Here is a 144,179-nt window from a genome sequence, read left to right on the forward strand (position 1 = left end):
CTATATTGCATTCTCCAAACGTTATCTGGTCAAAGCAGGTTACATATGAATTGTCTTATATTATCCAACAAGATTTTTGTTATGAAGAATCTCAAAACTTCTCTTTGTTAATTTTATGCCAATATTGCTTTGTTGTATCACAATGAACATATTACACATGCTAATGAAAACCCACAGGAAGCAGTATAGGTCTCCTGTGGACAAAATGCATAAAGCTTGCTAAGTTCAGAAGAGGGCATTTGAACTGTTAAGTGGTCCCCTGTTTTTACCCTTTTTATATTAATACAGAATTCCTCCACAAAGAATGGTCCTTTCAAAGATGGTTTTAAGTCTACTTTCATCATAAAGCATAAAAAATCTAATAATTTTTCATATTGTAAGATTTCACAACAGCAATAAATTGATGAATTGACTGTTCCAAGTTTTTAATGTAAACTCTGCTAATTTTGGATCCTTCATAAAGGTACTAAAGTTCTTTCAGGATAGCCTGGTGAGTGAACGGAATTCTGCAATTTCATTTCTCATATTACTGTATGTCCTTTCATTTTTTTGTATACACTCTTGGAAGATACTTTGATGTTTTATTAGGTATCTTTTGTTATATGATGTGAAATTGGTTATATAGTTTTCCATAATGAGGAAAAAGAATGATTGTATTTAATATCCCATAACAAAAAGCTTGTTATTCATTAGCAAACATCATAAAATTTAATGTTTACTAATCATCTTTCTATTTTTCTTGAATTAAATTCTCAGCTGTATTTCAATCTACATTTTGGTTTGCTTATGAAGTCAGTGACCTGAGAGGTTGCAAATAAAAAGTATAGGTGACACATCAGCAAATAATAATGCGCAGTGTGAAAATAAAATACTTGTAAAATGAGAACAAATTGCTTGCGAAACATGGTCAAGTGACATACTATTTACTGTCTTCTTTCTCTTGAATTTGATGCCCCAATAAATGTTAAAATTTTGCCAATAGACAAGAACTTTAAAAAATGTTTATTTATTTTTATTTCATTCACATTGGTGTTTGGCCTGCATGTATGTCTGCATGAAGGTGTCAGATCCCCTGGAACTGGAGTTACAGACAGTTGTGAGCTGTCGTGTGGGTACTGGATCCATGTTAAGAGCACCAACAAGCTTTTTTTTTTAAAAAAAAGGAAGCTTTAAATCATACGTTTAAAGGGACCCAGATCCTATTGTAAGACTGCCAGCTTTTTTTTTAACATAGAAGTGAATGCTGTTCACCGACAGGCAGAAGGCTTGGCACAACAAGCTGTATGAATCACAGCTCCCTTGGGGTTGGTGCAGCTGTATAGGCAGAGTCCCTCCATGAATCAGGAATTGTGGGCATTTCTTCCTTTCCTCCAATTCAGTTAATTGAATGATTATACATTCTGTGTTGCAACATACATCATGCTATATTTAAAAGTCATGAGTTACCTACATTCTGTACCACATCCTTCATTTCAAGGGATAGAACCACGGGATAGGACCTTTAGAGGCTTAGTTAAGTTGAACTTCATAAATGAAGTCAAATTTGAAAACTAGGAGAGCAATGAAATAATTCATTCAACAGGTTCTCTTCAAAACTTTCTATTAAAAATTCCAATATTAAAAGTGAGCATTCTGTTTTTTATGAACTCAGGTTTATGGAGGTAAATTTATGATAAGCAGATACTTAAACTCTAAAGATTACAATTAAGTTACAAAAAACAATTTAAAAAATTATAGGATAACATTTAACATATTAATATTATTAAATATTAATGATACACAAAATTTCAGAGACAGAATTTCCACATAGAAAAGTAATTGCTTTAAAGGTCACATCAAGTCTTTTGATTTTTCAGTATTATGACTTCAGAACTTAGATATACATATCTAGAAACAGTCCAAATGATGACTTGGAAAGATTGATAAAGAATATAGGAAAACCAATACAGTAAAAGAAATACTAAAATTAAAAATAAATAAAATAAGTAAACTTCCAGTCTATATAATTATTAAGACCCATGTTAGGGGTTCTGAAGGAAAAAAAAAGACAGAATCAGCAAAATTTGAATTGTCATGGGGGATCCACTGAATGAAGTTGGAAACTAGCTGGAAGTTTACTGTATTTGTATTTTGGCTTACACGGTCTAGTTTCCTATAAGAACAGTGCAATTGATGACTGCTGGCTTTCTGGTGCAGTTTTCAAGGAGAAAAGCACTGACTAAAACATGGTACAGGATGGAGGGTTGTGTGTAAAAGAAAAAGAGAATTACTGCCCCCTCTCTATTAGTTGTCTTGTTCATCGATGCCAAATTACTAACAGGAAAAGGTTTGTACTTTGTTTCCTCATACCTTTTTACTATTACCATGGTGCTTCTTTGTAACAATGACCTGTACCTCATTAATGGTCAGTGATGATGCCAGCCTTCCTTTTTTTATTGTGTTAAATCACTTCTAGTAGACCTCAACTGCATGGGCACTTCCATTCACTAGATCCTTATTCATGGCCTTCCATTTACCTGCCTTTTCTGTATAATAAAATCCCATTCATCCTTTGATTTCATTACAAATAATTTCTTTGCAATGAATTTTGTCTTTCTTGTTGCCTTTATCTCCAAATTCATAGACTGTGATTCACACTGCTTCTTAAGGCCAACCTTTTCGCATGGTCTGTTTATTTCTGTCATTCAACACCTGTCCAACAGATTAGTTGATTGGGAAAACATCAGTAGAAGACACTGTATCTTCTCACATATATAAGCTTGCCACTCATTTGGTATCTATGATGAGACCTCAATAATTATTGATTGAATTGGGTTGATCAGAAGAAATAGGTTGCCCATTTGAAGATGGCATTGGAGAACTCGAACAACTAAAGCAAACAGGTTACAGCAGTATTCTTTTCTTAATTAGAAATCAAGATGTGATCAGAGTGTGCCTTCTCATGGGGCTACATTCGTTTCCTTCAATTCTGTATTTTTCCTCTCATGTCATCATCAGTATATGTTCAGAGCTTTTTCCAAGATTGGTCTTCCTCACTCTGAGGCCATAGGATGAACCCATGTTTTCATTTTCAGTCTTGGATTTACACTAATTTGCTTGTCAACTTTGCTCTTACTCATGCCATGAGACTCTGTCAGTTTGGTGTTTCAAAAGACTTGATAACACCCACGAAAAAAAACAGAGATGCTTAATCTGTGGCAAATCTCAACATCACAAAATATATGTACATATGCAATATCCCCAGTGCAATCTTTTTTTCTGCTTCACTACCTTCAAGCATTTCTCCTCAGTTATTAACTCTAAGCTTCATTATAATAAACTAGGCCTTACTTGAATAGTTGTCTTCTACACAACAGGCCTTCCCCCCGCAACGCTTCTATAATGTATTTTTAGCAACACCACATTTTCCTTAGTAATAGTAGAAAGAAAATGAGTTCACTGCAAATTTTGTCTGGAACCATGATAAGAACTAAAGTCATCCAATAGCTTAAGATATCAGAGATTGTGTTTTACGTTACTTCAATTTCTGAGAATTATTCAATCAGTATATATTTCACTAACATGTCATTTTGGTTTTTTTCTAGAGCATGTTAATAGAATTATTTTTAGTTCTACCTGTAAGACTGGTTATGAGAAGAAAATGATTCAGTACCTTTATTAATGTAAGATACCCAATTTAATAACTTATGATCCTCTATTGGCTATATCATTTATCCAAAAATGTCCACCCAAGCAGGTTATTTCATGTTTTGCTTCATTCTTGCCTTCAGGCTGCCTTATAATTATCTGCAATGTGGGAGCAAACAATGAATACTAATTATTTACTGCCTTCATTTCTTGGTACTATTTACTTTTTTCTTTATCCAGACCATAAATTTCATTTTTTCTTTTGATAAATTTTTTTATTGCTTTTTACTAAGACTGAGATTTAGTTCATTATGAGTTACATGCTATAGCTCTGGTGTTTCAACCTTTGCTGTCAAGGAAGTGTTTCATTAATCTATGTGGCAACGAGAAAGCCATTGCTGCTTTCATATAGTGAGTTCGTGTTGTTTTTCTTGCCATAATAATCAGTATCTTCCTTTTGTCCCTTAGACATGGAATTCTCAACTTCCATCACATTCCATATATTTTTAAACCTGATTCTTCCCTCGTATCTCTAAAACACCATCCAAAACAAACAGTCTATTCTTTACTTTTGTCTTCTTTTAAAAACATGTTTTATTTTATATTTTCTTGTCCCTGGGGGCAAATATTGTCTCTTGAATGGTAGATCTGAAACATTTTGGGAACTGATTAAATAAAAGAAATAATCTTCAGGACACAAAGTGATGGGGAGTGCAGAATATATTAGAGGATGCATCTGTGGGTTCAGCTTCATCTCTTTCATCCCTGACCTGAGTGGCACTTGAGCAATTCCTGAGTTTAAGGGATCTACAAGCTTCTATGTCCAGTACAATGCTTCACTGTTTTCAAGTGTGCACAGGTGTTTTCTTCACTTATAAAGATGCTCTTTTTAATAACTAAGACATGTTAATAATAAAGTGAAGACACAGAGTGCAACTGAACCAGCAATCACAGGAGCACTCACTTGACGAGGCAGATGTGTGCCACCTCTGATATCAAACTTATATCTTCTGAGAGAAGTTCAGGTCCTAATAGGGAAATTCTTTCACCTAAAGTTAGAGATCTTAGAGAAGTCTAACTTCTTTGACAATGTGGAAGCAGAAGGCTGTTACAATCCCCAACTCTGCTCCCTAAGAAGGTGTCCCTAATCCCTTGTAGACACACAGTAGTAGCACTGTGCTGGCTTCCTTCCTCTGCTTAGTCATGGCCTTGTGTGACTGGTGATATTAAAGGGAATGTGATACACCAGCTCCAGGTCATAATTTCCCCTTACTTTTACTGTCTTATTTTGCATCATAATAGTTTGAAAAGCTGTAGCCATGCAGACTAGCACCCACCAGAAATCTCAGCACTCGGGGGACTAAGAGAGCATGATTAGGGCAACATGGGTACAGAGTGAGTGACAGTCTAGCCTAGTCACACTGTGAGACTCTGAAAATTTGATAGAGAAGTAGAAACCGAGAGTTCCATTTGGAAATTTCCTTATGAAATAATGCTATTGAAAAATATTTTCCTTTGAAATTTTTATGTGGCTAAGGGTATTTAAGCACAGATTCTTATACTTTTAATGAACAGTCTTACGTAAAAGCTGAAAAAAAGCCCTCTGTGAATTAAAAGCTCTTCCTCTGTGACTGTGATGCCAATGAAGAACCCCAAAGACAAATTTGTATTTTAACAATAATTATTACATAAATGTCTTTAGAAGTTTGGATTAAGTTCTAGAAAATGATGTGATGTGAAAATTTTCATTATTATGATGTGAGTTGTGTATTTGTTATTTGTTTTATTTGTTATTTAATTCAAAGAAGTTGATGATCCATTTAGAAAACTCAGGATTAAAGCAATGATGGATATTTAAAATATTTACAATATGAACTACAATTTCGAAGTGTTTACCATAAGAAAATTTGTACTAATCATTGGAATACCGGTATTTACCTAAACAAGTTAAAGGAGCATGAATATTTAGGGAAAAGTGAAAAGACAATTATTAAAATATCTTGTCTTTTCTCAGTGTGGTAGACACCTGGGCAAAGTTTTGCGAAATAAAGCTCCCTCATAATCTAGGTCTAAGAGATATTGCAGACATTTTCATTAATAGAATGAGTAATGAAAAGCATTAAAGGTAATAAGAAAGAGTGGCATTATAATCACATAATATTTTGCTCAAATTTCATTTAGTATAATTTCTAAGTGCAAGTAATTATTTCTTTTCAATGTGTTGAATTGTTTCAAATTGACCCTTTTAAGGTAAGTATTATATAATAGTTGTTTCTCTTTCATACACCAGCTGTTTATCTTTTAAATATTCTATAGAGTACTCTGATTTAATTTTATGTGGTAATTAAACAAAATTATGAATGGCTTTTTCTGCTTCTAATAAATGTGCAGGATTAGAGGAAGTCATAATTTAACATACACAATTAAATACTTTATACAGTTTGGAAGATAGCAACTGTAATATGATGCATCAGGTAAACAGCATCCTTATATTGTGTATTAGCCCAGACTCCAGTGTAAAGATCATTGTTGGATATTAACATTAACTTCCAAAATAAAGCAACAGTAAGAGAATTATAGTCTTCCTTAATGATGTGAAAGACGTTTGCTTTTGGATTCTAAAGGATCTTCAATATGGCTGAAAATGCATGCTTTCACCAAAGAAACCAAAAGTAAAACTGTTATAGGATGCACTAAATACCCAGCTACTTAACACACCCTATTTCCCCTTTCTGTTTCAGTAGTTACTCTTGAATAAAAATTTATTTCAGATATTGAAAATCATTAAGTTAAAAATAGTTCTTATTTGTGTAGCAATTCTTTCCAGAAATATATTCAGGAGAACTGTTCTTACTGTTGGAATGCATTTCAAGATTCGGAACTTCTGACTGCTTGAGAAAGAACTCTCAGTAAAAGTAAAGTGTTAGTCTTCAGACATTACCACATGCCTTTAAATCTAAAGAGCTCAAACATAACCTGATAGTTAGAGGAGTCAAATGGGGAAAACGTCTTTGTCTGGCCTCACAGCTGTACTGATGCTAGTTCAAAGCTCTAGCGGCAGAAATACATCATCGACAAATGTATCAAAATATATCTATCAAACAAGCCGGAAAAGTCATGCTTTTTGACCAGAAGGTGGAAGAAAATCTTGTTCTCATCCCTAAATTTCATTTGCTGGAGTTTGGATACTAAGCTGACAAACAAACAAAAGAATCATAACTTCCTGTCTGTAGGAACATTGTTATAAAGAACCCCGTTCAGCCGTATTTCAATAGTTTTCATTGGTAATATGAAGGATGAATTAAGCTGATCCCAAAAGACGTTCACTTCTCTGAATTACCTTTTTCACCTTGGAAAGCCACACAAAATGAACCTCTTAAGCTTTTGAAAATGACCTTTTTTTCTCCCCTCTGCAATGATTTATCTTTCCCCTCGAAAATCCGTTTTACAAAAGGGAGTATGATTAAAGGAAGCCAGGCAGCACAAATACTTACTGAAGACCCTGCTTATCTGGAACTCACTTGACAATGTGTGTTTCTGGGGTTGGGAATGCTGCAGGTTCAAGGGACAATTCTGCCTTTCAGGCACTTCAATTTACTTCATGCCTGAGCACTGTCATTGTACGCAGACAAGATGAAACGCATCGTTGTGTAAAGAAATTGAAATGGAATCCTACTTGACCCAGCAGGATGGGGCATTATGTTTGACTCAGTAGTGATTCCTGGGATAATATCTAATTCCAGGAGGAAAATTTCTTGATATGGCCACCTGCTGTGTGCAGCTTTGTCCAGGGATCACCAGTGGTTCTGGGTGACTAGGCTCAGGACATGCCTAGAAGAATGCAGCTCAGCTCCTGCTGGCATTTAGATCTCTTCATTTTCTAGATGCTTTCTATTCAACAGGAGCAAGTGAATGGAGCAGGGGGCTGGGAGAATATGAAGCACTCCGCACTCCAGCAGCAACTGAGAGTCAAGGCCCGCTTGACCCAGAGTTCGTATTTATTTAATTTTTTTATAGAGCCATCATTATTTCTTCACAGGGCTCTTTTTAATTTTTACACTCCTCGGGCAAGGCCCCTTGCATGTCTTTCTCTGTTCAACATTTGTGAAGTATTTACTTTGAAAAGGCTGCACACCAATAGATTAAATAAAATAGGAACACTCCATGTCTCACAAGAGAGAATCGTGCAGACAGCTTTATTACTTCTATCAGAGAACAAAGATTTTTTTCCCAGCATGAAGAAGGTTATTAGGCCAGAAGCAAATAAACGGGATGTGTGATGTCAAAGTTTCAAATGTGAACAAGAAAAAATTGTCTAATTGATTTTGCTGCAATTACGGCTTTTGAATGCAATACCTCAGTTGTTACTTCTCTATTATTCTTGCCTTAGAAATTAAAAACTATATATATATATATAGTTGGTTAAAAATGTAAGCAATAACCCCGCATCCTGCCATGCTTCTCACTACCAATCTAGAACACAGAGTTTTAAACAATGGTAATTCAGAAGAAACTTTCACAAGTGCCCTACTAGTTGTCAGCAACCAACAGCACTTTCCCATTGACCTCCTTTACCCTCTCTCAAAGCAACTGATACAAAACATGTTTGTTAGTCAAATATTGCCATTCTTTACCTTGGTCACTTAAAACTGTATTTGGTAAGTAATAGAAAACTTTCTTATTAAATCTTGTTCATAGAATTTAGACCTTTGATCCTAATAATTTTCCAATTTTCTCTCAGTACTGACTTGAACTTTTAAGGTTGGCTCATTATGAAAACTGCTATTTCCATTGCTGCTTCCCTTTATTTTTGTAAGATAGCTTTGTGAACAAAAATTAAAAAGAGACTATCTTGTTTCGCAAGGAAAGGAAGCAAGATTTCATGGCCCAGTTCATAATGTAATGTAAATTAATACTTTCAAAAATTCATGCATAATAACATGTGTATTAAATGTCTGCATCTATGTATGCAGAACACACAAGTTTTTAAGTGCATTCACAGATGGCTAACAGCACAATACAAATACAATGCATGAATCTGATTATATCAAAATCTCTATATGTGGAAAGAGATTTATATATTACTGAGAGAATTGTATTGTTCTGACATTTGTTTAATTGTAAATAAGTTAGAGTATTTTGCATTTTTAAACAGTATAAATTCAAAAACACTTGTCCTGTATGCAGGATCTGTTTTAGCACATCCTCATTAAATATTCCTGGATTTGACTCAAATGGGTCATGCAAGGAAATATTTTTATAAATGGAATTAGAAATTAGTTACTGACCTTGCTTTAAACACTGCTTGAAGCAAAGAAATATATGCTACAAGCAATAAGCAACATTTAATCAATATTTTAAGAAAAAACGAAAATAAATAAAAAAAATGAATCTGTACTATGTTAAAAGGCAGAGTAGTGAAAGTGTATATTTTTCTTTTTTCTAGAAAAATATATGTGTGGGAGCTTAAGATAGAGTATATATTTGTGAAATATGAAATACAATTTTGAAATCTTTCCTTCCTTTTCTCTTGCCCTAGATAATCCTTGCAAGTGACTTGACTGGTAAAGCTCTTTTGCAAGGTGGTAAAAATCAGGACTCTACAAAGAGAATGAGAAAATGCAATCAACCCAGTGATCAAGTTCAAGACATTCAACCCAAGGAAGTATGTTAACTAGGGTATCTGCACATAGGGCAAACAAGGTTCCTACAATTGAAGGCTGACTAACAACTATTGAGTTTTTTGCCTTCTGAGATAGATCTGTGCTCAATGTAAGGTAGAGTATGAATATGTATATACATTTGTATGTATATAGATGTTACTGTGCATGTATAATTCACACACACAGGCACACATTTCCCTAACCATTGATGTGAGAAACGCCTGAGAATAGTGACAATCCTTTGAAAACAGAGTGATTGGTGAGCAGGTATTCATTTCTGCATGCCCATCTCTAGTGAAAAGAGCCCAAAGAACATAGAACACTAACTGACTTCAGAATTATGCAAATAAAATAAAAGGTAATTTTAAAGGATTGTGTAAAAATGAAGTTCTCAGAAAATGATGAGTATCTGACAAAATGCAAAGTCTGGCTGTAGTAGGTTCCACTGAGAAAGTCAGAGATTTGAATATTAAATAATGAGTTTTCCTAGAGATGACACTTAATTCTTCTCTTTGGTTGAACAAAACCCCATTGTATATATAAAGCACATATTTCTTTATCTATTAATCTGTTGAAGGGTATTGTTGTACATGATTCAGCTCTTGTGAATAGTGCTGAAATACTATAAAAGTAGGTGTGTGGTAATCTAACTGACAATTCAAGGTGTGCATCAAGAGGTAGATAATTAAATTGTGTTTGCTTTTAACTGTTTAAAGAGGCAGCAAGTTGATTTTTATAATGCCTGGACTAATTTACCTTCCTAACAGAAATGAACATGTATAAAACCATAAAATGTATGCAAAAGAAAACAGAAAAGCACAAAAGTACCCTGTGGAAGCTAATTTCCATCCAAACATGAGACAAGAGCTACAATAAACTAAGGGATTAACAACATTAGTTCTCTTCATCCAGACACTTCAAGAGAACAAAAAAGTGTAATCTCAAAAAGTCTCAGACTACTTAGCTTCAACATATTCAAAATACTGCAGAGCATCTTCCAAACTGAAAGTGGAAAATGATCTATATTATTTTAACAAATACTGAAGGAAAGGTTAACAGCTAAATTATGATATAAGTCAAATAGAAGTTAACAAAATTTTGTGTTTGGAACAAAGAAAGTTTGATATAATAAACAATGCACTAGAAAATAATAACATTTATAGGCCCAAATAATATATTAAAAACATATTTTGAATGCAATTGAACTGTCAGATGTATGGTACAAAATTGAGAGAGGAGAGAAAGATAATGCAACAAACAATATTGTTTCTGAGTTTCAAAGAAGGGATGGATTAATTAAAGTATCAACAAGCTGGAAAATGGCATAAGTAGAACTATATTCATATTGAAATTGGCAAATTTAAACAATACAGCTATGAGTGGCAGGATATATTTTCTCAAAATTTCTAGAACTTTCTTTAGCATAGAACACATTTTACATTCCAATAAAAGTTTCAATGCACTTAATCAGATTGTAATCATACAAAGGACATCCTGTAACAAAATAGAACTAAATAATACACAGTAATGAAGGGAAGTGGCAAATTAACAACTGTGCGGCAATAAAATAACAATTTCCAAAACACACATGGTTCATAATCGAACAGCAAAAAGGGTGGAAAATAAAATATATAAGATACACAATTACAGTAGCTCTCAGAGGGAAACAGACAAATAACAGAAAGACACAAACTACTCGTAACTCTGAAGAATACATCCTGAATCAATACATAAAGTATTTGATGTATAAAATCAAGCAAGCAGAACACACCTAAAACATCCCAGAATGCAAACCTTTGGTTGAATGGCTTCACTAGCAACATATCTCACACATGATTAGACGTTTATAGCCCTCTTTCCCATGCACATCAACACAATAAGTTACTCTCTGGTTAGCAACACTCTAACATTAAAACCTAAAAAGACATCATGAGTAAATAATGAGTACTGAAAATAGAAAGAAAATGTATAAGGCACAGCATAAAGAAATCAGGAAAGAATATTAGACTATGAAATAAAATCATGTGGCTATCAAATAATCTTACTCATTAGTATTTTTTTTTAATATAAAGTCAGTCATTCTATATGAAAAGTGCTTGGAATCTAAAGGAATACAATATAACCAGATCTGAGGTCAAATAGAAATCATGAAAATTCCAACACATGTAGATAAACATTCTTTTACAACATATCCCCACAAAAGTTTGCTATGGATGATAGGTCTTTATAAATAATAATAATAATAATAATAATAATAATAATAATAATAATAATACCAAAAGAAAAGCACATTTGTGGTATCAATTCCAAAATAATTCTCTTGCTAATTATCCTTTTGTATCCACAATCAGGTACAGTTATAATTATTTTAAATCCCACTAACTTACTTGGTGAGTTAACCTTTCTTCTGTCACTTCAACATTCAGTGTCAACGGTAGTCTTCTTAATTGGACTTCAGAATTACCACTACTGAAATCTGCCAAATTTTCAACTCCAATAATTCAGTAGTGTGTCTATTAATGATTTCTTGTGATATTTAAAATTTTAAGTCATTGTTCTACTAAAGGAACATAGTGATAAAATGGCATTCTGCTATACCTATAGATCAGTGCCTCTCTCAGCCATCATCAAAGAAGCTTCATCTTACAGTAGATGGGAGCTAACATGGAAATCCACAACTGGACAGTGTGCAGAGACAGAGAGATTTTGGACCTCATTCCCAAGTGGGATGTGTTCATTAAATACCTTCCCTCAAGGCTCATGGAATTAAAAGAAGAGGAAGTTGAAAGATTATAAGAGCCAGATGGGTGGATGACACCAAGGAACTAAGTGTCTTCCAGATACAACATAACTGATGTACATAGGAACTCACAGAGCCTGTGACAGAGACAGGGTCCCAGCACTGGGAGAGAGAAGTGGACATAACCCTACTTAAGAAGCTACCCCTAATAAACATCTTCTTGCAAAAGAAAAAAAAATAGTTTTCTCTATTGGTGGAAATAGGAAGACAACTCCACATAGTTAAAAGGGAGGTTTATTTGGGGGTTTTACTTACAACAATACAGGATCCAGGAGAGGTAAAGTGCAGTCCAGTGGTGTTCTCTGGAGAACTCTGCTCTGTGTACCATCCAACATCCAGGATTACCAGGAACCAAGAGAGCTGGCACATCCAGACTTGGGAAGGTTCACTGAGGGTAGTACTTCCAACAGTGCCTCACTAAGTATATAAACCACCATTAAGGCTAGGCCCCATGCACATCAGTAGACAGCCAACATAAAATGAACTCAATGGTATTTTTGTAGATTTTTTTTTAATCTCTTATTGCTGTGTTTGAGCAATTTCTTTGTCTTACTGGTCTTTTGCTTATAGATGATCGTTTCTGCCTTCATGTTTTTATTGTTATTGTTGTATTGTTGTTGGTAGTGCTGTGTGTATTTGTCTGTGTATGGTTTTTTTTTTTTTGCTTTTAATTTTTTTGTATTCTGTTGTTTGTTTTGGAAAGAGACAGAGAAATAAAGGGCATGGAGTTAGGTAGATGGGGAGGTGTGGAGGATTTGGAAAACATGATCAAAATGTATTATATAAAATTTTAATTTGCAATAAAATAAATAGATAAATAAGTAAATAATATTGTCACAAAAAAAAAATAGTCTGTTTTATTTTGGCCAAGTACTCCTGAGCATGGGCCTGCCCTGGTGTTTGGTTGATATACCCAGTGGAACTCTACTAGAGAAAACTGGTGTAGTAGTTTGAAAGAAAATGGCCCCCAAAGGGAGTGACACTATTAGGCGGTGTGTCCTTGTTGGATTAGGTGTGGTCTTGTTGGAAGAAGTGTGTCATTGTGGGGGGAAGGGCAGTCTTTGAGGTCTCTTTTCTCAAGCCTCACTCACTGTGACAGTCAGTTGACTTCCTGTTGCCTGTAAGATGTAGCACTCTTAGCTCCAGCACCACATCTGCCTGTGTTAGGATCCTGGAGAGTCCCACAAAAGACCACCATCCACGCGTGCAATTAGAAAGAGCATTTTTTATGCGACATGCTGGGGCCCGCCATCCCACACAAAGGCAACATGGTGAAGACCCTGAGAGGAGCCTGGAAGCTTCTTTTACACACAGTCAAGGGTGGGTTCTAGAGCAATTGGTTCATTTTAAATATGATTGGCTTAAGCAAGTGGCAATCATATTAATACATTGTAATTGACCAGGACTAGTAAGGGCCTGATCAGGGCTACAGTTTTCCATTTTGGGGGCAGGCCTGGACAAGTCCCAGGGTTTGTCCTTATTTGATTATCATCTTGAGCTGTTTATGGCTCAGGCCTCCTCATCCTTGCTGTTGGGGATGTTGGAGATTTATTGTTCCTATGTTCATGGCTCTTCCTCAGAAACTGCTTGCTTGGTTCCAAAAAGCAGGGACTGAGGCCTAGTTCTTAACTGAGTTATTAGGGCAGGCTGTCATGATATTTGCCTGAACTTCTCATCTGCATGATGCCATCATGTTAATGGACTGAACCTCTGAAACTGTAAGTGAGTCCCCTCAGTTAAATGTTTTCCTTATGAGTCACTGTGGTCATGGTGTCTCTTCACAGCAAACAAAAACCCAAACTTCTCCCAGATAACTTCTCCCAGAGTTATCAGTGGTGAAAAACTTGGTTAGTGGTGGGATATTATGGTTACTTCCCTTTCCTCATGCTGGGATTTTTCCTGGTTTGACTTGTACATGTCTTCTGCATGTTATAAAAATCTCTGTGAATTGATGTTTTCTTTTTAAGTCATGTTTTGTCTAGAAGACATAAGTCTCCTTGAAGATATCTACCACCTCTGGCCCTTATAATATTTCTGCCTCCATGTCTGCATTGATCCCTGAGCTTGAAGTTGGTAATTTTTATCTTATTGATATTTGTGTAGTTTGTGCTGATTTTTTATTTTTGGTTTGTTTGTTTGTTTCAGGATTCTCTTTTTTTTTAGGAAGAGAAACAGAAAAAAATATTTAAGTTGGGTGGTTAGGGAGGTGGGTAGGTGAGGATCTGGGAGGAGTAGGAAGAGAGAAATAATATAATCAAAATGTATGAAAAATTAATAAAAACGAAAATAATTTTAATATGAAATTTCAAGACATTAAACATATACAATAAATATAACAGATTTTTATGAAGGTGTTTGTTTCTACTTTAGAGAGAATTGATAAAGCTATTGGCAGATTTTTGAAAACAAAAAAATGATGGGAAAATACAGTCAGCATTCCAAGAATAACAACTAAAGATGGAAATTAAAAATGTAAAAATGTAGATTTTTGTATATGCTGAAAAACAAAATCATCTTTGTTCTGTGAACTTAACAAAATTTACCCTTAGACCATTCTTGTATTAATCAGAATGAAGGAAATGAATGTTCTGCACTTGCAGACTGAGTACTGAAGCCTTGCCTCCATTTTTCTTCCCACTGAGAATTGAAGCTAAATTCATAGAATCAACAAGTGATCTCTTTCTCAAAAAGTAAATTATAAAAGGTAAAGACATGGAAAAAAAATGACTGCAGCCAGCTAACTCTGTCAAAACATTGCCCTGTCATCTTGTGCCACTGATAAGTCTTCTCTCAGAAAAGGGTCTTGGATGCAAATCATCACAGCAGTACTTTGTGAAATTATTTAACTGATTGAAGTTTATTACTATTTGTTTGTTGCTCAAAGTTGCTGATTGGGTTTTGCATTTTATTCCAATGAGAAACTCTTGTTTCAAACTTACTATTTCCTGAATCAGACTATCTGATCTATTTGAGTGTATTTTGTTTCTAGATGTTAAGAAGTCATCATCTTCCTCATACACTAAATGTTTTCCAAAACAAATATATTTTTACATGCTCAACTAGTGAAATTTCTCATATTTGAAGAATATCAAAATATGTTTAAGGGGATTACTACCTCTTTCAATGTGTTATATAAAAAATTAAATCCAAAGAATAACAGAGAAGTTCCGTTGGACTCTCCCCACCCTGTCACCTGAGTTCAATGCATCTAACAGTCTCAGATATTTGCTAGATTTCCCTTTGATGGTAGGCAGTCAGGGGAATGTCTGTGATGACCCTTATTTACACTACACTCACATGACTCAGGTGGATACTGAAGACCTTGTGACTTATACTTACTGACACATTTTGTTTCTGCTGTGTGCATCTAGACAGTGATAGAGATTCTTTTTCTACTTTGGACCAGAGCATTTCTGATGAAGTTTGTGTGTGTGTGTGTGTGTGTGTGTGTGTGTGTGTGTGTGTGTGTGTGTGTGTGTGTGTGTGTTTATGTTTGTGTGACTGTGTGTATATTGAATGTGTGTGTGAGTGTATGCATGTGTGACTATATGAATGTTTGTCGTGACTGTGTGAGTGTGTGAACTATATAACTCTCCTGTTAGAAGAACCATGCACACCATTAATTCTGATGTTAAATTCTGGCATGTCTCCTAGATTTGTTTTGCTATGTAAAGTTGAAATAATAATGTAAATCCTAACATGCTTGCTCTCAACTTAGCTCTGAGAGGTAATTCAGCTCTCAACTTGTGGTGAATTAAATGAGCATGTCCTCATGTATTTGAACAGTTTGTCTCCTGTTAATGGTGCTGTTTGTGGAAGTATGGGAAATGTGGTCTTACTGGAGCTGCCACCATGGGATGCGATTTGAGAGTTTATAAGTTCACCCCACCTCCAGTTTTCTCTCTATTTTATGTTTGCACTTAAATAAAAGATAGCTTATCTTCGAGCTCTAGAAATCTGAGGCCTGAGGCCTGATGCTTGCCCCCATGCCTCCTTACTATCATGGCCTATTATCTTTCTGGAACTGAAAACCAAAAGTGAATCCATTTTCCCTGAAGCTGATTTTGATCTTTTTTTTTTTTTTTTTTTTTTTTTTTTAAATCTCAGCCACAGAAAAGTAACTAATACAGAAGTTATTCCAGTCCTAGCTTATATATTACCAGAAACACAAGTATGGGCTGCCATGAAACTTAGAATACTGTAAGTTCAGAAAGTCTTGAACATTTTAAATAATTTACTAATGTTTCAGTTCTTCCCTGTAGGTATTGATGTAAAATAATCATGTTAGTTAATTATGCCGACCATGTGGCTTCTTCTCTGTACCTACATCTTGATGAATATGTTTATGCTGCTAACAAGGCTGATTGATGGTCACAGGATACTCAATCAAAAACAGGACACTTTGACCAATCTACTCATCCTTCTAAGGAACCACTGCTACATTGAAGATGTCATAGAGACTGACTGTGAACAAAAACAAATGACAGAAATGACCCATGGTTCATGACAGGGTGATGTTTACAGACAAGCAGAATAAAGAAAGGAATACACTTTATATACTAGAAAAAAAAATCAAAAGTCTTTTTGAAACAGACTATGAGGAAAATGCTCTTCTATGAGGAAAATGTGATGTGAAAGTCTACAAAACTTAAAACAAGGGGATGAAGAGGCTTTTTCCCATCTAAGCTGGTTCTACACAAAGCCTAGCATTCCGTGACTGAGTCTGGTCCCCACCAGGTGAGAAGTACATGCCTCTAAGCAACTCCAAATGCTCACATGAACTTCAGATCATACTAAGTCGGATGAGTTTTCCTTTGTGTGACCTCAGTGGTGCCTCAGGAAAAATACAGCAGAGATCCAAATACTGGTTATAAACACACTGAAATCAGGCTCAACCAAAGTTGTTCTGTGATTTTACATAGTCCCAGAAGTTTCCAAAAGCTTCTAGAAAGAAGCAAAGCAATTAACAGGTAGGACATTTTCAGGAATCACTAATTGGATACTGGTTGTTGTTTGAAATATATTTCTAATTGATTAGAATTACATCACTTGCCCCCTTCCTGTCTGCCCTTTACCCCCATCCAGTCACCCTTCCCCGATTCCCTGTTAGGTTTACAACCTTGTTTTTTTATTATTGTTGTGACATACACATATCTATGTACAATATATAAACACAAGTATTTGGATATATTTCTGCTCTGTGTGAGTACATATATTTTCAGGGCCAAATACTCTGTATTGGAAAACCAATGTAGGGGCCCATCCCTGGGAGTTTCTGGTGAGATTGTGGAGAAATAGGAACCCAGAGTGGTACTGTAATTCTGGTAGTCAGTATGGAGAATCCTCAAAAAGCAAAAAATTAAGTCACCATATGGCCTAACTATGCTACTCTTTTGCATATCCCAAAGAACTGGAAGTCCTACTCCACAGATACTTGCTCATTGGTGTTTATTGCTGCCCTATTCAAATAATCAGAAAATAGAAACAAGCTATATATCATTCAATGGTGAATGAATAACAAAATTTTACACAAAAGAATACTATTGAGGTGTAAAAAAATCATAAAAATGCTGGTAATGGGGCAGAAGTGCAAAATATACTGAGTGAGATGCAGAAAAACAAATTCCACATGCTGCTTCTCATCTGTGTTTCCTAGCTACAAATCGTCAGATGTAAGTATACAACATGAAATAACCAAGAAAACATGAGGGGATCATGGCAGGGAAGATGGGTGTTTGGTCCCAGAGGGGAATGGCAGGATGTAGGTGATACAAAGTGGGGAATGGAAAAACAGAGAGAGGACTCCAACTGTGGATGAGGAAGGGAGGTCAAAATAGAGAGATAAGAATGAACAAGAGATACATAGTATGATAAAGTTGCTTGATAAATCCCCAAGGGATCATATTATTCTATATTTACTATCTTTTTTGTTTCCATGCCCCATAGGAATGTTGCACTCTTTCTCTTCCTCATCATCATTTCCCTCTGCTGGTGTACTTTTCTATAACCTATGCTCACCCTCTCTTCCCTTTTTGGACATACATACAAACATCAGAAATTAAGTTCTGCATGTGAGAGCATATGATTTTTATCTCTGTAAATTTTAGTTACCTTGATGAATGTGAAACCTATCACATGCTTTCATATACCTGAAAACATCATCCTTTCATTTATCTTTACAACTAAGTAAAATTCCACCCCGTATATTTGCTACATTTTCATTATCTATTCTGTTGATGGATATCTGGGCTGGTTCCATTTCCTATCTATTGTGAATAGATAAATACTGGATCAATAAACATAGATATGCAAATACATATGTTGGACATAGGGTCCTTTGAATGTATGTCCAGGAGTGTGTGGCTGGGTCATATGGTAGATCTATTTTTAATACTTTGAAAAATCTCTGAATGGATTTCTATAAAGGCTGAACTAGTTTAGAGTCACTCCAGAAATAAGTGTTTACCTCCCCACCAGTGTCTATTATCATTGGTTTTGCTTGGCATTAGGCATTCTGACTGGAATAGTTTTAATTAAATTTTTGTTATGGCTAATTCTGTTGAATACACTTAAACTATTTGTTGGCATTTATGTTTCGTTTGGGAACTATGCATATCATTAGTTCGTGTACAGGTTGGTATTTTTGCTGTCTGAGTGCAGAATCTTTTCAGTTATTTATATGTTCATCATATCAACCACTTGTCTAATATATGTCTGGTGACATTTTTTCCCAATCTATAGGGTGTTTGCTCTGCTGAGAGTTTTCCTTTGCTATGCAAAACTTTAAATTTTATATAATTTTATGTTTTTATTTAGGGACAGTTTCCTGTGCCATTAGAGTCCTGATCCACCTTTACTTAGACATTGAATAATAAGCAGATTACAAAATTTATCTAGTTTTCGATATTTAACCCGAAGATAGATACTACAGAGATTTCAAATTGGCTAAACTCCAAGCCAGATCTCTTCTAAAGAAACAATTTACTGATTATTGTACCTTGACTTATATATTGTTTTTAAATTAGAAGCAGGGGCCAGAATATGATGCTGGAAATTATAATACAGACATTATAGCTTCTCTAGACATTCCTTAGAATCAGTTACTTGGGTGATAATCCCTCATACTGACAATGAAATGTTTTAACTTTAGCATAGTGGCTGCACCTTAATCTACTGCTCTGTCAGCCAGCAATTGCAGCTCCACAGTTACCAGCCTGCTTCTCTAGCTGAGGTCTGGCCACTCAGGCCACAGCAGGGCAGGAAATCTGCTCTTGTGGGCCCAAGCCCTGCTGCTGCTGCTACAGCTAGCTCTAGTTAAAACGATTGTCATTCTATTGATGAATAAGACTTTAGATTCAAAGGCTGGGCTGAAAACCTGCAAACACAGAAAGGCTGAGTAGCAACTAGCTAACCCTGTCTCTTTGCTGGCATTCACAGAAGACACAATGTTCCTGCTTTGCCAAACCAAAAATCCTGTGCCACTCCAAACCCCACCATATTACTTCCTGTGGCTCCCTGTCTCTCCAGGATTTCCTCTGAGGCTCTATGAACATTTTCTGTCAACTAGTTGCTAACACAGCCTCTTGACCCAAGGTTAATTTTAATTAATTAACACAAATGCAAACTCGGGATTCACAGTGTGATAGAATATCCCCCAACAGTGAAATGTCCTATTTATCAGCTGCTCATTTACACTAAGATGTACACTTTACAAGCCTTGATCTCTGCTTGTGTTATTTGTCTCCCCATCATTTTCCCAAAGTATTATTTGACTTTGTCCTGTTACTACTGTAGTACACTTACTTATTCTACCCTGAATCTGAAACTATCTAAAAGTGTTCTTGCTTTAACGGTAATAGTAAGATTCCAGTTAGAGACATACATGGAGAGGACAATTATACAGAAAGTTAGCATTTAGAAAGACTACCATTTTATCAAGAGGCAGAGTTCCAGGGATACAGTAAAGAACAATAAAGAAGTGATGACAGTGAAGTCGGCAAGTCAGCTGAAAGACCCCATGCTTTGATTTTACAAAGCATATAAAAAAGTGACAAGGTCCAACATAGGATGCCTCTCTTTACATCATTGGCCATGGAGGCCCCACATGTATTCCAAACAACACAGGCAATAGCCATTGACTTTGTTTGCCCAGGATAACAAGATGGTCAGATTCATTAATGAAGGCACCACAAACTTTATTTCAGGACACAGACATCAATCTCAAACTGATTAGGGAATGTCTACCTGCTGCCTAGCAAGAAAGTGCTATTTGGGTTGCTGGTAGAGAAAAAGGCACATGGATCCTTTTACACAGTATTGGAAATGAGGGCTATTCTACTGAAGGGATTTCATGCCTGGTAAGGAAACTACATCAAATGCCCAGGATTAGAAAAATAATCTAAGCCTGCAGTGAGATGAACTTGCTGTTTTGTGGTGGTATTGTGTTCCCCAAAATATTGTGTACTCTAATAAATTTATCTGGAGTCAGAGAACAGACAGCCACTAGATACAAAGGCTAGAAAATGGTGGCACTCACACCTTTAATCCTAGCATTCCAGAGGTAGAAATCCCTCTGGATCTCTGTGAGTTCAAGGCCACATTGGAAATAGCCAAGCATGGTGACACGCCTTTAATCCCAGGAAGCCAGCCTTTAATCCCAGGGAGTGGTGGTAGAAAGCAAAAAGATATATAAGGCGTGAGGACCAGAAACTAGAAGATTTTGGCTGGTTGAGCATTCAGGCTTTTGAGCAGTAATTCAGCTGAGACCCATTCTGGATGAGGACACAGAAGCTTCCAGTCTGAGGAAACAGGACCAGCTGAGGAACTGGCGAGGTGAGATAGCTGTGGCTTGTTCTGTCTCTCTGATCTACCAGCATGGACCCCAATAACTCACCTCGGGTTTGATTTTATTAATAAGAATTTTTAAGATTCCTGCTACACTGTTTTTCTAAAAATTTCATGTTATCAAACTGCTTCTTAAATATTAATATTTACATTCCTAGAACTAGGATGCCCCTACCTTGGCCCGAGAAGCTTCTTTTCTGGTAAGTATTGGTTATTTCAGAGTGTGTGCTTTGATTCAGCTGTAGACAAAGACAGGTCCGTTCTATAACCTCCTCCACTCAAAGCTCAAAGAGCATCACAGAACAAGTGATAAATATTGTGACAGCCGAGGATGGGAGAAGCTTGTGAAATGCTGTCTCCTGAGAATGATAGTCATTGCACATGTGTATTTCCCAGCAGCTGTGGTTGGTTATCTGTAAAGTACATTCAAAATATCAAGCCAGTTAGAATTTCAGAATGGGTGGAGTGTGGGAAGGGCCCTGAGCCTTTACCCCTAGCCTAGAAATTATTGTCAATTGATGCCTACTAAGAGAATTATGAATTACTTTTGTTTAAAGATGTAGACACTGGTAGGTCACCCATGTGCCAGTGGATGTGACCTCACCCATTCAAATCTCAATAGCACTAATCAGACTCAGTGAACTATTAATTTTTTTAAAAATAGGACATGGATTTGGGAGAAAAGCAGGTTGAGTAATCCCAGGGAAGAGCTGTAAGGAGACAGTGGTGGGTAGGTATGACCAAATTTTCAAACAATACATAATTTTTTAATGAAGCAAAAAAAAAGTCACAATCCAGTGTATTCATCTGAGCACTTAGGGGATATATAATGATGATAGCGAGGTCTTTGAATATAAACAATTTTGTTATACATCTGTATAGCCAAAAATTTTAATATGTCTATACAAAGTTCTCAGTCCCAGAAAACCTGGAGGGACAAATGACTTTGGAGTGTTAAAGCATTACACATATTGACTATAAACTCCACTTGATCTAAGGGTATCTGCCAAGAGTGGTAAGATGTACCAGGAGGATGAGACCATGGACAATTTTTTGGGAGACCACATTCTATCACATTCACATGCTTCTACATGATCAGTAAATGAGGTCTGAATGAAAATCTGAATGTATGGCTCATCCCTGTTAAGCTGAATAATAGAAAGAGAAGTATATATCTTGTGTACTTTTTGAACTTGGACTATGTCCAAAATATTGTGATAAAGGGAATTGTTTGAAAAAAATCATAAAAAGGGAATTTCATATCAAAGTATCTGGTTTTTCCAGAATCAATGTAGCATTAAGAATTAGTATGTGATTTAATAGTCTAACCAGACCTACACAGTTAAACATGATCAGAATCTCAAGGCAGAAAAATCTTAGAAACTCCACAATTACACACACACACACATACACACACACTCTTTCTCTCTCTCTCTCTCTCTCTCTCTCTCTCTCTCTCTCTCTCTCTCTCTCTCTCTCTCACACACACACACACACACACACACACACACACACACACCTGCTTTTCTTTAGTGAATGTGTTAAGTTTTTTTCAAGAATCATTACTTGTCTTGATAATGCTTCTATAGAGAATCGCCATGACTCTGTTGGAGGAATTTGATCTTTCTCCTTTGGTCCTTGGTCTTCCTTTTCTCTGACATTGATTCTGGTACTGAGTGGAAAATCCCAATAAGCAGCCTCCTTAGAAACTCTCCTTAATGAGATGTATTTCCTCCTTGGTCTGTAGGTAGATATGCTTGCACCTGATGCTCCTCGGTTTTCTTATGAAAAGATCACGTTCTTTCACTTCTGCTTCAAAGATTTCTCACCAAGTGGATCAGATATTACAAGACGGATTTCATTACTGTTCCCATGAAATGTTTTGGCACTTTCCTCTGCAGTTAAGTGTACTTCTAAATGAAACAGAGGATGAAATGATGGGGATGATGCTGAGCATGAATGCCAACATAATGAGCGTTTATCAATGCTTTCATCTAACCACTTAGAGGTGGATGTGCTGAAACTGGAACCACTGGAGCACACTCTAAACTACTTTCTGTGATGCTAGCATTTTAATGGACCCTAGAATTTAACAATAATGAAAGTAAAATATGGATGTGAACCTCACTATTTTTTTTTTTGTCTTTCACTATCACTTGCATTCTTTGTTAATATTCCCCTGAGAACTGGTTTTCTATCCCCGGGGCTTTTTTCTAAGGGGAACATGCCCCGCCCCCTACCCCTCATTGTGTTGGTTACACTGCATTATTTCTGGTGACACGGAAGGACTTCAAAGTGACCCTTCACTCTGTATCATTCATCAACTTTTTCTATCCATTCAGTATCTCTTTGATGTCCCACTGAGCAACTGGCAGCAGCACAGCAGGCCTAAAACAGGATAGAACTGGCAGACGTAGGAGTATGCAGTTGGACTGGAAAACATTTGAGACCATGAGATGACAGCAGTATGCTGTTCCTGTGAGGCTGAGAAAAGCAGAAATGGACGAGACACCTCCTATGTTTAGTGAACATTTAGTAATAAATCATGGGCAGCTTGAAAGGATCAACAGCCCGAGGTGAGTAAACTGAATGACAGAGAAGGTGGAAGCTTGTCCAACACTTGTGGAATGTCAACTGCAGTCACAGTTGTGGGCCCCTGTAGAGAGCAGGCCAGAGGGATATGTCCTTCCATCATGAGCACAAGGCTTCAAGTACCAGCTATTCTAAAGTTGTCACATTATTTTCTTATGTAGAATATTAACAGTTTGCTATCAAGAACTGCTTTGAAGTAAAGTGAGAATTTTTCACTGACTTATTTAGAAAATATTTCTAGTTTTTAAATTTTTCACATATATATAGAAATAGGTTTTTTACTTATAAGTATTTTCTGAAAGACATCAATTTGGTCTTCCAGTCTCTTTTAATGTTTCTCTTTGGCCGTTGTGCTTTGTATGTCTGAGAGCTGAAGTCTTTGAGATTTTCTTATTACCTAGTTGTTCTTATTTTACAGGTTAGCTGTTTTCACTTAGTCCTCTGTGTTTAATGATAGTGGTTAATTATATTTTTAATTCCTTTTCCAAATTATAATTTTTTTGAATTTTGTAGTTTATTTGCTGTTGTTACTAATTTTTTTTCTTTATTCCAGTTTTAGTTTTCTAAGTTATAGTTGCTTTTTAGAACGGGAGAAATGCTCAGCACATAAAAGAACAGGCTGTTCTTTCAGAGGACATAAGTTCAGTTCCCAGCACCCACATGGTACTTCAAAATAATCTGTAATGGTTCTGGGGCATCTCGCCTTTATGGGCATCAGCTTTGTGCATGGTACACAAAACTTCATGCAGACAAAACTCATAATATTGAAAATACGTTTTTTTCTCAAAAATCTGGAATTCATTACTGTGTTGTTCATAATTAAGAATAAAGTATCAAATATCTCCAGAAGTTTTGAAAAATGAAGTCACAGTTATTTGACTACACCACTTTATCGGAGACTTTTAACACAAATATCTCATCTTCTGATGTTTTTGAGAAAAAAATAACCAGTCTCATGCTTTGTAAAAGATGCCATATTATTAATATGGTAGGCATGAGTGAGAAAAGAACTGAGAATCTCAGAGTTTAGCATTCAAATATCTATTAGATGATTTCTCCAAAGCAGACACATGCCTGCTGTTCCATCTGCAAACTTCTTTATCACTACAGAAGATATGTACAAGTCTAAGAAGGTTGCATATAGACTGTTAATTAGGACCTCTTTTCCCTGCCTCATGTTTAATCTAAACTCAGGCATAGCTTTTGCTGCCAACCATGTCTTCCTCTGGCTCTGCTGGACATACTGCTTTCCTTGCTGATATTTTACATCTATATATTAAATTTATAAAAGAATTCATGGTATTTGGAAGTTACGAAGTAAATATAGAATGAACAGCATATGCTGTATGATATATAAAAGTTGTGAAATATAGAATGTTCTAGATCATCAAAACTAGCACATTGAGCTAGGCATTTTAATGCCAGCACTCACAGGCAGGGACAGGTGCATCTCAAAGTTCTAGGACAGTCTGGTCTACAGAGCTAGAGATACACAGTGAATCTCTGTCTTGAAAAAACAAACAAAACAAAACAAAAAACTAACGTAGTTCATTGAAGAAATGTCATAAAACTGGTACTTATAAATTTAATATAAAGTAATGATAAAGAATTTGAGATAAGCATGGCCCAGGGAAGAGGCCAAGAATATTCTATTATGAATCATTTGGCACCTCAGGTGACCAAGGATTAGAAGCACATCTGTTGGCTTGAGTACTTCTGTTGTTCCTGAGTGGGGAGAGCAGACTTCCCAGTAAAGCAGAGTGGAAATGGCTACTTTAGATAATGTCCTTCAAAACTTGGACTTTCCAGATTCTTGGAATTTGACTTTTAAAAACTTATGTTTTTCTTTTGTTTTCCTGAGATTATAATATAATTACATCCTTTCCCACTTCCCCTTTCTCCTTCCAAATCTGCCCACATATCTCTCTTTGTTTTCTTTCAAATCTATCCATTAATTATTGTTACATGCATATATGTATATACATATATACTCCTATACATAAATATAAATTGCTCGGTTTTGTACAATGTCACTTGAATGTGTGTTTTCCGAGCTGACCACTTGCTATTTGACAACCAATTGCTGTGCTCTTTACTGGGGAAAGTTATTTCTCAGGCTCTCAGCATTCCTTCATTGCCTGTCGTTCCTTATGTAGGTTTGAGCCTCATGGTCTTCCCCCATGCATTTTAATACTTTTTGGCTTACATTTGGGTAGTCATGTTAGTAAGACTTTGTAATGTAGCTTCTGATATTGCTAGGAACCCTAGTCACAGAGCAAACTCTCTAATCCTCTGATGTATACAATCTTTCTGCCATTTTTTTTTTTTTGTAATTGTCCCTGAGCCTTATCTGCAGAAGTTGTTTGGTAGATGTATCCACTGGGTTCGGTTCCACGCTCTGCATAAACTTCTATTTTTATTTGGGATAGAGATGTATGCTTCCTTATGGCTCTGTGTACATATTTTGGGTTGATTCCTCCACCACTTCTCCCATCTGTCTTCCTGTCTCTGTGATCACATGCAGCTTTCCACCCCAGAATTCCCTTTTCACTCTCAAATCATGTAGTTTTTGTAACCCTGTTCATCATCTCTTTTTAAATCACTTTTTCTTCTCTCATGGCCCCTTTCTATTTCCTTTGACTTCACTAATACCTATTCTTACATTAAAAACACATGTATAAAAAATTAGAAGCTACAGTCAACATTTGGGAGAAAACAAAGTATTTGTCTTTACAGGTCTGGGCTACCTCATTTAGTAAAATATTTCCAAATCCCATCCATTTTTCTATAAATTTCATTTCTCTTTGCAGTTGAACAAAATGTCATTGTATGCATGTAACACATTTTTATTATCCATTCATCTAAAGATGAAGGGTTGATTCCATTTCTTAGCTCTTATGAATAGACCAGTAATAAACATGGATTACTAGTGTCTCGGCAGTAGAATGTAGTCTTTGCTGTATATGGACCACACCCATATGGTATCTTTATTTTTTGTAGCTCTATTTTTTACCCCATTCTTCTTAGTGGCTCCACCAGTTGACAATTCAACCAAGAGTGTATCATGACTATCTTTATCTACATTCTCACCAAAACTTGTTGCCATTTGCCTATTTGGTGAAAAACATTCTGACTTGAACGAGACAAAATCTTCTTTCTTCCCTTTATTGAAAATAGATTTTTTTCCCACATAATAAATCCTAATTACCATTTCCCTCCCTCTACTCCTTCCAGTCCCTGCCCTCCTCCCCTCCCATCAAGATCTACTCCCTTTATGTCTCTCATTAGAAGATAAGCAGGCTTCTAAGTGACAATAACAAAATAAATAAGAGAAAACCAAAACATACTCATCAAAGTTAGACAAAACAAACAAACAGAAGGAAAAGAATCTAAAATAAGACACAAGAATCAGAAACCTCTTCCTTCAAACACTCAGGAATCCCATAGAAACACTCAACTGGAAGCTATAATACATATATAGAGGACCTAGTGTGGATTGTCAGAGGCCCTGTGCAGGCTGCCTTGATCTCCGTGAGTTCAAACAAACTTGATTCATGTTGATTTTGAGAGACTGAATTTCTTGGTGTTTTCCAACCCCTCTGGCTCTTACACTGTCCTTCTCATCTTCTATGGGGTTTCCTGAGCCCTCAGGGGAGGGATTTGATGAAAACATCACATTTAGGGCTGAGTATTCCAAGATCTCTCACTCACTCTGTCATGTCTGGCTGTGGGTCTTCATATTTGTTCCCATCTGCAACAGGAGAAAGCTTCTCTGGTAGTGGCTGAGCAATGCACTTATCTATGAGATAGCAGAATGTCACTAGGAGCATTTTACTGCTACATTTTTTCAGAAAGTATTATTTGGTTTTACCCTAGGTCCCTGGAGTATGTCCCTAGTCTCTGGTTCTTGATCACTCAAGCAGTGTCAGGAATGAACTCTGTTTCATGGTGTGGCTGTTAAGTCAAATCAGATATTGGTTTTTCACTCCCAAAAGATTTGTTCCACCATTGCCCTAATAAATCATGCAGGTTGAACCATTGCGTATTCAAAGTTTTGTGGATGTCTTAGTGTTTATGTTTCTCTTTTGGTAGTGTGGAGAGTACCTTTCTGCTACCAAAGACCTGGAATGTAGCGATGAGGATTCTATGTGGACACAAGTTAGAGTTCTCCATACTCAATGACTTGGGCAGGTGTTTTCTTTAACAATGGGATTTTTGTTGTTAGTTTGTGAAGAACAATCTATAAGTCCTGGTAACAGAATGGATTGTTTGGAGATTCCCATGTGATCCCTTTGGCCAACAACTCAATTACAAACAAAATCTTAAAAATCTTAAAGAAATTTTAATTTATATTTCAATGACAGATGAGGTGCTTAACACTAATTTTTGTGGGTTTTTGTTTAGTTTGGGGGTTGTGTATGTGTGTTCAGTTATTTTAATTCTCTATACTTCTAGATATTAACATCTTATCTAACACAGATGGCAAAGATATTTTCAGGTTCTGTAAGCTATTCTGTTCACTGTATTCAGAATTTATTTTACTCTATGGAAGTTCAGAATTTCATTTAATCCCATTTGTCAAATTTTGGAGCATTTTCCTGTGCCATTGGAATTTTACTTAAAAAATATTTAGCCTATATTTTATAAGTATTTTCTCTACATTTTCTTCTATAAATTTTAGTATTTTAGGTTTCAAATTAATGTCTTTGAGCTGCTTTAAATTGATTTTTGTAGGGTGGGAAATATGGATCTAATTTTGTTCTTCTGTGGGTGGACAGCTAGTTTTGCCAGCACCATTTATTGAATAGGCTGTCTTATTTTACCACTGTGTTTTTGACACCTTTAAAAAAATTATGTGTCCATAGTTGTGTGAGTGTATTTCTAGGTCTTCTATTTCAGGCAGTTTGTCTACATACATTTATTTGTACCATTATTATGCTGTCAGTATGGCTTTGTAAAGAATTTTACTTTATGAATTAGTTGCAGGTATAAACAGTTAAGACAAGATTATATTAAGATAGAGTGATTGTTTAATCAAGTATAATTGGATTCTATGTTTTAAGAAGGACCCTGAAACAGAGACCATACCATATGTCAAAGCAGGCAGAGTGAAGTGATATAGCCATGGGTTGCTGGCAACTCCAGTTCAGAGAAAGCTACCTAGTTTGTAAAGATTCAAAATGGCAGCCCTCAGGATCTATTACAAGCAACATTCTTAAAAGTGACCAGGTAGAAGCTTTTGAAAGTCCTCTAAAATAGAACATACTAGTTAGATATATCTGATATCAGGACAATTGAAAAGCATGGGAAATAATGAAATTTTTATGAAAAACTATCAAAAGTCCCATAATATCTTCAAGGAGAACCGATCATGTTGAAGTATACTAGTAATCACAGAACTTGGGAAGCTTGTGCAATACAATAGCATGTTTGAGGCCCCTGTTTGATTCATATTGAATTCAGGATTACCATAGGCTACTTGATGAGGCCTGGTCTCCAAATTCAAAAGAAGAAAAGAAGAGAAAATCACTTTCTGTAAAAGTTTACCATGAATTACTAAAAATGGTAAAAATCCAAAAATTTGGTAATGATATACACTACCCAGCCTTGAATCTTAAATTCTATAGAGAAACTTTTTCTATTAATCACTATATGTGTAAGTAGCCAGTGGAATAAAAATACAGTAGGAAACATATACACAGACCTGAAGTTAAGAATAGATTAGATGCAGATCTTGAAATCATTAATTCATTATAAAAAGAAAGGATTGTTCTTCAATGAACAAATCTTGAATTACATGCTTTATAAACCTCTCTCAGTATGGACTCTGTCCACTCTCCTTATATAAGAATGGCATTTATCTAAATAAATTAGGGCTTAAAGTACACAAAACCAGCATACAAGTGTAATGGGTAGCCATTCCAGCTTGGATCTGGAAGTTCCAACCCCCATTGAGACTCTGGCAACTGTCACGCCTACGAGGCAGGGCAAGGGGAGGCACCTGGGGACCCGAGAGCTGGATGGGCCAGCGCTCTCTCTGTGCGCTCTCGGTGCCAGGACACTGAACGGTGAAGGTGGACTGTGCAGAGCTCTGGAGAACACCGCTGGACTGCGTTACACCTTCCCCAGACCCTGCAACCTACTTATTACTTAATTTGTGAATTACGCCATTAAATAAATATCCTTTTAACTACATGGAGTGGCCAAAATAATTTCTCCAATTTCTGGCGCCCAATGTGGGGCAAACTCCAAAGGCCTGGGCGGCTTCCGCCCTCTCCTCCCTAGCTGGCGGGTACCTAAACCCGCCTGCAAAGTTTCATATAACCAGGGAACACCTACACGGTTCCATTCCCGGAAAAGGGAGCAGCTAGTCCAATCTCAATTCCCTAGCTTAGCCCCAGACCAGCAAAAGAGGCAGGGGAATGCTAGCTCCGATTTCCGCCATCTGTTCTTTCTGGACAAGCGGGACACAAGGAAAGTGACCACTGTACTCTGCCAAGACAGGGTAAGATGGTCTTTCAGAAATCCTGCTTCTGAAAATGGTCTGTCAGATACTCTAGGCCTGTAGCCAATTTGAATGCACTAACAATGCTGAGAAACATTAGGTGACTGTCCAGGCTGCCAGCTGTCTTGGTCTACTCTTGCAAGATTCCCAAAAGTTGCTTGTATCCATCTACCATTTCTCAGGTACCATTATGTTCCTTCTCAGGTCTTTGATGGGATTGAAGACTAGCAGTTATAGTTATAACTTAGTATATATAATATCTTAGATAGAACATATTAAGTATTAGATTCAGGTTCTTTAGGATAGGACATCTTTGAATGATCTTTATAACATGCCATTTACCTATGCTCTATACTTCTCTGGATTTTAGTATGTGTTTCTTCCTTGATATTGTTTGCATTGGTTGTAGTTACATCTTATCTAGGTCATTATCCCTCATTATTTCTGGACAATATTTGATAACCATTCCTTTGTATATAGTCTTGTATTAGTTTAGAACCTTCTTATTTAGACAAAAAGGGGGAGATGTAGTGGGTAGCCATTCCAGCTTGGATCTGGAAGTTCCAACCCCCATTGAGACTCTGGCAACTGTCATGCCTACGAGGCGGGGCAAGGGGAGCCACCTGGGGACCTGAGAGCTGGATGGGCCAGCACTCTCTCTGTGCGCTCGGTGCCGGGACGCTGAACGGTGAAGGTGGACTGTGCAGAGCTCCGGAGAACACCGCTGGACTGCTTTACACCTTCCCCAGACCCTGTGACCTACCTATTACTTAATTTGTGAGTTACGCCATTAAATAAATATCCTTTTAACTACGTGGAGTGGCCAAAATAATTTCTCCAATATACAAGAGATGAAGGAAGGTGTGAATGGAGGCACCCAATTCAAAATACTAATCTTATTTTACAGACCTACTGCTATTATCACACAGAAAACTGATAACACTATAATTTCTATTAATCCATGAATAATAACTATACTCATGGTGAAGACCATGCAAGTACTAGACCCTTGCTGTTTTCTGTGGACTATGCTAAACAGTATTGCATATTTTCCATGTTTCACCTATTAATACTTTTTGTTTTAAAAAAAACTGGAGTTCAAAATGAACAAACTCTAGTTATTTAATTTAACAATAGAGCCTGAGGAAGCTAATGTGGTGTTACATGATTTTAACTAAAACTGAAAAGTACTGAAAAAAAATGAGGAAAAGTGAAGTGATAAAAATCAGAGGGAAAATATATATGATAAAAAAGTTATAGAAGTGTTTGTTTTAAATAAATACAACATTGCATAATTTAAAACATTCTTAGATAGCCAGTATGGTATCAAAACATAATATGGGGAAAATGAAAAGGAAAGTTCACATAAAAGAATGAAAACTAATAATACATGTAATCAGATGAAAGTAAAAAAAAAATCAGATATTGTAAAAATCTAGGAGAGATAGAGACAATGGAGATTAAATACATTGAAGTGTAAGAAACCAAAGACTCCTGAAAACCGCTAACTAAATAAAAACAAACATCAAACAGAGGGAAATAAATTGTATTTACCTTGCATGCACTGATGATTCACAAAGTGCCAGGTGTACAACAAAGGGTGGTATAGTTTTGGCATTTGGTAGATTTATTTATATCTTTTTGAGGGTCCACTAAACTAATTTCAAGAGTAGCTAAAAGAGTTTGAAATTCTACCAATAGGGAAGGAGGGATCCATTTCCCCCATACTCCTATCAGCGTTTATTGTCAGTTGTTTTATTGAGCTGCACCATTCTTATAAAAATGTAAAAGAAATCCTGAAGTTGTTTTGATATTCCATTTCACTAATAGCTATGGATGATGAGATATTGGAGATATTTCTTAACTTTTAGTTTTATTTTCTTTTGAACTCTATTTAAATCCCAAATCCACTTTTGAAAATGTCATTTATGTTCTGTTTTTTTTTTTAATTCTTTGTTTTTGAATTACTTACATAGCCTAACTATTAGTCCTCTGTCAGATGTATACCTGACAAAGAGTCTCTCTTATTTTGTTCTCCTCTTCTCTGGGCTTCTGTAGCATGAATCTTAAAAGTTCTTATTAATAAAATCAATCCCGAGGTGAGTTATTGGGGTCCATGCTGGTAGATCAGAGAGACAGAACAAGCCACAGCTAACCTCACCTGGTCAACTTTTCAGCTGGTCTTGTTTCCTCAGACTGGAAGCTTCTGTGTCCTCATCCCAATGGCTCTCAGCTGAACTGCTGCTGGAAAGCCTGAAGCTTAACCAGCCACATGTTTAACCAGCCAATTGCTTCTAGTTTCTGGTCCTCACGCCTTATACATCTTTCTGCTTTCTACCACCACTCTCTGGGATTAAAGGCTGGCTTTCTGGGATTAAAGGCGTGTGTCACCATGCTTGGCTTTTTCCAATGTGGCCTTGAACTCACAGAGATCCAGAGGGATTTCTATCTCTGGAATGCTAGGATTAAAGGTGTGTGCTATCACTGCCTAGCTAGTGGCTTTTCTATTCTCTGACCCCAGATAAATTTATTAAGGTACATAATATTTTGGGGAACACAATACCACCACAGGCTTCCTCTTCACTGAGTTGATTGTTTCATTGCTTGTATAGATCCTTTTACTTCTATGAAGTCCCATCGGTAATTATTGACCTTCATTCTTGGGCAAACAGGGTCCAATTCAAAAAGTATTTTCTTTTTTTCTTCCAACATAATATTTTTATTAATTACTTGGGAGTTTGACATAATGCACCCCAATTATGCTCACTTCCCAGTTCTCCCAGGTCTGCCCACCTTTGTTACCTTACCCCCCAAAAAACAAAAAACAAAAAATAATAAACCAACAAACAAAAAAACTACAATTCTAATTTGTGTTACCCATATACTCACTTGAGCATGGTCAAATTCTTAGTAGCCAGCCTCATAAAGAAAATTGAGTCGTTCCCCACCAGCACCTCTGCCAGAAGCCCTCAGTTGCACAGAGCTACACCAGCATCCTTATCACAATTTTTAAAAGTGCTCTTTTGGGTTTCCTATCTAGGCTGAAACTTTTTGGGGGTAGGGAATGTCACAGGAAGTTTTCTTTTTCTCAACTGTGAGTCTGCAGTCATCTATTGCCCTTACAGTCAGTGAAAGCACAGATTGTGGACTTCTATGGAGTTTCCGGGGAAATCATGGATCACAGACATCCACATGGTCTCCAGTGTCAGCATATGCCATGGACTTCAACATGGTCTTCATGACCACAAACAACAATATAGCCATCTGCTGCATCATGGACCATGGACACAATCATATCCCTTGGCCCTAGCACAGGGCAAAGGTATCAGCATGGTTTCCAGGCCAACACAGGGAATGGACACCAACATGGCCTCTGGCAGGAGCCCAACCCATGGACATCATCATGACCTTAGGTGGTAGCATAGGCCAGTCACATCAACATGGCCCTCAGTGGCACTCCAGCCCACAGACCACATAGCTTCAAGCAGCAGCACAGACCATAGACATCTGCAAGGTCTTCATTAGTAACAGGAGTCATTGATGTCAACATAGTCTTCATGGACCCAAAACATGGCCCTTTGCTGAAGCATGGACAACAGAAATCAACATGGCCCCAGGTTGCTGTACAAGCCACTCACATCAACATGGTCCTTGGAGGAAGCACAACCCACAGACAGTGACATGACTCCATGAAATGGCATAGACCACAGACATCTGCATGTCCTTTGGTGTTAATATAGGACACGGACATCAGTACAGCCACTGAAAATATGGTATACATACAAAATCAAATTTTATTCTATGAAAATAAAATCATGAAATTTGGAGGTAAATAGAATGAACCAGTAAAAGAAAACGGATGTTATATGTTCTCTCTATTTGTGGATCCTAGTGTCCAATATAATATTATGTGCTCAATATGGTTTATCTCTAGAAAGCCATGAACTATAAATGAACCACTGAGTAGGAATGCTTTAAGGGAGGTATAAGAGTAGAATTTGATACCATGACAGTAGAGAGGGGACACACTAGGGATTGGAAAATTTAAGTAGGTCATGTAGGGGGAAAGAAAAATAAAGTAGTTGGAAGAGAGTAAACAAAAATGAAGGTTGTATGAAGAAAAGAAAGAAAACCAACTATCTTCTAACCATGTTACAATATATAATTTAACAAGTATTTTGAAGATAGCTACCTTGCATGAATACAGAACAAAAAGAGAAGAAAGTAAAATAAAAGTAAGGGGGAAATGGATGTCTGAAAACATTAGGAATCATAATTTTAATTATCTAGTTTAAAAAAAACTATAATACATGTAAATTCATTTATCAATTTAATCATGTAATTTGAATGAAAAATTCTCATCTGGGCTTACAATGCTCCCTCTATGCTTCAAAGACCATCTAACAAAAATCCTAATATAAGGAATCAGAAACCTTTTGAGTTGTCAGTAAGGGTTGGCCAATAGACTCTCAAAACATTACAAGAAATTGAAATTGCCACTGGTTTCTTTTCCTACCATGGCTCCTTCTAAGACAGAAGGCACCATGTGCTTCACACACAGGGCCCTGTGGAAATAGCCTGAATGCATCTTCCCTGAAGATTAGCTTTCATAGTACAGAAAACACCAGGCAAGCTTCCAAAGAAAGTAAGCAGCCAACAGTCATAACCAGCTATGTCTATGAACTACAACAATAATCAGCATGGCATGGCAACCCTAAGGGAGCAGTGGTGGAATGTATACCTTGGTCGTAACCAATAACTCTCTAATTGTACATAAGACCAACTCAACAAAAGGGAAATCATGCCTGATATATAAATCTAGCCAACAACCCAGGGCTAAAGAAATCATGCATCTTGGAAAAGAACATAAATCCACCACTTCACTAAACCAATATACTGCCTAACTACATTCTAAATATTTATCCTACAAATAAGTGTAACCCTCACTCCTCATCACGGAAACTTCTCTTTACAATAGATGGAGATCAGTGTGTTAAACCACAAATTCAGAGCTGTGGAGTCAAGTCCCAACAGACAGATCTAAGACAACTCTTGCATCTAAGATGTGGAGAACCTGCAGAAGAGAGGTAGGATGACTGGAAAAGTCAGAAGACTGGGGACTTTGCTGTAAGATTGTGTGTGCCTCCTAGGAAAGTCAGAATCTACACACAGAAAAATCTCACCAGTATGACTTCCTAAACAAGAATGACAGCATGTAATTTTTAAGTATTTAGCCCAATAGTGAAATTGAGGGAATAAAAGAAAAAAAGTACAGAGCTTTTGTCAAACAAATTAAACCAAACTCAGAAGCACATATACAAATATATGATCTAGATTGCAAAAGAAAGGGAGAGGGTATTTGGGAAAGAGTATGTATAACTTGGTAGGGGTGATAAGAGAAGGTAATAATCAAGTACATATATGTGTGTGTATGTGTGTCTGCATGTGTGTGTGTGTGTGTGTGTTCAAATTACCTAAAACCCATTAGTTTAGTAAATTAGCATATACTAATATTTTTGGAAAAATAGTTTAAGCATCTAATGATCATAACCAATTCTTGACTAAATGTAAATTTGCTTCACATGCCCATATGTAAATACTTATTTACAGCTTTTCTTTTGACAATTCTCCCTAAATTTATATGTGAATTAAATGTAATACTAATAAAATTAGACTGGCCAAGGCTATATAACAAAGTTAAATTTGAAAAGGAAAGCTAAAATCTAATTATACCAGATGTAATGCAAGATATGGCTGTGTTTTTAAATGTACAAAGATAACTTGTACTTTCAAAGGAAAGCTCACACCAATAGAAGCACACTAAGGATAATAATAATAATAATAATAATAATAATAATAAAAGAACTTACAAGAATCTCATCAAAGAGATGTAAAGTTATTACATTAACAGATGATTTATTAAAATTTTGATAGGTATCAGTTATTATGCCTCCAGATTTTGAAAGATTAGATGTAGTAGCTGCAGATTAATATAAGACAGATTAAGTCTGGAATCAATAATTTCCTCTATTGGTTACCAAGAGAAAAATTAACTTGCAAAATGAGCCTTCATGATCTCTTCAAGTTAATAGAAAAATAATCCAAGTGACATTATGACTTGTGGAAACCTTGGCCAAAGGACTCAAAACTTCTTTGAAAAAAAGTAGACATATATAACCTCGTGTAGATAAACAATAAAAATGCCATGGTTCTGATTCTCATTTCAAAAATTGTGGGAAGTTAAATCAGAGGAGGGAAAGAGATTTTTAAATTCCTTTCACAAGCACTTAACAGAATATGTAAGGATGTTTGATTCTGTTGGTGGCTGACATTCTGGAGAGTGATCTCTATGTATTGAAATTGACTTCAAACAATTGAGTTCAGTTGCACAGGAATTACATGTGGTGGATAGTTTCAGTAGGGGGTATCATCATCAGAGAGGAACTGGGAAAGCACTTTTTTATTCCCAAAAATGCAACAAAGTTCCAGAAGGACAGAGGCTGAGCTCCGTAAGTATTTTATGTGTAACTTTAATAAACAGAAATCACTTTTTCCATGGTGTCAAGGACACATGTGAATGGTCCAAAACACAACACTTTTCAACCCAATAGTATACTTTTCTCCTTACAATTGTAGTAACTGGCAAGAATATATCTAATGTTTAGGTTGGGGAAAAAAATCTCAGTACTCCCCATGTGAAAGTGAAACAAAACAGTAATGGTAGAATTGGAGACAGTGGGAGAACACAGGAGTGCCTCATGGAATGGATTCCTTAGAACTCATCCAGATATGAGGAAGGGGGAGCTAGTTATTGTAAATCAATTTTCTATTTGAAATTCTATTTTCTGTTTCCATTTCACACCCTTAGATGATTGAATTACATATCTGTGCAGATGGGGGGAATCTAATATTCATAACAACAAAGAAATTCAAACAACTTCTTAACAAGAACAACAAAAATTAAAACAGATGCAAAGATCTTAATAAAACTAGATATTTTTCAAGCATGCATATGCATACACACATCCTTCTAAATGCACATACACCCCACATACACATTCAATATCATTAATCATTAGAGAAACCCATATGGAAGACACAATCAATTTCCTCTTTGCCTCACTAAGAATGATTATTATCAAAGAGAGGGTAAGAAAAACATTTGAAATGTTAGTGAGGTTTTGAAGAGAAAGATTGATACACTTGGTTTTCTTCTACATAAAACAATATAGGGCTAGAATTTAGATACAATTTACATAACATTTACCAGTCTATTTAATTTCCTTAGGGACATGAACTTAAGTACATTCTCAGTTTTATTAGAGTGAAAAGATAACGGGAGTGGAATCCCTCCAATTTGATACAGGATATATAGCAAACCACATTTGTCCACATGTGTCTATGTCGACCTAAACATCCCCTTTCCCTTATCTGTCTTAAAGAAGAGTCTATACTCCTTCAATTTAAAAAGAAGCAATTTGAGGTACTTAAAATACATTTCAGATTTGGTAAGAAAAACTTCTCACTGTGAATGGAATGTGATACTCATTTTGCATATCCTTGGTAAGTTAGATGGGTGTATGAGCATTTCTGTGTGCATGTACAGACAGGACACATATACAGATGCACTGTTATATGTTAATTCTTGTACTCTGAGAACTCCTCTTTATAAAAATTGATAAGGGGTTTTCAGCAACAGAGTCATAAAATTCATCAACCACAAATGCTTTTACATAAGCATCATCATTGCCATTTCTCATCAGAAATTATGATCAGAGCAGAGATAATATCTATTGAGCAAAATATAAAAATTATACAAGTTTTATTACTAAATACTCACTGAAATCGATTTGTTTTGCATATGTTTAAAGGCAATAGAAACATAGCTGAAAACTAAATGTAAAGAACATTAAATGATTGCCTGTATGTCTTCTGGGAGGCATATGCAGATTCATTTAGTGGTATTCTGTGATTGGTCATAGCTTTTTAAAAATTCTTTCTGCATAGACATTACTAGTGATGATTATAGTCAAAGAAAAGTGGGAATAATATGCTATTTCTTCTATTATAAACTATCACAGAGTTAGTGGTTTCAATCAAAATAAACCGTTTTGTAGTTCTGAATAAGAATTAACTCAGTTTCACTTCGCTAAAATCAAGTGTCCAAATGTGCACTATTTCTGGACTCTGCAAAGTCTGTTAGTAGGCTTTCCCTGGCCTTTGGACACGCCCCTATTTCTTGGCTCTGCCCCTGAAGCATGCCTACCAGTGCTGCTTTCCTCACATTTCCCGCCTCTCACACAGTTCGCTGGTGGTTCCATTGAGCCAACTTGAAAATCCAGGTCGGCACTAGGAATTCAGTATCCTTCCCATATTCTGAAAAGTTCTTTATTCTGCAAAAGGGAAAAATACTAATTCAGCATAGTCATTGATTAGGCACATTTATCAATTACTTATGACAGACCAAATTGAATTTTTCATTTTCTTTTTTTATTGAGATTTTTCTATTCATTTTACATACCAACCACAGATTCCCCTGTCATACCTCCTCCTGCTCCCCAGCATTCCCCCTCAACTCACTCCCTTTTCCCACCTCCTCCAAGGCAAGGTCTCCCATGGGGAGTAGCAAAGCCTGGTACATTCAGTTGAGGCAGGTTCAAGGCCCTCCTCCTTGTACCAAGGCTGCACAAAATGTCTCACCATAGGCAATAGGTTCCAAAAAGCCTGCTCATGCACTGAAAACAGGACCCGATCCCATTGCCTGGGGGCCCCCTAAACAGTTCAAGCAAAACAACTGTCTCACTTATCTAGAGGGTCTAGTTCAGTACCATGGGGGATCCTCAGCTATTGGTCCACAGTTCATGTGTTTCCACTAGTTTGGTTAGTTGTCTCTGTACTTTTTTCAATCATGGTCTCTCTATCTCTTGCTCATAGAATCCCTTCTCTCTCTTACTGATTGGACCCCTGGATCTCTGCCTGGACCGGCTGTGGATTTCTACATCTGCTTCCTTCACTCACTGGATGAGGGTTCAATGATAACAGTTAGGGTATTCAGCCATCTGATCACCAGAATAGGTCAGTTCAGGCACCCTCTCAACTATTGCCAGAAGTTTATGATGGAGTCATACTTGTGGATTCTGGGAACTTCCCTAGCACTCAGCTTCTCTCTATTCCCATGGTGTCCTCATTTATCATGGTACCTCTTTCCTTGCTCTCCCACTCTGCTCCCATTCCAGCTTGAACCTCCCACTCCTCTAATCTCTCATCCCCTGTCCCTTGCCCTCCATTACCACCAGCCCCCCCACCCCTGCCCCGCATTTGCTCATGTAGATCCCATCTATTTCCCCATCACTGGGCAATCCATGCACCCTTCCTACAGCCCTCCTTACTAGCTCATTTTTCAAGATAGGGTTTTTCTGTGTAACAAATCCAGCTGTTCTTGAACTTGCTTTTTAGGCTGGCCTCAAACTCAAAGAAATCTTCCTGCCTCTGCCTTCTGAGTGCTGGGATTAAAGACCTGTCACACAGCCCAGCAACCACTGCCTGGCTCAAGCTGATATTTAAAAAAATATTTTGATTTTATTTGAATTATTAAGACAATTTAAGAGAAGATAATTTGAAAAATTGCTGTTGACATGGTCACATTTCTTATTTAGGCCGGCCTGAAATTCATCATACAGAACTTGCTGGTCTCAGATTCATGACAGTCCTTCTCAGCCTCCCAGGCTGAAGTTACAGATATAGACAGACCATGACAGATATGCTATAAATTGAAATAGTTTATTTCTTTTCACTTTTATGTCTACAGCTTAAATCCTTTGGTAATAGGAAAATAATAACATGTGCGTCCCTGACATATTCTACCTGACACACAGTAGGCATTCAATTTTATGGATTAGCTTCCTGTGGCAAAATCTCTCTTTTTCTTGGAGAATATATCAAGATGACTTTGGAGAAGAGACTCTTGCATGCAAGGATGCAGTAAGAAGCAGCTGCTACAGATTGAGGAGCAGCACGTTGGGAGGAGATCCCTAGCGTTACTTGCCTGAGAGTTATTCAGTAGGCCAGTAGTTGTCTCTGAGCAAGTTTTGTAGAGAATTTTCATAAAAATATTGATTTAGAAGTTTAGAAGATTTACAAATGATGAATACATGAGGAAAATAGGTTGATAAAATACTATGAGATATAATTGAACTCCCTCTAATGACTTTCTTTGTGAGCCATTTCTTGAAAGTTAGAGGCAGAAACTGCAGAAACTGTATTTCTCTAGCTGATATTTGGAACCACCTTTGCTTTTATTCAATATATGTTTACTAATGAAATTGTTTTGTCATATTTTCTTATACAATTTTAATGATTTTCTTATAGCTTAAAATTGAAATTTTGCCTTCAGAAAATGCAGTTAAAATTAGGATTAACAATTTCAACATTAATGCAAACAGTGCTTACTCTGCCTCCAATCTCCCTTCCCCTTTCTGCCAATATTTCAAGACACATCCCGTTATGCATATACTTTAATCCCCAACCACTATCTTAAATACAAGTTTTATATGTACAGTTTCACTTAAATTAGACAAAAATTAAAGGAGTCCTGACAGTATGGAAATGCTGTTGTTTATAGTTGCTTAATGCTCTACATTTCTTTATGTGAATTCTGTTTTATCTAGTGTCCTCTTAAGCTCCGTCTATCAGAGAGTGGTATTCTTTTCTGTTGTTGGATAGGGTACATACTGATACTTATATATTTTTTCTTTAAAATTTATTTTTTTATTTAAATAACCTTTTTTCATTTATTTTTCATACAGACCTCAGTTTCCCTCCCTCTTCTACTTCAAGCCCCTGGGTCCCCATCCCCACCTCCCAATATCCACTTCCCATCGATCCCCCTCCCCTTCCACTTCTCATCTTCAGTCTCCAATCAGAAAGGGGCAGGCCTCCCATGGGCTTGAGCAAAGCATGGCACATCAAGATGAGGCAGGACCCAGCTCCTCCCTTTGCCTCAAAGATGGGCAAGGTAATCCAGCATGGGGAACAGGTTTCCAAAAGCCAATTAAGCACCTGGGACAGGTCCTGATCTCACAGCTAGGAACCTTACAAAGAGACCAACCTATACAACTGTCACACACATGCAGAGGGCATAGATAGGTCCCATGAAGCCCCCAACTGTTAGTTCAGAGTCCATGTGCTCCCATGAGCTCAGGTTAGCTGTCTCTGTGGGTTCCCCCATCATGACCCCTCTGGCTAACAGAATCCTTCTTCCCTTTCTTTGGGAGGACTGCAGGAGCTCAGCTCAGTGCTTTGCTGTATGTAGATCTCTACATTCACTTCTATCAGTTATTGGATAGAGTATCTCTCATGACAATTAGAGTAGTTATCAATCTACTTACAACAGATGGCCGGTTCAGATACCCTCTTCACTATTGCTAGGAGTCTTAGCTAGGGTAATCCTTGTGGATTCCTGAGTGTTTTCCTGGTGCCAGGTTTTTCCATAACCCAAAAATGCCCCCACTCCACCAATCAGGACAACTCTTTCCAGTTACTATCTCCCTCAGTTCTGCCACCAAGCAGCCTCAGAACCCAGTCTGCTACCCATCCTGGTCCCTCAAGATCCCTTCCCCCCAACTCCCCTCCCCAATCCCCAGTTTACCCAGGAGATCCCTTCTATGTCTCCTTCCCAGGGAAAAGCAGGCATTCCTCTTTGGGCCCTCCTTGTTATCCAACCTCTCTGGGGCTGTAGATTGTGGGTTGGTTATCCTATACTTTATTCCTAATATCCACTTATGAGTGATTACATACCTTGTTTGTCTTTCTGTGTCTGGGTTACCTCACTCAGAATGATTTTTGATGCTTATATTTTAAAAAATACAGTCCAATTTAATTTAAAATGTTTTTTTTTTTCGGCAAACACCTGAATTTCTCTTGCTTTTTTATGATAATGTTGTGGGTATAGATTTCTTGGATGATGCCCTTTTCTCCAGCACTTGAATATGTTATCCTGCGGCCCCTGTGCATTATGGTTCTGAATGATAAATTATTATTTTATTGAAGATCTGGTAAAGCATGTGTCATTTTGATCATGCTGTTTCCAGGATGTTCTTTAACTTTGGCTCTTCTCAGTTTCAATCATCATTTGACATGTTAAGTCTTACATGGTTGTGAGTCATTGTGAAGTTTAGCTAATTCTGCATTAGTCAGGCAACATGGACATATGAGTTTTTAATTTTCATTAAATTTTGGAAATTCTCAATCATTAAACCAGAGATAGTTTCCCACTCTTCATTCTCCTATGGTCCCTTATTAAGCATATGATATCAATCTTAATGCTGTATATCTTATTGGAATGGGATTATAGATAGGATCTAAGATAACTCATTTTTCATTTTTTTATTTTTTAAATTTTCTATTTTACAAAATGAATAACATCAATTAAGGGACCTTCAAGTTTGGTTTTTTTTCTAAGTGTTCAGATCCTCAGATCTGCTTTTGAAAGCTTCTAGTTTTTCTTCCTTCCTTCCTTCCTTCCTTCCTTCCTTCCTTCCTTCCTTTCTTTCTTTCTTTCTTTCTTTCTTTCTTTCTTTCCTTCCTTCTTTCTTTCTTTCTTTCCTTATTTCCTTATTTCTTTCTTGAGAATGGTTCTCACATTGTAGCCCAGGCTGGTCTTAAATTTCTGGTAATCAGGGCTACACACCCAGTGATTTGTGCATGCATTCTACCACTTGAAATTTCTTTTGGGCCTTTCAGTTTGCTTTCTTGATTATGTCACCACCTTTAATATTTATTGTTAAAATGCATATGACTTTTTATCACATTTCTATTTAGTTCTTTATATATATATATAATATATATATATATATATATATATATATTATATATATATGTGTGTGTGTGTGTGTGTGTGTGTGTGTTAGTTCTTTATATGTATTTAAACCAGCTGGTTTATTGTGTTGTTCAAGTAAATTAAAAATCTATACTTCATTAAAGGCAAATTTTAGTGTCTTGTATTTTCTTACTGGTTTACATTCAATTTTTGAAGACTACTAATATTAATAACATAACTCAGTAGCTTTGGAAATACAATTCTGCATCCCTATCCTTTCTTTTTAGGATGATATATTATTGTTTGTGTTTTTATAATTTTGAATTTTTAGATAAAAATCTACACGTCACTTTTCACTAGCACAGGGGCATATATTAGGCAAAGGTAATAGCTTAGAATCTCTACAGTCCTTTCCTGAATAAGAATATATCCCTGAGTTTTCATTCAGCCTTATCCATAATTATGGCTATCTTGAGCCTCAAATTTTGATTTTGCATTAAGGTTTTACTTATTGTTTGTAATGACTTGATATCAATTGCCTCAAACCATGACACCTTTGAACAATTGCCACTAATTGTGTTTCACAAATTTCTCAGGAGAAAAATCTTCTTGCACTGCATTAGCTCTGAGTAAGACCAAACAACAGCATCCATGTAAATAAGATTTTCTAGGGAAACATGAGACCACAAAAGAAATGACAGGTAACTATCACTGGACTTTTAAAAGACCCTACATGGGTCACCACTAGGTCCTCTGCATATAAGTTATGATTGTGGATTGTATCTCTGACTCCTTTGAAAGGTCTTGGGATCCTTTTTCTCCACTGGGTTGCTTTGTCCAGCCTTGATATGAGGATTTGTGCCTAATCTTATTGTTACTTGCTATGCTGTGTTCAGTTGATATCCCTAGGATGCCTGCTGCCTGCTCTTTTATGGAGGGAAACAGAGGAGGAGTGGATTTGGGGGAGAGAGGGTGTGTGTGTGTGTGTGTGTGTGTGTGTGTGTGTGTGTGTGTGTGTTGGAACTAGGTCGAGTGGAGGGAGGGGAAATTGCAGTTGGAATGTATTGTATGAGAAAAGAAAAAAATACATACATACATACAGACAGACAGACAGACAGGCTCTCCAGCCCTGTTTCAAGCCTTCTAGAGAGCTTTTGCTCACCATAAACTCAGGTTGTTGGATTTAGGGATGCCAGATATCTTAGAAGATGAGCATGAAGCACTTGAGAATACTACTGCCTTCCTATTCTCACTGGATGTGTGCTCTTTTTTTAAACCAACGAGCTTTGTCACCCCTGGCATATTTCCAGCCATGAAAATTTTCATTCTGATTAGTCTTTTATATATGTTCTCATTATTTTTACAGAAGATAATGTGTTTGGAGAACATTACTATTCAGTAAAGTGTGCCTAGATAAGTTTTAGGCTCTATAACAACCATTAATATTTTCAGCCTGAGTTAAAAATTCACATCAATTGTTTGATTTGGCTTTTGACCTGTTCATCTTATTACTGGCTTCCTATTTTAACCAAGATTCAGGCTTGAACTTCTCACATTCAGTGTGAGTTCTTTCCTTAAACACTATCTTAAGTAATTTTCTTCTCATCACATATGTATTTAATAAGAAATTTCCATACTATTTAATCCTAAGAATTAATTGTGTTCCACCTCGAACCTGCCAAAAAAATAAACATAATCTCAACTAATTCTAAAGTCAAATCTTACACAATAATGAGCTTTATCGTTATATACCTTGACAATAAGCCATAAAGATAAACCTAACAGTATTGAGATAAAAGTCCAGAGATCCAGCAGACTCCTACACCCTGTATATATTAGTTATATTTCTGTTGGTGTGAAGAAGTGCCATCATCAAGGCAACTAACAGGAGAAGGTGTTTATTTTGGATTACTATTCCAGTGCCTTAGCATACATAATGGTAGAAACAGCATGGGGCATGTAGCCTGAGTAGGAAGCTGAGAGATCATATCTTCAAAACCAATCCCATGGTGGGAAGAGTAAACTGGAATTGTGGTCAGGCTCTAAACTCTGGAGGCTTCACACAGTGATGAACTTCTTCCATCAAGCTGTGACTTCTCCTAAACTCCATGAATAACAATACCAACCAGGAACCAAGTATTTAAATACCCGTGGCTGTAAAGGAAATTTCTCTTTCAAAACACCAGATCATGCCTTGCCATACAATCATGCAAATCACCCATGTGTTGTTGGGGTCAAGGCTGATACACCAATAGACTGCAGAAATACACAGCTGCTGGTCTACTCTACAAAAAGCCCATCTACCTATAGTGTGTTATAGCTAACCTCAGCATCAGTTTTACTTTCTTCTACTGTTGCTGTGACAAAATACCTGACAAAGCAAATGTATTGCAAAGGGGTTTAGTTTGTCTCATAGTTAAAAAGTTCCAGTCCATTATAGCAGGAAACCATAGTTTGATAGAGCTGGTCGAATCATATCCACAATCAGCAATAGATAGCAATGTTGACCAGACACTAGGAGTCAGCTTGTTTTCTCCACTTTCTACAGCTGAAGATGACCTTCTCAGTACATGGTCTTTCTCAAAGTTAAGATAAATCGTCAACATCAGTTAACATAATTAAGATGGTATCTGCTTCTGTGGAGCTAGAGCCAGAGAGAACCATGTGGACATGCCTCAGGCTTCTACAAGAACAAGGAGAACCTCAGGACTAGGCCCCAGCCACCAGTAGGATCTGAGAGCCCCATGAAACTTACCTCAAGTCTCAGTGGACTCAAAGATTAATAATTAATAATTATTGTTCCAATATGCCCATAGTCCGCCATTGAGAGACTGGGTATTTGACTCCAATAGGCTCTGTGATCATTGTAGGTGTGGTGTGGGATCTGAGGTTCCAGTGGTCACTGAAGGAAAGTAGATTAATACAGCTATAATCCTGTCATTTACTCTGAGTCTGTGGCTCTAAACACAGCCCACAGTACACAGACTTCAGAGAGTCTCAGCTTGGTACCCTACCCCTTGCCAGTTCAAAGAATTCAATAGTCGACCCAGGTTGTGATTTCATCTGGCAGCCTTGGTGTTTACTGTACAACCTATATTTGGTCCTGTTGACATATAGCCAACAGTATCACCTTAGCAACATCATACCAAGTTTATATGAAGCTTCACCCATCCACATAACTGAACTATATGCCTATATCTCCTGGATAAAAGCAATAGGAAACAAAATATTAAAATAGATTTGGAAGAAGTGAAAGTCAAAATTGAAAAATCAATCCACTCAAAGAGAAGAACAACATGATAAGGACACACAAACAATATGATATAATCACTACTTGTGACCCTCCCCCAATGGACCAACTTATAATTAAATTAAAAACTACAGAGATAGCTAAATGTCTAAGAAATAATTCTATGTCTTACCTTTGAAAATAATTAACAATTATATAATAGATAAAAACAAGCAGATGCCTTAATTAAGAAAATTTTTCTAAGACATCCTTTAAAATGAATAAAATAGTAAACTTTAGGTAAAAGTCTAAAATATGGAGGAAAAATTATCAGGCAGCCTGAAGCGTTGTAAAAGAGCAAAACAAAAATACTTAAAATGAGGAAATGTTCAACAAAATAAACCCATTAAGAAAACATGTAAGACTATAAAGAAGTAAACACTAACAAATTCTTGGAAAAGGAAAAAGTGGAAACAATAGTGTGTGTATATACATGGAATAAATAAGGTGTATGAAGAAATTTTACAAGTCTGGTTTGTGTTCAAAAGACCAAACCTGAAAATTCATGATGCACAAGAAGGGGAAATTTAAAAATCAAATGAAATAGGCATATTCTTTAATGAAATTACAACAGAAAACATGTCAAACTTAAAGAAAAACAACCAAACACAAGATGTATGAAGAATTCCAAATAGATATGGCCAGAGAAGAAATTCTTCATGAAGTATCATAGTCAGGATGTCAGATAAATACAACAAAGAAATGATCCTAAAAGCAGCATGAGAAACATGTCAACTCTATACAAAGGCAGAAATAAAATAATTAGCTCAGAATTTTCATCAAAAAACATAGAAGCCCAAAGAGCGTGGGATGAAATATTTTTTAAGCTCTGAAAGTATGTAACTATGAAGCAAGAAATCCAGCAAAGTTATTTTCTGAAACAGATGGAGAGTGAGGGTATTTCAAGACCAAAACAAATTAAAGCAATTCATGATGAGCAGATCTTAAACAAGCTCCCTATAAGCAATGAGATTTAGAGTGGATATATTCATTGCTGAATTCTATCAAACTTTCAGGAAAGGTCTCATGCCAATTCTTCTTAACACATTCCCCCAGATAGAATAGAAAACAAAGGAAAATGACCAAATTCATTCTATGAAAACAATATCATTCTGATAGCAAATTAAGATGAAGATACTACAACAACAAAAGAAAATCATGACCACTTCTTTTGATAAAAATTGATGCAAATATTATCAATAAAATTTTTGCAATCCAAATTCAAGAACACATTAATAAGGTCATACATTATGATCAAACAGACTATATTCAAAAAGGCAATGTTGTTTCAGTATATATAAACCAATAAGTATAATTCACAATATAATCAAAGTAAAGGATAGAAATCAAATAATGATCTTAATGCCAAAAAATTATTTCCTCTAAAATTAGAAGCAAGGCAAGAATGCCCACTCTCCACTCTCATGTTCATCATAATGCTCAAAATCTTAGCTCTAACACTGAGATTATTCTTATTCACAAAAGGGATAAAAACAGGGAAGGAAGAATCAAACTATCCTATTTTTAGGTGACTTTGTGCACACATAAAAGATCCTTTAGAGACACAGGCCATGCCTGCCAGAAGACCAGATAGCCTGCTTGGAGACCTTCTCTGCTCTCTCTGTTCTCTTAGCAGAGCCAATCCATCATGCTCACCCCTGCAACAGAACACCTGGTGCAGCCTCTCTCCCCACTCAGTGCCTCCTGAGCCACAAAGCATTCCCTTCTGACCACCCAGAATATAGCAACTAGACCCATAAGCACTCCAAATGCCTTTATGCCTTAATTAAAACACAATAAATAGCAGCCAGTGGTGGACCAGCCTACCTCCATTTTAAGACTATAAGCCATCTTATTACTAGGTCAAAATAAATGCATTACTGTTTTCTGTAAAACTGGACTATGAGCAGGTCTTGACACTTCTTCTGGAATTTGTCATGTTCCACATTCTATAAGCTGACCTCTGTCCTGATAAAATGTTCCTCTAAATAACTTTGAGATGTTCAGCCAAATCTTATACAGCAAAATTCCTCTGGAAATCTCCCAGTTCTTGAAAACTCCCTAGTCTTGCAGTTTTCTGGGCTACATAAACCCCATTTCCCCTATATACAATGTTATTTTCTTTTCAAAAAAAACAAAAAAACACCTCTTGGATATGGGCCATCATCTCTACTATTTATTTTTTCATAATAATGTTTTTATTGATTATTTGGAAATTTCACAACATCTGCCCTGATCACATTCACTTCCCAATCCTCCCAGGTCGATCCCTGACCCTTGTGACTCGCCCCCAAAAACAAAGAAGTAAAGAAAAAAAAGTTGTTTGAGTTTCCCATATACTCGTTGGAGCATGGTAAAAATTCCAGTAATAAGTCCCATAAATAAAACTGAGTCCTTTCCCCACCTGCACCCCCACCAGAAGCTCTCAATTGTAGAGAGCTACATTTCAGCATCCTTATCACAATTTTTAAAAGTTTTCTTTGATGGGATCGATCCTGTCTGACTGTTACTTTGGTGGTGGGGGATGGATGCATTGGGAGTAGGAGTTGTCACAAAAGCTTTCTATGTCCCTCTTTTTCAACTGTAGGTATATAGTCATTGATGCCACTGCAAAATTATCTTAAAAATCTGATTTAGGGAGATAGCCCCATCTGACAGAAAATAAAGCATACATAATTTGACCAAAGAATTTAGGTAATGGCCTTTTTTTTTTGTTGAATATGATTAACAAAAGGACAATATTGCTGAGGGAAAATGCTCCTGTACAGTGGTTTAATAAAGCACTGATTGGCCAGTATCCAGGCAGGAATCATAGGCAGGATGAGCAGACTAAAGGAATGCTGGGAAGAGGAAAGGTGAGGTAAAAAGTCGCCAGCCGGACACAGAGGAAGCAAGATGACAAGGCAGAGCTGAGAAAAGGTGCCAAGCCATGTGGCTAAACACGGGAAAGAATTATGGGTTAAATTAAATGTTCGAGCTAGTCAGTGATAAGCCTGAGCTAATCTGAGCAGTTACAACTAATATAAGCCTCTGAGTGATTATTTTGTAAGTGGCTGCTGGATCAAAGGGCATGAGTGGAACCACAGAAACCTGTCAGCTAAAATTGGCACCCAGAAGTGGTGGCAAGAGTTTCCACCCAAAACCTGAGAGAATTTAAGAAGAGATTATAAATGCAGCTAAGACCACCTTCCTAGTTCATGTCGCTCATGGTGGACTATGGTACAGTGACCATGGTGGTTCATAGTGTGTGGGCTTGACCTACAGCCTGACAGAGTCCTGCCACAGACACACAGAGGTGTCTCCAAGCATGGTGGAGTACACTGCATGGTGGATTTAGATTTTGCTAGTACAGACAAAAGGTTTCTGGGCTATCCACTGCTTGTTGGAGCCACTGAACCATTGCTTTCCAGAGTCAGCAGTAAGCAGGGCTCCCAAAGCTGGTGGTAAAAGTACCACCACAATGTTGGGAAGCTAAGGTGGGCAGAGTCAGTAGCCAAGGCTGCCACTTTTCCTACTGGCCACACAGTTTAACAGTTTAAAATCCTCCTGGTCAGATAAGGATTATAGATTTATGATAAGACAGATTCTAAACTATTTATTAAAGCTAACTTTTGATAAGACAGAAAAGGGGAAATGCTGGGGGATATTTTTCTATATGCTGCAAATATATATTGTTCCCATTGATCAATAAATAAAGCTGCATTTGCCTATGTCAAGACAGCTTAGAGGCAGGTGGAAATCCAAAGTGAAAGACAGGAAGGAGAAAGGCAGAGTCTAGCAAGATGCTGTGAGCTGCTTCCAGGAGAAGCCAGATGTGAAAGTACTGGTAATCCATGGCCATGTGGCAACTTATAGATTGATAGAAATGAGTTAAGTTATAAGAGCTATCTAGCAAGAAGCTTGAGCCGTAGGCTATCCAGTTTGCAAATAGTATAAGCCCCTGTGTATTTACTTGGGTCCAAGCAGCTGCAGGACCACAGTTCAGAGAGATTTGTCTGGACTGCAGGGGTGCTAGGTGGGATTGGAGAAACTTTCTGGCTACATAATATGTCTCCACTAATGCCCAGCTCTCCTACCACAGAAGGCCTGAATATTACAACATAGCTGAAGCACAAGAAGAAGATCTTAAAGCCAACTCTATGAAGATGACAGGAATCCTTAAAAATGAAATGAATAAATCCCTTTAAAAAAGCCCTGTGAACAGATATAAACAATTGAACAAAATGAATATCCTTTAAAGGACTTCGTTTTGTCCAAATGACAAAGGTAAATTTGAAGGAAATAAACAACAAAAAATAACCAAAAACCAAAATCCAAACCAAAACTAAACTATGCAAAACCTGAAAATGGAAATAGAATCAATAAAGAAAACAAAAACTGAGGGGATTCTAGAAACCAAAAATTTAAAAATTCAAACAGGAACTAAAAAAGCAAGCATCAACAACAGAATATAAGGTATTGAAGATACAATAGAAGAAATGATACAACAATCAAAGAAAATGCTAAAGCTAAAATATTCCTGACACAAAACATCCAGAAAATCTGGGACACTATGAAAAGACCCAAACTAAAAACATTCGGAACAGAGAGAAGGAAGAATTTCAGTTCAAAGACCTAGAAAATATTTTTAACAAAATCTTAGGAGAAAAATTTTCTAACCTAAAAGAAATTCCAATAAAGTTACAAAAAGCATAAGAACACCAAATAGATTGAACCAGAAAAGAAAATCTGCTTGCTGCATAATAATCAAAACATGAAACATAAGGAACAAAGAATGTTGAAAGCTGCAACAGAAAAACAGCAGACCTAAAAGGCAGATCTTTAATACTTCTCAATAGAAACTCTAAAAGACAGAAAGGCCTATAGACAGATGTGCTACTGACTCTAAGAAACCACAGATGCCAGAAGAGACTACCATACTCAGCAAAATTTTCAATCATGAGAGATGGATAAAATAAGATATTCCATAATAAAGTTAAATTTAAACAATATCTATCTACCTATCTAGCCCCCAAAATGTGCAAGAAAGTAAAATCCAACCCAAGGTTAAGTACACCCATGAAAACACAAAAAAATCAATAATCTCACATCAGCAAAAACAAAAGAAGAAAAGCATACACACACACACACACACACACACACACACACACACACACACACGGACATACTTTAAAAACCTGTACTCCACCACATTGTAAAATCTAAAAGAAATGGATAATTTTCTCAATAGGTACCACTTACCAAAGTTAAATCAAGATCAGATCATCAATTTAAGTAGACTTTTAACCTCCAATGAAATGGAAGCAGTCATTAACCATCTCCCATTCCAAAAAAGCCCTGTAGACAAATTTCTAAGTAGTCTTATTAAATAAAAAGAAGATGGAGTAAGAAATACGGGTGAAAATCAGACAGAGATCAGAGGAATCAGAACAGCCTCCAGCTAACTTTACCTCACCACCTCGAAGCTTGAAGCGAGTTACTTCCTGTCTAACTGCACCTTTATTGCCTTACTATTCTGCCCTCTCATTGGCTCTTAGCCCAGCTACCTCACTTCCTTGTCACTGCCTGTCTGTACAGATCTCCAGGTCTCTATGGTTGGTGTGGTTGGTGTACTGGGATTAAAGGCATGTGTCACCACGCTTGGCTCTGTTCCCTAGTATGGCCTTGAACACACAGAGACCTTGCCTGTCAAGTGATCGGATTAAGGGTATGTGCTACCACTGCCTGACTTTTGTGTTTACTTAAAATGGCTTTCTATTTCCTCTGATCTCCAGGCAAACTTTATTTATTAACATACAAATAAAATATCACCACAAGGACCAGGTGGCTTTAGTGCAGATTTCTACCAATCATTCAAAGGAGAGTTTATGCTAATACTCCTCAAATTATCCTATAAAATCAAAACAAAAGAATCATTGCCCAATTGATTTTATGGTTACAAAAATATAGAAGAAAATTCTCCATCTAACACATTATTAAAAAATAGATTTTTCATTGCTTTGTGATATGTGTGTGTGTGTGTGTGTGTGTGTGTGTATGTGTGTGTGCGTGTGTGGTGTACATCCATGCCCCACAATGAATCTGTAGAAATAAGAGGCTAACTACTGAAATTGATGTTTCCTTCCTCCACATTGACCCTTAGGATCAAACTCAGGTCTTAAGGCATGGCATCATGAGTCATCTGACCAGTCCCCTTGATTTCTTATTTTTGTTACTTTTTAAGTCAATCAATGTTTCTTTTGCTATGCAGAATTATATTTTCAATTAGTGTGCTTCTACATCTCAATTTTCATTTAAATTAGTTGTACAATCAGGCCCATGTGAGACAGAAATTGTTACTATTTTTTTTATGAGTTTATCATTTTTGGTCTTATGCTTAAATATTTTTTTTACTGTCAACTGCTTTTTGTGTGTTGTTTAGGACAAGCACTAGGTTATTTTGCAACATGGATCTCCCGTTTCCTATCTACAGTTGTTGAAAGGACCATCATTTCCTCTTTGTGTACTATTGGCACCCTTATTAATTAGTTAAGTAGGACTGAGGACTTTAAATGAATTAAGCTCTTTAATTCATTTAAAGAGAAAATAATCTCTTTCCTCATAGACTATTATTTTCCTGTATTTCGTCAAACTGGGTTTATTCTTTTGTATGTCCAAGCCAACGGACCAGACAGTAAACAATATTACTGAATGCCAAATATGATCTTTATATTCCATAAAGCAATACAAAACATAGTATGTGCATAAATAGTTAACATACTGTTCCTAAGGTCTGAAAATTCAAAAACCCAAATGGATTTTTCTTAAGGCAACCAAATGGTAAAATATTAAAAATATTCTCTATTCTTCCAGACAACAAGCCTTCTGGCATGTGGGGTAGATTTCAGCACTACACAAGGAAAATGCCAACTCTAAAGAGAGGATTGTTGCTGGAGTAGGGTTGTCTCCCAACAAGGCAGATTGGATGTTGTTCCTATAAAAGCTTTAAATTTCATGTTGCTTTTTTTTTTCAGGCAAATATGAAATTGTGGAACCCCTAAGAAGATTCTGACAACTCCCTTATGGATAGTCAGCCAATGTCACTGTCAAGGCAATTGGAAAACACACTTTACTTCCTTCACTTGATCCATATCCTTCAATCAAGTCTATCCCAGGAGAAGAAAGAGGGATGTTATTGTCAAGCCAAACAGCAGGCTGAAAAAAATGTCACTTTTAACTTAGAGACAGAGAAAAAGAAAACAACAGATCTAGATATGGAAATTTTACTTCATATCCAGAATCAAATTGTGTAAATAACACCCTGCTAAATTTCCAGGTGTGGAAATTATATGTTATTTCTGACTATGGGAAATAATTAGATTCTTACAGCATGCTAAAAGTAACACTCATGGTTTCTAGTCTTTCATTCATAGCTTATATGTATTTAAAGAATTCCACTCTGTCATGAGAATATCTTAAAATGATCCCTTAATTGTTTCTGTATATTAAATAAACAGTGAGATGTATTATGCATTTAGGGAAAATTAAATTTACCATTCAATGAATAAATTATTTTGATAGGTATATTCCTTTTGTAATAATAATAATTTCCTAAATGTTTTCATCTGAAATTTGTGATGATATATATTTTACTACCCATATGATTTTTAACACAATTAGTTGTTTTTGTGCTGGAAAATATACATACAAACAGACAGTGAAAGTTTTAAAAAAAGTTCTTGAATGAGTCTATTAGCCTTCCAAGTTGCTAACAGTATCTGTTATAAAACTGTAACCATTTTGAGAAAAAGAATTTATCAGAAACTTTTCTTTGTTTTTTGAAAATATCGTGTTTATTCAATGTATAAACATTGACATTTATCTTATTTATCCACTACTTCCTCCTTCCAACTCCCCTTAGTGCCGACTACCCATCTCACTCCTAACTTCATATCTCCGGGTATTTAATGACACCCCAAGTCCAACTCATGTACATGATGTGGGGTCATTGACTGGGGCATGAACAACTGACTGGTGAATGGACAACTGATTATCACTGATAAATGTTCTAAGAGGTTTAGCTAATTCTGCAATTATCCAAAGCAAAATTTCATGGAGAGTAGTAAATGAAGCTTACCTAAGAGAAATCAATGTTAATGTTCTTGACTTTTTCCTCCTTGTTAGTATACTTGTTGTTAAATGGAAGAACAAATGAAAAATAGTATTTTATATCATTTTGATCAGTTTAATTTATAAAAAGGAATTAAAATAGGTGAAAAGTTATATTTTGTGCAACTTCATACACATCTCTCTGTGGCATTGCTAGCCTGAACTCTGCAACTCACACATATGTGTTCTTGCTTACAAATGCAAGACGAGTAGGGATGATTTGATTTGAAACTGTCTCCAAGAAAAATCATAATTGTGGCATTAAATATTCTCTTATCTTGACACTGATTAGCAGTTTGAAAGTTAGTACCTATTATCAGAGATTCCTGAAACCAAACAGAAAGTCTTTTCTTTCATTCTGCTCTACTAACCTTGGAATGAAGTTTACTTACGTTGGGAAAAGCACCCCTTTTAAAAATAGAACAAAATAAAAGGCATCCCTCAGACTTGGAACTGAAGCCCACACTGGCACAGATGGGTTCACCAACTGATGTGTTTTCATCCAGAGGGACCGCTTCTAAGGTTTTGTTTCAAATTTTTTGAACTGAAGGACCATCATTCTTCTGCCTGGAATAACCATATACTTTTAAAAGGGGGAAATAACATAACAATTAATGTAAGGATGATTGTGAAATGAACACAAAGATATCAATAGGGAGTGGGTGTTCAGGGATTTTATATAATTTTTAATCTTTTGGAAGATTTCATATATAAGTAATAAACTTTAGATCATTTCTATCCACCTAAGCTTTTCTGTGTACCCCAATGCCTTCACAACTTCTTCTTTAATTATTATTTTTGTGTACACACATGCACACACAACCTGTTAAGCCCATTTAATGTTGCTTGTAAGTATATCTGTTTGTAGATGACCACTTGGGATTTGGCAACCTACCCGGGAGCTCTTCTCAGAAGAAAACTGATTCACACTTTCTCAGAAGTCATTAATTCCTGCTACCTCCTCATCTAGGTATGGCATCATGTGAAATTCTTCCCCTATCCATGGTGGCATATCAATTGGTGTTGTTATTATGAGATATTGTTGAGATTTCATGGTTGCATTTTCCCTGATGTATTTTGAAGACACTATTTTGTAACAGACATCCTGGGCCCCTGGATGTTTCAGTCTTTCTGCTTTGCTTTCATGAATTTCTCCAAGCTTTAAAAGGATAATTATTAGGAATACGATTAGAAATTATATTTGTTCAGAAAAATAGCATTAGGAGTTTCTCCTCAAGTGCCTATGACCTCTCTAGCAATGATATCCTTTGCTATACAGACACATTTTAATTTTATGAGGTACTGAGTTTTAACTGTTGCTGGTAACACCTGTGTTATCAGTGTCCTTCTAAGAGAGTCTGCTATTGTGCCAATAAGTCCAAGCATATTGCCTACTTTTCCTCTAGCACATTCAAGGTAGTGGGTCCTTGGTCCAACTGTAGTAGAAACTTCTCTCCCAATTGATAAATGGATAATGAAAATGTCATATGTTGGGATTTAGGCCAATCCAAGACTTTCTCAGAGGCCCTGATGATAGCTCAAAGGGAACACTAGTTCTTTGTCTTTGCCCAAGGCAGACTTGGTAATGTGTGACCTAGTGTGAGGGCCAGTGCATCAAAGAAATCACGATTCAGGTCAACCATACATTTATGAAATGTTATTTATTAAGAAAAATGAAATTTGCAGATAAATGGATAAAGCCAGAAACAACCATCCAGAATGAGGTAAACCAGAAACTGGAGCACAAACAACATGTTTTCTCTCTCAGTTGTGTATATTAGCCTTGAATTTTCAAATATATGTGTCCTATTTAGAATACCTGTAGAGGTCAGAAAATTTGTAAGCATTCTTGAGAGCATCTTAAAGGCAGAAAGATAGTCGCATAAAAGCTAAAAGGATAATAACTGTATAAAAAATGCTGGGTGTAGTAGCTCAGACCTCTAGTCCCAGCACTTGTGAGACAGAGGCAGGCAGATCTCTCTGAGGTTGAAGCCAGCGTGTTCTAAGAAGCAAGTTCCAGGACAGATAGTGCTACACAGAGAAACTTTGTTTAAAAAATACCAAAAATAAAATAATGGTCCAGAAACGTTTAACTGGAATGAAGATCGGAAGGCATGCTTGATGAAAGCATACAGGGGGAGTAATTAATGCTAAGCATGTTTTGAAAGTTATATATCCCTAAAAACATGCAAAATGCACACACGTAATGGCATATGGACTGATCAGGTTATATTTAGTCATATATTTGTACATACATATATGCACGCAATAATTAATGATTAAAGAGTGAATAGATTTGACAGAGAGCGGGGAGAAGTGTGTGGGAGAATTTGGAGTCAAAGGAAAGGAGAAATTTTGTGATTTTATATTGGAAAATCAAAAATAAAATAAAAAATACTATCAAAACAAAAACTCAAATTGGAACGTACTACTACTCCGAAAGCGTCATAAAATGTATACATACACACATTTAAAAAGTGTTTAGATGGGTACTCAATAATAAGGTAAAAACGCCATTACCGGATACCATAGAATATCAATAAAAGCCCAGTGCCAAGAACAACTTGCCTCTTTTTGAGTTATTGACCAATGAGGTCTGATAGACACATAAACATTAAAGACTGCTGCCCATGCTCTTGGTTACCCTCCAGCACTTGAGTTGAAGACCCCTTTGCTAAAGAAAACACAGAGTTGAGTCATAACACATGGAAAAATCACACTAGAACTGACTTCAAACTTCATCCTTGCTGGCTTTCACAGTGCTGGAAGGCACTGTGCACTCTGCCTGAGGGGAAAAAAGGAATTATCAAAATTATTCAAATGTGAACCCTGCAAGCTACATCAGACATACCCATTCATGCAATCATTGCAGGAATATCATGAGTGTAAACAACAACTACTTGATTGGACTTAAGACTCAATTTGTCTTCTGTCTGCTGGCTCTCCTATAATAAATGACTGAAGCCTGTTAGCAGAACCCATGGCAGCTCCCTAATGCCCCCATCCCATCACATATACAGAGTCTGGCTGTTTCCCAATGTTTCAGCCCTGTAACAGCCTCCCAAATCAGCCCAGTGTTAGAACTCTATGGTGAATGTTAGGACTTACTATCATTTTCATGCTGGTGATCCTAAATTATTTCAAGGCAGGCCTCTCATATTCCAGCCTCTAGAGGATCTGGTATCTTCTTGGACTCCCAGCTTGAAGGTTGGGCACTGTCTCTGGCCTCCTTGTGCTTATCAGACAGTGTTGCATTATGATAGTAACAATCTGTGGTCTGGCCAGAAAGTTCCAGTCTCCCCTCCTTCTCCTGTCCTTAGATTCACCCTGCCCCCAGCCTAGGCTGTCCAGCCAGGAATTAAACCATCATGTTCCTGAAGGGGAGGGAAGGCTTTGTTCCTAGGCCCTAGGAGGCATTGTGCAAATAAATTTCAGACTTCCTGGGGTTTCAGACTTCAGTACCAAGCCCTCCCTGTGGTGATATTGTGTTCCCCAATATATTGTGCACCCTAATAAACTTATCTGGGGTCGGAGGACAGAACAGCCACTAGCTATAGAGGCCAGAAAATGGTGGCACGCACATCTTTAATCCTAGCATTCCAAAGGCAGAGATCCATCCGGATTTCTGTGAGTTTAAAGTCACACTGGCAATAAACAGGCATGGTGACACATGCCTTTAATCCCAGGAAGTGATTTCAGGAAGCAGAAAGGTATATACCACTGAGGTGTGAGGACCAGGAACTAAAGCCTGGTTAAGCTTTAGTTCAGCAGTTCAGCTGAGATTCATTCAGGATGAGGACTGAGAGGCTTCCAGTGTGAGGAAACAGGACCAGCTGAGAAGTTGGCGAGGTGGGGTAAGCTGTGGCCTGTTCTGTCTCTCTGATCTTTCAGAGTTCACCCCATACTTGGATCCAGGTTTGTTTTTATTAATAAGACCATTTAAGACTCATGCTACACCTCCCCTTGGACATACTTGCCTGAAGTGGGCTGCATGAAGAAAGAATCCTATACACAGAAATATATGGATTAGTAAAGAACACAGAACCTTTAAGGCTCTTTATGGAGCTGGCATGGACAGGAGCTTGGCTGTTCTTGTTATTTTGAGACATGGTCTCTTTATGTAGACCTGCTAGCCTTGAACTCACAGAGATCCTCCTGCTTCTGCTTCCTAAGTGCTTAGATCAAAGGCAGGCATCAGCTCACCAGGCAAATAATTACATACATGTGCATGCATGTAGAGCTCGAACAACCCTGTGGAATCTGTTCTCCTACACTTCCACCAGCCCGTGGCTTAGTTCATCAGGTTAGACTGGCAGATGCTCCATCTCAGCCATCTTTCTGGATCCTGTTTTTATTAGTTTCTGAGACAGAACTCTGTAAAACAGTCCAGGCTGGCCTTGAACTCTTCCAGTCATCTTTCCTACTTCTCTGGGGTTAGGATTGCAGGCAAGAGCCACCATGTTCAGAAGATTCAACACAATTTGAAAATTACTTTAAATAATGTAAGTATCACAAAAGCACAATCTTATTTTAAAACAGTCTCCCCCACACAAATTTAATTATTTTAATATGCTCTAGAGCTGGACATAATAGTGAATGCCTGAGATCAGAGCAGAGCTCAGAAGGATCACAGGATCAGTGGCAGGAGGATGATCACAGTTTTAAAGCCAGAATGGGTTGCCTAGTGAGCTGCAAGCTAGCTTGGGCTACAGCGTAAGATACTGTCTCAAAAACCACACATACACATAGAGAACACAATAGTTTTTGAGGTCCTTGATGCTGTCTAGTGTATACATGCCAGTTTTTGCTGTTTGTCTGTGTGTCTAAGCATGTAACATGGCCTCACAGGCTTGTCGTTTTATGAGTGGAACCCTTCTGCAGTTTCACTTTACAATTTACCTTTTCAGTTCTTAGGTCTTAGGGAAGAATTTGCTACTATTATTCTGCAAAATTGACAAAGTACAAAACCAGCTCCTAATAACTCATCCTAAAATTTATAGCCTAATCAAGCAAGCTTCTTTTTTTTACTAGATGGCAATGAACACAAAGACCCACAACTTTCAAGGTACAGAGAATGAGAGACTTCACAATGTTCAGCACCAAATGGATCATCTGTATGATATCCCTCCTTCCAACACTCAGAGATCATTGTGCCAATGTGAGCAGAATGATTCTAATAGCTATATGTGGTAGAGGATGGATGGAAACAATGGTTTCTAGACAGTTTGTTTGTTTCAGAAACTGGGCGTGGCAAATGAAATCAGAGTAATTGAGACAATGTGCACAAGATCTGTGCAGACTTAGGCCAGATGAAATTCTAGAATGTGGTGATAAGGTAGGCATGAAACCCCACCACTAAATAAAGAGATAATGGCAATGATAGTTTTCTTTAAGAGTGTGGCTTCTTCTGGTGAGTTGATCATTTTCTGGTGAAATGCACACATTGAAGACTCTGTGGGCAGCACAAACTAAAGTGTATGTGATAGTTTTTTACTTGTGTATTTGTTTCAGAGGACATACAGTTGAGTACTCAGGGAATGAACGATACATCTGGGAGGAGTGGAAGGAGGTAAATTTAATACAATTAAACTTAAAGAAAATTCTCAAAGAAATAAGAAAAATTGAGAAAGAATAATAAAGACAAAAACTAAACACAAATGCCAAGGGCTTAATTTATCAAAGTACTACAAGCTTACTCAAATATTCAAATATTTAAATATTTAATGCCATTTCCACTTAGTCTTAGAACTACAAATTTTTCAACAATTTATTCTTATGGATTCATACATTATTTTTTTTTATTTTCTATAGTTATAAAAATCATACTTGTGAAGCGAACTGTACTTTGTTTCCTGATCAATTTGCTTTGAATCCTAAACTAAAGATACGTGTTAGATTGTCACTCAGCTCAGTCGATCAGCATGTGTAGTGGCTGCTACCAATGGAATGATTGCATGAAATACAGTACTCTGAATGCCAACGACCTCCATCTTTCTGTTGCCTAATAGAAACTGCTTAAACGCAAAGCCCTTTGTTCACATAGATGAGATTGCTAATATGACTCTGGTTATAAAATTTAAGGATCTTCGCCTCACTGAGAATTTATTCTCAGCCTTCAAAAACTGGCTTCCCATCTGCACACAGCACATCTTCACACTTTCTTGTCTTGTTTTAAGCCCCATGGTAAAATGAGCTTAAGCTCTTGTTCTTTTTATTTTTTTTTTTTGACCTGGGTAAATTCCTCTTGCCTTTATATCTGAAGTTGCACTGAATGCATTATTGATAGTGGCACTGGACCTCCAAAGAATCCTGTGAGATCGTTGTTGGGTGCCTGAGTCATGAAAAAGAAAGATTTTGATGGAAACGTCATTATGCCTTTTCTTAAACGTGCCATGTGTTTGATCACTTCTGCCACCTCCTTAATGCTACTTGTCACTGTATTTTCTTTCTCACTGAAATCTGTAGGTATCATTTAATGCAGAGTATAGACCCATCTGTAGTGTAAATTATTCATGTTTTTATTTTAACTCACTTGCTTTCAAATCCAATTCTTTTTTTCTAAACAGCAAAAAGTTAATTTCACGTTTATGCATCTTTCCATGTGCTTTGTGCTTAGTGGGATAATGTTTGAAAATCTGTACTCACATTTTCACTTGTCTTTTTTAATTAAAAAAATAAAAAGCTCAAATGTGTTTTACATTTTTCCAAAGTAAGTCTGAGCTGTTATATCACGACCTTGGGCCAAATGTACTATTGAACTGCTTAAAGTAACCAATATTAGCTTTCCTGGTATTCAACAATCAAATTATACATTAATGAACATAGGTTTCTCTAATTTCATTTGGCTTTACTGAAATGATGTACTTTAAGCTCATGAAATTTCCTTCACCAGTATATGTGAAATTTAGCATAGAAAAGTGTACCTCCCTTCAACCCTTGACAGAATGTGACTTCAGGATCTGTCAGCCATTCACTTGAAAGGTCTGATGCTTCTGCTTAAGAATTTCCAATTCCAGTAGCTGTGAAAAATCCAACTGGATGACTGTTAGAAGATTTTAAATTATGCAGTCTTTCCCCCAGCTCGGCAATAGAACATGTGCTGCAGCCTCCCCTCCCCTGCTATACCCATCTTCAGTTGATCCCACAGATCTCCCCCTCCTAGCCTCCCTCTCCTAACTCCCTGCTTTATCCCAGCTCCCAACTAAAGCAGGCACTCCCTTTGCAGCCACAGGCCACTCCCTGCCAGAGAAGCAGGGTTGCTAACTATAGATCTTCACTTCTCCTTCTGATCCTCCAAATCCAACCCCCCAAGTCTCATGCCCAGCTCTGCAACACAACTTCTGCTTCAGTCTCATATCCACTCTTCTCCTATCTCCAGGGAGTCCCACAGATCTCTTCTTAACTTCCCTTCCTGATTCATTGACTTATTCCCACCCCCAAATTCCAGCAGTCAATAGCCTGGAAAGTGGGAAATAGCCTTGAGTGCAGGAGACAACTTTCTGAACAAAATACCAGTAGTACAGTCACTAAGATCAATAATTAATAAATGGAACTTCTTGACACTGAAAAGCTTTGGAAAGACAAAGGACACAGTCAATAGGACAAAATGGCAGCCGACAAAATGGGAAAAGATCGTCACCAACCCCATATCTAGCAGAAGGCTAATTTGTATAATACAAAGAACTCAAGAAACTAGACATAAAAAAACCCAAATAATCCAATTTAAAAATGGGGTAGAGATCTATACAGAGACTTCTCAACAGAAGAATGTCAACAGGCCAAGAAACACTTAAAGAAATATACAACATGCTCATTAAGGAAATGCAAATCAAAACTACAATGAGATTCCATCTTACACCTGTCAGAATGGCTAAAATCAAAAACACGAGTGACAGCTCATTCTGGAGAAGATATGGAGCTAGAGAAATACTCCTCCACTGCTAGTGGGTATGTAAACTTGAACAGCTACTTTGGAAATCAATATAGCAGTTTCTGAGAGAATTAGGACATGATCTCTCTCTCAAGACACAGCTGTATCACTGTTGGACATATACCCCAAGGATGATCCATTATTCCACAAGGAACCTTGATACCCAGAGTCCTAGGATAGAACCAAACTGGGACATAGAAAAAAGAAATGTCAATATAATGATTCCCAATGTTATTCTGTCATGCTCATAGATTGGTGTGTAGCCCAATTGTCATTAAAGAGGATTCATCTAGCAACTGACAGAAACAGATGCAGCCAAACTTTAGGCCAAACTCAGGGAATCCTGCTGAAGAGAAGGAGGAAGTATTTTAGGAGCCAGAGGGGGTCAAGGCCATCACAAAAAAAAAAAAAAAAAAAAAAAAAAAAAAAAAAAAAAAAAAAAAAAACCAGCTAACCTGACTCATAGCAGCTCACAGAAACTGAAACAACAATGAAGGATCCTGTATGGAACTGACCTAGGTCCTTTGTCCACATGTTATAGTTATATAGCTTGATCTTCCTGTGGGACCCCTAACAGTAGGAGCATGGATGGTCTCTGCCTCTTTGGCTACTGGTTGCCTTATTCCTACTCTTATTGAAACTTGATATACCATGTTTTGCTGATATCCAAGGGAGGCCTGCCCTTTTCTGAATAGAAATGGAAGAGGAGTAGATGGGGGAAAGGGAGACAGAGGGAAGATGTAGGGGAGGGCCTAGGAGAAGGGAAGGAAAGGAAACTGTGGTCAAGATGTAAACATAATTAATAACAAATCATTGAAAAAATGTTTAATATCCAAGACAACATAACTCCTCTAGAGCCTAGCAAGTCTATGACAGAATATTTGAACACTATTTCAAGAATATTCCAACATAGCTGAAGAATAAGAAAAAGAACTTAACACAGTCCTTATGAATATGCTAGAGGTCCTTAAATATGAAATGAATAAATTCCTTTCAAAATCTATGAAACAAAAACAGTGAAAGGAGAAGATTGAAAGTTTTCAAGACCTGAAATTGGACATATATGTAACCAGTTCAGGTTACATATAAAGAAACCCCAAACTTAGAGAAATCTGACAATGAAATTTTAGGAACTCAAACAGAAACCCCAGAGAAAAGTCTTACCAATATATACGACATGGAAGAGAGAATCTCAAGCATTTAAAACGTATAGAAAAATATCTTAGTAAAAAAAAAAATGTTAAATCTAGAAAAAAATCATGACACAAAACATCTAGAAAATTTGCAACACTGAAAAGCCAAATCTAAGGATAATAGTAACAGAGGAAGACAAAATCCAGGGAAAAGACACAAATATTTTCAACAAAATCCTTGAAAACAAATTCCTGCTGGGTGGTGGTGGTCCATGCCTTTAATCCCAGCACTCAGAAGGCAGAGCCAGACAGATCTCTGTGAGTTTGAAGTCAGCCTGTTTTACAGAGTGAGATCCAGGACAGGCGCCAAAACTACACAGAGAAACCTTGTCTCAAAACAAACAAACAAACAAAAAAACAAACCAACAAAAAAACAACAACAAAAAATTCCTAACCTAAAGTAGGATATTCCCTTAAAATGTACAAAAGCATACAGAACACTAAATAAACTGGACCAGAAAAGAAAACCCCTTGGAATATAATAATCAAAACACTAAACATACAAAACAAAGAAAGAACATTGAAAGCTGCAAAGGAAAATAACTAAGTAATATATAAAAACAGACCTGCTAGAATTACTTCAGATTTCTTAATAGAGACTGTTGAAGCCAGAAGGGCCTGGACAGATATGCTGCAGGCTGTGAGGGACCACAGATGCCAAGCCAGACTATTACACATAGGAAAATTTTCAATAACCAGCGATAGAAGAATTAAGACATTCCATGATAAAATTCAATTTAAGCAACGTTGATCTACAAATCTAGTTCTTCCAAAGGTGGTAGAAGGTCAACGCCAACCTAAAAAGATTGTTTGCATCCAAGAAAATACTGCTAATAAATAATCTCACCCCAGAAAAGTCAAAAGATTGGAAGTATACACACACACACACACACACACACACACACACACACACAAATGTACACAATAACAGCAACAACAGAATAACAGGAATCAACAGTCATTGATCAGTGCTGTCTCTGGACATCAAGGTTTCAATTCCCCAATAAACATACACAGACTAACAGGTGGATGTGAAAACAAGATCCATTCTTCTGATGCATCCAAGAAATATACCATAACATCAAGGATAGAGACTGTTTTTTTTTTTTTTTTTTTTTTTCAGGGAAAAGGTCTGCGAAAAAATTTTCCAAGCAAGTGGACCTAAGAAATAAGATGATATTGTCATTTTAGTATCTAACAAAATAGACTTCAAGTCAAAATTAATCAGAAAAGATAGGGAAGGACTCTACATACTCATCAAAGGAAAAATCAGCCAAGAGGACATATAAATGCCTAACATCTGTGCCTTAAATACAATGGTACCTAAGTTTGTAAAAAGAAATAACTACTACAGCTAAAATCACATATTGAACCCCATACACTGATAGTAGGAGACTTCAATATCCTACTCTCACCAATAAACAGGTCATCTAGACAAAAATTAATTAGAGAAATGCTTTAGCTAACAGACATAAACCAAATGGATCCAACAGATATTTATAGAACCTTTATATTAACACAAAAGAATAGAGCTTCTTCTCAGGACCTCATGGAACATTTTTGAAAATTTACCATATACTCAGAGACAAAGCAGGTCTCAACAAGTACAAGAAATTGAAATAACCCCCTGCATCCTGTCAAACCACCACGTATTAAAGCTGGATTTCAACAATGATAAAAAACATTAGAAAGCCTACAAACTCAGGGAAACTGAACAACTCTATACTTTCACATTTTTTACAAAGGCACAAGTCACTGAAGCTTCCAAAATGCTTTCTGGTAAGACCAGTTTCATTCCAACTGAATATATTAGCCCCAAAGAACACTTTGGAGTCATTTTCCCATGAGGAATTCAGGGTAAATAACAAAAACTTAAAATATTTTCTCCAGTTTGGACTTACTGCTTATAGTTGTGACGATCACTCTATATAGAATAAAAAAATGGTCAAGACATAAATGAAGTAAGAAATTCAAGACTTTGTAAAGTCAAATGAAAATGAATACACAACATACACAAACATATGTGACCTAATGAAAGTGACTCTAAAAATAAATACAAAAAGAAAAAGAAAAAAAAAAAAAGAAAGTGACTCTAAGAGGCAAGTTCATAGACCCAAGGGCCTATTTTAAAAAACAAAACAAACAAACTGGAGAGACTTCAGACTAGAAACCTAACGACACACTTGAACCATTGAAAAAAACTAAGAACTTACGTCCAAAAGGAGCAGACGGCAAGAAATAATCAACATCAGTAGGTTGAAATCAAAAAGAAAAAAAAAAAAAAACAGTAGCAAACAACAACAAATTACAAAGACTAAATGAAATGAAAAGTTGGTTCTTTGAGAAAAATTAGTAATATTGACAAACCCTTATTCCAATTAACTAAAAAATGAATAAATAATATCCAAATTAATGAAATTAGAAATAGGAAGGGAGGCATAACAGAAGACACTGAAAAAAACAAGAGAATCATAAGAACATATTTTTTAAAACTTCCCCAAATTAGAAAATCTAGAAGAACTGATGTTTCTCAATACACACTCTTTTATCATATATTTAACAAAACTATCTTCCATGGTTAAAGAATAAAGGAAAACTGTCCATGGCAAACTGTCTACAAAATATTTATACCCACTAAACCAAACATAAGGAAAATGTAGGAAATAATGTTTATGGCTGAGGAGAGGAATAGACATATTTAAACACACAATACCACTGAGAACCCAGACAATACCAAACTAGGGGATGACACAGCAGCAACAAAACACTATAGGACAATATCCCTAACAAACACAGAGTAAACAGTTCTCAAAATAATTGCCAGCAGAACCCAGACAGACATAACAAAGATTATGCCGTCCTGATTTTATCTCGGAAATTCAGAGATTATTTGACATAGGTGAATCAAGAAGTTTAATAAAATTCATAAATGAAGAGAAAATGAATATGATTATCTTCAATAGATGCAGGAAAAGCCTTTGAAAAAATCAGACATGACTTTAGAACAAAAGTTTTAGAGGATAGAGGGATAGAGGGAACATACTTGAACATAATTAAAGGCTGTATACAAGAAACCCGCAGCCCATATTATTCTAAATGGAAAAAGACTTCAAGTAATCCCACTGAAACCAGGAATGAGAAAGGGATGTCCACTATCCCAGTTCTTCATCAACATTGTTTTTGAAGTACTAGCTAGAGCAATAAGGCAGAAAAACAGAAAACAAAGGGATTAGAATATGGAAAGAAGTCAAAGTAGCAAACTAAATCTATTTACAGATGATCTGATACTATACATTAGACACTCCCAAAATTGTACCAGAAGACATTTTGGAAGCAACAAATTTAGCAATGTGGCAAGATACATAATCAATTCCACAAATCAACAGTTTTTCAATATACCACCATCAAATATACAAAGAAAGAGATCATAGATATACTCCCATAAAGTTCATATATTAAAAAAAAATATCTTGGAATAAACATAACAAAAAAAAAAGAACCTCCACAAGGAAAATGTTGAACCTTTTAAGAAAGAGAGAATACAGTAATAAAGTTAATATTGTGTAAATGGCTGTTCAATCAAAAGCTATTTATAGATTCAATAGAATCATAATCAAAATTCTCATCTCATTCTTCACAGAAATAGATAAACCAATTCCCAAATTCATATATAAGGAAAAACATGAAGTATATATCTTTTGGGGTCTGGTGTTGGAAGACATTGCTGGTTGGTCAGAGGTTACAGCCTCCCCATGGCCTAGCAGAATATCTGAATAGCTGCACAACATGGAGCTCCCTCTATCCAGCAAAGGTTCCTGCTTTCTACCTGCCTTATCTAGAGAATGTCCCTGAGCCTGGAGGACAGAGCTTTTCTGAAAGCTGTCTCTAAAACCAGATGTCTGATTCATCTTTAGCTTGACCCTTGGCACATGAGAAGTCATGTGCTAGGGGGCTCTGCTCTAGGACCCTACTGCCCCATACTAAGCCTTGTAATAGGAGTGTGACACTTAGTGCAAATTAGGGTTTGTCTCCAGATTCCACAATCCTATATATTGCTTATGCTCTGGAATAAAATTGAGCTGATTCTGTCTCCCGGAGGACTGCCTCCGTTTGTGCTCATGGGCTGCCAAAGCTTTCCCTCACCCCATCTGCCCCTTTCTCCTCTCCACCTGGTGGTCAACAGGCCCAGAGGGAAAAAGGATCCCCACAGTCTGGGTTACATTACTTACCTTACTTAAAGTGATTGTTTCTAGCTACAAATACACACATGAATATGCACAAGCACACGAGTGTGCGCGCGCACACACCCACTCACACACACACACACACACACACACACACACACACACACACACACAGAGCTGTTTACATCATGGGTTTTTTTTTTTTCTTAAATAACGTTTTGCTGGGAACATTAGTTTATGTTGGCTGTTGTGGTCTTTTCAGAATTGTAATGCATTGCCACAGGGTCTTATGGCTTTCAATGTTTCTGTTAAGAAATTAGCCATTCTTATTCTTATGGGTTTTCCTATAAATGTGGGGTGTGTGTGTGTGTGTGTGTGTGTGTGTGTGTGTGTGTGTGTGTGTGTGTTTTAATTTTTGGAGCTTTCAATACTTTCTTTATTCCATATACTTGGTATTTTAATTCTAATATATCTTGGGTAGATTTTTTTTCTTGTCTTGTTTGTTTGATATTCTGTATGATCCCTGTATCCATATAGTTATGTCTCCAGTTTGTTTGGAGACATTTTCTTCCATAATGTTGAAGATCTAATATATGGCATTGACGGGATTTTTCTCTCCCATCTATTCTTATAATTTGATGTCTGATATTTTCATTGCATCCAATAATTTCTGTATGTTCTTTTTCTGTGTTCTTAATTTTTAAGAAAATATTCTTCACCTATTTCATCTAGATCTTCATTTCATTTTGAGTCCCAGTAGTCTATCTTCTTGATTCATTCTCCTTGTATGGCATTCTCCTTGAGTTTTGGAAATACTGGTAGGGTTTGTCTGTACTCTAAGAGAACTGAAATGAATATTAACTTGAGTTTTATGAGATAGTTATTCTTAGTCCCATTTTCCAAGTGAGAGATATGAGGCCTTGTGATCCTATGTAAGTTTTCTTAAAGATGGCAGAATGAGTTAATGGCAGGAATTTCCACCCAGTCTTCCAAGCAGAGGTTTCACATGTGAGTGACTACAAAGATAGTGAGTGAATGCATATATTAAGGGTGAAATTTGCTGCACCAACACGCTGTTCCTCATAAAACCTGAGTATATTAGTTTAATGTGAATTTATTTAGAGATGCTTTTACTCAAAGTTTAGACATTATAGTAAAATATAATACATATATAGGAGCCATTGGGAGATATTGGACACCAATTTATGGACTCTGTCAACATGAGCACTTCCTTCATTCATAGTTGACAATACTTTTCTAAATCCTTGATAAAACACAAAAAGCTTTTTTTGTTTTATATATGCTTTGAGTGCCAGGATTCCATGCTAATTAGTGGTAAACAATGCATGATTCAAAATTCAGCAGAAAAATATTTTACTGATTACTTTGAGAATCTGCTGTAACTTTATTCAGAGATTTCTGATGTCCTTAAAAAGTAGGTAAACTTTTTCTATTAAAGACATCATTTATAGAGACTGAAGAGATGTGTTAGTGGTTAAGAGCATTGACTGATCTTGCAGAGGATCCATGTTCAATTCCCAGCACCCACATCTTGGTTCACAAGTGTTCTATTGGATCCAACACACTTCCACAGGCAAAACAAACACCAATTCACATAAAAATAAATAAATAAATATTTTAAAAGAGATTACCAATTATTATTTATTATATGACTAAAATATTACAGTTGAATTTTGTTCTAGAATTTTATAGTCCTCTAGGAATGTGATTAGGAGTTTAGTCACTTATAACAGAGGAATATAAAGGCACAGTCATATATATAAATTTTATATGTAAGGTGAGTGCTTTGAAAACTGCAAGCCAGCCTCATTTTACAGGTCTTTTAACTTTCAATACATGTTGCTTCACCTTTTATGTTTCAAAGATAAAAGAATTCCAAGTAAAATTTCCCTGGGTTCTGTAACTACAGCAGATAGACAGAACAGCTAAGTGATGATGTCTTAGCAAGGCTTCCTTTATGTATTACATATCTTCTTGTATACATAATCTTCTTGCTCTCTCGGACTTTGGTACAAAACAGTATTTGTGTTCCTTCATAAGATAATAAGAAGCGCCGGGCGGTGGTGGCGCACGCCTTTAATCCCAGCACTTGGGAGGCAGAGCCAGGTGGATCTCTGTGAGTTCGAGGCCAGCCTGGGCTACCAAGTGAGTTCCAGGAGAGGCACAAAGCTACACAGAGAAACCCTGTCTCGAAAAACCAAAAAATAAAAAAATAAAAAAAAGATAATAAGAAGCACGATAATATATTCTTTAGGAGAATTATGTTCTTTTGCAACTAAAAACAGAGAGGAATAAATCAAATTTTCTTCAATTCCTGCAGAACCAAGACTATAATATTTTGTTGTATATGATATATACATGTCTTTAAAATGGTTGTTCTAGATTTTAGCTAAAGCCATCATTCCCATAAAAACTAGTTTTGAAATTAAAAACCTAAGGTTATTTTAAAAAAGAGTAATTTAGCCCCTGAACTTTATATAGCAAAATATTCTATGTGAAAAGTACAGAATATGTTTTCAGGATGTGAAAGATGGACAATTGACACAGATCTGATTCTCTAATTTTGGATGCAGATTTATATTTACAACCTGAAATGAACATTCACTTCTAGGAAAACCAGGCAAAAAGCTCATTCCATAGCACTTCCTGCCTCTGCCCACAAAACTGAAGAGAGATAAGGAAACAGAGTATGCCAGAGCATGTGAATTATTTTCAGTTGAGGAAACAATCACCTACCAGTGAGGCTACACAATATTTCTTTGTTTCCTTCTCCCAAGACATTCTTTGAGACCTAATGTACAAACATGAGATACCTATTTTCAGATCAATTGCACTGAGATTATGGTCATTATTTTACCTTATTTTATTTTGTCATTATTCTTTAGATGCTTGTTTTATTTATTTTTTAATAAGACATAACTGGTGTGGATTAGAATGAAAGGGGAAGTTAGGAGGATCTTGGAGAGGCTGTGGGAGGGAAAAGTGTAATCAGGATATATTATATAAAAAAATCTTCAATAAAAGAAAACAGTAGAAAAAATAGATTAAATTCAGAACTGTTGGTGTCCTAAATATATTATTTCTAAAGTAAAACTTAAGACAGTTTACAAAAGAGTAACTTTATGTTCAAAGACTAGAGTTTAAAATTACAAAGTACATTACTAGAGACATTAGCATTAGTCATCTCATAAATATAAATTAAGGAAATACTGGATATAGGAAGTCATTCTATTAATAATTTCCCTAATTGGAACTCCAATGGTGCTAGCATTATGTGGTCCAAGGATAATGCTTAATACAAGTATTTCGAAGTCTTCCTTTTTAAATACAGAGGATGTTTTGTTCAGTTAATGGCTATTTATTAAATACCTATTGCATGCCATTACCTACAAATGGGCTAAGAACTTCTATTTCTAAAATAAGCTTTATTTGATAAAATTTTCTATTAGAATCTTAGTGCTGGGAAGTATCAACAGGGGTATCACCACCAGACTTCGTGTTAATCACTCCTGATTTATGGTCATCTTTACTACCATTACAGATGCCCTAGAGTGAAAGTGATATGCACTCATTAACAATTTCAAGCTATTAAAAAAAAATCCCTAATAACCAATGAGGTCATGAGCCAAAATTCACTTTATGTAATTTGTATTATGTTTTGCTTTATAAATAGCTAGACCAAAAATGGGTTTTCATAATTGAATTTGAATGCAATTAATTCTTAACTACTATTTGTATATTTCTGTTGTATGCAAGGCACACACACATACTTGTTTGTGTGACTGTTTATATTAGTGTATATAAATACGTGTACTTATGTGTGAGGTCAGAATTTATATGGGTGCATTCTTTGACCACTATCCATCTTATTCTTTAATCCATGGTCTCTCACTCAACGTTGACTTTTTATATTTTGGAAGGATAGCTGAAAAGTTCTACCTGTTTCTGCCTTCCTCAACTCATAGTGGGATTACAGATGTTAACTTTTGTTCCTGAATTCTTACAGTAGTGATCCTAACGGAGTCTCATAGACCCTCCTAACCTCCATGATGGAATGTTCACTGGCTTTGATCTTGTGTAAGTCTTGTGAATTCAAATACCATCACTTTATGAGTGCAAAGGTCCTGCATTTCCAGAAAACATTGTTTTAATTCCTTCTTTCAAGACTTTTCCACTGCTTTTAACCTCTAGTTCCTGAGTTTTAGGAGAGAAGGTATGATATAAATGTCCAGTTTGGGTCTGTATTGCATGAATTTTAAAAGGTCTTATTGATTAAATCAAACCTAAGGCCAGTTATTGTGGTGAATGCTGGAAGATCAGAGAAGCAGAACAAGCCACAGCTACCTCACCTTGCCAATTTCTCAGCTGATCCTGTTTCCTCGGAGTGGATGCCTATGAGTCCTCATCCAGAATGAATCTCAGCTGAACTGCTGCTGCCCGAAAGACTGAAAGCTTAACCAGCCAAATGCTTCTAGTTCCTGGTCTTCGCGCCTTATATACCTTTCTGCTATCTGCCATCACTCCAGAGATTAAAGGCTCACTTCTTGGGATTAAAGGCGTGTGTCACCATGCCTGGCTGCTTCCAATGTGGCCTTGAACTCACAGAGATCCAGAGGGATCTGGAATGCTAGGATTAAAGGTGTAAATTCCATTTTCTAGCCTCTGTATCTAGTGGCTGTTCTGTTCTTTGACCCCAGATAAGTTTATTAGGGTGCACAATATTTGGGGGAACACAATACCACCACAGGTCTGAACACTTCACAGTTAGTTAGTTATTCACTGCACTTTTACCAGTTAAGAGTTTCCATACTAACTGCTGTCTACTGCATAAAGAAATTTCTCTAATGAGTCTTGAAGTCTGTATTAATCATACAATTTTTGAGGGCCATTTGATGCTATGACTATTTAGGGAAATACTAGTAACAGTTTCATTTGTTATGCATATGAGCACACCAAACGTGAATTTTTAGTTGCATTTTCAGTACAAGCCATGTTTTCTCCTGTGCAGCAGGCTTTAAATATAATCAGAATGTATTTGGCTGTGCTATAACTTTGGTGCTAAATTGCAGCCATGGGCATATCTTGCAAGGATAGTAGTTATTGTAACTCAAAGTACTCACAGCCGGGTTAAGCTATTGATGACTTTTTTACCCAGCAGCTTACATTGCACCTTCCAGAAATGTAAAGAGATGCCTACAAGGAGGAATTTTCTTTGTCACTACTAAGGTGATTTCTTCATATACTGTGACCAAAATACATGCTATCTTCAGAAGTAGGGTCTGTTCTAATGTGGGAGGTCAGCTCCTAATTTTTCTCAGGGTACTCTTGAGGAGAGAGGGATAAGAAATATTTAGATAGAAAGATAGTGTGGAGAAGACAAACAAAAACACAGGATTGCTTTGAGAGGATCTGGATCAATATCCACTGGCCCCTTCTGATTCTTCAAAAGGGTTTTTTATAGGACTGCAAAGGGGTGGAGCAAAAGACCTCCCCCCTTGCACAGCCAACTGCAGACACTTTCTTTCTTTCTTTTTTTTTTTTTTTTTACAAATAACAAAATTTATTAGGAACATCACTGCAGACATTCAAAGATTTGTTGTGAGCAAACTTAAACCCATAAATTTAATGACATAAGATGAAATAGACACCATTTCTTTAAGTTAAAATTTTCAATTAATTTTTACTTTGTTCATATGGTTATTGCAATCCTCCATGTTGGTAATGAGAACTGGACCCAGGTCCTCTGTAAGAGCAGCAAGTGCTCTTAACCACTGAGCCACCTCTCCAGCCCCAGGACATTATGTTTAAGATACACAACTACCCAATTTCAAACCCGTGGTAACCATGCACGTGGTCAAGCCATCCCCTAATGCAGTCCTGCTGGGTAAAGCAAGCTCAGATCTCACTAGGAAACCTCTGTGGGTCCCCACATCCTAGTTTAAATTACTATTACTGTGATGAAACACCACAGCCAAAGCAATTTGGAGAGGACAGAGTTTATTTGGCTTATACTTCCACATCGCTGTTCATCATCAAAAGAATTCAGGATCGAAACTCAGGCAGGGCAGGAACCTAGAGGCAGGAGCTGATGAAGAGGCCACAGAGGGGTGGTGCTTACTGGCTTACTCATTTTGCTTTCTTATAGAGTCCAGGATCACCAGTCCTGGGGTGACCACACCCACAATAGGCTGGCCCCATCATCACTAATTAAGAAAATGTCTTACAGGCTTGCCTACAGACCCTTCTTATGGAGGCATTTTCTCAGTTGAGGTTTCCTCCTCACAGATGACTTTAGCTAGTGTCATGTTGACATAAAACTACACAGTATAGAGGGTCTTGCTACCAAGTTCTGGAAAGCAAAGTTCTTGTCAACTTGCCAACTCACTCAGCATTTTTTCCCATTCTCTATATAACTTCAGTGAGCTGATATTTCTGACTTCTAAATACAATATTTTCTTTCTAAGATCACTAAAAACTAATTTCAAGACCTAAACATCTCTTATCTGGTGATTAATTGAATATGTAAGTTATTTAACAATTGACCGCTTGCTATCACTGTATAAATTCCTGCTATTTAAAGCAACATAAAACATTCTCTTTTAAACTTACAATTTTCAATTAATTTTAATTGAAATAGAATCATATCAATTTTTCCCACTCTATCCTTCTTCTAGCCTCTCACAGCTATCCTCACTCAAATCCCTTCCATTTCTCTGTTGACAAGTTGAAATCCACCTTGATTACTATTTTTACATGCATATATTTTACATGTGTATACAAATTTTGTTGGATTCAGACCCTATGTACTACAGGTAAATATATCATTTTTGATAGTTTTGTTTTTCATTAGATTTTTATGACTACTCACTCCTGGTTTAATGTTTTATAAACTTTGAGATTTCTAGATTCCATTCTTCCTGATCCTGAGCACATAACTTTTCTTATTATGAAAACTCTCAATGAACATCTCATGAAACTGTGTTACACCAATACTCAGTTTCAAGAAACTCTAAATCTATAACCCATTACTAATCTTTTATGATTCATGAGCTTTAAGTAATTCTCAAATTCATCATCAGTAGATTATGTGAACTTTTCTACTTGATAGGATTAAGTTCTTGTTATTCTACCAAAGATGAGTTACCCTAGTCCTTTTCCTTTCTATAGTACATTAAAAATCTCTGTCATCTATTACTTTTGTCTCATTTCGACCTGTACTGCTCATGTTATAACAAAGTGTTTCAAGGATAAACCTGCTGAAACAAAATGATGCAATGGTTCTTCAGTCTGTGTACTGCCATCTGAATAATCCAAGTGTTTAGCAGTCTCTGTTCTGTAATTATCATTGCTTAGTTGTCATACTTTGACATTCTCATTTATCTAGAAACCTATCTTTGATGTTTTAAGTTATAGCTTACCACTCATTGATGATAGATCTCTACCAACCTCCGCACATGAAGACAAATATACATCTAATTACTCAACTAGGTCAACTTGCTGTAAAGTTATTTAAATTAATTTAAATTGTATATGATGCCATTGCCATGTTTCAGACTACCTCTGATTTTTCCAGCTGTTGTGGAAGACTGTTCCACATAAGATTGGATTCATTTTGTCTTTATTGGCTCATAAGCTATCTAACATTTGCTGAGAGGCCTTCTTTGCAGAAATTTAACTGATTTTATTGCCATTCCAGTCATTAGATAGTGTGGTGGTCCACTTGCCATCCTCACCAAGAGTGAATCAAAGTTATGGATACACATTCCTCTCTTCTTTACTTGTCTATGTATAATTGTTGAATATATCCATTTTATGTCTATAGGATACTAGCAAAAAGACATCTCCATTTTTCCATCAAGAAACACAGAATGAAAGATTCCATTCTTATTTACTTATTTTTCTTTGTCACCATGAAGTATTACTGGCTTGTCTCTCAAGTACACAGCATGTCATAAGTTTCTTAATTATCAGAAACACTCCTAGTTACCTAGATGTCCCAATAAGTAGTATAGCAATTAGTGGAGGAATGCTGAATTAATTATATTATATTCATGATATTTTGTTTATTTATGATGGTATTTGATAGAAAGATATAAGGCATTTTTTTCTGGTATATTTCCTGATATTCTAGAAATTCTTCAAAATAGCTTCTAAGTAGAGAGAATAACAATACTTGGAAATGACAAGTATATACATGAGCATATATTCATATGCACATATGTATACTTCCTAGACCATCATGTATGACACATGCAGAAATGGCATTTATAAATTCCCCAAAGGAAGACACTGGAGAAGGTGATTCTACTAGAGGAGAGATAGAAGTGAAACTGACAACCAGAAGGCTCAAGGTCTTGATGGATCTAATTTCCCCTTATGTAGCTCTGGAAACTATGTACAGAATCCATATAATCCAGAAATGCCTGTAAGAACTCCCTATAAGATGAGAATCCACAAACATGAGATAAGAAATCATGTGCAAAGCCCCAAATAAATTATGCATTCACAGGAGTGAAGACAAGATGTATTGGGATTATGAAACTAGGGAAGAAGCCAAACTGTCAGGGATCAGTGCACACAGGAAGAACAAGATTCAAACAAGCCAAAATCTGAATGAAGTTGTTTTTGAAAGATGACAGCTATCAGAAACACTTGAAAAGAGGAAGTTGAGTGATTTTATTTCTTTGGAGGCTAAGGATACTTGAAAGAAGCTGTCTGGCAGCCTATAACATACTATGCCTTCCAAGATTTCAAAGGATGTCCCCAACGTGTTTGAGATAATCCAAGAAAGTCAGATTTTTCTAAATAATGTTAAAATATTGAGTATTGAAGAATCATTGATATTTATGATATTTGAGTGAAAACACTATAGTTTATAACTTTCCAAAGATATACTTGCTCCCAAAATAAATAGCATAGATACTATTGTTAAAGTGTGTAACCATTTCTTTATTCTTACACACATTATTTATTTATTTATTTGAGATTCTCTTTGAGTACATGTGCATTTGTATACATGTATGTATGTATACAAATATATATATATATATATATATGTTTGTGTGTGTGTGTGTGTGTGTGTGTGTGTATTTATGGGTGTACATGTGTCATGGAGTGTATGTGAAGGTCAGAGGAGAGCTTGCATTCTTTGGTTCTTTCCTCCCACTATGTACATTCCATTATGAAACTCAATTCATCAGACTTGATAGCAAGGATGTTTCCTGCTTAGGCATCTCACTAGTTACCAAGAGTACAGTATTTTCATTTATGTTTCAGATCTACAAAGAAATACATAAATAAGAAAACTGACATTGTGGAAAGTACAGATTAAAGTATAATTAAATATAAGTATTTAATCATGAGATAATGTTATATAGGATTAATACAATGAAAGTCAATATTTATGTCCTCACTGTAATATTTAACAACTTCTCCTATAGTAAATTGCAATGGGATAGTTTCAGTTGGCTATAATTGTCTAATAAGGTAAAATCTTAGTAGACATAAAACAAAGCATTTTATAATTTAATTGCAAATCTTTAGCAATATATAATAAAACATGTTCAGTTACATAAAAAATAATTTATTTTGCATCACTTAATTGTATAGGAGTAATTAGGTACCTTAATAAAATTAACATAGAATACCATATGTATATTTTTTTATTGATGCGAAGGTAAGATTTTGGCAAAGTCAGTGGATTAAGAAATGAACTTTGTGGTTGTTGTTGTTTGCTTTTTGAGATTGCTTTTTGAGATGCTGTCCAGGCTGGCCTTAAACTCTTGTTCTGATTCAGTTCTCCTGTTTCAAGCTCCCAAAGAGTAGGGGCTACATATGTATACCACTGGATGAGCGAGATCTAAAGATATTTAAGGTGTAGTCTTCAATTCACCAAAGTCTTCCCTTTGGTTCTAAAATGTCAAATTTCATAGGCATAGTATATTCCCCACATCTCAATGTCTTCACAAGAGCCTCATTTTAAGGCCAGTGTCTCACTAAAACCTTACCAGTTTTGAGCCAACTTCAAAGCCAAAATCATCTAATTAATTATGTATGAGACTCTTGAATGAATCTGTTTTTAGTAGGGGTTGAAAGATTTCTCTCCATCTTATCTGCACAGCTCGTACATTGTTTCTAAGATGTAATGGTTGAAATGCATAGAGAAAGTTACAAATAGCCTGTTCAAAACAAGAACATAAAAGAGCAAAGTGAGTTGCTGGTTTTGTGAGAATTCTAAATCCCACCATGTAAGCATGATTAAGTTTCAAGATCTATAATGATTTCTATTGCTTTCTATAAATAACAAAAATAAATAAACTATTTGAAATTTTTTACATTCCACTTTTCAAGCAATTCTGAAGTAACAATTCAACTAGGATTTCTGCTGCTATAAAACAAAGATTCCCTTTTATTTCAGTCTCCAATAACATGTGTCCCATTTCCTTTTGAGTCTTAATCTAAGTCTGCCCTTCATGCATTTTCTACAATGAATTAAGTATTCCCTAGGACAGCATGTGGCTTTTCCTACTGTGTTCCTCACCTGATCCTGTTCTCATTAATAATAACTTTATCTTTTAACCCCAGTTTGTTTGAGGTAATCCAAAACTCTCCATCACATTGATGATAATTCTTCCATTTCCTGTCTTCTACTTAATTTGACATTTTAACTACATGTTGAAGTGACAATTCATTGCGAGTGATCCAGATGTGGTTTAGTTACATTCTACTCTTTAAGATAACATCTTTCCAGCTTCCAGAAACCACTCTATGACATCATATCAGTAAAGAGAAAAAACACATGGTTACTGAAATAAATTTAAAACTATTTGCATCTCTAGCATGATAAAAATGACCATGTTCGTATTAAAAACTTTCAATAAACTAGAGAATCTCATGTCTTCAATCTGATAAAAGCAAAGAACACCTGTGAGTGATTATAGACAATCTATTCCACCTAGAGAAGCACGGACAAGCTTATGTCATAATATTTGTTTTCAAAATTTCTATTCAACAATAACATATTTTAAAAATGTAATAACCTAGAAGATTAAAGAGGAAGAAACAAATTTTATGAATGACAGGTTTATGTTTACAGAAATTCTAATGAATATGCACACCTACATTAAGAGCTAAAAATGACTTAAGTACAGAATACAAAAGCAATATTTAAAACAACTTATGTACAATATTTTGAAACTGAACAAACTAAATTATGACTACACCATCCATAACAGTACAATAATAAAACCCTTAGCAGTGAATTTTACAGTTTATGCCAAGGCTATTGGTTATGCCTCATAATATGATAGTAAGGCTCTGTTGTTGAAGACCCAACTTACTGTGTCATTGAACATGGAGAAATCAAGCTGGTGCCTAAGTGGAAACCTCACTCCTACCAACTAGTACTCATGATGTTCAAAGGTACTCTGCACGGTACTAGGGGAGAAAATTAGTCACCAATATTAACCAGATAAAAGCCCTGTAACCTACAACAGTGACCTGCAAGCAAAATATACTAGTATATTAGTGGATTGCCTTCCCTAACACACTGTGACACACAGCTTCTATTTAGGACATGCTGACATAACCTGCTATTCAAAGTAGAAAATCAGTCATGTTCAGATAACTCCGACTAAGTTGGTAATGTATTGTTCATTCAGGAAGAGAAGATATGAAGAAATATGAAGAAGGAATAATTAACTCTCCATAAAAGTTATGCTTTCTTTGAAATAACTAGTATAAGAATCTATTGTCATTTAATAATTGTTTATACTATACTGGCCATATAAACATGATATTGCATGTTTTAACAGACACCACATTGTGAAGAACATGTCAGCAGTGGGACAGGGTTAGAGGACTTTATTTGTGTGGAAATATTTTAAGAAGAGACTTATACTATCGTCAAATAAATGAAAGAATATCATGGAGAAAGGGGGTGGTGTAATCATTTTTATATATTATAAGAACAAAAGAGTCACAAAGGAAGATACTTGGAATGAAAAATAGGGGATTAAGATTTCTCTTGAAAAAGCCACTGCTTAAAGACTAGCCAGGTGGGACTAGAAAGGAGGTTCAGAAATTAAGAGAACCATAGTTTAGTTCTCATCATCACATGTGTGGCTTACAAGTCCATCTTGTTTGTGTCTGATGCTCTCTTCTGGAAATCAAAGGTACATCATCCATGGGCACATAGCCACACACTTACACATAGATTAAAATAAAAATAGATATTTAGAAACAAAGAGCAGATAACTACTCTTCATGTTATTCAACCACTCATTGTTCTCAGGTGGCATACTGTTATGAGATTCTTCTAACATTAGTTTCATAGCCCATATGTTAAGGATCAGTCAGTTTATACGTTGTTGATTAGACTTAGAATATGTGAAACCCACAGAGGTACCATTGCTTCCTTCTCAGGTTTTGGACACTGATTCTAAAAGTTTGCTATGCTTTGCTGAAGGCACGTATGGCTGCTAAAAGTATTTTCTCTACAGCTAGAAAGTCATGGATTTGATGAGCATTAACCTTGAGCCATGAGTCACTTTTCATGGCACACACATGTCCAACCCATGATAGAATGAAAGTGACCTTTAGTTGGTACTACAAATGTTTTATTTCACAGTTCTTTGATAGGGTTGCAAAGAGATGACAAAGTGTTGTCACAGATTTCAACTTTCTTGACAAATTGAAAAAAATATGTATGGTTTGAAAAAGTTCTAGTATGAAAAAATACCATCATGATGTTATTTATAGCTTTAAAGACACATTTAAAATACATGAATGTTTCAGGCACCTGCATTTTCATTCATTAACTTTCACGATGAATCAGTAATAAAACCAATAATATGATGCAGAATAAGTGAACTCAATTTAGCAAGTCAGTCATAACTGAGAAGTCTACATATGTCATATTCACAAACATGTCCAGTCTTTATATTAAAAAGAATCTTTTTCTTGGAACTGATCCTTACTTTTACTTTGTAGCATAGTTTGGATAAATATAAAGTAGCAGCCAAGTACACTTATATAAATCAGACAGACCTCAAAGGTTTTCACCATATGCACTGAGAAAGAAACAGGTTTACCAATTTATTCTGGCAAAGGCTTCGTGCTTGAACTCTTTGAGAGGAAGCAAGTGATATTAAAGGCACTGTGTGACAAGCCACACTAATATTTGAGGCATTAAATGAGGATCTTTTTTCCTTCAGGTTCATAATTTCAATGAGTCGGCAACCTGATTAGGTGGCATTAAAAATGAGCTTTTAGCTGCTAATAAGCTTCCCCTTGGTTACACAGCCTGTTGTTTTCCTGCAGCAAAGAGAAGAGGGAGCTGCATGAGCCCCTGTTTGCAATGCATGAATAAGATGACAAATGGGAAGAGGGCGTGGATGTTGATGAAGAACGTTTGATTAGCAATTGGCAGCATGAAAACTTCTGAATTATTTTGCAAATTTAAAGAAAGGTTACACATGCAGTTGGTGAGCAGAATTATAGACACAAAAATAGAACTATCTGAAGAAGCAGACATTTTGTTTTCCTGCATGTCATTTGGGTATTTTTGCATCTCTTTATCTTTAATCAAAACTGGGGCTGGGATCTGGTTACAAAGAAAATGGAGTTTGTTTGCATGGTGCTTGGGCATCAAGCAAATGTCACAAGCATTTTCCCAGGTCAACACAATCTGGGATAACAGTGGGGTGACAATAAGAGCTAGAATGTAAATGATGAGTGTAAAACTTCTCCAGTCTGTGAAAACACATGAGGTCACATATATTTTAATCCCCTGAATCTATGTTTAATACACATTTAAAGAATGTAGGTGATTCTGAGCTACCCCAAGTGTCCTTTCCACTAAAATATGGATAACATATAAATAGTAAAACCATACTGTGATTTTTAAAGAAAAAGTAAAGGGTAATCAAGAATTAGCTGAAACAGTAGAGGAGAAATGTCCCAAGCAACAAAGACTCCAGAGGTATTAGAGCTTTGCCATCTGGCTCACTGACATCAAGGATCAGCCTCTTCCCCTTGCTCATACATCTGTTTCTGCTTGGAATTTCATTGTCTTGGGCTGTCAAATGAAAGGACTACCTACCACAATAGTGGTGTGCTTCTTAAAAGTGGGAATTTATCTTTCACTGTTTTGGAACTTGTATGCCTGAAATCAAGTCATCACTTGAACTGAACTCTATTTAGGTAATGTTATTTTCTCCCTTCTCTCCAGATTCTGTGTTAGAAGAAAGGCTGAAACACTTCGGCTTGTAGCAGCATCACACCATCCTCTACTTTACTTGTTTCATGCCCTGATATTTCTGTGTTTATAGTTCTTGTCTTGTCTTCATTTGAAGATTTTAGTCATTCTTTGATGTCCTGCTATCACTGTATCTTCATGTCCTTACTTCTATGGAGACCTTGTTTCCAAATATGGCTAAAGAGACTATGCCAGATTATGGTCTGGATTCTTCTGGTGCTCTTAGTCTTCCACTAGCTCTCTGATGTTAGTGAAGTGACTATCACTGATGACTCCAGTTTCTCAGATCTAGATACAGAGCCACATAAGCAGTTATATTTGTTTTCTCATCTGCAGCAAGTAGGTTTTTGAAATCCCACACATTTCTTTAGGTCTCAGTGGTGAGCAAGGCTCCCTTTTGTAAATTATTAATTATCATGGAGAGAAAGGTGTTTCTGTGATCAGCATCCACTGACTATCCTAGTTTGATCTTCTGTTGATTGTGATAAAACACTGACCAAATGACATTTAGAGGGGGAAAGGGTTTTTTGTTTGTTTTCCATTGCAAAATCAGAGCAGGAACTCAAGTCGGAACTGAAGCAGAAACTATGGAGTAATGCTGCTTGCAAGTGCACTCACTGGATAATTACTTTCAGCTAGTTTTTTTTTTTTTTTTTTTTTTTTATACACTCCAGGACCACCTACCTAAGGACATTACCTTCCACAATAGGCTGGGCCTGTCTATCTATTGTCAGTCATTAAAATGTCACAGAGAAATGCCCATAAACCAATCTGATCCACCTAATTCTTTAATTGTTCTTTCTCTTCTCAGATGTCATTGGATTGAATTGAGTTGACAATCAAAACTACCCAGAAAACTGTGTATGTTTGCATTTCTGAATTTGATAGGGTCAGACTTCTTTGAGGCATACCACTCTACAATTCTAGTCAGAGTTTGAGCTCTTTAGGAAAAAAGTATGTCTGACAAAGAAGAGTTTGAAAATGAAGGTAATTTACCATTAAAAAACAGTCTTCTATATTCAACCTTCTTTGTGTGAGTAAGTCAATCCTCAGGACTACTATCACAAAAATGCAAAATATCAGATTCATCTTGCAATATTACATAAAACTACTTCCTTGTTAGTGACAGGAAATTGGAATTCTGTATAATCCTTCCCATGGCTGATGTCAGTTTATTTCCTCAGAGGAACCACCAAAGTGCAATCTGGAGCATTGCCAAAGAAGTGCTGCCTCTGCTTAGTCAATGACAGAAAAAGAAGAAAATAGTAATCAGTTCCATAGCCTGAGACTTATTGGTATCTATTATTGATCTCATAATCTTATGTGTGGTTCCCACCACTTATGGAAATTATGTTATTATTGGCTGAACACTATCCCCTTCACATTCATTTACTGAGGTCCTAGCCCTTAGTATTTTGGACATGCACTGGAGTTAGAGCTGTAAATAGTTATACTGAAATGCTGTAACTTAGTATGGTTAGTGGCTTTATAAGAGAAGATGAAGATATATATATATATATATATACTATTTAGGAAAGGCCTGTGAAAACATGACATAAAGCTAGCTGCAGCCCAAAGAGATGGGGCAAAAAAAATGTTGAAATATGTAATCCCTTTTATGTTGGAACTGTAGCCTCCAAAACTGAAGGCTTTGGGGCTCTTTACAAGCTTAGAAGAATAAATACAAAAGTGAGATTTTAAGGTTTTTAATGTTCAATATTGACATAGATATTCTCAGGAAAGTGTTATGTATTAGATGCCAGAATCTTTGAATATTTAGTTTTGGAAAGGTACCCATAACCTATGAAAATTAAAGGTAGGGTAACTAGTACAGTCCTAAAGAGCTGCTGTGACATAAAAACTGAACATACGGTACACTTCAACTGTTGTTCAGAAGAATTAGACACCTTTCTTTCCATAATGCTGTTTTTTTTCTTCTCTGTTCACACAAATTCCCAAACTAGTACTAATATGATTCCACTGAAATTTTCTAGCACAACAGCAAACTTCTGTTCTGTTCTGCTTATATATGTGTTAAAGCTATTTAGTAATAGGGTAGCGTTTCTTTGAATACTAAGTTGTCAGTGAACAGGTCAGGTTGACATGTAATCAAATTACTTTAAAAATTACACTGTATGTTATTGTTTTTGAAAACACATACTAAATAGACAAATACTTTAAAACCGTGGCTTTCTCTTTAACCATGGCACCAATACAGAAAATTCACATTGTTTATAAAATGATGCTAATTTTATTACTCTAAAAATTCAATTAAAATGTCAGATATGATTGGTTTCCAAGATATACTTGTTTTAAAATGTAAGACTTAGCTCTCGTAACAAAGGGAGAAAGAAGTTACAACTTCAGACTATTTCCTGTTAGCCTCACCCTGGGAGCTCCTGGAGGAATACAGAGACTTTGCCTTTTCCTCCCTGATTGGAGCTGAGCACGGTACTGTCATCTTCACTGTGTGCTTCTTTGAGCTCTCTGGAGCTGAGTTATAAGAGCAACTCCATCATTTAAGTGCATTGCTCCTTCTCTCTGCCTCTTCACTCCCCTTGCCAGCCTCTGTTAAGGTACTTCAGTGATTAAAATGAAGGGAATCCAAATTACTAGTTTGAAGCGTCTGAGAAACCTGACATGCACATAAAATATTCTTTTACCACTTCACTGAATAATCATCCTAAAGTATTTGTTGTATCTTTTGTAATCTCGCAGTTGGCTGTGATTTTCTATATTTATGTGTTTTACCTAAAGGAAGTTCTAAAAAGAGAAACTGAATCCTCAGTAAGGCTATGGCAGAAATACTTCTGCTACTAGATTTAGCTGATGATTTAAAACTTACAGAAAATATAAGGAAGTTTATCAATAAAGTGTTATCAGCCCTGATGCTTTTATCTACACACCCAAACTATATAGTATTTTTGTGACTATTAAACATGGAATAACTTGTGACAAGAGTGTAAAATACCACTTCTCAGGCCACTCTTAACTGGCTAGCATCCCACCAGTTCCAAGGAAATTTACTGAAGGTATTAAATCATATAAATTATTGCTTCAAAGTTTTAAGGATTAAGTTAGAATAAAAACTAGTTTAGCTTTTTATGGATCAAATAAATAGCATCGCAATACTTATTTCTCAGCTGTTGTGTAACTTTAGAAGATGAATGCGATTAATAGTCAGCCATGTGGAGAACAACGTGTTGCTTCCACAATGGTAAAGAGCAGATCAAACAGTAGTTTGGCCATTTAAGCTATCAGTCTTGCCAAAACACTAAAGCTAAAACAATAAGCCCACTCACACATGGGCACAACTGACAGTTCTTTGCCTTCCTTAAGAATATCGCTTCTGAACAAGGAATCCCACTATAGAAAATGGGCTCCAAAAAGCCAGCTCATGCACCAGGGATAAATCTTGTTCTCACTGCCAGGGGCCCCTCAAACAGACCAAGCTGCACAACTGTCTCCCACAGGCAGAGGGCCTAGTTTGCTCCCATGCAGGCTCCAAGGCTCTGTCTAGAGTTTGTGAGTTCCCACAGGGAGAAGGGCCTTGGTCCTGCCTCAGTGTACCAGGCTTTGTTGACTCCACATGTGAGGCCTTACCATTTAGGAGAAGTGAAGTGGGAGGGGTCGATTGGGAGGTAAGTGGGGGTGGGGGTTGGGAGGTGAGAAGGGAGGGGGAACTGTGGTGGGTATAGAAATTGAATAAAAATACAATGAACAAAGAAGCTAAGAAGGAAATCAGAGATACATCACCCTTTACAATAGCCACAAATGACATAAAATACCTTGGGGTAACACTAACCAAGCAAGTGAAGGACCTATATGACAAGAACTTTAAGTCCCTGAAAAAAGAAATTGAAGAAGATGTCAGAAAATGGAAAGATCTCCCATGCTCATGGATAGGCAGGACCAACATAGTAAAAATGGCAATTTTACCAAAAGCAATCTACAGATTCAATGCAATCCCCATCAAAATACCAACACAATTCTTCACAGACCTGGAAAGAATAATACTCAATTTCATATGGAAAAACAAAAAACCCAGGATAGCCAAAAGAATCCTGTACAATAAAACAACCTCTGGAGGCTTCACAATCCCTGACTTCAAGCTCTACTATAGAGCTACACTAATAAAAACAACTTGGTACAAAACTTAAGTCCAAGTGGATCAAGGACCTCAACATAAATCCAGCGACTCTGAATCTGATAGAAGAGAAAGTACGAAGTAGTCTTGAACGCATCGGCATAGGAGATAACTTCCTAAATATAACACCAGTAGCACAAGCACTGAGAGAAACAATCAATCAATGGGACCTTTTGAAACTGAGAAACTGAGAAGCTTTTGTAGAGCAAAGGATACAGTCAACAAGGCAAAGCGACAACCTACAGAATGGGAAAAGATCTTCACCAACCCCACATCTGACAGAGGACTGATATCCAGAATATATAAAAAACTCAAGAAATTAGACATCAAAAAGACCAACAGTCCAATTAAGAAATGGGCTATAGAACTAAACAGAGAATTCTCAACAGAGGAAACTCAAATGGCTGAAAGACATTTAAGGAATTGCTCAACATCCCTAATCATCAGGGAAATGCAAACCAAAACAACTCTGAGATACCACCTTACACCTGTTAGATTGGCTAAGATCAAAAACACTGAGGACACTTTATGCTGGAGAGGATGTGGAACTCGGGGAACTCTCCTCCACTGCTGGTGGGAATGCAAGCTTGTACAACCACTTTGGAAATCAATATGGCACTTTCTTAGAAAATTGAGAATCATTCTCCCCCAAGATCCAGCTATACCACTCTTGGCATATACCCAAGAAATGCTCAATCATACCACAAGAGCACTTGCTCAGCTATGTTTATATCAGCACTGTTTGTAATTGCCAAAACCTGGAAACAACCTAGATGCCCTTCAACTGAAGAATGGATAAATAAATTGTGGCACATATACACAATGGAATACTACTCAGCAGGGAAAAACAATGACATCATGAGGTTTGCAGGCAAATGGATGGATCTAGAAAAAATCATCCTGAGTGAGGTAACCCAGACTCAGAAAGACAAATATGGTATGTACTCACTCATAGCAGGATACTAGATATGGAACAAGGATGACTGAACTGCTACTCACATCACCAGTGAGGCTACCTGTAAAATAGGACCCCAAGAAAGACACGGGGATCACCCAGTGATGGAGAAATGGATGAGACCTACATGAACAGCCTGGACATGAGTGGGAGCAATGAATGGCGAGGGTCGAGGGAAAGAGAGCGGGAGATCCCAGCTGGATCAAGAACAGAGAGGGAGAACAAGGAATAGGAGACCATGGTAAATGAAGACCACATGAGAAAAGGAAGAAACAAAGTGCTAAAGAGGCCCACAGAAATCCACAAAGATGCCCCCACAAAAGACTGCTGGCAATGGCCGAGAGACAGCCGGGACTGACCTACTTTGGTGATGGGATGGCCAAACACCCTAATAGTTGTGCCAGAAACCCCATCGAAGGCCTGAGGAATCTGGATGCAGACATCCACAGCTAGGCCCCCAGGTGGAGCACTGGGAGTCTAATTAGCGAGAAAGAGGAGAATTGTTGAAACCAAGGTTGGATAAAGCACAGGGACAAATAGCCAAAAGAATGGAAACACATGAACTATGAACCAAAGGCTGAGGGGCCCCCAACTGGATCAGGCCCTCTGAATAGGTGAGACAGTTGATTGGCTTGATCTGTTTGGGAGGCATCTAGGCAGTGGTACCAGGTCCTGGACTTGCTGCATGAGATAGCTGTTTGAAACCTGGGAGGAGGGGACTGGACCTGCCTGGACTGAGTCTATCAGGTCGATCTCAGTCCTCAGGGGTGGCCTTGATCTGGAGGTGGTGGGAATCGGGGATAGTCTGGGGGGAAGGGGAGGGGGCAGGAAGGGGGAGAACAAGGGAATCTGTGGCTGTTATGTAGAGCTGAATAGTAATGTAGAACTGAATAGTATTGTAAAATAAAAGAAAAAATAATAAAAAAATAAAAATAAAAATAAATAAAAAAAGAAATTGAATAAAAAATTAAAAAATACAAATTTATAAAAAGAAGAAAAGAAAGAATATTGCTTCTATAGAATGTACTGCAATCTGCAGTAGAAAATGTGCTTCCACCATATAGAAAACACAAATAGAAAACAAGAATGGAAGAAGATTGATGAAAGAATCTTCTCTCTTAGAGTGACCATTCAGTTACATTTCCATGTCATAAAGCATAGATAAGAAATATGGGTTAATTTAAATGTAAGAGCTAGCTAGAAATAAGGGTGAGCCAGCAGCCAAACATGTATAAGTTATAAGCCTCTCAGTGATTATTTGGAAATGGTTGTGGAAAAGCCTCCATTCACACTATGGGGCACATTTTCTTGATTAAGGATTGGTGTGGGAGGGTCTAGCTCCCTGATGGAAGTACCACACCTGGGCAGGTAGTTTTGGGTGATACAGGAAATGAGGCTGAGAAAAAGACAGTGAATAAGCAGCAGTCCTCCCTGGCCTGTTTCAGTCCCTGCCTCCAGGTTCCTGTTTTGAGTCCTTGCCCTGACTTTTTTCAATGATAGCCTGGATTCTATGAGGTCAAAGAAACCTTTTAATCCCAAATTTCTTTCAGTCATAGTCTTTATCAAAGTAATTGAAAACAAACTGGAACCAAAATTGGTATTAGGAGTGGGGTATTTTGCTGTGATCAACTAACTACCCATGCTGTTTTGAGGAAAACTTGTGAAAGTGTTTGATATTTGGGACAGGAAAAGTTGTTGCATGCTCAGAGATTAATGAGCCATTGTTAGAGCTTGGAAGATAACAAGGCTGAGTCCAACGTGGAGAATGGAGGCCTGGCTTGTGAAGGTTCACAGGGATTTGAAGATCATACTAGCATACAAACTGTATTAAGAATCTGTTGTTTCTGGTCAGCTGAGGCTCAAGAATCACCTGTGATTAGCAATAGACCATCGTCACTGAAGTGTGAAGCTTTGCTTTCCAGAGACAAATGGTGCTGGTTAGCTGGGCCTGAGAAATCACCTGTGATTCAGAAGACATGAGAATTACTGAGGTGAAATCTTCTGGGAATATTTCTTCAGAGTCAACATTTAGATAATATGGTTCAGAGGGAGCAATAATTGCATTCATACTGGCAGCTGAAATTATTAACCTTTAAGAAACTGTCCTGGCATGGTTATTAGTTTTGGAAGCATGAGAAATGAGGGGATCATGGAGAATAGTTGAAGCTTGGCACCATGATAAGCCAGGAAAACTGCTGGAGAACTTGTATTCCCAGTTGCAGTAAAGACAGCAAGTAAGAGAGATAATAGAAAGATACTAAGTTTTGGCACCATGGAACAGATTCAGAATCCCTAAAGAGAGTCTATGAGGACATTGGTGAAGGTGCAGCCTGTAGAGACTCAGTATATTGAAAATGACAAGATCATGAGATGACCACTGGGGACAACTGCAGATATAGATTTCAGCCAGTCCAGAACCTACAAGACAAGCTACCCGTACTATGAATGCCAGAGCCAAAAGAGTGGAACTGTAGAAACCCTTTGGCACACAAACCATTGTGACTGAATCCCACACATTAGACATTGAGCTACAAATTTGTTTTACACTACTGGATATTAGTTTCGCTTTCATTTACTTATAAGTACACCGTGGTACCTCCTCTTTGGAATGAGAAAGTAAGGAACATATATTTTATTTTCAAGAGGTAACAGTTGAAAGACTCTAAAGGATTATTTCACTCAGGCTGGTATTTTCTTGTTCCATCCATTTTCCTGCCAACCTCATGATATTATTGTTTTTCTTTGCTGAGTAGTACTCCATTGTGTATATGTACCACATTTTATTTATCCATTCTTCAGTTGAAGAGCACCTAGGTTTTTTCAAGGTTCTGGCTATTACAAATAATGCTGATATGAACATAGTTGAACATGTGTCCTTGTGGTGTGATTGAGCATTCCTTGGGTATATGCCCAAGAGTGGTATAGCTGGGTCTTGAGGGAGGTTGATTCCCAATTTTCTAAGAAAGCACCATATTGATTTCCAAAGTGGCTGTACAAGTTTGCATTCCCACCAACAGTGGAGAAGTGTTCCCCTTGCTTCACATCCTCTCCAGCATAAGCTGTCTTCAGTGTTTTTGATCTTAGCCATTCTGACAGGTGTAAGGTGGTATCTCAGAGTTGTTTTGATTTGCATTTCCCTGATGACTAAGGATGTTGAGCAATTCCTTAAATGTCTTTCAGGCATTTGAGCTTCTTCTGTTGAGAATTCTCTGTCTAGCTCTATAGCCCATTTTTTAATTGTATTGTTGGGTATTTTGATGTCTAATTTCTTGAGTTCTTTGCATATTCTGGATATCAACCCTCTGTCAGATGCGGGGTTGGTGAAGATCTTTTTGCATTCTGTAGGCTGTCATTCTATCTTATTGACCATGTCCTTTGCCCTACAAAAGCTTCATGATTTAACCCAGACTCAGAAAGACAAACATGGTATGTACTCACTCATAAGTGGATACTAGATGTAAAGCAAAGAATACCCAGATTGCAACTCACAACTCCAGGGAGGCTATCTAGTAAAGAAGGCCCTAAGAAAGACACAGAGATTGCCCAGGGACAGAGAAATGGATGAGATCTACATGAGCAAACTGTGGGTGAGGGAGCTAATGGAGGGCAAGGGTGGGGGTGGGGGTCAAAGCGAGCTTAGGGGAGCGGGAAGTACCAGCTGGATCAGGATCAGAGTGGGAAAACAACGAAAGAGACACCATAATAAATGAAGACCCCATGGGAATAGGAAGAAGCAGAGTGCTAGAGAGGTCCCCAGAAATCCACAAAGATACCTCCATTATAGACTACTGGCAATGGTTAAGAGAGTACCTGAGCTGACCTACTCTGGGGATCAGATGGCCGAACACCCTAACTGTCATTATAGAACTCTCAAGCAGTGAGTGGTGGAAGCAGATGCAGAGATCCATGGCCAAACCCCAGGTGGAGGTCTAGGAGTCCAATCGGTGAGAGAGAGAGAGAGAGAGAGAGAGAGAGAGAGAGAGAGAGAGAGAGAAGAGAAGAGAAGAGAAGAGAAGAGAAGAGAAGAGAAGAGAAGAGAAGAGAAGAGAAGAGAAGAGAAGAGAAGAGAAGAGAAGAGAAGAGAAGAGAAGAGAGGGATTATATGAGTAAGAGGTATTGAGACCATGATTGGAAAAAGCACAGGGACAAATAGCCAAACTAGCGGGAAACACATGAACTATGAACCAATAGCTAAGAAGTCCCCATGAAACTGGACCAGGCTCCCTGGATAAGTGAGACAGTTGATGAGCTTTAATTGTTATGGAGGCCCCCAGGCAGTGGGACCAATACCTGTCCTTGGTGCATGAGCTGGCTTTTTGGAACTTAGGGCCTATGCTGAGATAATTTGCTCAGCCTTGGTGCAGGGAGGAAGGGACTGGACCTGCCTCAACTGAATCTACCAGGCTGAACTGAATCCCCAAGGGAGACCTTGCCTTGGAGGAGGTGGCAATGGGTAGTGTATTGGACAGGGGAAGGCTGGGGGGTGGTAGGAGGGAGTACATGGGAATCTGTGGCTTATATATAAAATTGAATTAATTATAAAATAAAAATATTTATAAAAAAAAAGACTCTAAAGGAGACATTGGGTTTTATAAAAAGGCTGAACTTGCAAAGAGTTTGGATTTTTAAAGTGTACAACTTGTAAATTGTAACATACTAGATATTATATGACATATAAATATATAACATGAGACCTTGGGGTTAAACAAAAACGAAGGGCTATATTTTAATAAAAATGTATTTGTGTGTCAAGTTAACAAGGAGTCAATTTTGATGGGTTTTTTGTTTGTTTTGTTTTTGCTTTGTCAACTTGACACAAACCATGGTTATCTGGGAAGAAAGAAGTTCAGTTGAGAAAACTTCAACCTCAGATCAGAAAATTGGACAGATTTCTAGGGTATTTTCTTTTATTGATTGATTTAAGAGGACCTAGTTTGCTGGGGCAGTGCCACCCCTGGACAGATGGTCTAGGGAGGTGTAAGAAAGCATGCTGAGCTAGTACTTCGATAGAAGCCAATAAGCATGTTCCTTCATGACCTCTGCTTCAGTTGCTGGCTCCAAGTTCTTGCCTTGGGTTCCTACCCTAACTTCCTATCATGGTATACATTAAATTGTCTGATGAAATAAATCCATTCATTCCCAGCTTGCTTTTGACCATGATTTTTATCACAGCAACAGAGAGCAAACTGGAATATTAAGCTCCTTTTGCTCAATATGCACTTTCCTGTTTGTGAATAAGTGTTATTACTTCTCAAAGTTGCTTCCATCTAGATCAGAGTCCTTTATCACACAACAAACGATTGCCATCCAAAGCTGCTGCCAACTCTACATTTGTTTACCTAAGAGTCTTTCTGCTTGAAATCTATGAGGGAAGAGCCATATATCCCAGCCTGATCAAATGACGTATTAGCACAATTTTCATTAACCCACGAGCTAGAAAATAAGGGCAACATGTGCCATCTTCTAAATACTTTCTACTCCAAATGACTGTCTAAACAAAAACTCAAAAAAAGAAAGAAAATAATTTTTTACTCTCGTGTCTTATACTGTAGTCACTTAAATGCCATCAGAATTAAGTAAATGCATGTGTTCTTTGAAATGCACAAGTAGAAAGACAGATCTTGGAAAGAGAAAAATGCCTTCATTTTACTGAGTAGCTGTGCATAGACTTCACATGTGAAAAAAATTTCCTGTGGACAATGTTGACACAAGTCCGCATTTAAAAACAGCAATTTAATTGTCACCTGTTTTTCAATAACAGTATTGGAGGGCCATTTTGCTTCTTAGTGGTCTTTGTTTGAATAACAGTACACAGATGGCTGTAAATACAACTCTAACTCTGGTAAGTTAGAACACTTCTTAGTGCCATGGACACTTAGGATTTCAGTGCTATGCGTCTGCTCGGTGCTATCAATGTTGGGTGAAGAGACAAATGAAGAGACACTATGAAATCACCATCATTTGCAGCTTATTCAAGCACAAAATTAATTATTAACTCGGGTGAGGTAGGAATGGTGTCTTGTCTAAGCCACATTTGAACCTTGATAGAAATAAATTCAAATTCAATATGTCATTCAACAGCAATGCCTGGATCACAATGCCAGTTCATATGAAACAGTCCAGATTAGACTAATTTCTGTCAGTGAGGCTCTGGGAAAATAGTACACTGTTAACTAAAAATACAGGATGCAAGCCTAAAGTAGAGATAGTAGAATGATTTATTTTACTTATTTCTGTGTTCATTCGTTGAGCAGATTTTTGTGAGCATCTTTACATGGCAAGTTGTACTGGCTCACAAATGGAGAATAACACAAGCAAACACTTTGTGATCTTACCACAGTCTAGCCTGAACCACCCCCCTCCCCCCCCCACACACACTGGGTAATTCAAGATTTATTTTGGAGAAAAAAAATGAGATCAGTAATTATAGGAGTTAAGACGTTTAAGGTAAGAATGTTTAGGTAAGAAACATTTTGAGAGTTTGTGTGTGTTCTACAAATGCTGTATATGCAGATAGATACCCAAAGGGCAATATTAGGTGCATTCTATGTTTCTCATGATATCAAAACACAAGCAAAAGACATTTTGAACTGAGCTGAGTTCCAAAATTTGGAAGATTCAAAATATAAAGAAAAGGTTCAATAGTGTCCTTATTTTTCATAATGTAAATATTCTTCAATATTTTATCAAAGAAATAGAATTAATCTCCTTATCGAAGAGGATTAAACCATTTTATTAGAAAATGCTTTGAGTATGCAGTTGGAGTTTGGTTATTTTACACAGATCAAAAAGTCTGGCATTCGAAGGATCATGTCAAGTAACAAAAAGCTCCTTTGTAGTTTATCTCTCTAACAGTGTCCATGATCTGCATCATGCTTGCCTTGGAACACCTCCCCAGTATCTTCCAACAGGTCATAGCCTTCACTGTAAAAACACAGATTCTCAACTCATATATTTGTTTGTGCATCAAACACACTGCAAAAGATCTGTGAGGAAAACTATGTGCTGCCTTACAACTCTTTGGTTCCAGCACAGGACCTTTTATTGAAATTTGGCTCCTTTAATGAGCTACTCCTCTAACTTACTCTTTAACTTCTATTGTTGCCTGCTCTGTTGTCAACTTCTTATTTATTCTCCAAATCCTGATGACACAAATAACAAGGAAAAGAAAATAAATAGGAATCTGTTAGGAGCCTTACAAACTATACATGGTGCAATATAAGCAATCAATAACAAAAGAAAAAAAAACCCAAAACACTGTTACTGATTTGTATGGTTCAATTGTCAACAAAGCTAAAATCTCCTCAAACAATCAAAATATTCAAACAAAAAATAAGGGCAAATTTGGCTAGGAAACAAAGGGGCATTAAAAACATAAGCTTAAAGCAATCAGAGCTGATGGAAATAGCTAACGAGAAAATTGATTTGTTTTCATGGTAAAGAAAGTGGAAATAATTTCTTTCACATTATACAAATCAAGGCTTTGTAATTGGATTTGACACAAATACAGGTATGGCATCATTGCATGGGACATTAGGTTGCACAGAGCAATGTAAGTTGAAAATTTAAGTTCTGTGAAGGAATGAATTCATCAACCTAATAAGAGTGGGAATATTTTCATGGTAAAAATGAGAACCCCAGCCAATTTCCTGGGATCAGTGAGGTCATGATCCTTAAACATAAATCTACTGCCACTGTGTTGGTAGCACGAGAAAATTCCTTACTACAATCTAAATCTTATCCTCAAACACACAGATAAGTGTAGCTACTACCCCTTATCAAAGAAGTCTTCCCTTACAGCAACTGGAGACCACCACAGAAAACGACAACTAGACCCAGTGAAGAGACTGATGGATAATGTGGACTCCAGACCCATCAGATGCATCTCCATTGTAGCTCCTGTGCTTCTGGCTCAGGGAACATCTGGGAAGAGGGGGAAGAAAGATTATATGATCTGAGATAACAGGAAGTCAGTGGTAAAACAGTCTTTCCTAGAAATGAATGCATAAAAAAAAAATGGAACAATGACAGTATCCATGCACATATTAACATGGAGGGGAGAAACGTTGCAAGATTCCACCCTTATATGAAGAGATGTGGGCAACTAATGACTGCAAGGAGAAGGAGCTGAGTCCCTTTATTGGTTTTCATAAGAAGAGTGGTCAGACCTGAAACCATATATACACAAATAACAAAAACAGACTCGGGTTATGTTTATATGACCCCACCACACCCCTCCCACACATGGATGCACACTCACTAGTGTGCGGTGTGTGTGTGTGTGTGTGTATCTATAATAATAATAATCAATAAGAAAGAGGAAATCAAGTTCAGAGCAAGGGTGGGGCATGGAAGAACTTAGAGGAAGGAAAGAGGTACAGAAAATATGATGCCATTCTATTCTAATTAAAATCCCATTGTAAATGTCAATAATACATTTTCTGATATAGAAGTTCAAAGTAGACTGTGAGGGGGGAGTAAAAAGTAAACTTTGAGTCTAAGTATATTGTCTTAATGGAAAAAACATAAGCTACAAACTAGGAAAATACTGATTAAAAATTGAAGTGTCATTTTTATCGTTTTATCTATGGTGAGTTACTGCATATTTACTAAGGGCTTTGCCATAAACAGTGAAGCAAGAGGAGGCTAGGAACTTTCTGAGTATATGAGATGGAAAGTTACTTGTATCAGTACCGTACAGCTTTATTTACCTTAATCAATGAGTAATTAAAAGCTATTCTGTGGGAACACAGTGATGACGGTGTTGACATTATGTGCTAAGTCTTAGATATGGACTAAAAAGAAAAAGTAAAAATATCTTAGTTTGTCTTTACTTTTTAGTAATAGATACACTATTGTATTGCTTAATTTGATTTATACTTTGGCAATGAAAAATGGCAAAAGAGAAGTTTATTTAGAATTATGCTCCTATGTATTAAATAAAACTTTGAACTTGGTCAGTAGAGGGCGCTGGAGGGGCATTAGAATATGAAGTGGGGCTGATTTTCTGGTACTCAACATGCTACCTTATTTTTTTCTTGACCTTTACTCCTGCCTCACAGAAAGCCAGTACCATGTGAGGGAGTTGGGATAGGGTAGGTGTGGGTGGACATTTTTCCTAACTGCAAGCCCACAATGCCCTGTTCCTAGTATCACCTTATCAGGGACCTTCTCTGACAACTCTGCTCAATCCAACAATCCTGCCTGTAGTTCACTCATGACAAATATGTCACTACATACAAGATGCAGCCAGACTTTGCCTCAGAATGTTTATCTCTCTGACTCTTTAGAGTGCCTAAGATGAGCTCCAAGCCTCCATCCAGGTGGTGGCTCTAACTATACCAGTGATGTCTGGCCTAGGCTCAGACCCAGGAAACTGCTCTTTGCCAGTTACATGATGTTTACCAGCTCAAATGTGAGGGGCACAGCAGAATTTGGGTCATTCATATGTCTCTAGTCATATCTTCATTGAAGAAGGTTGAAGCTGGCCTTTGCAATGGGGCTCCCTTCAAAGTCAGTACTTTCTCTCTAGCCCATGGTAAATTCCAGGGTTTTCTTTTCTTTACTCTCATAACCGGGAGATGCTAGATCACACTAAATTGAGCCACAGGATCTTCATCCTTCTAGCATTCAACAGTTAATACACATGCAGGGTCATTCATCAATTAAGTCCATTAACAAGTCAAAGGTGAGTACTTTCACAGACACAGCTCCTGTAGACACCCACTGCCCAGCAGGTGTTAAGCTGCCAGACTCCCAGAAGAAAAACATTAAACATTATTTACATAAAAAAATCTGGGTACATTAAACTATTGCTGTCTGAGAATGATGGAAACATTTATAAAGTTAAAATTCCCAGAAGCCAATCAAATATCAATGTGGAAAGCAGGCTTTACTACAGAAAGCAACTGAAGCATGATATGCTGACTTTCTTCTGCACATTTTCCACATTTCAAGAATTTCCCATGTTAAATTCCTTCTGTCAAAATTACTGCCTGATTGTCTTTCAATTGTGCTTATAGCAATATGGCATATTAGTTATTTTAGGGATGCATATTAAGTATTTTCAATGTAGATAAACTAACTTATAATCTTCTCAGGAAATGTTTAAAAAATTCCCCTGCATAATTCTAAATATTATCAGAAGTTAGCCTCCTGACACCAAATAACAATTCAACTTAGAGAATTTAGAAAAAGAGATCTGGACAGCTGGTAGCTAGGTTTATGTCTAAACCCAAAAGTCATTTTAGACTAAAGCAAGTAAAAAAAGGAACAAGTGTGAAATCTGCAAAACATGTTCTTGTTTTTATGTGAAAAACTTTTCTTTGAACTATTTTGCTATATTTTGAATATTCAAATTATTTTAAAATATTCATTAAGGAAAAGGATTGGCTACTTTAAAATTCGATGAGTTTAAAAAATGAGAAATGGAAAAATGCTAAAACCGGAGAGAGAAAAAGCAAAATGTATTTCACACATGTCCTAAGAGGCAGGTGGGGAATTGAAAAGGCAGTGCCATCATCAGGAAATGCATTCTGGGCGCTTTCCGATAAGGTAAAGCCGCCATCCAGCCTGGGCAGACCCTGGTCGCTTTGCTGGCCTTTGAGTTTTATTTATTTTGCACCAGAAAATGCTAAAAGGCAAAACTAGGTCGAAAAGGCCATTTTTGTCTGTGAATTTCAGATTTCTTCATTTTTTTTTTTTCAATTCTTGGAAAGCAAAACAGAAGAATCCCTGACTAAAGGCTTTCTGGTAAGTAGCTGTGAAAAGTTCCAATCCCTTCCTAAAAGGATGAGGAGGGACCAAGGTAAAGCCTCTCTGGTGTTGCAGAGTAGATGAAAGGCAGAGAGGCCTTCTACCATCGAATTCCCCTGGGGGATGAGGTCCTGTTTGGACTTTGCTGGCAAAGAATCTAACAGTCTCTGAAAGTGAATACACTGTCCTTAAAAGCAAGCCAAATGAAGAACTCTATACAGAGAAGGAATTGATGGTAGAAGAGATTGTTTTATGTGTAGGAAGCAGTTAGCTAGAGACTCTGTTAGCAGCAAGCTGATGAAGCAGTGCCTGTAGCTTTCATACTGGCACCACGTTCTGCTGTCTTCCTAGACCCCTTGAACATAGCAGAAAGAATATGCATTAGAGAGTGGGATTCTTAGCTCAGGGAAGCAGATTACTGCTGAAACATGCAACTATCCAGACTGGTTATGTTAAAATTGTTGAACGCCTGAAATGTCAGAAAAGGCCTACATACCAGACTTCAGAACCTGTCTTTATTGCTATGTATTGCATAAACATTTTGGAGCTCATTTTAATTATTACAGTTCCAGGTTTTCAGATTCATATTCTGCGAGTAAAGAACACAATATGTTTGAGAGTTTTTGCTTGACTATTGAAACTTGATCCTCGAGGTCTAATGCATGAAATGCTGAACACCAGACATAGGGAGTGTCCTTACCTTACCTCAATATATCTAGCATCTTCTATTGTCTGGATTATGAACAATTTGTTAGTTTACAGTTGTAATCTAAGTATGGTTTTAAAGGGAAGATTACCTATAAAATTCACAGTCATAACTTTCATGGACTGGTGTATTACACCTTCACTTTTTGAGGTGTTTGTATACTGTCATTTTATATTAACTGACATTTCATTCAATGAACACTGGCCTCTAAAATCTTACCTACCTTAACAGTCATCATCAATGTGAACTGGGGCATGAGCCTTATTGTTAGGCATATTTTTGTACCATAAATATTGTCCTCATATGTAAGATATATATATATCTTTCTCAAATTACTGTAGATTTTGGTACATTTTAAGGGAAAGTTAAACAAGGTAATTCTACATAAATATATGTAAAACATACCTTTATAAAGAAAGGTATTATTATTGTCTCATGGCTTACCTCCTTTGAAATGAACTTAGTTATTTATCATTTTTTATGTTATTACTTTACCTTTTCTTCGTTCTAGACACCTTAGCAATTTCTTTATTTTCAGTGATTCCTTGTTAATGAAAAGTCAAAAACTGAGCATGATGAATCTCATCAATCTCAAAAATAGCATACTGCTTGCATTCTGAAAAGGTACTGATAATTAAATAATGAGTTTCCACACTGCTTTAACCAATTTTGTAGCACGTGAGATTACTAAGTTATATCTGACACTGACATTTATATAGGCAGGCACTTCTCTTACTATTCATATGGAAATAATTTTTTGCATGTGATTGCATGCCTTACTTATTCTCTCTTTGTATTTATTAGATTCTGATTGACTTTAAATATAGATTCTAAAGTTTTAGCTCTGTTAACCTGTTTATATATGTGTATATTAATAAGGAAGCTACCTTTATTCATTGAAAAATAATATATTTAGATAAAAGACATGTCACTGAGTGTTAGAAGATATTTCTCAGTTTTTTTTATAACATATCCAATTTTTCATACTTTTTATTGGTTCTTTGTAGATTTCACATCAAGCACCCCAACTCCATTCACCTCCCCATCCCCTCACCTCTGCCCTAAGTGACCTCTTTCCAAAACAAAACAAAATTTAAAAGTGTAGCCAACAAAAACAAACAAAAAATCTTGGCATGGAAGCTGTATTGTGGCCCAGAGGGTGCCTCAATGGGACTCCTCCTGGGTATCCTGTTGCTGTCCTGTATCATGGAGATCCTGCAGCTTCAGATCTTCAGATCCAGCCACTTCACACTTTCCAGCAGTTCAGAGAAGAAGTAGACCTTGTTTCTGGGACCTGGGTGTTAAGTAGCTGGATTGGTCAGCCCACTAGCTCTCCCTCATTGTCACCACCAGGGGGAGCTCTCCAGAACTGCCCCAGCTAGCTCTTCCATGGCAGCAGTCAGCAAGGAACAGGGCCAATTCTGCTCTCATGGCCTCAGGTTAGGCTCTCTTGCACTCAGACCACCAGGGCCAACTCTACTGTTTTGCCCAGGCAAGGTATATGGCCTGCTCTTCTAATTGCTACAGCTGGTGAGGTACAGGGCCAGTTCTCATGTCCCTGAGGTTGTCTCCCCTGCCTACCACAGTTGGCAAGGGGTGGGAGCAAAGGGCATATTTCTCCCACCCATGCCACCTCATAGCATATGAGGGAGGGGGCAGGTACCACTCTCCTGCTCCCACCTTCACAGAACCTGCTCATCTGATCTACCACCAGCTTCAGTGTGCTCCCCAGGTGAGGCACAGGGCCTGCTCTCCTGTGTGTTGCAGTTGATGAGGGGCAGGACCAGCTCTCTGGCTTTCATGACCCTAGAGCCAGCTCTCCTGCCCAGCATAGGTGGCAAAGTGTGTGTCTATGTGTGTGGAGGGCATCTTCCTGTAGTTGGAAGTTTTCCTTTGTCCCAGATGGCCAGCGGTCAAGACAAATCTCTCCCACTCATGTTGCCCAAGTAAATACACAGAGGCTTAATATTATTTATAACTGCCCAGCCATTAGCTCAGGCTTATTACTGACTAGCTCTTACATTTAAATTAACCCATAATCCTTATTTATGTTTGGTCACATGGCTTGGTACCTTTTCTCAGTTCTGCCTTGTCATCTTGCTTCCTCTGTGTCTGGCTGGTGACTCCTGACTCAGCCTTCCTCTTCCTAGAATTTTCCTTGTCTGCTTATCCCATCTATATTTCCTGCCTGGATACTTGCCAATCAGCATTTTATTTATCAACAAATCAGAGCAACACACATTCACGGCATACAGAACGACATCCCACAGCATCTTTCCTTCACTGCATGGCTGACAAGGAAGGAAATGGGGTCAGCTCTCCTGCTCTCACACCCTCCAAGATGACTCATTTGTGCTCCTGCCAAGAAGGTCAGCTACATTCTGCTGCCAGGGTGAGGTGAAGTACCATTTCTCTCACCTGCTACAGGCAGCAAGGGACAGGGAAGGGAAAAAAAATCTTCTCTCCCTTGCCTACTCCAACATATGGCAGATGAGGTGTGAGGCTGCATCTCCATCTTCCATGCACTTTTACTGGGGGGAATCATCTGAGCCCCCCCCCCATCTACAGGGTTAGCTCTACTGTGCTACACTGTGGGGGTGAAGGGCCCCCTCTTCTGTGTGCTGCAGCCAGTAATAGGCAGGATCAGCTCTCCCACTCTCATGATCCTGCCATATATGGTGAGGATGAGGACAAGGCATAGAAGTATATGTCTCCGTCCTCCAAAACACTGCATGACAGATTGTGGAGCTAGGCTCAGGGCCGGCTTACCTGCACCCATGCCAACAGGGCCAATTCTACTGCCCAGGTGAGGTTCAAAGCCAGCTTTTCCAAGTGCTCCAGTTGGTGAGGGGAAGGGGAGGTTCTCCCAAGTGTTGCTGCCAGTGAGGGGCGGGGTAAACTCTGTGCAGCCCTATCCTCACTGCTTTTGGTGCCAACAGGAGTCATGGACCTCACCACAGACCACACCTGCGGCAGGGCCATGGACCCAGACATGCTCCCACCTGCAGCCCCCGGTAGGCAACACTGTGGCCTAGGGTGGCAGAACAGAGCACTTACATCTGTATGGTCCAACAGAGGCTCAGCCCTTGTTACTAAGATGGCACTAGGTGGCCTAGGCCCCTGATGTCCACTTGGCATTTGGGGTAGCAATACGGGCCATGAATATCCAACAGACCCCAGCTGCCTTTGGACTGTGGGTCCAAATATGGTGTTTGGCAGCAGCCCAGGCCCAGATGCCTCTATGGCCTTCGTTGGCAGTGCAGGTAACATCCATTTTTATAATGAGTAGAGAAACCTAGAAGTTCAAGTTACTATTACAGACACACAGACTCTTCTACTGAATTTCTTAGTTGGTATTCATTTAACTTTATTTATTGAACTATAAACTCTTTAGTAAATTTTTTTTAAAAAAAATGTGTTTTGCACAGGCTATGAAATCCTTAAAAGGCTGTGATGAAGAAAGTAAAATTCTAAATATAGTGAGTATACTTGTCAATTTATATGCAATACTATAAATATGAAGGATCTTACATTATTACCTTTTAAAAATACATGTGTCACAGAAGTCAAATTATCCAAAAATGCATGTCTTTGGAGAACCACTTAAACATATGTTGGGAAAGTCACAGAGAAAACAATACAATTTATTTGATTTTTTTCACAAATACCATTCAGTATTGAAAATAAAAAGTAAAATGCAAGAACTATGCACTCAAGAATGAAATTTTGATATTATTCTAGAAACAGTATGACTAAGTGGATATGACTTTACTTTTTGTTGTAATAAAACACCTGGCAGAAGAAGAGCTGATTTTGGCTCATAGTTTGAGAGTATAGTCTATCATGACAGAAAATTGTGGTAGGAGGACCATGAGGTGGCTGCTCACATTACTTCCATAGCAGGGAGAGCTAAAATCTTGGTGACCGGTTCACTTGTTGCTGTTGTTGTTGTTGTTGTTGTTATTCAGTGGGACCTTATCACAGGAATACTGCTGATGTCTTATGGAGGATGGGCTAAACATTTCTGTTTACACTGTCATAGTACACCCAGACACATGTTGCTACAGTGATTCTAAATCCAGTCAAATCGACAACTGTAATCACCATCACTAGGACAACAGATCTCAACCTATGGGTCATTACACATTGAGGGTAGCATATCAGATACTTACATTACATTCATAGCAGCATAACATTATAGTTATGAAGTAGCAACTAAATAATTTTATGGTTGGAGGTCACCACAAGATGAGGAACTATGTGGGTCACAGCATTAGGAAGGTTAAGAACCATTGCTCTAGGAGATGGTAGTTTGTCCAACAAAATCTTTGCACCTGTGTGACAATGAAGCCTATTTGATTTTTTTTAAAGATTTATTTATTTATTATGTATACAGAACAGGGCACCAGATCTCATTACAGATGGTTGTGAGCCACCATGTGGTTGCTGGGAATTGAACTCAGGACCTCTGGAAGAGCAGTCAGTGCTCTTAACCTCTGAGCCATCTCTGATTTTTTGTAAGAGAAAAATTTCATCAAAAATAAAGTTACTTCCATATCAAGAGGGAGGAGGGCAAAGAATTATATGATTGGTGTAGAAAGTTTTAGTCCCTTTGGAGGTACAAGGACTTATACTATTGAGGGATTGGGATTTCAGAGGTCCTTCTCCTACACCTCTCTATAGTGTTATCTTGTAATTAACTCTTCTTTCCAAGTGGAAACAAGGATCCTTTTTGAAGGCTCACATAAGAGGAATCTACAAATTCGAGGTAGAAAATCAATACTGAAATAATTGCCTGCATTTGGGCTGGGGAGAGAGCACTGGTAATAAAGTTCTTGCTTTGCAAGCAGGAACCCCTGAGTTACATTCTCAGAACTCACGTTTTAAAACAGTCAAATGTGATCATACAACTGTAATTCTAGCCTGGGAAAAGGGGAGACAGGCTGAATCCTGGAACTCACTGGCCAATCAAATTAGCCTATTTGTTGAGCTCCAGGTCAGTTAGAGCCCTCATCTCTAAAAAGGAGGTGAATGCTATGGGACCAGAGATACTTAGCCCCCCCACACACACACACACAGATAACCTATATCATTAACACATTAACCATACAACATCAGTTACTGTGAGACCAAAATGAGCCATCTTAGAAATAAGACCAAAATGCTTTCACCCTAAAATTAAGGCCTAAGATTTCTCCTTTTGGGAATAGGCCATTAGTTACTGAAACCAGTCAGTTCAGATTCCAGAAACCAGGAAGTGTAGAAGTTCACAGTCACAAGATAGTCACAAGGTAATGCCTGCCAGACTATGGAATGTCCTCTCCCTGGTTTCCAGGGTAACTGACCACAGAAATGCCCCCACCTGAGGGCAGCCAATGAGAAATGGTGGCGGGCAACCACTACCTTAGAAGTAATTTCTAGAAGTCCCTAGAAGCGAGCCAATCAGAATTGTACCTGTACTAGCACCCCTAAATGATGTAACCTTGTGACTTTTCCCTTTAAAAACTGAGCTTGCAGACAGGTGGGCGCTTCCTCCAGCCTCCACTGCATTGGATGTATTGGACGAAGTCCCTGCCTAGGCTTGTATTGCTTTTGGATATCCAGAATTAAACCTTGCATTTGCATTCCGGCATGCTCGTCTTTGGTGGTCTCTCTGGGTGTCACGATCTGGGCACAACATTACCATCACTTAATCATTATAAAGTAATCACATATCTATCAAAATACATATAGATAATATTCTAACAACTGTTTCTAAAAATGGAAAAAAGGAACATAGTTATTGCTGGAAAGCATTCCTGCTGATATTTGAAGTACTACTTAAAATTATACGTATGTTGTGAGTAGTAAGAACTGAGATCATTCCTATCAAGGCTTTAAGCTCTGTGGCAGTATGTTTTCATATAGCATGATTAGATAACTCAAAAAACCCTTAGTTGAGAATTACAGGTCAGGACCATTTGGAAGTTGAAAATAATTTTGTAGATTTCAGCTCATCTTCTCCATTTAATTACTATCATATCCATTTTCCTAGTTGATATATTTCATTCATCTTGGTCCTGTTAATCTTGTGGTTGTGATTTTAGGCAATTCTATCAATACTAGGAGAAGTTGCCCCAATGTAGTAACTCTTAGAAAAATTAACCACATAAAAATAAGTGTAGTTAACTAACATCAAATAATTACTGAGCACATGTCAGATGCTATGAAAACCTAAATGTATGGTGCTTCATTACATCTTTGGAACATATCTACTAAATAAATTTTATTATTTCTCATTTTTTGAAAAATTCATTCAAGCTTAGAAATACTAAATAACTTAATCAGGATGAGACAGAGTGCATGACTTACCTAAAGACATTAGGATTTTCACTTTGAACCCAGTGAATGTTTTGGCTGTTGTAGGCTTTAAAATATAAATTAAATAAACAATGTATTCTTAATATTCAAATTTACTGAGAAATGATTGACAAAGAGCTTTTGTATGTTCAAGGTGTACACATGGTTCTTTGTTATACCTTGAAATATTGCCTAATTCAAGCTAATCATTATATTTTCTTATCTTCTATATTTACCATCTTTTTGCATTCATGTTTGTGATGAGAAAATAAGGGTTAACCTGCCTAGTAAATTTCTAGCATAAAATATATTAATTATAGTATAGGAACAATGCTACACATGAGGTCTCCAGATTTCAACCATCATAAAACTTAAATTCTGTATTTCTGATTAACATACCTCTATTTTCCATCCTCCCTATTTCAGATAACTACACATAAGCTAACCTCAAAAAATAAGAATGAAGGAAGAAGTCAGGAAGGCATGAAGTAGGCAAGAAGGCAGGTAAGCAGGCAGGCAGAAAGGAAGAAAGGAGGAAAGAAGGAAGGAAGAGGAAAGGGAAGAAGGAAGTAGGGAGGGAAGGAAAGAAAGATTAAATATTGATTTGAATAGATACATCTATCTACTTATATATTAGATGTGCGTAAAGATCTTAAAATTTGATGAGGATGTTGCAGCTCAACTGGAAGTTGAACTCAGGCTAGACCAACACTCATCACTGATCCAAACCCTTAGAACCAGCCAACCATTTTGTTGCTTTTTGAATTAGATTCATTTGATCATCTAAACATAGAACTTCAGCTATTATATTTCTAGTAGAAAACAATTTCTGAAAATTATATACTATATAGTAAATCAATATGTAAATCAAAAGAACAGTCATGCTGTTGTGATCATTATTACAAGGAAGAACAAAATGCATGGATTGTACAGTGCAGGCAGAGGACAGCAGCTCACACTTATTACCTATCCAACAAACCAAAAGACCCAAACAAGCACTATTTGGAAGTATTTGAGAAAAATACTTAGGACAACTCATCTTTCATGATTTCTTAAAGGTGTGTGAAATATATTTTCTGACTAATTCATTTAAAATACTCATCAAGAGGTTACCATTATGATGTTTTTATGATACTAAAATTAATAAGTCTTGAGCCCACATAACTACTAATTTCGTTGACAGTTGTTTTTTTTGTTTTTTTTTTTTGTTTTGTTTTTTTAACATTGAATCTAGGATTATAGATTCAGTGTGTTAGGTGTATAATGGAATGGATGGGACAATAGAAGGAGAGGGGAGGTTCAGAACACATATAATTACTGGCTGGATATTCTTCTGAGTGCTGTAAAAGATCAAACCCCAGACCGTGGACATGCTAGACAGAGAGTCATCCATAGAACTACTGTAGCCCCTCAAGACTGACTCTAGAAAGACTGACATAATTAAGGAGGACAAGGAATGCAGGAGAAGAGAGGACATTCTGAAAATGCAATTATCTTAGTATCTTAATGAGTAGTTATTTGAAAAGATGAATCAATTTATGTTCTCCATGGAATTATTAATCTTCTCTGGTTTGTTCAACTTAAATTCCTTATTATGATAATTTCCTCATTTTCACATTGAAAGATAAATATCTCTGAGAACGAAGGAATAAAGAAATTATTTTTTTCTCATTTTGTTTTTTATGTTAGGCCATATTTTATTTTCCAAATTAAAAAACATTCTACATTTTAGTCCTATATTTCAAAAAAATCTATATAAATAGAATGCAAAGGCATATTACCCTAGGAAAATCATGGAAATTTCATGAATCTTCAGAGGCTTGAATTTCTGAGAATTAGAAAGACATTCCATAAAAGAGCAATTTATTTGTATGGGAATTTAAAATTTTTGAGTGACTCATGTTTTTATTTACTTTTCCCTGACATTAGAAAGTTTTATGACTATTTTGGCTCAAACAATCATTTCACACTGTAAAAAAGAATGTGAAACAAACTAAGAACTCCTTAATTGTCATCTAATTATGTGTTGCTTGTTACCGTTGTATTACCAATGCTAAAGAGCAGAAAATGTCCAGGATCTGAGACAATGAAAAAAATTGAGATATTGATTCCTAAATAACTAATTAAATTCTCTAGTATTCCATCCATCGGAGTAATGAACTACAAGACAGAAGGGTTAAGACAGAAGCAAATGCCAAATTAAGAATACATCAGAATATTTTTCAATAATATGAAAACACCACAAACGGAGATTAGCTTCTTGAAAATACACAAAGGTCATATGTTCTAGTGAATGATCACTTATCAACAATATTTCAGTTTGCAAACTAGGAAATATTAAAATAAATATCATAGGAAAATAATTTATAAATGGAGGAGATGAGAATTGTATACACGGGACAAAAAAAACAAAAACAAAAACAACAACAACAAAAAAAACAAATACCAGTAGCTGTTCTGTGGGTGATTCACTCCTTTAACAACCCCTCACTTTCTAACACAAGATCCCGAGTTACCGCCTTTTATTGAGTGTTTTTGAATTAATGTTGACTCACAGTTTATAAATTCTCCTTTAACTTGACATAAATGTATGGACTACAGACTAAGAACTGTCCTGTCTTGTTCACAGGCATCTAGCTGATTTATCTGTGAGCATGGGCTATGCCAGTTCTGATAGCAAGTGCTGTAATGATCAATGTGAATGAGATGTGTTTCCTGACCAACATGGTATAAAATGCTGGAAAGTGAGACATTGCAGAAGGGAGAGTAATTTTTACTTCTCTTTGGAGAACACACACACACACACACACACACTCACTTTACTGCCTTTGACCTTTTACTGTTTTCTTGTGGTTAGCCATTACATCATCCAATTCTATAAAAAACAATCACTTCAAAGTGGCATAAAATAAACTGAGATATCAAGGAGATGAATGTTTTCAGCAACACACACTGCACACCAGAAAAGGAAACTGCAGACTCTTACTATACTGCATCTTTTGTCTAAAGATTTCATTAAATCAAATTTTAAATAAATGCTTAAGTGTCAACTCATTATTCCTGCCAAGATCTGAGGTTCTATTGTCAGGCATGGCTCTGTATTTTCACCCAGAACCAAATCCACGTAGATAAAAATGATTAAATATGCTCCTGTGCTTCCATTTGCTTAGGTTACTGTGAACCTATGGAGTCCAAAAGGCTTCTGAGGAGTTCAAAGTCAATGAGTATGTCTCCTTAACTTGCTTTGGTGACCTTACAGTGTAACATGCTGTTTATATATCTCCATAGAATTTTAACCATTCACTTAACATGATAATGTGTCTTTGTACAGAAGTATGAAAATATGGAATTCTTATTACTTCTATAACATTAATCATGATATTAGACACAGTAGTTCAATAGTCTGTAACTGTGCTTCAAAATCAATCACCATAAACAAGTTTCCTACATTTAGATGTTCAAGTATGGCACTGTCTATCATTCAGTGGAGGAGGGTATGACAGACCTGAACAAGATCCTGGGTGCAATCCCTAGATTAACAAACAAATGAACAACCAGAATTAAATCTAAAATATAAACACTTACCAAAGTTTCCCAAGTACTGGATGCTGTAGAAAACATGTATATGTTTTAATTCTCCAAGTCATCCAGTTCTGAAAGAATTATTGCTATGCAACTTTCATATGTGTATATTGAGATACATAGAAGTTAGTTGTCCGCGCAGACAAAAAATGCTGAGCCACCACCATCACAAGGCTGTTTTAAGTGACACATGTCTCTGTCTCACAGCATGTCTTCACTGGAGAGAGAAATACGTTTGAAGTAGATGTTTTAGCATTTATTTATTTACATGTCAGAGAGAAAGACTTTGAGAAATGAAACCATGAAAAACTACATAATTAGAAACTTAATAACCTATTCCAGACTCAGAATTTTATCTCAAGGAACATTAAGCATCATTCATAGCAATTTGAGTATTCTCTGATCATAACATTAAATGTAAAAGCAATATCATTCATGATTCTCAGTTTAAAAGGACAGATATAATATGTAGTTTTATATGGAAAATGGATGATCAAGAATCTCCTTTAATTGCCAGAAAGGTGGTTCAAGACCCTGATTTGGTGACCCCAGGCACTTTAGGACCATACCTGATCAAACAGTGACTACTAGTGCCATCGCCACCACAGTGCTCAGTGGTCAGGTACATAATTGACCATAGCTGAAATTGACTGTCATCAGTTCCATGACCACAAGCAAAATTATAACTGCTCATGGAAATTCAGAGACAGCCCCATCACTCTGTCAGTGAACTGACAATCAGAGCACACTACTGTCAAAGAGTGTTCCAAATAGGCAAGTGCAGCTCTCGGAAGCCTGAGAAACCTCAGACTCCTATGCCATACCTGCAAAGGTGAGCAAGATCATGGGCTTCCTGCTTCTGTATTGGGTTATGTAACTTCTAAGAAAAGAATGCTTACTTAGATCATGGCAAGGTCATACGAAAGGTACTTCAAGACCAAGAACAATCAGAGGCCAAAAAGTGACAAGCAGAGATAACTGAAATTCAAGCTCTTCTCATGTTAGTTGCATGAGGATACCCAGCAAGAATAGACTTGTAAAATGCTTTTAGCCGTCGAGAGCTTCACAACCAAAATGGTACAATCTCAAAGAAATGTCTGTATGTCAATACTATTCACATTTATTATTAATAAAATAATTTGTGTATTCTGAGCTAAGTTTTTTGTTGGTGGTGATGATGATGATCTCTCTCTCTCTCCCTCCCTCCCTCCCTCCCTCCCTCCCTCCCTCCCTCTCTCTCTCTCTCTCTCTCTCTCTCTCTCTCTCTCTCTCTCTCTCTCTCTCTTTCTCTCCATCTCTCCCTTTCCATGGTGTCACTTTAATTTGCCATCTTCATGTCCCAGCCTCTCCAATATTTGGGGACAGATATGAACCATCATATTCACTGTCTTTAATCATTCTTAAAGCCATGATACTACCATGTCTGTCAGGGAAATTTATGGGCCTTTGTGTCAGGTTTCATGGGGATTAAATGAAATAGTGCAAGTAAAATACCTGATGGCATAATATTAACCTTATATCTCCAGTCCTACTAGAAAAGTTTGCGATATACTAAGATGATTTCAAACCAACACCATTAATAAGCAAGGCTATGGAAATTGTGTCCTTTACCTTCCAAGGTGACCTAAATATGACCTGTTTCCATCAAGTTGTCATCTGGCCTTTACACACACATGTCCTGGCTTATAGACACGAATATATACATGCACACACTTACAAATAGTACACAAAGACATACTACAATAAACAGGAAAGTAAAAATATTAAACTGAGATAAAAGCTTGATAAAGTACAAAGTACTGATGATGGATTTCTAAATTTTCTTCATAGTTTGACAACATTTTTAAAAATTTTTTAAACTGTTGTACTGCAAATAGAGCTTTTATTTATCAGCATAAATCACATTTGTTACATATTTTATGTTGGTAGTCTCTGGCTAGATGTTCATTCTTCATTCCTATGTAGCAAATTTTGCTTATGAGACCTTTTCTCTTCCTTGAAGATTTCCAATAATAATCATGGTTTTAACCTGCCTGCTCAGATTAACTTATTTACCCATTAATTCCTTATTCAGATATTTATCTCATCTCTTTGTGACGCTGGAAGCTGACAGTTTCTTAATGTGAGGCATCAGCATCAGCATCATAAAAGCTTCTGATGACCATGCTTCTGTAGAACAATAGAGTTCAGTAAGTACTTAGGACTGGATTGGCATGCCCCATGGAGGCTATGGTCATGCCCTTCCACTTGGGACCACATACCATGAGTGCTTTCAAGTTGAACTCCTTGAAAATTATTTTTGTGTGTTCATGTACACACACACACACACACACACACACACACACACATGCACGCACGCACGCACACACACACACACATTGTTGCTGCATAGTCACATATTTCCACATATGCATTTTTGGGGGTAAATATTCTCATGGTAGCAAATATGTGTGATATTGTACTCATGTCAAATTATCTCTCTGACACTTTTCAATTCTCAAATTTTTAGAATAAGCATAAACTATTTTAATAACCAGAGGTTCAAAAATATTTCCAAAGACAAGTAAAAATATGGTTTTATCAAATTATATGTAAAATACAATCTCATTACTAACATAATTTGAATATTAACTTAAGAATAGAATTTCTGTATTACAATATAAAATAAGAACATTTTGGAGGAAAAACATTGATTTTTAAACTCTTTGTACTCATTATAGCTCAATTTAAATGATTAATTGAGAAATAAAATGATTTTTACATTATTCCTAGAAAAATATATATTTCTTTGCTAACACTAAATTATGACCTTTCATTTTACTATTTATTTATATGCAAGCACACGATAATTCATCTATATTTCATATTATAATAAAGTAATTTGTGAATATTCTACCATAATTATTAAAATAAATAATAAATTTAATTTAGTATAAGCAAATGAGGTCAGAGATAAAGAGAAATTAATAACTTACATGCAGATAATACTTCATAATATGGTTTATCTGGGGAATATTTTACATTAGAAGCTTTCATTGCTCTAGAGGTCTGAAACAGCATTAAAATATATTTCTTGATTATAAAGTAATTACAACTTTTCAGCATGATGGAAACACTTTACTGAAAATGTGGAAATGAGATGGAATTGACCTGCTTATATCATGTACCCAAGTACTTGTGAATTATCAAAAGGCAATCACAGATTCCAAATAATCAACCAAGTAAGAAAGTTTATGAATAATATAATAAGTAAATATAATTATTGAGATGATAGCATTTATCAAAATAACTGTGACAATGCATATTTTATAATAATAAAATGCTAATGTGCATTAAAATATTTTAAATGCATGTTTCACTAAAATCTGAAGAGCTCTAGAATAGAAACCAGACATCCACATGCCCCTATAAAATGATGCAGTGGCAACTTGGGCTAGGTTTTGCTACTATGGTAGAATAGAGCTTATGTAGCTTTATACTTTGAGGTTTTTTTTATTTAGAATTCATATTTTTATCACTGGGTTAAGAGTGAATATTTTTAAGTACTGCTGTCTTTGTTATGGAATACAGTAGCATTTTATAGATTAGCAAAATTTTAAAATACTTATTCAAATACAGAAAAACTACTGCATGGATTAGCTCTATCATTACAAAAGAAAAAATGAGAGGAAGAAGGAAAAAAAGAAAGAAAGAAGGGGTACTATTGCAGTTTAGAAGTCCATTGAATTGCTTGGTAGATGAACTGAAAATATCCATATAGAAATAGTAAAAATAAACCATTCCCTATGCTAGCTCAACTCATTTAATTAGTAACTAATTTATGCATCCATAAAATAATTTGAATTCTGATATTCAGACGATATATTTCACTCATCTCATGAGTAATAATTTGCTTAAAATTTTTCTGTAATTTAAATCCTATGAATCTTTCTCTACTTTAAAAGGAGCATTTTGTGTAGAGCATCAAAGCAAAGAATAAGAATACAAGAAGATGAGTGTATTTAAATTGCCTATTAAAAAGTTACTATAAATTTTAAGATTCCAAGTGTAGTATGTTCATATCTACAAATTATTTTTTATTTCAAAGTTGGTTTAATTTAATTTAATTAATTAATTAATTAATTTATTTATTTATTTTTGTTTTTTTGAGACAGGGTTTTTCTGTGTAGCTTTGTGCCTTTCCTGGAACTCACTTTGTAGCCCAGGCTGGCCTCGAACTCACAGAGATCAGCCTGGCTCTGCCTCCCAAGTGCTGGGATTAAAGGTGTGTGCCACCACTGCCCGGCTCAAAGTTGGTTTTAAAGGTTCTCCATACCAAACATAAAATCATAAAACACTATGGAAATTAATGATAGTGTTAATTTCACTTCAGTATGTATTTGAGTGTGTCATGTTGTGACATTGTGCCCATATAGATGCATACAGCTTTTATATTTCAGTCATCTCAACAAGCCTTAGGGGATATAGAACAAAATACTCCATATAGGAGAATGCCAAATGATTTATTTAAACATTCTCTTTCAAATAGTGTATCATGGACAGTACACAGTGAATTCTTAAAGCTGAGTATGGAAAAGACAAACAGTAAATTTAAGTAGAATCCACACAAGCACCTACCATCTTGACCAAGTCTATCATCAACAGCTTTGAGCCATCCTGATTCAATGTACCTTGGTATGGTACAGTGGGAATAGCATTTTAGCCCTACAGTCTGCAAATCCTATTGTATCATGAGAAAACAATATAGACCTTGATTTACAGTTTCCAAAGTGTTAATATTTTCAAAGAAAAGAAGGACTATAAGTAACACACAGAGGTTAAGAAAGGTACTAGTAGTTTTTAAAAAGCAGGAGACAGAATTGAAGGCAAATACTAAAGGCATTAAAGGAATTTTCTTACAAATTTTGTGGCAAGTGCTGTGTGATACTTTTTTTTTTTTTTAATTTGCTCAGCATAACCAAGTATGTAATTTGGTACATAAATCTAGCTCCCCATCATAAACATTCAAGTTAAAGTAGTGCATTAAGCCCATGTTATCCCAAAATTATTTGGCAAGATTTACCTTTGACTCTAAATTTTATTCTAAGAACCACAAAGTTTTCCTGTATAGCCTTCTTATAATTGCTTACAGCATGGTGAGTTGTACTTCTGGCTGTACTAGAAAAAGATTTAATTAGAGCAGCAGCTGGATATTGCTTCTGAATTTTGAAATTGTTGGTGATGAATATCCAAACATAACAGTATCTATCTCACAGTAGATACCCCTCTTCTACTACAGTGCCCACAATGCACTCTGTGCATCTAAATATCTGGTACACTGAAGCTGGAATCAGATAAATACCTATGCTTCCCTTGAATGAAAGATGCCTAACAAAGAGAAAACTACAGGACCATTTGTCTCTTCCTAACTTTGAAGCACAATTAAAAGAAGTGCTATGGGATGGTCTGTATGTCAAATTGCTCTGATTAGTAAATAAACAAAACACTGATTGGCCAGTGGCCAGGCAGGAAGTAGGTGGGACAAGGAGAGAGGAGAATTCTGGGAAGCAGAAGGCTGAGGCAGAGAGACATTGCCAGCCGCCGCCATGACCAGCAGCATGGCAAGGTATAGATTTATGGAAATGGATTCACTTAAGCTATAAGAACAGTTAGCAAGAAGCCTGCCACGGCCATACAGTTTGTAAGCAATATAAGTCTCTGTGTTTACTTGGTTGGGTCTGAGTGGCTGTGGGACTGGTGGGTGACAAAGATTTGTCCTGACTGTGGGCAAGGCAGGAAAACTCTAGCTACAAAGGAGGCCATGTTAGTCTTCTGCACCACAGCCTGTTTCTTTTTCTTAATTTTTTTTGTACCTTTGCTGCTGTGTTTCCCCCTTAATGCTAGGTAGTGGTCCAGAAGACTGATGAAAAGATGGTTATTTAAAGTACTTCATTTCTACAAGCCCAGGAAACCTGATGTACATGTTTACAGATGCTCCACCAATCTGACTTTAGCCACGGGGTTTATAGGGAGTCCTAACTCTAAAAGAAAAAACAAAGCAAATAAACAGAAACAGATTTCCCACTACTGGCTCCTGAGAATTAACAAAGGGTGTCTGGGAAAACAACTAATATAAATCAAAAGCAATTGCCAGTGGCCAAAGGATCTTTAATTCCAAAACTAGATTTTGTGTATAACATTCCTAAGTTTGTTCTTGAGCAGTTATTGTCCAATGACTCCTTTTAGAAGATTGGGGAAACGTATTAGAGTCGGGGTAAAGTTGGCCCTACCTTTGCTTCTTACAAACATGCAGATGATTGATACATCCATCCCTGTAAGAAAATCAGTGGCTAACTCTGCAGGAGGATTCTGTAGCTCATTTGAAATTAAAATCTTAAGGACAATTGAAATTTTTAAAAATGGACTCATAATAATTTTTAGAATCGAAATCAAACTGATGCATAAGTTTTAAGTCTCACATCAGAAATGCATATAAATTATTTTATTGGCCTAATAGGATTTACAAATATCTATTTCCCCTAATTTAAGATAAATTTACAATTAGAAAGAAGATGAATAATTTTCATTTGCTTTATGTTATAATTCAATTTTTGAAAAATAATCATGGCATTTTACTCTTTGAAAGTTTCCTAGTCTGGAAGAACTGACGAGAACAGACCACTTTTGCAGAATGGTGTGCTATGCTGTGAGGTTCCCATGGAAGCCATGCAGTGAGGCTGCCTGCTTGCAATCAATGAAGAGGCAATTAGACAACAGAAAGGGCCAGCTGCATGTAGGACCTGAGAAGACCAAAAACACACATGGCAATCACTAGCGGGTCTCTGTATTTGCACTTATAAGGGTTCCAGGTTAAACACTATAGCAGGATACAGCTGAAGTATCTATGGTCCCTAACATTATAAGGCATAGCTTAAAACACACATTTAATAATTAATTGATCACAAACTATTAATATATTCTTGTTCAGTCAGGTTCATACTCACCTGTTTTTTGTTTTTTGTACACACACACTTGGCTGAAATCAAGCCTGGATAATGGAAAGAATAGTATGAAGTAACACATAGAAACTAATGTCTAGGAATATGGCCTAGAGAGGGCAAAAGGGACATAAAGATTCTAGCCACAGCTACAGCCCACTTCACAGCTGTTCCTGGAGTCTGGCATAATTTTAAGACTCAAAAGTGGCGTAATGAAAACCATGTATTCCATACAAATGTAAAAAACAGTGAAATAAACATGCTACTTGTTAAAGCATTCTATACTTTTATCCATTCCACCATGTTACATGTCTTATAATAAGGAGGCACTGAAGAAAGAAAAGTCAGGAAAATACTCTTCAATACAAAAAAAACTATTTAATTATAATGGAAGAAGTAAATAGGAATTTGCAATGCAGACACAATTCAATCTTGAGGGATGAATTAATTTTGAAATGTGTCCACATATAGCCTTATAATTTTTTTTCTAATAGTCTTCTAATTATTTGTATTTGAGCATTGAGCATGCAGTCATCAATTTAAATGATTAACATTACCATGTATCACCTTTGGGGAAAATTATCCTGAAAAACTTTGCATTGTTGTTATGGACATTTATGATAATTCTGATGTTTCATGCCCTCTGGTACTCCATTACAAGGTACGGTAGACTCTCAGACCTGAAAGGGAAATCAGCAAAGAATGACTACATTTTTCTTATTTCACAGAGGAGAAAAATCCAGTGATATTTCTTAGCCAAGATCATAGAATTTGCTACAGCATAAGAATAAATAAATACAAATAAAATATTCTTCAGATACAAATATATGTTAAAAAAATAGATATAGAAATGAATGGGAATTAAGCATAAAATAAAGAAACAGAATTATACTAAAAGAAGCATATCAATGTTTGATTAATTTTGAGGCCATATTTTGCTGTTCTTAAATATTGGAATGTTAATGATATTTTTTTCTTGAATCTGCACTCTACCCAGAAAAATAAGAATTTTAAAAAAATTAAAGGACTTATTGTGGACATATTGATTTGATATTTTTCTGCCATAAATTTGCATTCTAATTCCAGTAATGTAGGCTTACAATGAAACAAAGACATAGGGGTCACTAATGGAGATTCTGTGACCCTGGGAAAATTAATACAAACCACTGATAATGCATTTGAGGAAAAAATAACTTGCAAACTAATATGAGTACTTTTTATTTATTTCAACTATGTAGTGTTTATTGGATATTAGACACCAACTTTGAAAAATTATCAGTTAAAAACCTGCAAGATACTTGAGTCTTAACTTAGGTTTTAAAATAAGAAATCAAGATCTGCAGGAATAATTGGTCTATATCTTTAAAAAATATTACCCTGACTAACATGACAAATTATAAAACTAAAATGACAAATGATAAAAGACAGGAGACAGCTGATAGTATCTAAAGATGAATTACCCATTCTTCTGCCCGTGCTCAAAGTGAAGTTTTTATCTTGAATGTAATACTGAGTCACATTAAAAGGCAAGCGTGTGGAAACATAGGAGCCTTTCTGTCTGGTGGATCAGTGTGACCCTAGAGTGTAAGGGTAGAGATGCACACATTTAAATATGATGCACTCCTTATTAAGTCATATCATTTGGTTCTTTAATGTCTCAAGATGATTAATCATTCTAAACTCTGACTCTATACCAGTGTATCTAGAGAGAAGATATGCCCAAAATACTCTGAAATAATTTACATACAAAATGTTTATACAAATAAGTTGCCTATTTATTTATACATGTCTTTACAGTATATGACTGTTTTTAAACTATAACTGACTACTGACTCTTTAAGAACTTTGTCAGTTGTCAATAAACTCATAGCATACTCACATGATCTGAAACATAGGTAGACTGACACACAAATGGAAAATAACAAAAGAAGTTGATTCTAACAATAAGGTTATTTGCAGAATTCAGCCTGGCATACAGGAAGCACTCTGACGCCAATGAATTGTTTCAAGTGAACTAGAATTTGGACTGAGTCGGAGAGGATTTAACACAATTTGTTAACACTCAGAGTATGAGTCTTGCACTAGAGAGGCAATTTCTGAAGACTGAACGCCCGGGTAAGCAGAAACTACTAAGCCAGTTTTCCCAGAGGATCACTTAACGATTTGTTAAACATGTTAGGTCCCGATGAACTTATTATGTTTGGCTGTAGCTAGAAAACCATCCTGCTGGACCTAAAAGCAATATTTCATCCCAAAACATCGAGGCCTCTGGCCAAACTATATCCTGTGAGGCTTTGATCCAGCATCAGCTGGTGACTGTAGATAAGTCTAGTCTGGGTTTCTTAATGTCTGCTGCAAAATCCACATATTTAAGTTGCTGATAGATAACATGGCCATGCTTTGAAGAGAAAAATTATGCTATCAAATGTTTGTTAAAAAATATTGGCTGAAACAAACAAGATTGATTTTTATAGTTTTTTGATATTTTAGGAAACAAATACAGTAATGATAACTAAATTTACATGCCCAGTATTTAAACTCTCTCTGTCTCTCTACCTCTCTCTCTCTCTCTCTCTCTCTCTCTCTCTCTCTCTCTCTCTCTCTCTCTCTCTCTCTCTCTCTCTCTCCTACAAACAGAGGAAGATACTAAATAAAACTATGTTCATTGTGTTCATTTGTCCAAAAGACAGAACTGATTGTGGAATACTTGGTATTTTTAGTGACAAAGGATGCAGAAGAAAGAAATATCAGCCCTTTATTCCTGTACTATACAGAAACCAATAGGCATGCGGTATCAATCTATGCTCCACTAAATCTCAGATAGGGTTACTGATAGACTCCATTAATTATATCAGAGTAATTCTTTCCTCTTTCCCAACTTTTAGATTATCCAATAGAACTTCTGTGTGATATTTTTTAATGATTTGATAAATAATAATTTCAATACACTCTATAAAAATTTTAGCTTAACTTTTCAAGTATAAAAGAACCATCACTATCAGAAATGTAGGTTGATGTACCTATGATTGCAAATTTCTGGAGGTGAGTCAGGAGAAGTACTAATTGGAGGCAGGCAAGGGCTATATACCTACATCATCTCCCCCAAATGAGAAATTACATAAAGGAAATAAAATTATAACACTTGGATTGGATGCAAACTAAATCATAAGAAAAACTGGGGCTGTTCTGTTTACATGTCATCTCTTTCTATGTCTCCTTTTTGTAGTTGGAAGATTTCCTGTGTCCAGCCACCTACTCACATCTCCCAAGTAAACACACAGAGACTTATATTAATTATACTTAATGGCCATGGCTTAAGCATTTTACTAGCTAGTTCTTATATCTCAAATTAGACCATACCTATTAATCTATGTATAGCTACATGTTCTGTGGCTTTACCTGCATCCCATTACATGTTGCTCCTTTGGCGGCTTGCTGGTTTCTCCCCAACCCCACTGCCTTCTTCCTGCCTCTCTCTTTGAATTTCCTCCCTGCCTCTAACCTACCTTGCCAGAGGCCAAAGGGCTTTACTTATCAACCAATCAGAGCAACACTTATTCACAATGTACCAAAAGACATTCCCCCATCACTTGTTGATCCATGTGCAACACCATCATTCGTCATGCCATCTGCTCTTACTTTCTAGAAGTTTCTAAAAAAGAAACCATGATAAAACATCAAAACATGAATTCTTGATGAAATAATTGAAAAGATTCTTAGCATACTTCCACTCAATTTGTTCAATGTAACAAAACAATAGTACTTCAGTTTCCATATTGGAACTTTCTTCTCTTTCTATGTATTCTATCTTGTTTTAAAATTTCTTTTTTAATATGTCAGTTATAGATTTTAATCATTTTAACTGTAATGTTTGTTATGTTTTATTTAACCAAAGTTTTCTGTGAGAATGTGAAAATTTTTATATTTTAGAGTTCAAGAATAATGCTCATATATCTTAGAGTATTCAGAAATGACAGCAAGTCTTTTCATTCAATATTATATAGAGTACTAATTCCCTGGTTCAGTCATCTCACAGCATAATCATGCTCACCAATCTAGTTCCATGCAACATTGACAATTCAGATGAACATATATGGACATAAACACACACACACACACACACACACACACACACACACACACACACCTGTAATTAATGTGGTCTTATATTTTCTACATAAACATGCTTTAGTAAAATGTATTTTTTGTTCCAAATACTTAATTCTTATTAATTCTTTCAAAAAATTGATTTTAAGCAGATAATTATTTCTAAGTAAATGCTTTCTATATCATTTTAATTCACCCAGTTATTAGCATATTTAACAATAATTTTAAAGTTTTAAATTATTATTTAATATGCATGAGTTTTGCTTGTATTCCTTTTGTGTGCTCCCCGCCCCCGACCGTCTGTAGAGGACATATGAGGGTGTTGGATCCCATGGATGGAATTTTTACATCCATTTTCAATCCATCATTTGGGTGCTGGAATCAAATCCTTCTCCTCTGAAAGATTAGAAAATACTTCTGGCTTCTGAGCATTTCCTGTGGCCATAATTATGTTTTTTAAATTGAGATTCAGAAAACCAAAATGGAGATAGAATATTTGTATCCAAGGAACTTAACAGTTACACAATGGTTCTCATGTAATTCAGAGCAATGTTTTTATCTACATAGATATATTGTGGCAGAGTGAACTGGGATTATAGTATCATAGCAAATTTCAATCACTAAAAAAATGGGTTCCAGATTTCCTACTTCCTTTCCAGTGCCTTAGCTATGTATTCCATTTTTTTCTATCAAGATCATTTAAATTAACAATCATATTCACTGGGGAAGTTTAAAATGCTGATCTTTGTTAACATGACATAGATTGTTTCAGTGTGACACTGGCTGTACACATTCCTGTGTTTGAATACCTGCTCCCACATTAGATGATCTGTTTGGGGAGGTTGTACAACCTAAAGCATGTGGAGTGTAGTGAAGATAGTTAGGTCCCAGGGTAGGAATACTGTCTTAGGCACATTCATGTCAGTTTGCGGCTGATCCACAAACTGGTGAACAAACAATGCAACAAGCTTCTGCCATTATGTCTTCTCACTCATGAGGGAGGATACCCTGAGCCAAGTCAGACCTCCTTCCCTAAAGCTGTATCTTTGGGGTAGTCTGTCATAGCAAGGAGAATAGCAACTAATGCTTCCAGTGAGTCTTCAATTTTTCAAGTGAAGTGTGGTTTGTTTACTATTTAGATTATTACCATACAAACTTCATTTAACTAGAATTTGTCTACATTAAAAAAAAAAAAAACTCCTGGTGAAGAATTGTGTTTGATTAGTATTGTGTTTGATTAGTAGCAATGATATGCCTGTGAGTGGCACTGACCACTTGTCATCATACTAAGTTCTATAGATTTTTGTGCTATTATTTAATAGAATAATTCCTACCATTCTTACTTTACAAATAATAAAATTTCAGTTTTGATTATGTGAGTTTCCTGTCTTACAAGCAGTATAAGACATAATTGAGAGTCCATGTCTCGTTTGATGTTAAATGTCTTCTGCTTATTTTCTTATATATTCAGCAAAGATGTGGAAATGGAAGAAGTTAATATATACTTATTTCATTTTAATAACAGGAATGCTAGAATAAAGGAGCAGGTACACTGTAGTAATACCTAAGTTCAATATGAAATTATATATAACACATTTATCAGAAAGCTGTCAAAAACGGGAATATTCTGGGATTGGGGAAGTAGTGTTTTATTAATATGAACAGTGAGAAAAAGAGAAAAGAAAACAAAAATATAATATCTAAGAAAAACAGTGAAGAATCTTAGTAAAGTAAATCATAGATTTGTGTTTCTTTCACTTCTCTCTCTCTCTCTCTCTCTCTCTCTCTCTCTCTCTCTCTCTCTCTCTCTCTCTCTCGCTCCTCTCTCCTCTCTCTGATAAAGTATAAATAAAACTAGTCTAGTATAGCAAGCTTTCTTGTCAGACTATCTTTGGACCACCAGTCCACAAATAATGACCCAGAGTCCTATTATTAATTATGAAAGCTTGGTCATCGCTTAGGCCTTTTCCCAACCAGCTCTTATAACTTAATTAATCCTTTTTTTAAAATTTACATGTGGCTTGGTAACCTCTTCTTAGTACAGCACATCCGACTTGCTTCCAGTCTGCTGGCAAATCTGCAAGCCTAGATTCTGCCTGCCAGTTTGTCTTTCTTCCTGGAAGTCTTACCTATTCTCTCCTGCCTATTGGCCATTTAGCTCTTTATTAAGTCAACCAAAAGGAACTTTAGGCAGAGACACATCTTTACAGTGTAAACAAATATTCCACAACAGTCTAAATTTGCAGAGAGCTGGGTATCAGAAAATGCAAAGTGACTGCTGTCAATCTAAATAATTCTTTTGGGGTGGTAAAGGTGTAAGATGATAATGATTGTGCAATTCAGCAGGTAAACTGAAACCATGAAAATATGACCTTTAATGGGGTGGATGTTATGGTGGGCAAATTATATCTCAATAAAGCTATGAAAAGGAAGCAACTCTAAATGTTTTAAGTCAAATGGTATTGAAGTGAAAAATGTAATTCTACCTGCTGGTGAGAGAATTTGTCTTTCCAAAAGCTGCTTAGGCTCATAACTCTGGGGAGAACATAATTAATGTTAATGGTGAAACCTTCTAGAAAATGCTGCTGCAATTTTTAAAAAGCTCTTCTGTACTTCTACACTATCAAATGGTCTTGAAATAATTGTTTCAAAATATAACTGTAATCTTCTTTCATGTAATTTTCTCTTGGCATAACACATAATGAAGAGAAAAAGGGCTCACAATGAAATTTTCAGTATAATTACAGTTGGCTTGCATTATGGATTTGGGTTTTCTGATTGACTCTTTTTACCACTAATTAATTGTTTTCATAAATTTCCCATAAGAAATTTTTATAATCCTTTTCTCCATTCCACCCATACCAGGTTGTTAATCTTATGTAGAAAGTAAAATGTATATTCCTTCCCATCATGAACCTTATGAAATAGAAAATGAAGGTATAAAAATTATAAGCAATAAGCAAACCAGTGAATCAGTGTAATGTTTGGTGCCTGGATTTGATGCTTAAAAATACAATTTTACTTTCTTAGTTACTTGCTGTTTTAAAATAATTTTATTTATTGATTTTGATTTTAATACACATGTGTGAACACATTTAATGAAAAATTCCATTAAGTTTTTGTGAGTCTGGGCAAAATAAAACCTGGTTGAATAATTCATGATTCATGTCTGAGAAATAAAGCAATCATGCTATTTGTCCCTCAAATATCTTTATAATGAACACTAGTTGCTTTTATTTGTTAGTGAGCCCAGACTTCAATGATTGAAAAATAGATTAAAATAAATATTCTAAACTTCAGTATTAATTTATGTGTGCTTGGGCAGGAATGCATAGCATTTAGACTGGAGAAAGACAGCTTGGGCACCTGAAGACAATCTCTTCTGTCCAACGTGAGCTCTGCATACTCAGATTCTACTACTCCCTTAGCCTCAGTTTCCTATAGTGAGAATCCTAATTGGTCTTAACAATAAAAACCCAGAGCCAGATATCCCAGTAAGTGCTGAAAGATCAGAGAGACAAAGGAGCAAGCCACAGCCACCTCTTACCTCACCAACTCCTCAGGCTGAAAGAGGGAAGCTGCTATTTCCTCCCACCTAATATTCCCCCCTCTGCCCAGCTATCTCACTTCCTTTTTCCTCCTCCCTACCAAGTACTGGGATCAAAGGCATGAGATTCCAAGTGCTGGGATTAAAGGTGTGTGCCACCACTGCCTGGTTTCTTTGGTGAATTGGCTAGCTCCACACTCTGATCTCCAGACAAGCTTTATTTGTTAGAGCACAAACAAAACTCACAACAGTTTCCTCACCTATAAATGAGGACAACAATTCTAACAGAAAGGTCGGTTGTAATTTGTAAATAAAATGCTACAGTTCACCTATTATATTATCAATAAATCAAATCGAAACAACAACAACAAAAAGTGTATGATGTAGTGATGATCCATATCTTTAATCCCAGCACTGGGGAAGCAGGCACAGGCAGATCTTTCTGAGCTCCAGGTCACTCTGGTCTACAAAGTGAGTTCAAGGACAGCCAGGGCTACAAAGAGAAGAAAACAAACAAACAAACAAAAACAACCAACAACCTCCCCCCAAACAAACAACAACCAAAATAAACAAACAAGTCATGTAATTTCATTAGCTATTTAAATGTATCTACAGCTTCTGCTATGAAATCATTTCCACTGATGAGCACAAGTTATTGAGAAAATCTGAAATTAAACCTTTCTGTGCTCCATTTGAATACAATGTGTTTCTCAGCTCATGTCCTAAATAAGTTTTCAGTCAAACACAGTGGATTTAAGCAAAATAAGTTCTTACATTATCTTATCCTTGATGAACTCCTAAGGTGTGATTTATCACAGCCAACAATGGCCCCTTACAGGGGTATTCATTTTCTTCATCCTTCCAAATCTGCCATGGGCCTCTAATATCTAAGACACCATTTCCTGGAAGTGATTTTGTGCTGGCTCTGTATAAACTTATGGAGAATGGCAGCAGCAGTTGCCTCTCCCTTCAAACTTAGGGGTTGTTCTACAAAGTAGACCAGGCAGGTGCTGGAGGCCCATTGAAGACAGAACTGAACTACCATCTCACAAAATCATCTTCCAAGTCAGACCTTTTCCTATGAGGTTGAGCCCCACTCAAACTCCTGTGGCAAAAGGAGGAGCTTGTTTATAAGCTCTGATTAAATCACCAAATCTATGAGTAAAGATGAATGTCAGTTAAGTTACCTTTTGGAGCTGTTTAATATAAAGGATAATTAAAACTTTATTTATTTTGGATAACTAAAACCACAATTTACAAAACAATCCATGCTTTTGGATTTTAAATACTATGATGGGGATATCTACTTTCCACTCTGTTTAGAATCCATTAATACTTCTACTAAAGCCCTTGCAAGATTTTAGCATAATTATCTACCAACAGCTATTTTTGTTACTTAACTTGGGTCCTTGTATAGAGTTGTGTTTATTCAGATGCCAAATTAGTTCAGATTACAACCAAATATGAAAGTTTTCATAAGAAATGCTGTATTTATTACTTTAGCGGATAAAACAGAAAGTGATTATTTATTACAACTTGAAATCAGGAGCTTCCATGGTGTAGTGGTTATCATGTTCAACTAACAACTTGAAATAAATACAGATAAATCAAAATAAGAGCATTCACTTAAAAACAATGGTGATGGTCAAGTGCTAGGAATAGGGCATGAGGGTCTTAGTTAATTCCTGCAGTACAAATACTAAAACAATAACTGAGCACAAAAGAATGACAAATCATTTAGAAAAGTAAGAGATAACTATAGTTCTCTTTTCCTAGTACATCCTACAAAATATTTATTTTTAGCAATGAGCTTCAAAATTTTCAGGATTTCCATAACTTAAACAATAACTAGTATATTATACATAGCAGCAAAGAGTCTGTGTGCTGAGTTGTTACAACGCACAGTCGTTCCATTAGGTGCACAACACCGTGTGGTGTGAGGCGGGAATAATTAGATACCAGATGGTGATACCAGCTCCAATAGTGAATGCCGATGCATTATGCATGAGAAGTGACTTTATTGTTGTTTTTTATCCATTTGGTACCATTATGCTGCTCTTGGACCTCAATCCATGTCTCAAATGAAAAAAAAAAAGAAGAAGAAGAAAGAAAACTTTGTATCTGGCATTTTTCTGTTCTAAACAAATTGTAACATCACTTTGTCCTAAGCCAACTAATTATGTTCCTACTCTGCTTGCAGGACAAACTCCTGTCCAGCAGCACCATGGAGCTGCAAGTTTGCATTGTCCTGCAGATCTGAGGTTACCAGGAATAAATTTATGCCTCTGCCAGCAGCATAATGCTTGAGATTAGTATCTTTGAAAATGGAATCTGATTTTTTTTATGATTGTGTGTCACAATTCTTGGCTGAGGTACTTTTAAAATATCATTAGTGGAGAAGTGATTAATCATGTTATGTCTTCCAAAGACTAAAAATATCTTTTATTTTCATTACAGATAAAATGAATTTGAAGCCAGAAATGAGTGAGAATATATAGAGATTGGATGATAGATCTCATTAGTGTTATTAATTCTTCAATGGATATTTCTACAGAGTGGTTGTTTATCTTCATTCATTTATGAAAATGACAAGTTTTAAGGGTGAGGGAAGATGTTCTGGTTCCAAGGATATGATACTTGAGGCCCTCAGACTCCCTATGGTTGACCTGTGACCTTTAGTCTTTGCAAAAATCAGTAAAAATTCAACAGTTCTTCTTTTTTAATAAATGATTCTAATGGACCAAACTGTTGTAACAGTAAGATCTTGTCAATAAACACAATCATTATGGGGATGAGATGCATAAAATTTATTGTATGGATTTTTCCCTCACGCTGCTTGGGACCTAAGCAGGTTACATCACTGTCTTACTTCAAACCCTTCTTTGTGCACTTGAGCTTGGCAGAGGAAAAAGTATAAAGATAATCTGGCATCTATAAAAAGGACCTGAAGTTAATTGATCTCTGCCTCCACACAGCCAGCTTTCAGGATGGAATGCTAGCAGGAGAAATCTATGTCCTTCATTGTAGAACAGAACACACTTATGACTCAGTAGCAAAGAGCCCAAAGTAGGAAAGTTGGAACAATTTTCAGCAAGGTTAGCTTGTGAATGTATACACAGTTGAGGCAGAATATCAATATCAAAATGAATCACCTGCCAGGGTGCCTGATGCCCTGCAGCTGCTCTCAGCTTCTTATATGTATTTGCAGAAATTTAAATTCTGAGTTCTCAGAGTCCATATTCATGTCTCTTCCTAGTCACTTTACTATTTTGTTCTATTTTGGTACATTTGTTATAAGTCAGTGAATTATCAAATGTTCTATATCATTTTCATACAGTATTTTGGATTTCTTATTTAACATTGATGAGTGTACTCAGTTTCGAGAACAGTTGAAGAAACTAAAACATATATAGTTCTGTCTCTTTAAGCCCTTCATGAGCAGTTTCATAACTTACTTATGTAAGATGCTGTTCATAGTGATGGAAGGCATTGGTCAGATATTCATAAAACTTCTCACAAGATGTGATGATCTCATGTTCTACAACAGCAGATATAACTCAAAAATCATGAACTCACCACTAAGAAAATTTCCCCTGTCATGATTCTAAAGCTTTCTATAATATCTATAACTTTTTATTAGCATAATGCTTTCTGTTCTATGTAGCTGGAGTTTCCTCTCAGGGTTCTGCCAAGCCCCAGCAGTCCGACAGCCCACTTATAAAATAAACACACAGATGCTTATATTATTTAAACTGTTTGGCCTAATGGCTCAGGCTTCTTGTTAACTATTCTTATATCTTAAATTAACCCATTTCTGTTAATCTATACTTTGTCACCTGACTTGTGGCTTACTGTTACCTTACATCTTCCTTGTCCTGGTGGCAGCTGGCAGTGTCTCTCTCACTCTGCCTTCCTGTTCTCTCAATTCTCCTCTCTGTTAGTCCCACCTATACTTCCTGTCTGGCTACTGGACAATCAGTTTTTTATTTATTGATCAATCAGAGCAACACATTTGACATACAGACCACCCCACAGTACTTCCCCTTTTCTTTTTTTTAAAGGAAGGTTTTAACTTTCACATAGTAAAATTACAGATTAAAAAAAAAACAATTATCAAGCAAGAATTACAGTTACAATATTAAAGAAGATATTCTATCTATCTTATATTTGTGAGTCTAAGGTTTTATATCTAACTTATACTTCATCATAACTGAGGAAATGATAACTCTAGTCTTTAACTACATCAAAGAGGCAGACTGAGCAGAATTCTCCACAGAACACCTTCGGACTGCACCTTTCCCAGACCCTGTAGCCTATCCCTTCACTTGTAAGTTACCCCACAAAATAAACCTCCTTTTAACTATGTGGAGTGGCCTTAATAATTTCACCAATAGTTTTATACCTGCAACACTACTTTAGTAATTCTTTTCATGCATTAGGTGTTTTTAATCTCCTGTCTGCTTTTCTGCCCTAGATTTTTTTCTATTTCTCTGAGATACTGTGATAAAAAAGAAAAAGAAAAAGAAAAAAACCTAGGGAACAAAGGGGTTGATTTCAACTTGCATTTCCAGATTATAGTCCATCGCTTGGGACTACCAGGGCAAAAGCTATGGAGTACCTCAGCTTCCTGATTCACATGAAGATCCATACTTATACAGCCTAGGACCAGCTGCCCATGGATTGGTGCTGCCTACTGTGAAGAGGGCTCAGCCCTGCTGTGCCCAATAACAGTAAAGAAAATTCTTCACAAATATGCACACAGAACAACAATTAGATCTGGGCAACACTTGAACTGAGGCTTCTCCTCTCAGGTGACTCTAGGGTGTATCAGCTTAACAATTAAGCCTAATTAAGACAGGAGCCTTTATCTTGCTGCATCATATCCTTGCATACATGTACTGACTATTATTGATGTAGTATTGGCTGCTGTAACAAAGGACACCAAAATGGCAGTGATTACTATGAAGATACTCTTTTTTTTTCACTTGTATAAAATGTCCAAGTAGTACCAGGTATTTCTGCATCACCACAATCATCTGGTACTCAGAACATGTTCATGTACTTGTTTCTTTTTATCTATAATCACTGCTCCCAATTAATGGCAATAAGAGTCTCTTAAATACCTGCCCCTTCCTTTTAAGGACATAGGTAGTGAGCATTTATTTTCTGCTAATTTCCAACTGGCTTGACCTCGGTTTCATAATTACCATGACTGAAAGCAAAGCTCATCGCTAAAATCTTATTCCAGTGCAGGTTCCTTTTAATGGATGAGGTCTTTTAACAAATATATAACAAGACTTTATATTACATGATAGTATCTATAATTATTTCTGTTCTCATGCTTTAGGGTTTTTTATTTTATTTTTTAACTATTATCGGTCGCAGTGGTTTGAATAAGAAATGATCTTTGTAGGTGCACATATTTTGAGCACTAGGTAGCCTATTGATAGTACTGCTTGGAGAGTTAAGAAACTCTATGGGCTGTGGCTCTAAGTTAGAAGAAGTAAGTCACTAAGGGCAAACTTGGGCTTTTGAAGCTGTGCTACAATATGAGTTTGTTCTTTGCTTCATGCTTGCAGTTGAAGATGGGATTACTCATCTTTCTGCTCCACCCACTTCCCGCTATGTCTCTCTCAACTCTCAGACTCTCCTGTAACCTTAAGCCAAAAGAAGCTCCTTTGTCCATATGTAATTTTTGGTCATAGTGTTTGACCAAAACAATACACAATAACTAATTCACCAATGTTACAATAATGATTATTCTCAAACAAGTTATTTCTGTTGACAAATTTCCTAAATAAAATATCAAGAATGAATCGTATTAGGTGATTTGACAAACATTAACAAATGGCTCTATAGACATCTGTGAGCAAGATGACATTCCATTAGCATTGCATGAGAGAACTGCAATATTATTTTAAAATTTTCAGATTGCTTTGTTTACACACCATCTTTTCATTTGTAACCATTTGATATTCCTATTATTTTCATGGGTTATGCTCATCGTTCTTTTGTGATTTTATGTGATTTATAAGAATTTGTATGTGTACAGCTTGATGAGCAATCATGCTCTCCTGATGAGAATGTGTAATCATGCCCTCCTGAATCAGGATAACTATTTGAAAATGTGTTCATCAATAATATTATGAAACAGTGGTAAGGTACATTATAATTTCTAACACTAGGGATTCATTTCACAAAACCCAACCAAGCATATATGAAAATCTACAGCAGTATTAATGAAATAAACTAATTGAATGATTTATGTTAATAATAGATAAATGAGTAAATCATAGAATTCTACGTATTGGTCGATGCTAAATCTGTAAAACACATTTCCTTAAAGGAGTCCAGAATTCATTCTTTTATATGATATAAATATTTTATACTACTAAAATATTGTATATATAAAAACATAGTATTGAGTACCAGTCATGTTGATTGTGTAAGATAAAATTATTTCACTAATTTTATTGTTTACCTCTGGACTTTTCTTGAAAGTAAAAACATGCAAGCTCAAAAACTTTAGACATGTTTATTCAAATATATATGCACAAGGGAAGAAAGAGGATAGGAATTCATATTGCTAAAAATAATCATGTATGAAGAAAGTTAGAGGTAGAAAAGATAATGCTATATTAATTTATTACTTGATTCCTTATGCTTATTTGATATTATTTTTGAGCCTTCCAATCAATAACTCAAATAGAATTTGTTGTATCACATATTTAAATTTATACTTACAGATGTAGGAGAAATGTTTTTTTTAAGTATTTAGAAATACCAGTGTGTCTTTATGTGAGCTACCTTGTTTTACAGAATCTGTAGCTGCTATTCATAAGTAAAATTATGGTAGTAAGGATAAATATTGAAAAATTAATCACCATCATGAAGATTGCCTGCTCATAATCATAAAGTATTTTTTGTTTTCCTTGCTGAAATAATGATAACCTGAAGTCAGTTATTAGTCACAATTGTAATTATGCAACACCTACAAGAAAAGTTCAATTTCATACCATGATCTATTAAAGTTGTAACACATGGTATAATTATCCTTTATGAAAAGCAGGAACTGCCATTTTGTTGACACAAACTGTAGACTTTGGATTAAAATACATTCATCATTTGTTCAGCATATCCTATTTTTCAAATTAATTAGCTTTTATAGCAGTAATGTTCAGGGCAGTAAAAATATCCTTAGAGAATAAAACCACCAAAGTGCATTCATTTGTAGAAGACCATTTGTTGCCCATTTATTTTTGCACCTGTGGGCTTATATTTTTGCATGCTTTTATTTTTCAGTAGCATTATTAAGTACTCACTTAAGAAGGAGGTAGTGGATGTATAAAAGCATGAACCACCAGAAGCCTGTGACAAGATGTTTTAGAATCCTAGTATCCTGGACTATATTTCTGAATACATGTTTGATTTATCTATCACTTATCACAACTCATATTTTATAATGGTTGTCTCTGTTATCTTTATTCTCTTTTTAGTCTACTACTGTGCATACACAATATACACAGACACCCTTCAGTTGTGATTTTTATATTGTAGTTTAGTCCTGATTTGGAAATTCTCTACTTCAAAATGAGCAGCACTTGCAATTCTATTACTTTAAATGTTAAAAATTATTTTAGTGAAAATGTTATATGTAATATAAATGAGAAGTGTTATTTGTTTCCTTGACTATTATTTTTATTATCAAGTGAGACTTTTATTTTGTTATTATTGCAGTCTATGATCCATTCAGTCTCACTTAGTCTGACAGCTTCTTCAACTCTGAATGTGCTTTGACTATTTGTCTTTTTACATTTATAACAATTACAATTATATCAAATACAACTGAGAGGACTAGAACTATTGAAGTAGATTCTTACTTTGAGAAGTAATCAAAGGTGTACAAAAACAAAAAATAAGCTCTCTTTTGGATTGAAATGCACTGTAAAATTGAAGGTCTCCTATGGCTTCTAGACCTGTTTTACTCTGGAAAATAATTTGCAGTGGGAATGGTTCAGTAAGCATAAAGAAGGAAAGAAAATCCCAGTAGTGATTCAAGAGATGCTCTTTCCTATTAGAAAACTCAAAGGATATTGATGATGATGGACATTGGAAACTGAGAACTTTAAACACACTATGCTATAAAGTGTTTTTAATTTTGATAAAATTTTAAAAAATGCAAGTGCTAGAATGGTGGTAGCTTCTGTGGCTAAATCAGGCTAAGCATAATGGCTGGGGTTGCTGAACCAAAACTGAAGTACTGGGGATACCTCCCTTTGAGTTCTTGGTAAGGTAGGCCTGAAATGCTCCCCAAACCACATAGGCCCTTGCCATTCATATTGTGTGTCCACCATAAGTAGTTGATAAGACCCTGTTGCTGAAGAAACCACATATTGTAGGTGCAAGAAACAGAGAAATCAAACTGGACATGGGTTGGATGCCTCCAGGCTGTTGGCTGGTGGCCATAGCATCAGAAGGTACACTATAGGCTGTTGGGGGAGAAAAGGCATCAATAGTTTTTACACAGCTGAGAACCTTACAAACTGCAAAACCAACCTGCCAGGGAGATGTGCCCAGTGGTGCTGCAGTGGCATGACTTTCAGCAAAACCAGTCTTCTCTGATTGGTGTTGAGATGGACTCCAAGGTCCGCATAGTCATGAATACTGGCTCAGGAGGCATTAGGTCCCCTGATGTTTGCAAAACTCTTTTCTGGCTAAGTTAACGCATCACCAAGCTGCCTTCTAAATATTTATGGCTATACCCATTGACAAAAGCAATCTCAATAGGAGATGCTTCTCTTCACATGGAAAGATCATGAATGCAAAAATACATTGCTGCTCCAAAAACTGAGAATAAGTGACAGCCAAATGCTAAACCCTCAACAAGATATTCCTCCAAGGTTCAGGAAACAAGATAGTAGAAAGTGTAGACAGAATATAACAGCTAAAAAATGGGGAGAGAAGCCACAAAATACTATCCTGAAGACATGAAATAGCCAATAATTCATGATATCAAAGCAGCAGCTGCCACCAGCAATGGGCCAGTTTAAGCGAGGTCTGTTTAATAGTCAACCATGTATTAGAGAGGAGCCCTGTGACGCCGTCACTTCTTGCCAAACTAATTGATTCTGTGAGAGGGTCAATCACTGTCTTCATTTGTGTACTGACTGGTGAACTCATCATGGTACAGTGAAATATAACTGACCCATGGTAACACATTAAACTTGGGGGTCACAAAATAAAAAGACATGTGGATGAAGAGGGACTTGTTTGGGGGGTTATCAGGAAGGAGGCAGAAAAGAGGAAATTGAGGGTGATAACACTGCATTGTTTTGTGAATTTTTCTTAAGAATAAACTTAATGAAATAAATAGTAAAGCTAGCTAAAGTCAGATTAGTAATTAATGGTGTGCCCCACTGCATATGATGACTGTCATACATTTTGGATTATGATGTGGGACTGATGCTCAAAGAATCAACACAGATATTGATATACTAGATGGTGCAATGGCTGTGAGCAATGAAACATCCCTGTATTCATAAAAAAAGATATCTCTAAGAATAACAGAAAAGCTTGAGAGAGTCACAGAAAAGAAACCATGGTTTTATCAATACTTACGGATTTCATAGAAATTCTAAGAGCTGAATGTATTTCACTAAGGGTAAAATAGGGGATAGCTAGAGTTTCTACAGCTAAATATGTTTCTTTTGGGTTCCTAATTTTGAATATAACAAACATGAACTTGCTGACACTTCACTTACACTTATGAAATTGTCTCAACACACTTAATTAGATTTAGTTTTCCTGATAAATGATGCTGTAGGCAGATGCAGTATTTTACAATATGCTCTAGTCTGTGAAGGGTTAACGTATTTTGTGTGAACATTTCTAAGAGAAGAATATTTACTAACCCCGATTGAGCCCCATTATTCTTTAAATTCCAATGATTTAAGTTATTAAAATTTAAATGATGTGTAAATAATTGGACTGATGATCAGACAAAACCAAGCTTGCTGAACAAACATCCTTGCTGGAGTATAGAAATAGAGGTGGATTAAAATAAAAAAAGCACAGAACAAATTGACAATATTCATTCTAGTCAGTTGATTTGAAAAGGATTTGATGGATAATATATTTGAAGTCAAAGAGTTGCATGAGGCAATCTAAATCAGAATCACATGATAGGAATGAATGGAGTTCTGTAATGAGAACTTTCTGTTGCTTAAGCACACACTGTGAACTGTAGTTTTAAGAAGTCATGTGACTTTAGAAATATACATTATAATGTTGTAAGAGAGGACAAAATTACAAAATTATTTTATTCTATAATTATTCATCTCTTTTTATGGATAATAAGTTTACTTTATCTGGGTCTAGTTTTTACACAGCTGAGCGTATTTGCGCTTTCAATGAAACAATACAATCTCTCTCTCATACTGTCATTTTTGAGAAGATTGCAAATTTATGATTTTCTACTGTTCTAGGCAAACATATTGTGCCCAGATACATATTCACTCACACACATAAAGTAAATAAATAAAATGAATTATTAAAAAGTCTACTTCTGAGTTTTTAAAAACAGAGAATAGCAATCCACTAAAATTGTCTTAAAATATTAACATCATTTACAAATTAGTATGTTTCATTAATAATTATTAGTAAATAATTCTGAAAGTTTAAAAGAGAATCTCTATTCTTCATAAATTTTAAAATACGCAGTTAAGCTGCTTCTTCCATAAAATAATAAAGTTCCTATCGCAACAAACTATAGAAAGATAAAATTAGATAGAGTAATTATTATGTAGCAAGAGAAAGGAAAATATATTGAGAAAATAAGCACTAACAAAAGAGAAAAACTGCATACCTGATTCTAGGTGATGAGGAATATGCATTCCAGGCAGGACATGTGCAACCACCCTCATGAGATCCTCACAAGACTGCAGCCTTTTAAATCCAGTTTTGGAGGTGGCTGGGGTCATGGAGGGTGGGGGGACGGTGTCACAAAGCTTATGAAACTACTTAGGGGGACATGGGGAGCCAGCCATGTGCATGAGATCCCTCAATGAGGATACTGTGGTGGTATTCTAATTGTACTGAAATGTGATTTTGATTGTATGTTAATAAATAAAGTTGCTCGGGGGTCAGAGCTATTAGAGCCATAGACAGAGTGTGGCGGTAGTGACGCACACCTTTAATCCCATAGACCTCTGTGTGTTCAAGGATACAGCCAGCATTGGAGACATATGCCTTTAAGACCTGGGGGGCTGTACATGCAGATAGTGACGAGGCAGTCACGTGTTTGGGTTTACAACCAATGAGAAGGCAGAATGACTATGAAACGACTTACACACAGGGAAATAGCTCTCTTTCGGGAAACTAAGACCACCGCAGGAGGAAGGGTGAGATTTTAGCTCTGAGCTCTGACCTCTTGGCTTTCTCTTTTACATTGGTTCTGTGTTTCTTATTTAATAAGACAGTTGGTTACATCTACAGGATACATTAACATAAATAGCTAACAGTTATGGGGAGGGAGATTTTGTCATCCACATTATAAGCCATGCTTCTGTAGGTAACAGGTTAACTATATTCCTATAAATAACTCCTCACCATTTTCTTCTAGATAACCCTTCATCCATGTTCTTGTAGGTGATTCTTGGTCATGGTTTGTGTAGGTGTACCCATCTTCCATATAGTTAGCCATGATTAAATTCCTAGACTCACCAATCAAGATTGAGATAGAATCATTTCTTTCTTCTGTCACTGGCACCTCATTTGGAGTATGCAAACATTTTTCAATATCTTTCCAAGAAAATGTCATGCAACATAAAACAGTATAAATTTGTATACTTACATGTATTCTAACATGCAGTGTCATCTTAATGCATTGTTTTTTTTGTAGGGTTGTTTGTTTCTCTACTTGTATTTGTTTTGTCAACAGAGGATATTTTTAAACATTAAAGGGTTAAAAATTTACTACAGTCAAAGTTGAAATACCTGCAAGATTTGAATCTTAGTGGACTAACAATAGATAATTTTTCCTCTTCATATTACATAATTCAAATAATCTAAAAGGAGAATAGTCTTGCCAAGTATTATTATCCATAACTTATTTGCCATATTTAACTTACTGAAAATTAACTTGGAAATAGAGAAATTACACAGTCAGCAGTAGCTTAATCAACAGTATGAGTAGTGAGTCTGAAAGTGAGTCTCAGAAGGTTGGACTGCTGAGTTGAAATGACTTGACATAAAACTGGTTCCTTGGGATAGTACATGCTCAGAAATTCAATAGACTGTACTAGTCATGTTCTATATGAGAAAAGAGCAAAGCAGTGCATTCTGAGTTGTAGAAACTCTGGGAATTAATAGAAAATAAAGCTGAAGGCTTTTTGTTTTTCAACAATTGTAACACAGAAAACAAGGCTACTTTTCCATTAACCAAAACCCATTACAAAATAAAGTATTTCATTGCTGTAGACTGAAATGAGTCATCCTCCTATAACCTCAGATTCATACAATGAAGGCCCAATGGAATGGACTCTATAAATGAGACTTAATTATTTTTCAGTGGGGGCATATGAATGAGGTATGAATTGTAATGAGTTGGTAGTTTTAGAAGAGGGATGGGGAGGAAAAACAGATTAAAAAAAAAAAGACAGAGGTTGCTTCTTTTCTCCCTCTCTACACCCATGTACCAAAGAATGGCCACCAGAACCAAATAAGACAATATTCACAAGGCAAGGCTCATCCTGCCACCTTGCTTTTAAATTTTTCAGTCTTCAGAACTCTGATAAAATAACGTTAGCCCACCAATTTGTGACATTTGTGCTGGCCTATGATGATTCGTCAAAACAGTCAGTTTTAATGAAGTTTATTATAGTATTTCCAGAAAGGTATAAAAAAGCAGAGAAGACCCACCCTGAATGTACTTGGTACCATCCCAGTGAATTGGATCCCAGACTGAATACAATGAACAAAGCAAGGTGAGCCTCAATGTTCACCTTCTTCTGCTTCCTGACTGCCCAATGAACTACCTTAATCTCCTACCATCGTAAGTCTACTCTTTAACTATAAACAAAAAAGGAACTCTTCCCCCCAGCTCACCCCCGATTCCCACCTCCTCCAGGGCAAAGCCACCTCTGAGGACTGAGATCAACCTGGTAGACTCAGTCCAGGCAAGTCCAGTCCCCTCCTCCCAGACTGAGCCAAGCGTCCCTGCAAAAGCCCCAGGTTTCAAACAGCCAACTCATGCAATGAGCATAGGACCCGGTACCACTGCCTAGATGCCTCCCAAACAGAACAAGCCAATCAACTGTCTCACTTATTCAAAGGGCCTGATCCAGTTGGGGGCCCCTCAGCCTTTGGTTCATAGTTCATGTGTTTCCATTCGTTTGGCTATTTGGAGTGGGGCAGCTGGGGGGAGAACAAGGGAATCCATGGCTGATATGTAGAACTGAATGGTATTGTAAAATAAAATAAAAGGAAAAAGAAGATAACATCAAGTCACATAAGAAAAAAAAGAAAAGAAAAAGGTGTAGTGGGTAGCTGTTCCATCTTTGACTCTGAAGCACTGTCCCCAGTGAGGCAGCAGGTAACTGCCACACCCGCCTATGACCTGCCCCTGGGCATGGCCGAGACAGGACCCTTTAAGACACAAGATGTGCCAGGTCTCTTGGCTCCTCATGATCCTGGATTCTGGATTGCAGACCAAGTCAGAGTTCTCCAGAGAGCCATGCTGGACTACACTTCATCTCTCATAGGTCCTGTAAACGATCCTTTATTGTCTGTTAGTTACCCCTGAAATAAACCTCTTTTAATTACCAGATTTAAAAAAAAAAAAAAAAAAAAAAAAAAAAAAAAAAAACCTCTTTCTTCCTTAAATTTCTTTTGACAAATATTTTGTCCCAGTAATGTGTAAATTAACTAGGACAGAAGAAAATCAGTACAAAAATTTTGAGTAGTCAGGGGCTGGGGTAAACCTGACTATGTGGTTCTTCATCTCGGAGAGCTAGTTTTTGGTAGGAGGTAGAAGAACTTGGGGCATTGGGCTAGAAAATTCCTAGAAGGCTAAAATAGCAATTAATGAACCATTCTGCTGGGAGTTTAGAAAACTATTATGCTAAGAAGAACAGACAGCAGAGGCCTGGCTCATGGTTTCAGAATGGAACAGTGAGTCTATCAGAACTAGGGTAGGCCATTCATGTTGCATTATGGCAGAGAATCTGGCTGTAGTATTACCATTTTCTACAAACTTATGTGAGGCTGAATTTAGAAGTAATGGACTAATTTGATGGTGGAAGAAATCTCAGGACAGAATAGTATTCAGGTTGTAATACTTACTGCCTATGGCTCTCAACCAGCTCTACTATAAGAGAGAATGCAACAAGTGGAGCAGTACAACTTAAAATTACATATTTTACAGAGGAAAAGTATGAGTTGAAAGTGACAGAAAAGGCATGCTTAGTACAACTGAGGAGAAAGCCGGCATTCTGCAAAGAAACAAGTCGGCTGACCCATTCATTGAAGGCTCTGATTTCATTTGAAATAGTGATCCTACACTAAGATTTTGTTAAAGGGGTTCTATGATTACAAAACTACTTAAGGAAGTGTTTCCACACTATCAATCTCAAAAGGCACACTGTGGTCCTAAGGAGCTTGATTACAGCAGAACTTAGTGGTATTATCCACAAAACACAAAATGATAGGTATAAGGAGAGGGAGTTTGTGAAGTCCACTAAGGTTTCAGAAAACCACTGAAGCCAAGAAATACTATTGTGTGATATTAACTGTGAGCAGGCTTGAGAACCCATTGAGTAACACTGTGAATATGAAGCCTAAATTGCAATAGAGTGTCTATGATGTTAGAGATGACAGGGCCATGGGATATCAACCTGGGAAAGCTGAAAGCACAGAAGGGAGCTGGCCACAAACGGAGGCTACAGGCATGACTGGAGACATAGGGCTAAGCTCTTCGGAGTCCAGTGATTCTATTATTGCCCCAGATATCTTGAGATGTGAGAAGTTACAGAATATAATGTTTTCCATGCTAGGCTGTAGCCTTGCTGTGTTCCTATGTTTCTTTGCTATGTTTTCATTCCTCCTGGGGAAATAGGAATATTTACTTAATATTGGAAATATGTGCAATGAATTTTGTGTTTTGTTTTGTTTTGATTGCAGCTCACATTTATGAGGTTGCTTAAGTCCCATAAGAAACTAAGCACTTGAATTAACATTTTATCCTATTGAAGTTAGACTCAATGCGTTTTGCATATGAGATCACTGAAAGACTGTGGGGACAAGGATTTTAGTTGTGATGATTACTCTAGATTTTCAACTTGATGAGATTTAGAAACACTCATCTGTGAGGATGTTTCTAGAAAAGTTTAAGACAACAGAGAAAATATAGGTGGCACTATTCCAAACACTAATCTCCTGAACTGAAAGAGAAAGAGAGAGAGAGAGAGAGAGAGAGAGAGAGAGAGAGAGAGAGAGAGAGAGAATAGACTGAGCACGAGAATTTATAAATTTTTTGTTCCTGACTTGAGATGCAGTGTGAAAAGACCCTCAAGCTTCTGCCTCTGTCTTTATGATGTCCCCACCACTAAGGACTGTGTAGTTCAAAACTGATAGTCAACACCAACCCTGTCTTGTTAAATTGCTTTTGTAGGATGTTTTATCCTAGTGATGTAGTAAATAACTACTACACAGACCAAGATAAGATGATAATCTGAAAAGGTAGGTAGAATTTTCACAAAACCTTCCTATAGAAAATAAATTAGAAATCAAAGAAACTTATCATTGGCTTATTAATTCTAACTAATTTTTAGTAAACAATTTAATAACTGCATATCAAATTTAGGTATGTTTTACTCTCAAAATTACTTAGTAACTAAAATTTTTAAATATTAATTTTTTTAAACTTCTTGTATGGAATTTTGACAGTGGATATTAAATACATGACTAAAATATACAACAAGGCTTTCCTTCCCTATAGACAAAAGCCCAGATTATTTTATCTTTTGATTGATCTAGTCAAACATTTAGCCTACTTGAACAAAAGAATCAACAAGAACCACTAGGTAATTTACAGATGGAGAGGATGGCATCAACAAAATGACCTGTCCAACTAGACATGTAAATAATATTCAACCAATTAAGAAATGGGCTATAGAACTAAACAGAGAATTCTCAACAGAGGAAACTCAAATGGCTGAAAGACAATTAAGGAATTGCTCAACATCCCTAATCATTAGGGAAATGCAAATCAAAGCAACTCTGAGATACCACCTTACACCTGTCAGAATGGCTAAGATCAAAAACACTGAGGACACTTTATGCTGGAGAGGATGTGGAACTCGGGGAACTCTCCTCCACTGCTGGTGGGAATGGAATGCAAGCTTGTATTACCACTTTGGAAATCAATATGGCACTTTCTTAGAAAATTGGGAATCAATCTCCCCAAAGATCCAGTTATACCACTCTTGGGCATATACCCAAGAAATGCTCAATCATACCACAAGAGCACTTGCTCAGCTATGTTTATATCAGCATTGTTTGTAATAGCCAAAACCTGGAAACAACCTAGATGCCCTTCAACTGAAGAATGGATAAATAAATTGTGGCACATATACACAATGGAATACTACTCAGCAGAGAAAAACAATGACATCATGAGGTTTGCAGGCAAATGGATGGATCTAGAAAAAATCATCCTGAGTGAGGTAACCCAGACTCAGAAAGACAAATATGGTATGTACTCACTCATAGAAGGATACTAGATGTGGAACAAGGATGGCTGGACTGCTACTCACATCACCAGTGAGGCTACCTGTAAAACAGGACCCCAAGAAAGACACGGGGATCACCCAATGACAGAGAAATGGATGAGATCTACATGAACAGCCTGGACATGAGTGGGAGCAATGAACAGCGAGGGTAGAGGGAAAGAGAGCAGGAGATCCCACCTGGATCAAGAACAGAGAGGGAGAACAAGGAATAGGAGACCATGGTAAATGAAGACCACATGAGAAAAGGAAGAAACAAAGTGCTAAAGAGGCCCACAGAAATCCACAAAGATACCCCCACAAAAGACTGCTGGCAATGGCCGAGAGACAGCCGGGACTGACCTACTCTGGTGATGGGATGGCCAAATACCCTAATAGTTGTGCCAGAAACCCCATCCAAGTACTGAGGAATCTGGATGCAGACATCTACGGCTAGGCCCCGGGTGGAGCGCTTGGAGTCTAATTAGCGAGAAAGAGGAGGGTTTATATGAGCGAGAATTGTTGAAACCAAGGTTGGATAAACCACAGGGACAAATAACCAAATGAATGGAAATACATGAACTATGAACCAAAGGCTTAGGGGCCCCCAACTGGATCAGGCCCTCTGAATAGGTGAGACAGTTGATTGGCTTGATCTGTTTGGGAGGCATCTAGGCAGTGGTACCAGGTCCTGGGCTCGCTGCATGAGATAGCTGTTTGAATCCTGGGACTTATACAGGGACGCTTGGCTCAATCTGGGAGGAGCGGACCGGACCTGCCTGGACTGAGTCTATCAGGTTGATCTCAGTCCTCGGGGGTGGACTTGTCTGGAGGTAGTGGGAATGGGGGGTGGGCTTGGGGGAAGGGGAGGGGGCAGGAAGTGGGAGAATGAGGGAATCTGTGGCTGTTATGTAGAACTGAATAGTATTGTAAAATAAAATAAAAAAAAAACAGATAAGTAGATCAATGGAATTGAATCAAAGTCCCTGACAGAAATCCACACGTCTATGAACACCTAATTTTTTATAAAGAAGCCAAAATTATAAAATGGAAAAAAGAGAGCATCTTCAGCAAACTGGATGTCTGAATGCAGAAGCATGCAAATAGATCCATTTCTATCATCCTGCATAAAACTCAAGTCTAAGTGGACCAAAGACTCTAACATAAATCCAGATATACTGAACCTGACAGAAGAGAAAGTGGGAAGTAGCCTAAAACTATTGGCATAGAAGACATCTTCCTGAATAGTATGCCAGTATGACAGACACTGAGATTGACTATTAATAAATGCGACCTCATGAAACTCAAATGCTTCTGTAAAGCAAAGGAAACTGTCAATAAGACAAAATGGTAGCCTACACAATGGAAAAAGGTCTTTACTGACCACATATCTGACAGAGGGGTGATCTCCAAAATATATAAACAACTCAAGGAATTAGACATTAAAAAATAATCCAATTAAACAACAGGGAGTGGTGTTTCAAATTTAAACAAAGAATTTTCAACAGAAGAATCTCAAGTGGCCAAAAGACACTTAAAGAGATATTCAGCATCCTTAGTCATCAGGGAGTTGCAAATTAAAATGACTTCTTACATCTGTCAGAGTGGCTAAGATCAAAAACACTAATGACAATTTACACTGGAGAGGATACTGAGCAAGGAGATTGCTCCACCATTGCTTGTGGGAGTTTAAACTTGCATAGCCACTTTGGAAATGAAGATGGAAGTTTCTCAGAAAATTGGAAATCAATCTACCACAAGGCCCAGCTATACCACTCTGGGGCATATACCCAAAGGATGCTCAATCATACCACAAGGACACTTGTTCAACTGTATTTATAGCAGCATTATTCATAATTGACAGAACATTGAAACAACCTAGATGCCCTTCAACTGAAGAATTGATAAAGAAAATGTGGTACATTTATGCAATGGAGTATTTTTCAACTGTTAAAAAGAATGATATCAGAAAATTTAAAGGCAAATGGATGGAACAAAAAGAAAATCATCCTGAGTGAGGTAACCCAGACCCAGAAAGACAAATTTGGTATGCACTCATTCATAAGTGGATATTAGCTGTGAAGTAAAGGATAACCATTCTAGAATCCACAGTTCCAGAGAGCCTAAGTAACAAGGAGGGCCAAAAGAGGGATGAATGGATTTTCCTGGAAAGGAGAAATATAAGAGATCTCCTTGGTAAATTGGGGACAGATGGGGATAGAACATGAGGGACCTGGTTGGGGCTTGGATAGAGTAGGAGAATAGTGAAAGAGATGTCTTGATGGGGGGTGCATTTTGGTGTCAGGTAGAAACCTGGTGCAAGGGAAGTTCCAGGACCTATAAGGATGATCCGAGCTAAGACCCCTAGCAATAGTGGACAGGTAGCATGAACTGGTCATCTCCTGTAATCAGATTGGTGACCACCCTAATTGTTATTAGAGAGCCTTCATCCAGTAACTGATGAAACCAGATGCAGACATGCACAGCCAAGCATTTGGCCAAGGTCTGAGAATCCCATTGAAGAAAGGGAGAAAGGGTTGTTTTAGCCAGAAGGATCAAGGTCACCACAAGGGAACTCACAGAGATATGCAACTGGGACTCATAGGAGCTCATAGACACTGGACTGACAGCTAAGGACCTCACATAGGACTGGCCTAGGCCATCTACATGCCTGTGACAGCTGTTTAGCTTGGTTTACTTGTGGGACTCCTAGCAGTGGGAACAGAGGCTGTTCCTATTGTTTTGGCAGGTTTTGGGGAACCTATTCCTCATACTTGGTTGCCTTATCAAACCTTAATATGAGTAAAGGAGCTTAGTCCTACCTCAACTTGATTACCATGCTTTGTTGACACCCATGGGAAGCCTGTCCCTTTCTGAACAGAAACAGAGGAGTGGATTCACTGTGGTGGGAGAGTGGGAGAGATGAGAGGTGGGGAAGGGAATGGGAGGAGAGGAGGGAGGGGAAACTAATGTATGAATAAACTTATAAATAAACTTAAATGATAATAAAGAATGAGACTTCATATTCATGTTATTCTATTTCACAAATGGAACTGTTATTAGAATCTAAACAGTAAATTGTTTATTTCTAGCTTTTTGATAAGCACAATGTGGGTTTTTTTTTAATCCTACACTATGGAAATCCAAAACCCCCTAGACAGAATCTTTACAAAACTATGTTTCTTAAGAAAAACTATTGGGTCCTGAAATAAAAACTCAAATCCTTCAAAAAATGTTCATGATAAAATTTAAGCAACAAATATTTCAAAGCTTATATGTATCTTTAATATTCTAATATAATCTAAATTTTATGACAGAATATATTCACATTCCATTATAAAACTAAATCAAAAACATAGAGGTTTCTGAATATTCATAGTGTTAATTTCATGTAGACAGATTGTGAAGTATCAACACATGAAAGCTTAAACTTGTAATCAGAGCCTCTTTCTGGAATCTATAAATTACTATTGAAAAAACTTGGTAGTGACATTATTCTGTTTTTTTTTTCTTTTTCATTTATCTGTAGTGCCTACCCATGAATAGGGAATATAATTTATAAAGTTCTGACTGTGATTAGTGTAATAAAATTTAATAAATGATTATGATGATGGTCACCATGCCTGGATGTTTGTATCTTATGCTTCATAATGTGACTACAATATGATGAAAATCACCAATAGGAAGATGCTAGCTAGCATAGAGGAATTAATGTCAGGCTTGCCTGAGATATAACTAGATAGACTTTCCAAAATTGTTTCCCTTCCTCTCTGTTCTGAATGACTCTGATCTTACTCACAGAATATAAGAAATAAAATAAGAATATCTTATGGTGAATCCTGCTAAAGTTATGCATTCTTAAAAACACACAGAGCTTCTGGAAGTTCTTTTATTGCACAGGATTATTTTACTTATCCTAGTGTATTTGTTTTTCCATATGAAGTTAAATCTTGCTCTTTCAGTATTTGTAAAGAATTGTTTTGTAGTCTTGATGGGGATGTATTGAACCTGTAGACTGCTTTTGGTAAGAGGGCCATTTTTTACTATGTTAATCCAACAAATCCATGAGCAAGGGAGATCTTTCAATCTTCTGATACCTTCTTCAAAGTTTGTTTCAAAGACTGAAATTATTGTCATACAACTTTTTCACTTTCTTGGTTAGAGTTATAGCAAGTTATAGAGTTATAGCAAGTGGCTGTTGTGAAGGGTTTTCTCTGATTTTTTCTCAGCCTATTTGGCATTTGTGTATAGGAAGGCTACTGATATCTTTGAGTTAATCTTATATCCAGCCACTTCTCTGAAGGTGTTGATTAGGTGTAGGAGTTCCTTGGTAGAATATTGGGGTCACTTATGTACATTATCTTATCATTTGCAAATATCAATACTTTGACTTCTTCCTTTCCAATAATTATCTGCTTGATCTCTTTTAGT

Source organism: Peromyscus maniculatus, chromosome 2 (assembly GCF_049852395.1).
Source record: "Peromyscus maniculatus bairdii isolate BWxNUB_F1_BW_parent chromosome 2, HU_Pman_BW_mat_3.1, whole genome shotgun sequence".
NCBI classification, from domain to species: Eukaryota; Metazoa; Chordata; class Mammalia; order Rodentia; family Cricetidae; genus Peromyscus; species Peromyscus maniculatus.